Source organism: Poecilia reticulata, chromosome 21 (genome assembly GCF_904066995.2).
Source record: "Poecilia reticulata chromosome 21, P_reticulata-male-v2, whole genome shotgun sequence".
Taxonomy (NCBI): domain Eukaryota; kingdom Metazoa; phylum Chordata; class Actinopteri; order Cyprinodontiformes; family Poeciliidae; genus Poecilia; species Poecilia reticulata.
This window is the reverse complement of record NC_088850.1, coordinates 18,352,824-18,497,002: the sequence shown is the minus strand read 5'-3', so window position 1 is coordinate 18,497,002 and position 144,179 is coordinate 18,352,824. Positions and strand designations below refer to the sequence as shown.

At 40.7% G+C, this 144,179-nt stretch overlaps 4 protein-coding genes across 7 annotated transcripts; 2 read left to right on the top strand and 2 right to left on the bottom strand.

The window, feature by feature from the left end:
* The first annotated feature begins 72,630 nt into the window (after positions 1-72,630).
* agbl5 (AGBL carboxypeptidase 5) lies at positions 72,631-86,914 on the top strand. 4 transcript variants are annotated; one of them, XM_017302304.2, is made up of 17 exons: positions 72,631-72,788; positions 74,134-74,421; positions 74,498-74,669; positions 74,797-74,963; positions 75,600-75,777; positions 75,877-76,055; positions 76,940-77,474; positions 77,581-77,750; positions 77,946-78,081; positions 78,881-79,092; positions 79,183-79,388; positions 80,624-80,803; positions 84,586-84,728; positions 84,844-84,896; positions 85,043-85,221; positions 85,960-86,096; positions 86,186-86,914. In XM_017302304.2, exons 2-17 carry the CDS (start codon positions 74,207-74,209, stop codon positions 86,219-86,221), a joined length of 2,898 nt encoding a protein of 965 aa, XP_017157793.1. In that variant the 5' UTR covers positions 72,631-72,788; positions 74,134-74,206; the 3' UTR covers positions 86,222-86,914. The 4 variants fall into 4 exon arrangements, with proteins under 4 accessions (XP_017157793.1, XP_008396474.1, XP_081458305.1 ...); XM_008398252.3 differs by having other exon boundaries at positions 79,180-79,388; XM_081602179.1 differs by having other exon boundaries at positions 79,180-79,388; positions 85,043-85,225.
* A 634-nt stretch (positions 86,915-87,548) lies between these two features.
* ost4 (oligosaccharyltransferase complex subunit 4 (non-catalytic)) lies at positions 87,549-88,538 on the bottom strand. The gene is made up of 3 exons (XM_008398254.2): positions 88,533-88,538; positions 87,794-87,931; positions 87,549-87,640 (listed from the first exon to the last, which is right to left on the bottom strand). The coding sequence occupies exon 2, from the start codon at positions 87,928-87,930 to the stop codon at positions 87,817-87,819; it is 114 nt and encodes a 37-aa protein (XP_008396476.1). The 5' UTR covers position 87,931; positions 88,533-88,538; the 3' UTR covers positions 87,549-87,640; positions 87,794-87,816.
* Positions 88,539-88,871: 333 nt separating this feature from the next.
* Positions 88,872-102,319, top strand: selenoi (selenoprotein I). The gene is made up of 10 exons (XM_008398255.3): positions 88,872-89,104; positions 91,606-91,674; positions 92,896-93,004; positions 93,422-93,496; positions 95,603-95,865; positions 95,980-96,088; positions 96,173-96,221; positions 97,196-97,376; positions 97,461-97,640; positions 98,502-102,319. The coding sequence occupies exons 1-10, from the start codon at positions 89,048-89,050 to the stop codon at positions 98,607-98,609; spliced, it is 1,200 nt and encodes a 399-aa protein (XP_008396477.2). The 5' UTR covers positions 88,872-89,047; the 3' UTR covers positions 98,610-102,319.
* A 7,681-nt stretch (positions 102,320-110,000) lies between these two features.
* Positions 110,001-123,364, bottom strand: LOC103457835 (uncharacterized). The gene is made up of 11 exons (XM_008398256.3): positions 122,547-123,364; positions 119,301-119,423; positions 119,044-119,213; positions 115,872-115,927; positions 115,621-115,759; positions 115,371-115,498; positions 114,751-114,886; positions 114,081-114,258; positions 112,953-113,033; positions 111,770-112,058; positions 110,001-111,435 (listed from the first exon to the last, which is right to left on the bottom strand). Exons 1-11 carry the CDS (start codon positions 122,781-122,783, stop codon positions 110,678-110,680), a joined length of 2,295 nt encoding a protein of 764 aa, XP_008396478.1. The 5' UTR covers positions 122,784-123,364; the 3' UTR covers positions 110,001-110,677.
* Positions 123,365-144,179: the final 20,815 nt, after the last annotated feature.

Here is a 144,179-nt window from a genome sequence, read left to right as displayed (position 1 = left end):
AAGCAAATATCCCCTGAATATGCTAACAGCAACTTTTCTTCAGCCGCCCCAAATAAGAAAAGAAAAAAAAAAGACGCGGCAGAAATCGTCAAACGTGATTTGATTTGCAGCGCGAGGGATCAATCTCCGGGTTTTGCGTTGATCAATGCCCTTGCGGTCTCCTTTTGCGTCTCCTTGCCTCTAATGTATTAATCATTTTGCACTTCCAAAGTTATGACAGATCGTGTAATCACAAACTGTGTGCGCATGCCAACACTGGAGCTTACAGTGTGGTTATCACAGTGGCAGTACTGTACCTTCAGGGCGTGTCATTGGCGCGCGGCGCAGTAGCAAAGGCAAAGATCACATGAATAACCATTATTCAAATCGATTCAAATTAGGGGGGCACTCAAAGTAATCGGCTAATATCGTACAAAGGAAAAAAAAATCAATTCCACTCCCATTTGGACACAATTGAATGCTTCTGAAGAGGGCAATTATTAAACACACAGATCAGATCCATAATTGGCCACGGAGGATGGGAGGAGAGGGGGAAATATATTGTCATGAGGCCTAATGCACTTCCACCGAGCCAAGAGCCACAGGAGACACTCAGTCCCAGCTAGCTTGCGTGGCAGCAGTAGACGTAGCTGGCAGCAGATAGGCTGCGGACATGCCAGGAGTTTAGGAAGGGTGGGATTCGTAGTGCCAATGTGGTGTGGTAGAGGAGTGGGGGCACCCAAAGACTAGCAAGGTCCCCCTATATCACCCACTCACCACAATCCGCCCCCACCCGTCTACTTCTGCACCCCCTGGAGGCTTCACTTCAGGTCCCTGACACACCGGAGGGATGACCCTGGGAATCTCATTATGCATATAGCCAAAGCGCGCACCATCGGAGCCACTGCCACCCCACCACCACCCCACACACACACTAATGCATTTGCATACAGAAGACAGACCAAATAAGGTAATAAATCAGCGGCCTATATTCAAATGCTTTGCAGGGAGATTGAAACCCCTGCATACACTCCTTCAAGTAAATTCACCCGCACAAGCCAGACACCCATTCCCATCAGCGGACACAGGCACTGCATCCACCGGACACCGACATATAAATATATATCCCCGCATCGCCGAGGCAGTGGGCCACCTCAATATATCAATATACATATGTTTATGTCTCATGTGCCCCAGGCAAAACTAGCTACCTTGGCGATAAGGCGGCGCTTTCATGGCACCCGAAGGTCACTGCTCACACTGGAAAGAGTTGTGGGCAATTTGAATATTGCACTTAATGCGGGTCTTTTGGACAGCAACCTCTTTCCAATTCACTTTGCCTCATCAATAATGAAATTGCCACGAACATGGAAATCAAAGCAATTTCCTTAAGGTGGGATTACAGAGGGTTTCAATTTTCTTACAGCAGGACCAACATGTAATTGAGCCATGCCTTTTTTGTGTGTGTGTGTGCGTGTGCCGCCGCCGACAAAGTGTTACTTTACTTTTTCTCTTTAAAAAAATGGTGATGTTCGCGAGCAACGTGAAGGAAGTGTGTAACAGCCTCGCTCATGCTTGATATGGCTGATTACAAAAGTCTGAGAATAAATAAATAGGACTGTCTGGCTGTTGTGTATGCTTGAATAGGACACAGTGAGATGGAATAATAAAATCAAATCTCCTAAACAGAGTAAGATATATTTGTGTGAGTGTGGCTGCCGAGCTTGTGTGTGCGTGTGTGTGCGCGCGCCTGTGCTGACTGGCACAATAAAGCGAGCCTACCATGATTGCATTATGATCTGGTGGAAAATGAATTCTGCTTAACAAGCCCCCCCACCTCTCCCCGCCTCACCTCAAACACACACAACCAGCCCCACCACCACACTTACTTCCATTCCATTATTTCCAATAAAAACAGGGAGGAAAAAGAGAAAAAAAGATGCTTTTTTTTTTTTTTAAGATACATGCAAATAGCGATCCATCAATCAATTTGTTGGTCCCAAAAGTACCATCAAAGGAGCAGGGGCTGTGAAGTATGCAATTCCCCATCAACAAATGGAGGATTGAAACAGAATCCTTCAAGCTTAATTAATGGGAAGTCTGCCACTATTACTTGGTTTGTTTAACGCGCCTCACACAGAGGGCAAGTTGTCCTTTTTTGAATCACTGCACCGAATTCCACTTGTTCAACATCACTGAACTGCTTTTCATGCAAAAAAAACAATCCATCTCATTTTTTAATCCCTTTCCCCTCGTGGGGTCGACATGTCATTATTTTGATCCCGCACGTACAATGGCTTCACACATTCATATCGCATCGCTCAGAGAGTGCGTGGCAGTAATTATCGCCAGGCAGAGATTTTCTATTTGGAGAATAACTACCTTCGGTTAGGAGGAAACGCTCCGAGGCGGTAATTTCTGCTTCATCCTAAAGTTCAGACCCAAATACCTCCTCTTCTCCAGATAGCCAATTACGTCTCGGTAAACAGCGAGCGCAGTTTTTATCGAGGCATCATTGCAAATCTGTAACAAAAACTAAAGAGGAAGAAAAAAAAAAGACACACACACAAAGTTTGTTCGAAAAATGTCAATCTTGAACTTTCTGTAGGGAACCAAAATGGAAATGAGTCAATGTAAATAATGGTTTAATAACGCACCCCTCCCCGCACCCCTCTGACTCCTCGCCCAAGTGTAAATCCAATGTGAAATTCACCAAAATGCGGGAAACTTTTCAGCCGCTTGAGCTAATAACTGGTAACAGGGAGAGGGCTTAAACAAAAGATCAGTCAAGCGTTCATTTGAATATTCAAATCCTTTTTAATAAAACTCAGCTTGATTCATTTCCCGTAGATTTGCCAAAAACGCTCACTTTGAATTGGAAAGAGCGTTATTTGAATTTTTCAGCTGAAGACACAGACAGAGGATGAGGAAGTATTCACCTGGTAAAGGCCATTGTCTCGAAGCAACGTGAACATCAGACCGTATTTAAATGGTAGAAATTTGAGTTTTGCACTCGTGCGCACACGGAAAATAAAAAGTACATTGAGATATTTGCATTAGTTAAAACTAATGCTCAGCACAACGGCTGTTGGATTTAGATTATTTGTTCGTTTGGGGGTTTTTTCTTATAGAATACTATTAATGAATCCGAATCTAATATTATGTCATCCAAGAAGCAATATCTGTGACAAAAAACATCCAGCACTACAAAAACACAAAATATTAGCAAGTATTTTTGTTTTAGTTTCTAGAGGAAATATCTTTGTACACTTGAAATAAAACAAACCCAAATTCCAAGTAACTTTTAAGCAAGATATAGGAGCTTGTTTAAGTCAATAATTCCTTAATTTTGATGAAAAAGGCAGATTATTTAATTGATAACATAGGAAAATGTTTTGTTGTACAGTGTCAGAAGAACTAATACTTTTTTTAAATCAGCATTAAGGAATTATTTATGTAAAACAATCTCCTATATTTTGCTTAAAAGTTACTTGTAAGTTAGGTTTGTCTTATTTCAAGTGTACAAAGATATTTCCTCTAGAAACTACAACAAAAATACTTGGTAAGATTTTGTGTTTTTGCAGTGGAGGTACAAAATCACAAACATTTGTATTTTAAAAAATAAGTCCTTATAATAACTTTTTGTTACCATAAAAATTCATGAAAAGGTTGGATCAAATTTATTGTCACTCTAAAGAAAGTGGGGGAAAAGTAATAATTCAGAAATGATAGTTAAACACTCACCTGGATAAAGTTAGATATGTTGAAATATTTGCCATTCCCGTGAATCCCTAAGCTTATATTTAACAAACTCTTTTAAATGATTTAAACTGATCTGTCATCCATGGTACGCCATAAATAGGCTCAACTCCATAGTATGAGAAACATCCTATAGCATTAAACCTGACCTGCTGGGATTGTTGCCAAAACTTGTACAGTCGCCATTGGTAACTGGAGACACGTTTGATCATTTGATTCTCGACCGAGTCTTTGATCCAATCAAATTGTAGTTTTCTTCCATCGTCTTTGTAGTTTTGAAGCATTCAGGATCATTTCATCTAAGCAGCCTACCATGTTCAGGTCAGTGTTTTCATAAAAGATGTTTGAAACGACTGATTGCACTTTAACTGCTGACGTTTTGTACGTGCATCAATTGAAGTGATGAATCAGCAACATGCATGTCATGGCTGTTGAATGCTGGTTTTCTAGTACTCTGGTACTCCTACTTGTTTTTGGCAGAAATTATATTTTGACATTTACAGAGTGTGAGCTGGTTGTTTATGTTGGGCTGATATGAATATGAATACAACTTGACATTTGCATTGAATTCAGTAAGTCTTAGAGTTTAACCTTTTAAACTGCTTCATAAAAATGAAGTTCTGGTCAAGGAATTGTGCTAATGTGACTCATTATGGAGTCATTATGACTCATTATGAACCAGCAGTAGGTCACTCATAACTTTCATTTGATCATTTGGTCATATGTTGCCATATTTCATCAGAGACAACTAAATTTGACAACCACAATAAATGGGATTAAAGTATACATAAAACAGAAAACAGTAGACAATATTGAAATAAATTACATTTGAGCATCTTTCTGATAATTCATCTTCACCAGAATATTGAGAGAAATAAGTGTAGCATGAACAAACTGTTTAACTTTGACCTTTTCAACCCTAAATGGGCTCGACAGAACACATTCTTTCCACACGACACAATAAATTTTATGTTTTCTGACTCCAAACTGGATTCTTTTGTTCCAGGATGTGAAAGAAAGAAATTAATTAAGTGGATGTCTTTAATGAAATAATATGAAGTAGAAAATCAAGTCACAAAGCATTAATTACACAACAATGCAAGTCTGTATAGGTCATTATGGTGTACATCAGGGTTCTGTTTTGGGACCCTTGGTATTTCTGATTTATATCCCATTTCATGAGCTTTTGAGCACTTTTAACTGTGTCCAATGTCTCTTCCATACTGCTGGTATTCAGTTCTGCATCTGCTTTAGGTCTCAAGAGGTTCTCTAAGCTGCATTTCATTACATAACAACAAACCTGAATATGTTGAAAGTTGGGTGACTGAAAATTCGCTCCAGCATAATAAAGAAAAAAACTGACATCCTTGTTGTATTTACATGTAGAAATTGAAAGTCATGGTCCTCTTGCCATTTTTTTTCCAAATCTTCCATCAGGAACCTTTGGAAACATTTTGACTCAAATATTACCTTAAATGTTCAGTTTTTATTTCTCAAGAAATATGACTTAGTTAAGCCATATTGTCTCATGATGAACCTTGAACTTGTTATTCATGTTTGTGTTTATTTCTTGAAGATTAGATTATTGTAGCCATTCATTTACAGAATTGTAGGACTATCTTCAGGACAGACCACTGCTGCCAGGCAAGTTTCCTCTTGTCATGTCGCTCTTAGTCCAGCTACACTGGATTCCACATTACTAGATTGTTGCTCTTCTTTATCACCTTAGAGAGGACAAATAGCTAAGAACTATTTTTTAAGACTTTGCTGTGCAATTAGACAGAAAATGAAAGGAGAGCGAAAGGGGAAAGACATGCAGCGAAGGTCTCGAGATCTGGATTCAAACTGTGAACAGCTGAATGAAGGATCAATGGCCTCCCATCTCAAATATTTTACATCCACATCCCTTGAAGGTCCTTGAGGTCTTTTGACCACAACCTGCTGGTTGTGGAGCATACGTTGTCAAAAGTTGAAGCAGCAGCACCAGCCTTCTCAAACTCATCCATCCATCCATCCATTTTCTTTACACCCTTGTCTCTTAGTGGGGTCGGGAGGGTTGCTGGTGCCCATCTCCAGCTAACGTTCCGGGCGAGAGGCGGGGTCACCCTGGACAGGTCGCCAGTCTGTCGCAGCCTTCTCAAACTCTTACCTTGAATTGACTTTTTAAAAAATAAAAATAAGTGATTAAAGACCAATCATTTAAAAATTGATTTTGCTTTTTGACACTTAAGACTTTTTTCCATTCCATCCTCATGTTTTTTATAACTTTCACACTCTTTCACCAACCTGATCTGTTGATCACAACATCACACTGTATAATCCGATAACCTTTGTGCCCCAACTTACCGTGACCCTGGGGATAAACCAGCAGAGAGATCCAGTTTCTTTCAAATCACCATTTCTTGAATTGCTGTACTGAAGTGGCTGTTCAACACAATAAGCCTGATCCTGCAATGTCTTTATTTAAAAAATACACAGCACAAAGCAGCCTATAGGAACTTGTCAACGCTGCAGCAGAAATCCATATTTCAAAAACCCATATGTTGAGAACAAAACTGGGTAGAACTATTAGAGCAGAAAGAAGCCTCCTTTGTCAGGATCTTCATTGCTTCCGGTTGTGACATGTCAAGTAGAGACTGGGTGTGAGGCTGGTGCCAGAAAACAAGGCTTGATGTGGATTTTCACATGTGTGATTCAAAGCTTTATGTAGAGTTGTTTTATTTGACTTGAAGACACTTAATATCTTAAACAAAGACGAAGGCCAAAGAAGAATAATAAAAAGCACTTGTCAGCTCTACAGCTAAACTGGATGTGCAGAGTTTAAAATGACTGCCATTTGCTACAAATCTCCTCCTAACTTCCTGTAAACACCTGCTACTTATAAAAGAAATCTGTTTTTTACGGGCGTACAATTTAAACAGTTTGTAGCAAATAAACAAATTCCTTTCATCAAATTCAACAAGGTTACACTAGATCCTTTTAAAATCCCACATTGAACTTTTAAAATCAAGCTGAGGCTGATAAAGAGTTGTCAGGCCTGTAGGGAAGCAATTAGAAGATGTTTTTATTCTACAGCTGGTTCACAATCATACCACCGTGATGTTTTATGTGATTAAAAACTGACATCTTGATATCAACCTGATCAACTTGCAACACATTTAGGCAACTTAAAGAGCAAAACATTCTATATTTCAGTCAGGTTGGGGATATAAATATATCATATACTAAGAGATTGAGCTATACATCAGTAGAGAACTGTACAGCAGTTTGCTTTTCAAACGGTATCTGTCACAGCATCTGTGACTTTCCGTCCAAAATCCAGTGATACCCTGTGAAACCCTGTATTTGACTTGCAGATCTCCGTATGGACTGTCACTAGTTTATATCCATGGACCTAAATCTCCATCAGGTCCTTGAGATCCTGCTATCAAGGCTAGCTTACATTCCCCAATACAAAACTGAAACTAAACTTTTCTGCTGCAGTTGTAAGACTATGAAACTCTTCCTGACACAGACATGAGCTGACTCTGTGGCCTCTTTTAAAAGCCAGCTAAAAACACACCTTTTTAAATCTGCTTCTGTTTAGTGTGTGTTTTTATTCTCTATTTGTCGAAGGACTTTGTAAATAAAGCTTCACTTACTTACTGAATGCAGACTAAAAATTTACCTTTTTCTTATATAAGCACATCAACAACATGTAAATTAATGCAATTTTCTGAGAGAAAAAAACTGTTACAGGTTAAATGTTTTGAAGCATTTGTAGGAATAATCTTGTAAATATTTATTTATTGGTACTTGTTCGTTCAGAAGTTTATGCAAAAACTTCTGACACTCCTGAAAACAGGCAGAATTAGAATCCTTATGTCAGACTTGGAAGAAAATCAGCAGTCGGCACAGGTCTTATTTGTCTTTTAATCAACAATTAGATCTTTTACTTTGTGGAATTTTTTTCCTAACGTCATTGCCAGACTTTCTTGGAGTTTTATGACATAATTTTAAGACTCTCATCTTATACTGAACTCAAGCTCTTTAGATTTCTAAATTGGGTCATTCTTGACTTATTCTTTTAGGAGTACATCTAATGAGTATTTAATGTATGTGTCAGTTGCTAAAAAAAAAAAAATCACTTGGCACCATCTCTTCTCACATTATCTCAGCTTTGCAGAATGTAGCATCAATGTAAGACTCTTCCAAGACGCACCTGCAAGTCCGACTTCCTGGTTCAACCTTACCCAGCTGTACGTGTATCTCTCTCTTTTTTTCAGAGATATTTTTGGTACGCTCGCATTTACAGATCTGAAAGCTCGTGTTTGGTTTCGTCTTTATTTCAGTTTTGTTTTTTTCTTTATAGTACTATTGCTATTGAGATGTCATCAAGGGTTGAACTTTGAGGAAATGTTTCACGCTTTTGGATCAGAATCAAATGTTAAAATTTGCAAACACTGGAGTGAAACTGCTGAAATGTAAAAATTTGTTCCCTTTTTATTCAGAGGTTACAGAAGGCCCTCTTCCGCTCTCAAGGCCTCAGCCCTCATAAACAAAGTGATTTATTCAAACTTTCCATATCAGAATTCTGCTATCTAATTACTTCAGGGTGGGAATGAGGGGGGGACAGCATATTCCACTCACCTATGAGTTATGGAGAACCTCTTTTTATGAGTGAAGTTGATGGAGGATCAGGCGAAGAGCTCATCATAAATCCTCAATAATGCAAACGTTTGAGGAATATCTCAAAATAAAAATGCAAATGTGATTAAGAATGGGTTAGCCTGTGCTGATATGGCAGCTTGTATCATCTAAAGAGATGCACGGCACCTACGGCGAGGGAAAAAAAAGCTCCACGTACTAAGGAGGCACTCAAATAAATAAATAACACTGAGTAGCATAGAAGGTGTATGGTAATGTTTTTCTTTACAGCATGCACAAATGCATATATGCCCTCCCATCTGCCCCTCCAACCCGACCATAGAAACAGAAAGTGTCTCAACCACATGCACTCAAAAGGCTCAGTTGGTACGCTTATAAAAACGAAAGTGTGCCCAACATTTTAATCTCACACCTACATGGCCCTAACAAGGAGGCATAAACTTTTAGGAGGGAGGATGAAGTGGAGGCTTGCAGATGCAAATGGGGTGCAGGGGGGAAAATGGCGGAGGTACAATGCAGCAGCTTGTTAGTGACTGAGAGGCGAACAGTGAGGACGATCGCGACAACTCGTCACTCGCCTTTTATCTCTCGTCACCGACAGATGAAAAATCACTGAATCCGCCACATCCGTCGGCATTAACATAACAAAGCCTGCGAGGGGAATGAGAGCGGGAGAGAGAGAGACATGAGGTAGAGAAGAAGAAGAAAAAAAGAGGCCATAGCAACTGTCCTCTTCAAATGTACCCAAAGTCTGACCAATGTACAGGATTTCTCTCCACTCTTTTTTAGCTTTTCTATTTAAAATTCTCCTCTTTTTACTCAACTTCTTCAGTTTTTTTTTTTACTCATTCTCACACGCACACACACACGCATACACTGCATTCACACAGGATACGCTTGGTGAGAACAGATGTCGATCTACCTAAAGAAGAGCCTCCCCAAGCCTTGGTATCATCTCACTACTCAGCGGGTCTTGTCAGCACAATATACGAGGTGGAATTACAGACAGGTCTGGAAAAGAAACACACACACACAACCACACACAAAAAAAGGGGGTCTCATCACCTTTCCTATCTTGCCATTCCTCTCCATCAACCCAGACTCATTGGGTGGAAAGAGAGACGAAGAGGAGAGGAGGGGGTTGGAAGACATTATGCATATGAAAATGTCCTGAAAGAGGTGTGATTTATGTATGCATTAGATGCAGATTCCATTACGGGCCAGTGGCTCAAGTGAGATCTTTCCAGGAACACCGGGGCGACCTGATCAGACTCAGTCTCATTACTGGCCATGCGGGCAGCGGCGGGAAACTACAGACGGAGAGGGGGTAGGGGAGAAGAGAGGGAGAGAGAGAAGGTGCGTTGGAAGGGAGAGAAGAAATAGAGGAGGCATATTTACAACCTGGACACACACACCTCACCCACAGGGATAGAGTAAATTGCAATCTGCCCTCCAAGACTGCTGCAGATCAGAGACAGGCGCTCACCTGAAAGACGAGTGGGAGAGAAGAGAGGAGCGTGGAGAGAAAAGAGACGGTGGGCAAATGTGAATACACGTCCGTGGGCAACTGTGGTCAACTGTGAGCGATTCTGGGCTGTGTTTGTGCGCCAGAAAATGGCCTTGTGGCGGCTTTATGCTGTATGTGTCGCAGTGCATATGCATTCCCCTAAAAGACATGCATATGCAAGTTCACGCCTGCTGTAAAGCCGGGGTGGCGGGAAAGACTTGTTTGGCTTGATAATCACGTGCTGGCTTGAGATAAGGAAAAAGTGTTTTGTGAAAAGAAAACATGGACTGCAGTCCTCCATCCCTGGCTGACCTCGGCGCTGTAGCCCTTGTGATTGGGGTCAGGCTGGAGATTCCTCTCTGGCCAGCTAATGTGATTGCATCGGAGCAATCCCCTTAAACGCCATCAGGTCTGATCTGCATAGTAATTGGCTCTACTCTCCTTGGACGTGACCTTGGGGAGGGGCGCTGTCACTCCCGCCGCTCTCTCCTTTACCGGCAATCATACACACACAACTGCATCCAAACTCTCTGACTCATACATATATACACACACACACGCACACAGGGAGAGAGATGTTGAGGCTCCCCCAAATGGATAGGCTGCTTAGGTGACTCTGCTCAAACCAGGTAGTGGTTGTTAGGGCCTGATCAGCATGGATTAAAACAGTGCTTCTCAGATATTTCTTTTAACATATAGGCTACACGCAGTGCTTCCCAATTCCGGTCGTCACGTCTCCCTGCTCTTCATGTTTTAGATGTGCCTCTATTCCAGAACAGCTGATTCAAATGATTGCATGACTATCAAGTACTGCAGAAGCCTGTTAATCATCCAGAGATACAATTCAGCTGTGTGGCAGAAGGGAAATACCTAAAACATGCAGGGCAGGGGGGCCTGAGGACCGGAATTGAGAAACACTGGGCTACAGTAATACAGAAAAATCTTAAAGAATGAGTTGCTTGATGTATGGTTGTTATTTATGCCTCATTTCCACGGCATCCTATTTTGTCTGTAAAAATGGGGCATACAACCCTCATTGTACCGCACCAATGATGCTGGTACCAAGTAATGGTGCCATGGCGGTAGGAGTTCGATTTGTATCCGACGGGTTTGCGTGATTTGAACTCCTGGTCATTTGTATCAGTCGTTGTGTCCTTGAGCAAGACTCTTTACCTACTTTTCCTGCAAGAAGTGGTCAGAAGGCCCTGTGGGGCCGATGCATGTTAGACTGCCCCAAGGCAGCTGTGGCTACATTGTAGCTTACCACCATTAGTGTGAATGTGTTTGTGAATGACTGAATGTAGTGTGAAGAGCTTCAGGGTCCTCTGGACTTAATGAATCTTTTTTCAAGTACAGGATATTTACTATTCCTGGGTCTCCTTGAGTTGTAGCTCCAGGGGACAACCATACGGTACGGGGCTACTGGTCACACAACACAGTTGTTATTGGCAGAAAGAAGAACATCATGGCTTGCGACAAGCATGAGACATAGTAATATGCTGTTTTTGTCGTCACACTAGTGTGACGGAGCGATTTGTCTTTGGGTTTAGCCCTGCCTGTCCGGTGAGAGTCAAGTGAAAACCACTCATTGGAAACAAGACTGAATCAGATTTTAAATTAGAAGCCAAACGTCCCACATTCCAATTCAGAGAATAATCAGTAAGTTTTCCCAAAAGTTGGAATTCAAAGGGAGAATGTCGGAGGTTTCACACCAACCATCCAATATAACTATGCCAGTTATATGCCTTTTATTTGTACTTTGGACAACTTGTGTGTGATTAAACATTTCACATTGACAACACTTTAAAACCTTTGCTAGTTAACATCTATCTTTCTTGATTAAGTACATAAAACACACATGATTGTAAGCATTTAAATAATGCAACATAACTGGTCACATCAAAATTTTGACTTGTAACAGGAAGATGGTTTATATCAGCTCCAGATCAAAACTACGATATCTACCTCTACTGGGTATAGAGAAAGAGATGAGCATGTATGTCTGTGTGTTTACATGCATATGTATTTTCTATCTATGTGGTTTGTGTGTCATTCTCAAAGCAACCCTGTGGAACAAATATCTCTCACCAGAGCTGTATCCTCAAAATATCAGTGCTAGTGTGCAAAAGCCTGGCCAGCTGTTATAAAAAGGGGTTTTAATTCTGTATTGACAATAAATATATTTCCACTGATTACTGACGAGGATAAAAACACATTTTGACATTCATCTGTCCCCTTTCTTCTATCCTTTTGTCATTTTTGTCTCCTTATCATTGTTCCAACTTGTTCGCTTGGGTTCTTAACAAGAGGTGACGTTCTTTGAGGTTGCTTATGCAATGCGGGGAATTTGTGGGGCCGTAATTGCTGGGTCATGCAGTTGCAGTCGTTAACTAAAAATTATATAATAAATAGTTCTCATCGTCACTTTTATTGTTATCACAATAGTATCACTATTTATTGTGCTAAGATTTTAAGTCCAGATCACCCTGGTGGTCTCTTTAGTTCAAAATGTGACATCAAAATGTTCTTTACCGCACTTCTCTTTTTAATAGCTTCTGTTGGAAGCAACGATTTTTATGATCAAGTCCTCGGTTCCCGGCTGTTTAATGTGCGTCCCATTAAATCGGTTTTGTATTGATCATGTCAATGTTTCTTCTTGCCAACACAAAGTTAAAGTACCACCAAATAAATACAAATTTTGCAGAAATGAGTTGAAAATAGGCAGAAATAAAGGCCCAATGAGAGATTATCTAGGGGCAGTGGTCCGCTACCCCCTGTCCGTGGACCGGTACCAGTCCATGGACCAATTGGTACCGGGCTGCGCAAGAAATAATTAAATATTTCCATTTTATGTATTATTTGAGTCTGGAGGATCTTTTATTGTGAAAATCCTTTTACCGGATTCTCTCGGTTACTTGCGCGCCAACATTGAACCCACAAGCAGCAAATTGAGTAAAAAACAGATCAGATGTCTTTGGAAAGTTTCTTTGCAAAGGGGAAAAGGCCCAGAGAAGAGAGAGGAGAATGGATTTATCCCGGACCGGTAGGTGAGTCCCACATTACAAACCTGCTCTGCGTAACATGCTGCGACCGGCTGCTAATGAGGCAATGAAGCTTCAAGCTGCTTCGCCAAGTGGAGACCAAGCAGGCTGTGGATATAAGCAACACCTCGGGTGTTATTGTCTCTCATCACTCCCTGATGTCTCGTTGCAGAGAAAGAAGCTCAGGGCTCGCATTAGTCAAGTTAAAATAAGTTAAAATTTTCACGAAAATAAAATGTCCGTTTTTGTGGCGCATCTGTATCTTATTTTGAAGGGATACGTAAAAGTTACCATAGAGACCAGAGTCAGAGAGCGTTTGGGCTGTGGTCGAGAGGAGATGAGTAGAACTTGTGAGTCTTAAGTCTGGTTTAGATGGCAAGATTTGTCGGCCGATTCTCCAAACTTCTGTGACCACAAAGCTGATAAAAGTACAACAGGTTCGATCGGTTCGTGTCTCCAGCCACACAGCAGGAGCAACTCATCACACGAACCAATTCCACTCACGAACATCCCGATTCCAGAGGATAATCCAGTAAAACTCCCAACATAGCATATGGGAATTTAGAATAACCAAACACGGATGACGATGTAGAAGCAATAGTGATAGTTTGTGGGCTCATTTTAAGAGATAAAAACGTAACAAAAAGAAAAGGCGGTGGATAAAAGGCGACGGGAGCAGCCGCTCTATTTGCTGCACTATGATTTGGAGGTGACTGTTTTTCCTTGTTAACATTTTTTACTGAATAAACATATAATAATGACCTTTACATATAATAAACATTTCCACATATCATCTCCGATATCCACCGAACTCTCAGTTGCGTGATATGTCAGCTGTTTGGGATTCCCCTCTGTTCTTACGTCACCGCGCTTTCTGATTGGCTACCTGTCACATTCAACAGGTTGTATTCTCGTTCCCAGTCAGGGAAAACCCCACAGGCTGCGACAAAAGGGCCAAGACAACCCAAATTGGGCATATTCAGGATTTAGCGGGAACACCAGATAAGGCAGAAGCCTTATCTGACGGTTCTTACCCCCCTCTCCCTGGGCTGCAGCAAAATTTCCAAGTCTTGACCGGTCCGCTGTAATAAAAAGGTTGGGGACCACTGATCTACAGGATACATAATAAAGCTATGATAAAGCTGGGGTATGTAAAATGTTTTTTACATAATTGTTAAAACTGTCATGACAGATAGATAGTATGGGACAGATAAAATGTGAAATAAAAATCCAGCCACTCCGCCTTTTCTCAGGACAAAAATACATTACAGAAACAGCCAATCAGAACCAGGAGGAGGGTCTAAGCGCTGTCAATTAACCTTGTGTACACACCTCTCACACTCCAACTTGCTCTCTGCTATGCTATAGCTTCTGCCCGTGAGCAAAACCTGCTGTGAACTCTAAGGGTAGTGAGCATGGTCATCGATGATGGCTTTCATTGCGCAGCGCGTACCTACGGTTTATTGACAACATTAAGACCCTCCTCCTGGCTCTGATTGGTTGTTTTTAAGGCAGCTGTGTATTTCTTCAGACTGCAATAGCAGCTCAGGGAGGAGGTGGAGGAACTTGATCTTTTCACAGATTATCTGCCTCATATTATACTGTCAGGACATAGTGAAAAATGTTTTAAATTTTATATATATATATATATATAAAAGTTACATACCCCAGCTGTAAGTCTATTTTCCAGGTTGTGGCAGGGCAGTTCTGGATCCTATTTCTACTTGACTATGCTGACATTGGTGGCATTCAGTAAGACCAGGTAGGTACCATATGAGAAGCCAGCCAGAGCCAACCTCTTATAGGGCCCTGAGATATGCTACCTGGGCAAAAAAAAGCACTCTAGGAAGAACCTTGGCAAATACCAACATGGGGAACTTTGCTTTGCTTGTTGATGCCTGTCACTGCGGCGGTAGGTCTTAAGGAAATAGTGTTTTAAGTGAGTTTGGAGGGAAACACACTGAAGTCAGCAAATACAGCTGAGCAGAAGTGTAGCGACAATGCTCCAAATGCCCTTAAAGCGGCTTTAAGTATGGATGAGTCTCTTCCCATGATGGCAGTAATTTCTGAAGAAAAAGGTAGGGGTGAAGTTATTCTTCTGCAATTCCATATCTCAACCCACCCCCCAATAACCTTCCCTCTTTTTGTCCTCCTTGCATCAGCAGTATTTGTTGAAGATCTTAACAAAAGACAAAGAAGCAGATGTATATTTTATGAATCTATGCCTCTGGTTTATATTCCTTTGCAGGGCTTGTGTATACAATCGAATCCAGCTCTCGAAGAGAAAAAGCACTTTTTTTCCCTTTATTTTTGTCTTTCCTCCTCCTGTCCCCCGATGTCAACGACAAGGTAAGTTGTGGCTTTGGCTCCCTTTTTTTTCTTTTTTTTTTTATATGCATTTCAAACAAGAGAGAAAACTTCACACACACAGAAGCTAATTTGCATTGGAGATTTTTTATTTATTTATTTTTATTATCATTATTATTATCGTTCTGTGCTTCGGAAAGCAAAACAGTCAAGGGTGTCAAGCGAGTGACAAGTTTGTTTTCCTGTAATGATTTCCGCAAACTTGAGGTCTGTTCTGTTTTGTTCCTTAGACAGTTTGACCTAGTTGGAGCGCGAGCACGTCCCCTCTCTCCTTCCCTCACTCATGCATTGTTAAAGCCGTGGGCCCGTATTAGGCACTCCCAAGTCATCACATGTCATATGGAAGCTAATACAAACTCTCTCTGTTTGTGTGTATATCTCCTGGAAAAAAAAAGTCATTAGACTGAGATAAAAATGCTCCTTTTTTGCTCAAACTGAGCAGAAAGTCATCAGGAATCTGGAAATTTCTTGAAATCGGGTTATATATTTTTTAAAGTAAACGAAGCGTCAATCGCTCAGATCCAAGTTTGACATTCAACCACTATACCGTCCTCGCTCCTACAGTAACCCCTCTCTCTCTGTCTGTCTCTGTGGCCTCTGCAGAATTGTAATGTTCATTTGAAACATCAGCTCTGAAACAGGCCCCGATGTCTGAGAGAAAAAGTTTCTGAGGCATCCTCAAATGGCTGAGGGGGTGTGGGGGGTAAGACTGGGACCCAGAGGATTTGACTTGAGCACACCCAGCAATACTCAAGGAAAAAAAAAGAAGAAGTGCTTTGTTAGAAGAGCGAGAGGCATCCCTTGGGCTGTCTCTTTGAATAAGCCAGGAGTAAAGCATCCAGCGGCACCACCAACCCCAGCGCACCCCTCCACTTTCCCTCTCACTCACTCTGTACCCACCGTCACCCCTCACTCCCCCCCCCCCCCCATACACACACACACACCTTCCCCACATCCCTCTCCCCCCCTTTCTCCCTTCAGAGCGACGGAGGTATAATTGTGCCACAGGGTTTTAGGTGGTGTGACATATCTTGTCACCTGGAGACGCGGCGTATCGCGCTTTCGCTCTCTCTCTCTCTCTCTCTCTCCGGAGAGAGGCCTCCTTGCCTTCCTGTTGGGTTGGCGTCGGCGCAGGATGGCGAGAAGCCGGGGCTGGCTCAGGCTGTTTTGTTGACTTTTGTCACTGCGACGAGGCTTCATAAACTTTCCACCACCCTCAAAGTTTTTCGCTCCTCCCGTACATGAAGCGACGCGGCGGCCACACAGCGAGATCTCCTTTTGAGTGTCATTAAATCTCAAATAAAGCCACAGAAAGCAAACAATGTGTCTGCGCGCCCCCTTCACGTCCCGCTCCTCGCCGCACGCTCTGTACCGTATGGCTTGTCGCGTCGTCCCCTCCTGTGAGGATAGTTGGGAGTTTAAACGAGAAAAAAATAAGTCCCAATTTTGTGCATAAATTATCAAATGCGCTCAAGTCCTGAGCCGTCTCGGCTTTCTAAAAGGCCCCTCTCCACTTCCTTTCTTTTTCGCCTTTCTCACTTCACAGCCAAATCAAGAATTCTGTTGGCAGTGAAATATATTGAATTTGACAACTCCAAGAAAGACTTTCTGGAGGATAGCGTTTTTATTTTGGGTGACCTAATTGTGTGCTCCCCATGGCTGCTCCTTGTGCGGTATCTCACTCACTCCTGAAACAGCTTCATTTCTACATTCAAATTATTCATCATCGCCCGGATTTATTTCCCCCCTTTCTTCACTTTTCATACCTTTGGTGTTCTCTGCAGGGATTTGAGATGAGGAGTGGAAAGAAAAAAAAAAGTGCTTCTTTGTTTTTTTTTGTTTTTTTTCTGTTTCCCTTTTTTTTTCCTTATTTTTTTTCAAGAGCTATTGTTGAAACACCTTAAGTCTCTGGTGTACGGCACCAACCGAAGTGATAGACAGGGCTGCCCTATTTACAGCCAGATTAAAAAGAATCACACAGGAAGACGGTGTTAAATGATGATTGTCTATGACATTTAACAATTGATTAAAGAAAGATAACTTTTAATAGGTGGTTGGTGGTGTGGGTGGATGGTGTTGGGGGGAGGGAGTCTTCTACACAGCAACCTTTTTTTTTTTTGTTTTTTTCCACGCACCTCGTTCTGCTGCTTGGAACGATGAAATAATAAATTTACCATAAAAAAACATCAATGGCGTATCAAAAAAAGTCAAGGTATTGAAGCAAATGAGGAATCTTTTTTTTTTTTAAGGTTGACAGTCATGCTGCGGATGCATGAATAAGTAAACAATATCACACGCATTGGAATGATGTTCTAAAATGTTGGACATTTTTTGAAATTCATTTAATTATTCGCACTTTGTTGAGTTTTAGTTGGACTTTTCAAAGGTTTGGCACACGTCTCATGACGGGAAGTAACAACCTCATAGTTTTGCTAGAAAACATCATTAAAAGCCGACGCTTTTAATTCGAGAGAAACAGCACGTATTACACTCAGGAGCACAATGATTTAGAACGTAATTATAAGCTTTGATTATTTTTAAGCAATGGAGTATCTTTGGAAGAAATATTTTGCCATTAAAATCAGTCTGTCACAATACAATTAAAGCATACGGGTAAAGTTGGTAAGTAATGTCGACGTATTAATTGCTTACGCAAAAACAGTGATTTGAAACGGGGGGCAGAGACAAAAAAGAAATAAGTAAGCGACGCTAACAAGGAGACAGACGGAGAGTCATTGGTGGAGAAGTTAGTCACTGAAACTCCTCTGTGTTTGCAACTGAAAGGACAAAAAGAAGTGACAGATAGCGTGGGATACCCGTAGTCTCTGAAGAGGCTTTGGAACGAACGCTGCCGGCAAACGCTTAGGTCAGTGGTTATCAAAGTCTGACTCAGAGAGGCGAAGAAAAGAGTGGAAAATATTTTTAGAAAGTTTTTCTCATGATATGACTGTTATGAAACTGACACGGCAGTCCGCCCTCGTTTGCAGGGCCGTATTTACAAGGATGTGGGCCCCTGGGCTGGAGCCCGTTTTGGTGCCCTGTCCACTAAGGATTTAATTTTTTTCACTAATGCAAATTACAGTACATTAATATGTAGTCCTACGCATCTGATGTTGTGAACTCATGCATTGTAGGTTCAATGCGTCCTCCAGGCAATAACTTTATGTTGTTCAAATTTTATTTATTTATTGGTCATTTTTAAACTTATCATACACATGTCAAAAAAAGATTGGCTCAAAAGACTGGCCTTTAGACTGGCCCAAAGGAGCCAGTCTAAAGTCTGGCTCCTTTGAATGATGAATGTTTGACATCTAGAGGTGACACCTGCAAGAAGCTATCAAAGCACTCTGCGCTTACTTGTACACAATCACATGCTTTTAAGTACTTAAACTGATTCTGAAAAACCTGCCAGCTGAGTTTGTGTGTGCTGGAAATGTTTCCTCTCAAAGTTTACACACATGCACCTACACATGCACACACACCCACAAACACAAACCATATTTATGGGTGTGTAGGTTTTAATCTAGACAAATCAAGTTTCCTTCCAAAAAAAAAAGAAAAGTCAACACTGACAAATCCAACTTCGTCTGAGAGTTTAATGAGTATGACTTGCATTGTGCTGTAAATAGTCTGTCTCCGCAGGGCACTGCGTTGGCCTGCGGACGGTTCCTGGGATGTCTGTGAAGTGTGGCGGTGCCCTGTGGGGACTGGAACACACACACATGCACACACACACGCACACATACAAGGCACAAACCCCACCAGCATCCCCCCTTGCAACAGCTGCTGTGCTGCGGGAGGCAGCCGTACCCCTCGCTGATCAAATCTTGTCCGTCGCATTTCCCCTAATTAACGGGCATCTGCTTCCCCCATTTTCCCTACATGGCTACACCCTTCTCCCTCTGTAGTTCCAATCATCTGATCGTCACGACCTTTAACCCCCGCCCGAGCGCCGCCCGCTCGCCTCCTCCCCGCTCGTACCTGCCGTTGCCGGTCGCACCAGCTGTGGGGGGGAAGACGCAAGGGCACGCAAACAAACAAACCAAAGTAGGCAGCGTTCGTGTGGAAGGCGGACGCGGCTGCTTCTGTCACCGGCGTGCCGCTTCGTTGTCATTCGCAGCGAGCGTCAGATTGGATTTTGCTCTTTTTCCGAAAAAATAAATAAAAGAAAAAACAAAACAAAAAAAAACCAGAAGAAAGAAACTTCCAGAATGAGGCTTCCTCTGTTTCTCAGTTAGCTGATTATTTCTAAGAAACATTTTTTTAAGACTCACAGACGCGAGACTTTAACTCATGTTAAAACCCCCTCCGCTTTCTTTTTCTTTTCTTTTTTCTTAAAACACTTTCTCTGAGGAAAACCTCCACTCATTCCATTAAGTTAAAGAAACTCGTCTCTCGGTGCTGTAATGACTTTTATTTCACTAAGAGGAATCACATAATTAAAGTGTGGCAAAAGCCCGGATTAACACTAGTCACTCAGACTCTGCAGGCAGCAGCCCCCCGAATTGCGAGGGAGCCACTTTTATTTGGAGGGTTCATGCGTTCAGATGGGGTCGGGTTGTGGGGGGGAGGATAGAGTTTGTTGATGATGATGGTGGCGATGATGATGATGATGCGTCTCCGTCGGTGTGTGTGTGTGTGTGTGTGTGTATGCATTCCGTCACTCACACAACAGAGAAGCACCTGAGCAGACACCAGCTGGCAATGTGAGAGGTGCGCTCTAATTTAAAATGCATCTCATTAGAAGCAACCCATGGCCTGTCACTGCACTCTTTCTCTATATGGAGACACAATTTAGTAATTTTCCCCTACTCCAAAAATAAAAAAAAGTCAAGAAATTGCTGTCGAAATATTTCCCTGGATAAATAAGCCACACTGCAAGGACTTCCAGTTTAACAGATGCAGCGATTCTTTTTTTTGGTTTAGTTTTTTTTTTTTCTCCCCCCTTTAACCAGTAAGAGGTTATGCAGATTTCTCTGCTCAAGTTTGACCCTGAATTATGTGCATTTCTATTGAGCAGAGATTGAAGGCTTTTGTTTGTTTGTTGCTATTGTTTAAAACCCATTTCCCATTTGCAGGGAGAAATATACTTAAGAGAAGTGTTTATTCATTTGTAGAGATGGCTCCACTGCCAAGGAGAGGAGACTTGATGGAAGCTCAGATTCATTAAAACTTAATTAATATGCATCATTATGTAAATGAGGGTGCAGTTAATGAGTTTTTAAAAGAAGCATTCCTTAATTAGTTCACTTTTAATGGCATCATCATTTATCTTTTTCTTCTTTGAAGCAGAATGATGCACTAGATGCAGGCAGTTCTAAAATGCTAATCTACGTTTTATCATCTTATTTTTCTGATATTTTTATTTTTTTGCATTTTACGTGGTCGCGATGACATCTCAAATCTTGTCGCTAACGAGAGACGTTTACACATTTTAATGTCAGATATTTCAATTTCAGAGGCTCAAGTAGGAAAAAAAGAGAAAATCTTAATGAAAGCAAAAAAAAAAAGAGGGGTGGAATCCAAAAACAAAACTGGATGTTAGGAGAGAAAGAAAAATAATTAAAAACGCACAGAGAAGTAAGAAGGTAAATCTAGACCCTTAGGGTACTCACGAATGCAGTGATTTTTTTTTTCTCTTTTTTTCCCTTGTTCCCCCATCCCGTTTAGGAAAAAAAACGCTCAACAGTTCCATTTCCCAGAGAACAACACTGGCAGGGTGTCAGAACACTTGACAAAACCTGGAGACTTCTGACAGCGTCACACCTCTGGATAATTGGTTCCCAGCACTTCCTGCTGCAACTTCCTCATTTATTTTTCTTTTTTTCCAAAGGTCCCAATAAAACTTTCTTCACAGTGTTGCACCTCGAGCAACACCACAGATTCTGTTGCATTGCTATGCGTAGCACACTGCTGTTTAAGCCATAATGTAAACTGCGCAGGAAGTGTTTTCTTTTTCTTTTTTTTTTTCTGTCTGTCATCTGATTTCAATCGGCTCCAAAACTGAACTTTAATGTTTGGTGGAGGGGGAGTTTTAAGCGTCTTATTTAGCACGCCGACTTCACCGTTTTGCTCTTCGTGAGAACTAATGAACTTTGTGGCCGGTCAGCGTATCCCCGCCGACCCCCTCTCACTCCCCGTATTCCCATCTGATGAACATTTCGGCTCCTTCCGCCTGAGAGGGGAGTAGGTTGCATCATTTCTCTTTGGGAAGCCGCGCACTGGGCGGTACAAGCCTTTTGCATTAACGGCAAATTCATCATGCATGAGTGTGGCCCTCTCCTGCGAATTGATAAGTAGATGTGAATAGGGGAAACGCAATCAAAGTAAAAATGGCCGAGAGGGTTGAAATGATGTGCTGTGCAGGAAAACCGGACACCCTGTGTAAAGTCTACATTCACAAAACCGGATTTTATCTGTAAAGATCAAAACTGGAAGGAATTTTAAAATAATTTTATTAACATCAGCGTCATTACTGTTATTATTTGGGTCGCTAATATTAGTTTGGCTGCCGCCGCTGTTGCTTAGGTGCCTTTTGTTTTGCTATTATTATCCCTCTGCCTCTTGTAGATGAAATGCAGCGGTTTCTCTCATTATTTAGATGTGCATTCCTGTGGAATCAATTCTCATAGACACATATAAATTATTGTTTAACGAGAAGCTGTATCCTATAAATTATTCAAAGCACCTGGGATTACAATGCAAGATCAAATGATAGGAAAGAAAGAGCACTCTGCTGGAGGCAGCCCGCACACGAGCCATCACGTCCCCAGTTTGATGTTCCACACAATCTGCTTATGCAGGAATAATTGGGGAGTAACAGACACCATGTGTACACGACACGCCGGCCCGGCTTTTCTTTTCTTTTTTTCTTTTTTTTTTTTCAGTGCCATATTTGGAGAGAGGTAATTGGGCCGCCGGACATGGTCAGCAATGTCACCGCCATGGCCCTCCACCCCCCACCATCCGACTCCTCCTTGCAGCTCGCTTGTCTTCTGCGGCGGCAGAGTCGAAGAAGAAAAAGCAGATCGCCTTGTTTATTCTCCCCTGCAAGGAAATCCTTGCAAAACTTACAAAGCATGAAAAAGGAATGAAAGTTGAGGAGGAGCTACTTGTTTACAACTATCACACTGACATACGGAGGAGCAAACTGTAATAATTTTTTCATAGCCACTTTCGCTGTCTGGATGAATTTAAAGCGCGGGTTTGGGTAGGTAAGAATATGGAAACAGTGGGATTTATAGGCGCGTTATGGCGCCCTGATGTGTTGTAAAAAGGACACTCTGGAAGATAAGGAGAAAGCAATTGTGTGGCATGTGACTGATGGGGAAAGGGGATTCAAATTGAGTCCTCAGCCATAAAATAAATAACGTGGATGTCAACCGAAGTGGGGAGGCAGATAGAGGGGAGAAAACAGAAAGGCGACAAAGATCTTCTCTGGCGGAAACCCGGAGGGCGCCGTACAGGCCGGCAGACGGAGGGCATTGTGGGACTGTTAGAAGCAGGAGGGATGCAGGTGCAACTGAGGGATGAGTGTGGTTTTGCTGAGTGTGTGTGCCTGCACTGGCACAAGGGTGGGGGGTTGTAATTGCCCCCGCAGATGGGTGAAGAGTAAAAAAGCAGGGAGGTGGGGGGAACGACAGCACTGGTGCAAGAACGACTGTGTTATGTGTTTTTGCTTTTACTGAGAAACCAAGAACATGAAGTAAGGTAAAAGAAAAAGTCAAAGGAAACTACTGTAGGTTTAATGAATAAAGAATGAAAAAGTTTAAAATGGATAAGGAAGTGCATAAATCATGTCCATTATAGGAATGGTTTACCCTAGGTTTAATAAAGTAACCACCATATTGTTACTAAAGCTGACTCCTGCCACTTTGTGACAACTATAGTGGTGTGGAGCATGAGGTGGAGGAGGGAGGGTTGATCCAAAGTATCGATGATATCAATACCAAGTCAATACAAGTATCAGATCGATATTAACGCGGGAAGAACAACACTTTAGTTTCAGATTCCCTCTTGAAATGTGTTTATTTTTGCATTGTAGTTTCTCAACTGTACCTAAAAGACATTGTTTTGAATTCTTCTCAAATTAAATTATTTACACTTCATTTACAAAAAAAAACACACAAATTTATTTAGCTTTTCTATGGTTTCTGTTTATGTCGTTGCCGTGTTATTGAAGTATTTTGTAGACACCTATCAACTTTGTCCAGATTCTACCCCAGGTTTTAACAAAACAATTAAAGGAAAAACCACAAAAACACCTAATGATCAGAAGTTCCATCATATATCAGTTTTAAATAATAACAAAACATCTGTATCCATATTGGATTGATACCAAAAATGCAATATCGTACAACTCCAGCATGAGGTAATATAGTGCCTGTTGCTACACATTCCTGGTCAGCTAGTTAAAGAATATCGCTAAATACTTCCCTTATTCTGATTTATGATAAATTCAGCTGTTTGGAAATTATTCAAAATGTGAAAAAATCTAAAAGACAGCAGCCCATCTCTCGTGTATCGGAGCAGAGAGCCTGACCAATTTGCATGAGCTTGTATTGTACCGCCATTACTATATGAACAGCAAAACGGCAAAAAAGGTTCAATACTTAGCATCAAACTTAACATAGAAAGTATTACTACACTAAGCTAGCCTGGCCATTACCTTACTGTGCAATTCCTTCCGATTCTAATCTCCCTGCAGTGCTCCCTCTGGGATTTCTCTCATTGACTTCGACTCCTTCGGTAGAATTTCAACCTGGTCAAACAGCGAGCAGAAGGAGAAGTCGTGAACGATGACATCAATTTTCTGCGCTATTTTAGAATGGTTTGCCTGTAGTTTTACCAATGGCAGTAGAAGAAGTTAACAAAGTCGTTCAGTCCATGTTGATATCAAGTTGATATCAACAGCCGCCTTCTTCAGCTCGGCGCAGTGGAGGATGGTCGTTTACAGATCAGGAAATTTCCGGTAAGCTTCATAGCTTCTACAACGTAGAACAAAGGCCTGGTTCTTACCATGCTCAAACCAAGCAAGTGGTCTATTTATTTCCAGAAGTATGTTTATTAAAATAAAATAATAGTCAGATCATGTCCTGCACTTTTGTTATATTATTTTGTGTGAATATCTGTAAACCAAAAACATAAAAGATTAGTATTTTACTTTCTGCAAAGTGCATAAAGTGAAATAGTTTCAGTAATATCCTCGCTGGGGCTACTTCCTTTTCCCGTTTTTAAATCGGGAACTTACCTTTTGAAAAGTAGGGGGTAAAAAATAAAGACAAGAAATCAAAAAATACAGAAAGGCAGAAAACTCATGGAGGTAGCGGGATTAAGATGAAGGAAGGACGGGCCGTTGGGGAAGGAGAGAGCAAGAGAAACAGATAGAAAAGGAAACTGAGGGAGCAAGAAAGAGTGGGAGGGAAACAAGAAGAAGGAGATCTTAGCAAGGGAGAAGCAGCCCAAAAGATCACAAGAGATGGATGTGAATTTGCACTTGAGAGATAGTGAAAGAAGTGGGGAGAGGTAGCAGGAGACCGTAGGGGACTGTCCCCATTCCCGCACCCCACGCTGATAGCTCTCCTCCTCGACCGTGCCACTTCCGATCAGCCGTACGGATGAGCATCAGCCCCCACGACGGCGCCAGCTTAAAGGGCCGGATCCCCCTCTGAATACGCCGACGAGAGAGCGAGAAAGTTTGGACCCTCTGTGGGCATGTTCCTCCTTCTCTTATTCATTTCAATTACGGGCGGCTTGTATTCCTGCAGGGTACGGCCGTGTCGTGTGATCTGCCGCAACGCGGCGACACGGAGAAAAGACAGCCTGATGAACCATTATCTGCATATTATATGGAGCTCGTGACATTAGCGGTTAGAGCGTGTGGAGAAACGAGCAGGAAGTCTCTCTGATGAGAGACGACAGACGCCTGAGCTATGATGTAAACACATAAACACCCGATTTAAGAGGAGAAAGTGCTAAATGCATATGGAAAAGTTGCTGGGTGAACGACAGGCCTCACTTTGGGCCAAAGTGTGTGTTGGTGAACTAAATAACAGCAGAATATGGTACATTTCAAAACATTTAGATGACATGTTGAAAAAAAGAAAGATGAAGACTCACTACCATCAAAGAAACACACAGTTTCAGTGAAATAGAACAGAAAGATAAATAAAAAGATATTTTATTAGAACAGTTGCATTGCAGAATAAAACCAAAAACATTCATTTAAAGTCATTCATTTGCTACATTATTTCCATAGTAATCTAAGTGGCACCTACGTTTTTCAGTCAGAGCGTTCTTTGTGCTGATAGAACGTGTTTTATTTGTATTTATGCATATGAATAGCATACGCTGAATGCCAATGATTAGATGGCTTAAGTTCCCCTTCAGAGTTCATATCCTCCATAAAACTGTCCAATTATCTGTTCATGAGCCGAGGGGCAGGATGTGTCTGAAACCATGCCCAACACTGCCACCTAGCCCCAGAGAGCAGAGGGGGAGGCACGCTTTTGGATCCTCCACTGTTTTCTACGTCTTTCTCTTTTTTTCATATAAAATGTCAAGAACCTGATCTGAAGTCAGCTTTGTTTTCTGTGTTGCATTGTTTTTGGGGGGTTTTTTTGTTGTTTTTTTTTAATTCAAAGTTTTGTCATATTCTACAGCTGGCACTTGTTGTCGGGGAAAAACATTTTCCACGCAATTTAGTCGCAACAGTTGAATCTTTTTTAATGATCACAGTGATACTAATAGTTTCCTTTCTGTAAAAAAAAAAAAAGTAAAAACAGGAAACCACAACAGCCTATTGTGAAGAAGAAAAAAAATCTATTCAGATTCCAACGCAGCATATAATATTCATACCTTGTCAGTGGTGCAGTATAATACCTCACTGTGAGAGAGTGAGTAATTTTTCGCTGTGTGAGTCTGAGTCTGAGCAGGGGAGTTATTCTCCGCCTGATAACTGCCAAAATAACAGCAGATAATTAGGCCCTTTAGAGCGCTGGGTGTCTCTTAACAAAGGCACCTGCGTTTCCTGTGGTGTTTGCCGTGCACCCCGAGTGATTGTCATTTTTAATCTAGTGCTCCCGCTGAGACTTCTTCGGGAGCAGCCGAGTCTGTGGGGGGGCCGAGCGTACCTGCATGGGAAGCGCGTGGGCGTTAGTGTGCTTGTGCACGCCGCAGCGCTTGTGTGAGAGACTCTCCGGTTAGCCAAGCATGTGTCACTGAATGCACATTAAAGGTGACGTGTGTAAAAAAAAAAAAAAAAGTCCTCTTACACGTGGGTGTGTGTGTGTACATTTTGTGTAATTTAACTGCTTAGTTAAAATAGTCGACCTGAACAGTTGACACCAGATGTATCGGGAGAGTTTGTAGGAAGTCGACTCTCTTCACCTGTTTGTTTACCAAGTCCATCTCTGAATGCTGCTTCACTGACCTTTGAACCAGCTGCACATTACCGTCAGACAGTTAGCTACTTACATTTCAGAGGTTATTTACATGAGAAATGGAGGTTGGAGGCGGTACACCACCAGCGATCTTCCTGTGTGAAACACATAGTGAGAATTTAACGTACAAGCCATTTCTGGCCAGAGTAAGAAGTTGTGAAAGCACTAAAATTAGTCTTCACTTCAATAGCAATATTTTAATTTGAGTTTCCCCTCAAGATTATTGGTGGCGCACAATCTTCTGTCCTCCATTTCCATTTGTTCAGAACCATCAAATGGAAACATGATGATGACTTAGCAGTTGGAATACCGCTATTTGGCGTCTTGGCAGCTCTTGGACTAGCTGTTAGCTTTAGCCGACTAGCGACTAATCTTTTATATGAAATCACAAGACCTTAAGAATTTCTTACTGTAGCTCTTTGATATTACCTGCTTATAACCTTTTAGCAGAACCTCACTTTGAAAGCTCTGAACCTCACATGTTCTGAAGCTGTTTCCAGTTAGTTTTGCTGCTTGACTGACCGTTAAAGCAGTGTAATGTTATGCTACATTTGGCGGAAACCAAACACTGAACATCACCACGAACGCATCATCTCCACGGCCACAGACATACTAGTGCGTCACATTTGTCGTTGCACTAATATGACGCATCATCGGGCATTTGGGTTTAACCCCCCAAGTGAGAGTCCAAATTCTCTCCTGAATACGTCGGACTATACAATACTCAACCGCTCCGACCCCTGCTGTACCACTCGACGGAAACAAGGCATTGTTTTCCATCAAGACAGTAACCCAAAGAATCCAGCTACAGCCACATGGAAATGCTCTGAAGACAACAAGGTGGATGATCTGGAGTGGCCCAGTCAAACCCCAGACCTCAATCCGATGAAGGAACTTTGACTGGTCGTAAAAAGGACTGTTCACATCTGAACCCCATGTGAACTGACATAGACTGAACAGTTTTGCAAAGAATAGTGCAGTTTCCAGATGTGCAGACTGATTGTGGCTCCAGAGATGCTTCTACTAAATACTGGCTTGAAAAGAAGTGAATATTTATGCACTTATTTTATTTATTTGTCTCTATTTGGTAAAAATCTAGTTTCACTTTTACATTAAAGGTTTTTCTGTAATTTTGGGGGGTAAAAAAAAAGGTAATTTTGTTTGAGTTTATTTGCAAAAAGCAATAAAAGAGTAAAATAGGATCAATTATTTTTATGCAAATTAACACACCAAGAGAGTAATCGACTGGAGTTAAAATATTAACTGCTTATAACCTTTTCAACGTCGCCCCATTTCAACAATGTTGAACTGTCCCTTTAAAGTTGACACCAGTAGGGGTTAATGGCATCAGTTAGCCTCTGAAAAAAAAAATAGGATTCCAGCGTGTGTTTTCTATCTCCCAGTCAGTACTGGCATCTCCGGCAGCCAATGTTTGCAAATGTAACGTAAAGGAGTGATTTTTCACTTCATCTGAATGAAATAATTTGCTGTGAACGGCCTCCCTCGTTCCGACTGCTCTGACGGGGAACAGAAGTCCTCCTCCTCTTCCCCTCCTCATTCTTTTCAACTCTTTTTCTCTCCTCCCAATAAAGAAACAAACCGCGAGCCAAATAGACCCGACGCCGCTCCTCTCCAGTGCAGCCATCCACATCCTGGACCGTGCCAGGTTGGGGAAATCATTGCAATTGTTTACCCCCCGCCCCAAAACACACACATACACACGCACGCAGATGCCTACTATCTTCATCTCCCTTTCCTCCACCCTTCTCCTCCTCCTCCTCCTTCTCCTCTACAAAATGAGATGCCCGTGTCTGATCGCCTGAGCCAATTTGCAGACCCATGTGGCACCCTTCCCTCCAGACCTGGGCATTGTGCCTTCTCGCTCCTTGGCAAAGAGGCGAGGAATTATTTTTATCCCCCAAACACGCGGATACGCGCCGGTGATTTCAAATGCCTTCCTAGCACATTGTCGGGGATGATTTTGGCCAGGTGCCAAACCCATTATATTGATCTCTCTTTCTCTGTGTTTCAATAGCCGCAGACAATGCAGATTTACTGCGCGGCATATTAGGGGAAATAAAAAAATAAAGTAAAATAAAAAAATCAGTTGCCGGGTCCGACCTCGCTGAAACTGACGGCATGCGTGTTGGTGTTTGTCAGAGTCTAATTGCTCTGAATGATGCTTCGTAAATTATATTTACGATGGTAATGTTCCCAATTTGGGTCAATTCTGGTTGCAACCAAACACCCACTGATTTAATTGCTTTACCTGTAAAGCCACCTCATCCAACCCAAATGTCTAATTACACTGTGACATATTCCCATCATGTTTTTAACTATCATAACACTTCAGCCATTTATTCTTTTTTTTTTCTCCCGCTACCTCGACTTATTACCTTGGCACCTAGATCACTTTCCTTGGAGTGTGTTGCTGGCACGTCGACGCTGGCTTTGCCTGGAAACGACGGGACCTCCGATGTTTGCCGAGGCACACGCGGGAATATTGAAATGTTGAAATTGGCAGCGAACGGCTTGTCGGCTAATGAGCGTGTCTACGAGAAAATGATTTGGTTGTTTCCTGAGAGGGAAATCACAGAGAATGGCTAAATGGGAGTTCTCCGAAGAGACTCAGGCGAGGCTCTCTGTACGGCGATGAGACCGTGTTGGGAGGCCAGCGGATTGGCTGAACAGTGTCTGTCTGCCTCTGTGCCAATGTCATTAGTGTGGAGGACTGAGAGCGGCCACGGCGTCCCTTTTGATTGCCATTAGAGCTTGAAGCCAAACAAAGAACCAAACAAAAAGCCCTGAATAGACTTGGAGTGGAGGTCATGCCAGCCACAAAGCTATAAGTGGCAAAGCTTCATGTTGTCCTTTAGACCGTCAGTTTAAAGCCTTTTTGGAGCCATGGACCAATTAAAAACAACAAACGTACAGTATCAATCTGCTCAGATAACTGAACGATTGCTTGCAGCAATTAATCTAACACACCATGAGTGTTTGTGTGAGACATTTGTAGCTAATCTTGTAAAGAATATCCATCCAGCCATCAAAAGTTTATTCTCTATGCAGCCAAAAATCTGTGAGATACAAAATACCCTTGATAGTCTTGTGTCCAAACTTTTCTTGGACATTGAAAATATAAAACCGCCTTCTTTCTAAACAACTTGAAATTGTGTTTTTAAAATTAAAGACGTCTACTGATTTCATAACGTGGTTAGCGGTATTGGGGCTCATGATATCGATTGACTTTCAATGACTTTGTTTTGGTTAAATTGGAGTTGGACTTGCAAGGTAAAAAAGTTACATTTTTAAGATATGTTTTGGAATAAATAATGCTAACGACTGGCCAAATTTATGGAAATGGACATTAGTGTTTGAAGGGAGTAATTGTAATGCACACATAAGATTAAGACACTATTGGACACTGGTTCTAATTAATCCAGTGTCACAATTAGAATCAAGAGCTTTTACAGGCTCTTTGTCTTTTTCTCAGTCTTGGTATGTTTAGGAAGCACGTCAGTTTCGATGTGCTGATAGTACTGTTGTTAGTTAAGCTAGTTTTTCTACATTAGCTCTGAAATTCACTGCTGATATGAATTGCTTTGCAAAAGTGATGCACTTAAACACTTTGGTTATTCATTGTGGAGACAGAGGAAGGAAATCCTATAGGTATGCTACATGTGTTAGCAGTTGTTAGACTTGAAAAGTGTTTTGCATGGCAGCAAAAAGGTGTTTGGTTTGGATCTCAGCCAAGGGACTTTCTGTTCTACCAGAATGTTCTACCAAAGCACTCCTGGTACTCTTCCTTCCGTCCATCATCCAACATGTGGTGATACGTATCCCCAGCGGGGTACACCCTACACAGGTCACTAGTCCCTCCCCAGGTTTTACTTCCTTCCACCGTAAGGGATTAGGCGGTATAAGACCATAACTGGATGGATTAGCACTGATTGCCTCTAAATGAGGAGAGTTGAGAGTTGGAGTCAACATGTTTTCCCCTTTGAGGGTTTTTCCTTGTTGGAGTTTATATGTTGCCATTAAGCGTGAGTGTATTCATACAAAGTTGAATGTCTTGTATCTCTGTGTTACCCTGTAATAGACAGTGACAAATGGAAATTGCCCTAAGACTGTCAATATTATACATGCAGAGAAAATGACGAGATGGACGGTATTTCTTTTGGGGTGCTCTGGAGATTAGCACTGTTACCTTACAGCAAGAAAAGCTGTGTGAAGTTAGCATGTTCTCTATGTGCGTGCCAAGGTTTTCTCCTGCACTTGTGTCGTTGTTCTGTTTGTCTCTGTAAAGGTTCTCCCTGTTAACCAAGCCATAAAAACTACAAAATATATGGTATACATAGAACCCTTTTTACACCTGAACTATTCCAACACTAAGAGACAACAGCAAGCATTGGAACAATAGCATCTGGTTGCTCAGGCAACGTCGGATGTGATCTGCAGCCCTTAATTGAATTATTCTTGAGAGGTGTCTCTTGCAACACTACTTCAAACCAGCCTCTCAACCGACACATCAACATCTGTGGTGGGTTACCGACACTGCCATTAGCATAAAGTTGCATTTAATCTCAGGTCAAGTTGCAGGGTAGCTGTAGGTCGGTTCCTGGAGTTTACTGAGCATCTTGGGCACTGGTGGATACAAAACATACTTGGTTTTTCCAATCTGAAAAAAGATTTACACACGATAGCGAACCACACATGAGGTCAGTCAGGGCATGGAGACGACCATGGCCCCTGAAATATTTTTAAATGATTTTTGGAGAGCTCGCTGTGTGTCGGCGGTTCGATTCAAGATACATCTTCACCTTGTTGCAGCTGTGTGCTAATACTGTGAAACATTTACAATCCCAAACAGAGAAACTCTAATGAGGGCTTTCAGTGACCTCTGAGCATATTAGATGAGAGCAACTCATCACTGTTTGGCCTTGAGTTTTCACTCGCTTGTTTAGATCAGCTTCCTTGTTAATTGAGGTCAAAGTGTCTTTGCAGCTGTGGACAATTAGTTAAATACTTGTTTATATTTCGGTCTCTCTTAGGTGATGACCAGGTGCAGGAGCCTTTTAGAGCATAACTGCATGCTGCTGGAGGATTTTTTTTTCTGCTCGGATTGTGCCCAGGCATTCCCCATGTTGATTATATGTATGTATGTATGATAAAGTAAACCTTCGATACAAAAGACTGAAAGAAATAAACACTTCTTTTATTCTAATGTCAGAAGGATGAGGAAGGTCTAGTGCTTTAATAACAGGGATCAAGTCAAGTCAAGTCTGTTTATATAGTACATTCAGAAGGCAGTTCAAAGTGCTTTACATAATAAAACCATCATACAGTCATCAGCTATGAAGCAAGCAAACATTACACAAAATCATCAACATCAGACATGTTGATCAAAGTTCATCAAACAGGTGGGTTCTAGCCTTGATTTAAAAGAACTCAGTGTTACAGGTGTTTCTGGAAGTTTGTTCCAGATTAGAGGAGCATAGACGCTGAATTCTGCTTCTCCGTGTTTGGTTCTGGTTCTGGGGATGCAGATGAGAACCAGAAACGGAAACAGAAGACCTGAGTAGCCTAGAAGGTTGACATGGCAACAAATCTGCAGTGTATTTTGGTGATGAGCCATTCACAGACTTATAATCTAACAAAAGTATTTTAAAATCTATTCACCGAGCTACAGGGAGCCAGTGGAAGGACTTTACATGCTCAAATGTTTTAGTGAGAATTTCAGCCGCATCTGTTGACCTTTTAGTCAGATCTGTGAAGACACTGTTGCAGTAATCAATGCTACTAAAGACAAACACATTGATGAGACCTTTATCGTAGAAATGTTCCTCAGGTGATAGAAGACCGTCTTTGCAGTTGTCTTTGTGTCTTTAAAGTGAAATAAAAAGAGACAGCAAACACTGAAAGACAGTTCCCTGCTTACGTATATCTACATGCAAACTTCTATCTATAAACCAAGTGAGTTATAATGGAATGGTTTAGATTAACATATTCATATATTAGAATTATCCGAAGTATAACCCCTATGTAAATTGAATGCTGACAGAATCATCCGTCCATTTTGACTGCAGTTGACTTATTTTTTCAAGAAACAATTGGCAAATATTTCAGTATTTCTGTGCATTGACTTGGGGGACTGATGGATAAATATTATCCATCATGTTATATTATGCTTCCATGAGATTTTATTTGCATTGTTTAACCATATACAGACATTCTTTCTCTTCATAGTTGTGCTTTACTTTCTGATGGTCAATCAGATAATATCCTAATAAAATACACGGACGTTTGGGACTGTAAAATCACAAAATGCAAACAAAGTTCAAGAGACACAAGTCACTGCAGCATTTAATGATAATGAGATATTTAAAGCTTATAAAGCCACGTCCCCATCCAGGCATTCTTGTTTAATATTTGTGCTTGCGTGCGATTCCACCGCATCTATCACTTGGCAGGATCCGCTCGCCGATCTCGCAAGGCTCCTTTTTTGGCTGCCGTCCCGTCAGAACTCGTCTCTTGAATGAGGGATGGCTCGATGGTGCTCAGATGAGAGAGCACCGCCTGGAGGAGCTGCGTGTGACTAATCAGGACCGGGCTCGGCTCCCTGCCTCCCCAAACCGTATTCTGCTGATTCAAAAGGCCACCGAGACTCCACGGTAATGGAAACGCGTGAAGGGAGTCGCGCAAAGTCAAGAAATATTGTGGCTCGTATTGCTTTGGTGGATGTCCAACGCAATATGGGGCAATATATCAGCAGAGCTGTTGAAACTTATTATGGGATTCATTATATGATGTACATAAACAACTGAGTGACCCACCCTGATGTCTGGGAAATCCAGCAGCAAACCAAGTTACGATCAAACATATGGGTTAGCCGTATCTAAGCAGCTGCCTCTGCTGCTTTCCTTGACTTCTGCCATATGCTACCCATCTCCTCGTGTCTATCTTCTTCCTCGCTCTTTCTCTCTTTTTTTTTTATCTCTTCCTGTTCTGTCTCTGGTCATTCTTGGGCTTGCTCCATGCCTCCGCTACACATAAAACGGAGGGCAGCGGCAAGCTTCCAATTCAGAACTCATTTGTGGCGCTGCCGGCCCCGCGCTCCTCCTCCCCCAACCCGCTCGCCGGTCGCCGAGGGGACCCAGGGGAGCCCTATCACAGCTCTATATGCAAATGTCCTCGCACCTGGGCAATAGCGTGGGCATGCTGGGACCGCGTGCTTTATTTATGCAAATCTTGGGGAGACAGTCGGAGCACAACACACAGAGCTGGCCACGGACGCCGGTGGCCGTATCTCCACCCGGCAGCTCGGAAAAAAAAAAACTAGTTGGAGAAACATGGAATACATGAAAGATGCAGAATCTTTCATGTATTCCAGTGTATATGAAACCTACGGTAAATGAAATATTACTGATGAATGCACATTGTGTCGGAATTTCAGTTCCGTCTTACAATTCATGGCATCTGAGTTCCTTTAAATCAAGACTAAAGACCCACCTGTTTAGAGTTGCCTTTGATTCGTCGTAAGTGGAACATCAATCAATATATTTGATGTGTGCTGATGATTTTGACAACACCACACATCATGTCAACATTTTGAAAAAATTTAATGTTCATAGCTTGTTTCACAATTGGTTTTTGCGAGGTGAAGCACTTTGAACTTCCTTGCCGCTGAAATGTGCAACACAAACAAACTTGACTTGATCTTGTGTTTTGTATTAGGTGTAAAGTGATGAAAACGGTTCTAAAACTCTCAAATTTGTATATTTTTTCCTTAATCCAATAGACAGAGCTCACCTTAAACATTCTCCAGCACGTATACATACAGCCACACGCACACACACGCACACACACGACAGAGGTGTTTGTTTACTGTCACAATGCCGCTGACAAGAAGCAATAACGCTGAATATGTTAAAGTGCTGCACAGCGAAAGCAGAACAAAACCAATCTCTGTGTCTCAGCTGGCCCTGCCTCCCCGACTGGGCCGCACCACAGTGTGAGACATCACACAGGAAAAACGCAGCCTCTCCTGCATCCAGCGGGCCACATCAGTGTGCAAATGTATGCAGGAAAAAGCCAAAATTACAGAGCCAAATTAGGTAGCTGCTCTCAAATTGTTGGGATAATGAATAATTACTCTGCATTCTCTGGAACTTTCCTCAATTTGCCGTGAAACAATAGCAACTGTGGATTAGCTGGGGAAAATCCCTGGTTTGAGTGCGAAGTTGGTGTGAGTTTCAGAGGCTGGAGCAGTGATGGCGTTTCTCAAAACTTCTAAGACGATCTGTGTTCTCTGTGTAGATCTTGTTAATTAGGTTTAACATATCAGAAAAGATCTATGTTCATCAGAGGTCTAGCTTATGTCAATGTGTAGCATGCAACACGTAATTTGCCTGATGACCCAATTCATCGTTTTTTTAGTCAAATGACTGACTCATTACCATGGTGGGCAATTGTGTTCTTATGGTGCTAGTGTGTTTGTTCTGATTTGTTCTTTTGGATGAGGCATTGCTTTTCTTTTTGTTTTCTGAACTATTATTTTCTCTGGTTTTGGATGCTGCACTTTTTCTTTTTTACCTATTGTGAGATGTTATGATGCGTAACTGTGGCAACAAGATTTTTTATATATATATATTTTTTACAACCAGGAGCAGCTGATTAGCATCTCAATAGCTCAGATGATACCTGAACTATGGCCTTGAATTCAAAACATAAGCGGAACTTGTTTCTTCACAAAATGTAAACAAGAATGGAGAGGAGTCAGATTTTAGTCCTTGGTAAAAGAGCAGGACTCATTTCTACCGCTAGCGCTAGACTTGTGTGTTTGTTTTGGTTGTATTTACCCAGAATGCCCTGGGTCATAGTCCACTTCTTGGTTTTGGAGTGGTCTTTGATCCACTTGGCCTTCCCAAATACATTTAAAAAGTACCACAGTTCACTTCAACTGAACCGAGACAGACCAGAGTTCCTCTCCTCACCTGTGGTGGCACTGCATCAAGAACCACCTACACAAAAACCTCTGAAGAAGACACTGAGCGGAGTAGTAGCGTAACATTTTAGTAGGATTTCACTTTTCCACGTCTGATAACAAGTCAGTTCTCCCACTAGCGCTAGACACGCAGGTTTGTTTTGGTTGTATTTACCCAGAATGCCCTACGCTATCGTCCGCTTCCTGCTTTTGTAGCGGTCTCCGGTCTGCGTGGCATCCACATATACATTCCAACCCTCTCAGAGTTCATTCAAATGTACAGAGACCTAGGTTTTTAGGCGGATCAGAGTTTTTGTGGTCTGCCTCAGAGTTCAATTGCACTTTCACACCTCCAGAGTTTGATTAAAGCGTGGTGGACAGTGGAAATGTTCTTATCTAGTCCTAGTTTAAGCAAAGCCCTAACCTTAAGTAATTGCTCTACAATTTGAGTGTTTGTAGAAGTACAGCAGCAGGGCTTTTGAAGAACGTGAACGGTGGACGTGTTGTATCCTATAAAGCGGCGGCCATTGGGGGATAATTCTCTCATAGTATTGTAATCCACCCCAAGATTGAAGCACCAGCCTGGGGGCAGATTGGCGGCTTTGATGCTCTGATCACCAAGATGTTGCCTTCTCACCTTCTGGTTCTGAAATGTGGGGAGAGAGAGAGAGAAAGAGAAAAAAAATAAGACAAGACACAAGGTGGTTAAGCGTGATGGCTTTTTGACTTTGTGGTTTGAAAGGGGCGCAGCAACAAACTCTTAAGGTTCTTTAAAAAAAATGTAGATGAGTCCATCATGAAAAGGAGATGAAAGAAGTCTTTGGTGATGTGGACCAAAGAAAGTAAAATGTCAGTGAGGAAAATGACTTAAAGAAGAAGGTAGAAAACGATAGGGAGGGGTAAAAGGAGGGCTGGGACTGTTGTTGTTATTGTGTTTGATGTAGTGCTTGACAAGAGAGAGAGAGAGAGAGTTTAGAAATCCTCGTGTAGAAGGAAGAGAAGGTTCATTTAAATGCAAGCTCACTCTGGGCCCATACGGAGTGGGAGTCTGCCGAGAATTCATCATGGTCTCACTGATAAAGCCCCCATCCTCTTAGAAAGGGGAAAGAAGAAACAGATCACTCTCTTCAGGTGAGATTGCCTCATGGATGGACACTTGTTACGGAGAAATACACGGCATTAAACGACGTTACCACGGCATCCCTGCATTCATGCCTGTGTCTGTCCTCACAGCCGTCTCCTGCGGCTAAGCGAGTGTTCTCCAGATGCAGACACTTAAAGCTTAGAGAAAAGATTTTTAAATGGGCCAATTTTTTTATTTTTAAGAAATATAATCATAAAGATCCGTAGGTATCAGAAGACCTACTCCAGCGTCAACAGACGTCTTCATGTGAACATCCAAGCGATAGCATTCGATTAATTATGAGGTTTATTGTTCTGTCTGTGCTTTAATAAACACCGGTGGATAGCAAAAAGGCATCCTTCACATTTTATGTCACAACACTTTTTTTGTTTGTTTGTTTTAGTTGTAAACAGTTTCAGACTAACATAATCTGTAGACCGTTTTAAATGTTTTAGAAAATATTTGAAAAGTTCCATTTATTTGTACTATTTGTTTGGTCTAGTTTAATGATTTCTTTATGTGTCTACAAATTTTTATTTATCTGGTGTTACCTCACTAAATTACAAAATCGCAATACCTCAGATTCTCATGCTCCTAAATAATTTGATTTATATTAAAATCCAATATTGTTTGTTCCTTTAGTTTTACAATTTTTAATTCATTTATTTACATCACTTAAAATGATCATTCTCTGCTTAAAAATTGCTTCTCAAATAAAGACTGGTTGACGAAAGTGGGGTTCTGTTGAGTCATCATCACCAGTCGGTACCTTACCATGAGATTTTGGCTGGATTGCTGCCATTTTCAAACAATGGCAGCAATGAACTTTGGTCATTTTACACAGTCCAACTTTTTACACCAAAGACTTTGTTGTCTGTAGTTCTTCACAAACAGTTATTTTGGTAAATAATATGCCATAAATGTTTATTACAACTGCTAAAAAATAACACTATTTGATGGAAAATCATTGTACAGTTGATGCCCCAAAACAATCCTAGATTTTAGTTTTCGACACACTCCTGCACAATAACACGACTTTGTCATGTTTTCCGAAAAATTACGCAGCTACATCCCATCCTATTAACTCTGTGCTCTTGAGTGCTTTCACCCAAATTCTGCATAAATACAAATAACTAAATTGTTGTTTACCACGCCTGTTTGTTTATAGAGCACAGCAGCGGTTCGGCAGTTTAGGCAGTGATAATATTCTGTACTCTCTGAAAAAGTTTCGGCATATTTTTGAACCCGACACGTGTAAATCTGCCTGAGAACGGTCATGTGAGCCAATGCAATTAAATTACATCATTCAGCTGAGAGAAGCAATTAGCAGAGATCTGAGCACGCAGACAGGAGAACAATGGCAAGGTGCTGAGTGCTGAATATGTGTTTCTTCAAGTGTGTGTTACAGGTTTTTTTAATTTGCATGTTTTAAAAGTTAAGCAAAAAAAAAATTATCTAACTTGTGTTTTTTTAATGTTCCATACTTAAACACACTGGCAGCTCGTCAAAAGCAACAAAAATATTTTTTGTTTTATATATGTAATTATAATTAGTGTTCTGAACAGATTTTAAGTTAGAGTTTTTACTCATTTCTTTCAGCGTAATTTCGTATTTAAATGAGCTAATCTTTAGCTCTGACTGATCGATTTTGTGAAAGCAAATTCTTTCCAAGCATGTGAGCGAAGTAGAAACATGGCGGTGACACAGTTGTTGCCGTAACACAGGTGTTGGTGAGTTTACCTTTTTGCTGAATCGGCACGATTGTTTTGCTTGTATGCACAATTATCTTTAGAAACTCCGTCTTCTTCTCGAACTCAGATGTCCTCCATCCATTCATCTTAGAAACGAGCGTGTTTCTGACATTTCTAGCTGTAAGGTTTCATACGTGAAACAACTTCTGCTTCTCTTGACTCTATTTTACCCTTTATCTGTTTTCAAACTGAAGCAAAAAAAAAGAAATGGGGAACTCCAACCTCACAGCAAGCAGGTTTGACTCTTTGCCCTTTTTTGTGTGGAATTCTCCATTACCCTGAAATTGATTTTTTTTGACTAAATAATATAAACATGACTGTTTTTTTGTTTTCGTCACAGGAAATCACAGAAGCCCGCTAAGCAAAATAAAAAACACTGTCATCATCTGAATTACATTAACTAAGTAATATTACTGAAGAACTTAGATAAGTTTGCTCAACTGGATATTATTGAGTCGAGTGGTAGAATGATGTCTGGGGTGCTGATAGTGCCAAAAATGTGATCATACCCCTTGAACTTTTCCACATTTTATCAAATCATATTCTTAAATTATTTTTATTTAGGTAATAGGTGATAGACCAACACAAAGCATACTTTAATAGAGATCGAGAAGAAGAATAACATATGGCTTACAATGTATTTTTAGATTAATATCTGACAGATTAGACTTGCAGTTCAATTTGCTGCATTTTTACTGCAAGATTTTCAATCAAAGAATATTCTAATTATTAGAAACATGAAGTGATTGTTTGACCGATTACATCTGGTCATTAAAAGGTGTAAAAACATGAACATTAAAAAATAGTCTGGAAAAAACTATTACATAGTCAGTATGACTATGTAATAAAATCAACGTCTACAAAGACCAATCACCTCATTGTGTACACATAAGGACAATAAATAAGCAATATTGTAATTAAACAATATAAACAGTATAGAATTCAAATATATTATATTTTCTAAAAAGAAATTAATAATTTAAACATGAAAGAAACACTCAGAATTAACTATTTGATTTTATGGAGTCATGAAGTAAGCAAAAGGAAAAAAATCTGAAAAGTGTGGCTTGCAAATGTATCCACCCCTTTTATAATACAGTGAAATCAGTAAGTCCAAATGTATGTGATATAGTCTCCATATTAATAAGGGAATTTATTTTAGAATATTAGTAAATAAACATTAAGACAACAGATAGGTGAACATCTAAATTATGAATCCGCCTTCTTAGCGCTGATGTGTGCGGCAGAAAATACGGCACATTATCTCAAACACAACATCCTCACCGTTAACATGTGGTGGTGGCAGCAAATGTGGAAGAAGCTGCAGCAAACGTTACAAAGTATTGAAATACCATGTGCACGCCACACTTTTTAGATCTTATTTTAGATATTTGTGAAGAAGTTTGAAAACCATGTGTAATTTTCAACTTTCCTTCTGCTTCAGGTGAATAATGTTACAAGGCACCACATATAGGACTGGCTTTTTTATCAGTGAAAGGTTTCCTGCTGTGCGATTCTAACCAAACACAGCATTCCAGTTATAACAGAAGAACTGATGACCTCAGTGACATTTTGTACAAGGAAGACATGAAATACATCCCCCAGTTATTATAAATTAAGATGGGCCTTAATAAAACCTCACCTCAGTCGTTTTCAAACTGAAACGGTTAACGGTTTAGTTGACTTCTGCCTCACCTCTGCAGTTTACCATGACCCGGTCAACGCTGAATCCACACAGGTAACAACGCTGTCTGCACTGCGATCAGGCAAATGAAATCCTTGAGTCTTCATTTCATTGTTGAGCAGACAGACTGCAAATGTTCCAGAAATATTTTTTTTTTCCTGTGAAATATGTAGCATGAGGCTGGATTCTGACTGTTTTTTGTTTTGTTTTTTTTACCGCATATCAGAAAAGAAACCTCAGAGGAAAACCATTTTTTGTTGTTCACATTGACGTGATGTCAACAACAATTAAATTTTCACCACGGCTTTAGTGTAAAGACCAATCTGTTCTGCAATGAAGTTACATGACGATTCATCTTGTGCAGTGCTTTACTATTTCTGTTTTTGTTCTGGCAGAAAAGAAAAGTTGGCTTTAGGAGATTTTTCCTTGTAATTTTTAGCGTTAAAGAAAGTACTTTTTCCACTTATTTCTTCATTTCATAATGATGTCGACAAATGTCATGTAGTCAGGCAAAAATAAAATTGTAAGAAAAAGCATGTTTTACTGCCAACCATTAGAACGTGTGGTGTATAATCTGATGGATTTAGACGTTCGCTGTCATTGTCAATGTTCCCTATCAAGCGTAAAAACAGCGTTTTATTTCTCTCTCTGACTGTTTAATTGGCACAACAACCCGTTGTAATGTCTGGTTTGATATTTTATGACATGATATCTTATGTATCTTGATCGTTCCTCCTTATAAGCATGTTTAAGTGAAAATGAGTGGAGGTGTCTTCCAACCTAGGTAACAATTTAAGCTCAAGCAGAAACATGCTATGTTTACTTAGAAATATTTTTACAGTTTCTCACAATGTGTCGGTCCAGGGTCCAATAAATCAATTATTTTGTTGTAATAAAACTAAACTTGGATAACTAATTAATAAAATAATCCTGTCAAAATAACATTTTAAGTTCATGTTTTAAGCATTATGAGCAGTCAGTATCTTACCTTCATATCAGGCAAAGTTGGTGTCAAAAGTTTGTGCTACATTTGTGCTGGTTTGTGGAGCAAATATTTTTGCTTGTGCCGCTATCATTTTAAAATATAGTAAGAAATATTTCCAGAGGTCATGCAAGGTCAACCAACTCCTTCCCCCCACCTCCTTCTTCAAATCAGACAAAACTGGTGTCAACCAACTTGACAAAGTTTTTTTTGTGCTGCTTGGGCTTTGAAGATATTAATGAAAGTTTAAAGCTCCCCCCATTTTGACTAAATCAAAATGACCTTTAAACTTTCATTAATATCTTCAAAGCCAAAGCAGCACAAATATTTTTTTTGCTGCACAAACATAGTTGAGTTGATTGATAACAATTTTATCTGATTTGAATAAGGCCGGAGGTGGACCGGTTGACCTTTCATGACCTCTGGTAACATTTCTTAATATCTTTAAAATGATATCAAATGGAAATTTTTTGCTGCACAAACATTTGACACCAATTATGTCTGATTTGAAGAAGGTGGGGGTCCAACTTCACTCAGGTGGCGGCAAGACAAGTCTCCCATAACGAAACTGCAGCATGATCCTGCCACCACCAGGTTACAGGGTGAGAGATGATGGCATGTCCAGCGCCAGGTTTTTTGCCAAAACCTTCAGTTTTGGTCTCTTTTAATCAGACATTTTTGTTGCAGCTTATAGAAATCTGGATATAAACAGGACAGCTTTCCTTCCCTTCAGCAGTGACTTTCTTCTTGTAATTCTTCCAAAGAAGACGCTTTGTGAAGAGAACTACTACCAGCTACTATATTCTCACATCTTTCATGTCTCTTTTGTCTCGTTTTATGCAATTATTCAAACTATATTACAAGATGATATTGAGTTTAATAAGTAAGTTGATAAAATACAATAAGAATTGACTTGACTTTTATTAAAAGGAATGCAATTGTGGTTGCCCGTCTGCTTCTACTACAATGCGCTGAAAAGTTACACATTTGTTTTCTTTTTTTTTTTCTTTTTTTTGGTATCTACCTAATGTGACAGACAAGCAAACTTTTCTCAGAGTGTGAGGGGTTTTTGGGGCTGGCATGGCTGTGGCGGCGGTGGTGAAAGGAGGCAGCAATTAGAGTGGCGCTAATGAACTCCAGCTCATTATCAGTGAATCAACAGGCCTGCGCTAATTACGGTTAGCAGGACAGATCCTCTCTCCCACTGCGACCGGCTTCAAGGTCCCTCCGGAGTTGCGACACACCGGATGGTCTGCCAGCAGCCACAGGTGCATGGCGCTCTCTGCCAGCGTTAAAAACGGAACAGAACGCCCACAGACACGTGACCTCTTTCATGCTCTGGTCATCTCACAGCAGACAAACTTTTTTTCTTCTTGTTCTTCTACAGTATTTTTTAGATTGAGATGTTTTTCTTCCTTCATGAGTAACACCAAAGATGCTTGAGTTCAACACTTGGTGTGAATTGTGCAGCACCTGTATTGACTGCAAATGTGGCATTTAAATCTGTTTGAAGTCTTAATGTAAAGTCAATAATTATGGCTTATAGTACTATTCATTCTTTATCAGAAATGTGTATGTTTTCTCTTTTCTGATATAATTATTCTCTAATGCAAACTTATTTAACGACTAGTTTTATGCTCATGTGCTGGAATCACAGCAGTTTAAAGAATATTGTCAACATATAACAAAACATGGATTAATGAAGCAAAGAGCAGCAATAAATATTGAGCATGAACAACAAATTAGAAATTAGATATTCCATATGCAGAATGGGGGAAAAAAAAGGGAAAACAGTACAAATAATTTTATTGGTAAAATATGTCCATGCAAGAAAATGGATGGATGGATGGATGTTGGTGGAGATGCTCCTGGTTCAGGTATCCAGATACACATATTGTGATTAAAGACGAAACATTTTTATTTGGTTATCCTTTCAAAAATTTGCTTTTTTTACTCTTTTTTTCTAATTGTAAAGTTATTCATTTTTCATTCTGACTGAAACCTGTGCAGTCTGACAGGTCCTGCTTGGGTTTTTTTTTTAAATTATAGTTTATCAAAATATTTTTTGATTAACTAAAACCATTACATTGCTCCAGCTTAGTTTCCAAGGACGTCCAATCCTGGTAGCTGTCGTGAATAATTTCAACTTGTAAAATTGTTCTTTGTAAAACTATTAGGAAAAATGATGCACAGATTAATGTGTAGCAATAATAGTTTTCTCTAAGACAGTGGTGTCCAAACTTTTCACCCAAAACGGGCAAATTCAAACACAAAATGAACAAAATAAAAAATGCAAAAATTAATGAAATCTTTTTTGCTCAATAACAAACTTTTTTTCTGTTTATTAGAAAAACATAAAACATTACAATGGCTTAGAACTGTTGCCTTATTACAAGAAAAACAGGCAATTTCCAAATGTTTGTCAGTTTTCTGTTTTATTGGTAAATTTTTTTTTACCATTCTTGACTTGTGGTTGATGCCAAACAAAATCCGTTCAAGGGCCACAAATGACCCCCCCGACCACACTTTAAACACCTCTGCTCTAAAACCATGACTGCTGATGCTTTTCTTTTCCGGCATTGTGCTAACACACTTCTGTAAATTAACCAGCTTCATATTTATGACTGGTGTAGTGGATGGCCACCTATCTATGTCCATGTTTGTACTGGAGTTATCAAGATGATGGGAACTGGCTGTCAAAATCTGACTCAACATTCGAGCTGCTATCTAACATAACACAGATTTACCAGATGAATGTGAGCTACGTGTGACATCTCCAAGAAGAGTAAGAAAAAAGTCCCCGAATCCAGAACTGGCATCTGGTTGAGACCAAATTTTAATCACTTCAGGCCCTGCTTCACATCTGGTAAAATGTTGATGATGCACCTTTACCCATAATATTTAAAGTAGTGCTGCTGACAAACAGGCAAATCAGACCAACAGCGTAAAAACTTTGGCAGGAGCCACTTTAACTTCATCATAAGTTATCTGCGTAACTTCAGCAATGTGACAGCTCTTCACTTTGTAAAGCTTTACATTATAAAACAGCAGTAGCTAGGACCTATAGCCAATCTCAGACTTTAATGAAGCTGAACACTAAAGCACAGTTTTATTTGTTTCATAAGGTGAAATGATGTGTAAATTTCACCAAATTTAAGAAGACTTTCATGTTAAAATTAGACAACAAAATGTTTAGAAAACCTTCAAAACAAGCTTTTAACATCTATGTTTTACCCTTCAATTAGTTCTTATCTTTCTTATAAATTACATGTAGGGGGAAAAAGTGATTTTAATGAATACAAGAAATTCTCCACATAAACGTAATCTCAGTTTAATTTGACAGCTTGGCAAAACTTCAGCTTTGGCGGTTCAGTGCTGCTCCAGCATGTGATTGTGGACCAAAAATATTGAATCCATCTGCTTCAACCTTATGCTCCCTTTCACATTCATCTGATTCATTAAACAGGTGCACGCTAGCTTCATTTAGAAACAGAAAACGGCATATAAAGGCATAAATACAATGCTTCGCCAAAGTACTCAAACCGGATGTTTACGGACAACAGGCAAGAAAAATGCCACTGTTGAAGGCCAAGGAGAAGACACAGCAAACATATGGAAGAAGTGGCTATGGTCAGTTTAGTGGAAGACTGAATTTCTTAGCCGACAATCCTGTGTGTTGCAGTTCAATCCAATTATGGTAGATGTGCAATCCTGTTGAGACAAATGTCAAATAGGAGAGGGGACAGTGTAACATGGTGGTGGCAGTATCAGACCATGTCAGTGCTTTGGTTCAGCAGGAAGCAAACGTGTTTGACGCAGAAGGCGGTCCTACAAAGTTTTGATTCAGGGCAGACTCGTTCTAAATGTACCTTTTTTCATCAAAATTGGGGGACAGTGGATAGAGTAGTTGCCTTGCAATCGGAAGGTTGACGGTTTAATTCCAGTTTAGTTCTGTTACAAGTCAATTTGCCCCTGGGCGAGGCATGTTGGTGATATCTGCATGTCGGTGTATAAATGTATAGGTCAATGTGGCTATTTTTGAGTTGTGACAATAGAACTCAACTTTTATTGTCATAATTAGTTAATGTTTGTTTTACAAAATAGTTTAAACAGAAGGTCCATGAAATGCTAAACAGCTGCTTGTGACTGGAAAAGTTCAAAATCCGTTCAAATACCAGCCACCCTTCTCCAATTTTATTTGAAAAATATGGTTTAAACTACGTATCGCTTCCCTTCCACTTGATAATTATGTTCTACTGTAGTGATAGTACTCTATTCCCGTAAAATTTATAGTTCTAATTCAGTCAAACGTAAAATTTCAAGAAGTATGAAAACTTTAGCAAGTCATTGTAACTCAAAGATGGATTTATTTCAGGGGTCTTTCCAGACCTCTTCAATGGGTGCCAATAATTGTGCAGTTTGCTGTGATTTAACGCCATTTGGAGGTACTAGACAACCCTGATCTTTCCCTGGTGAATGCTTGAAATTTGACCTTTTAAAAGTTGGTAGTCTCTTTAACGCAGTCGCGTTGCAGCCAAGAAGTCATTTCTAAACCCAGAAAAGTAAGACGACCTCTTAAAGACGACTTTGGTCTTCAAGCCACACCGTGTCCTGCACTGAGCTTTGCACCTTTTTGAAACGGTAAATCACCAAAAGACCTTCCATCTTACCTCACAACATCCTCCCAACATTCCCTTGTTCCGCCAACAATTGTTTTACAATAGACAGAGCATGCTCCATTAATCAAATGCCACTTGTAAGAGGCAGCAGTGGCCATCGCCTATCAAACACTCTAAATACTTAGCGGAAAGCACAAGTTCCAGCTGCACCGATAAAGGCACTTTAGGCTTTTTATTGAGTCTCTGAGGCGAAAGACGAAGAAGAAGAGGAGTAAAAAAAAAAAAACACCAAAAAAGATTTCCAGTGTCAGCCCACAGCATGAGCCATAAGATGGGACCTGGGCATGTTAAATATAACCCCCCTCCTTTTCCATCCATAACTTAAGCAGAGATCAGTGGCTAACACTCTTAATCCCAAGGGGGTGCTTTCTGAGCTGTAATTTAAAAATAGCGTTTTAATAACACACCACTGCTACAGTACATTAATCTCAGAATTAATTATCTACCCCACCCCCAGCCTATTTGCTTGAAAGAGGCTCTTTGCTGCATTTCTTGTGTTTTAGTCCTATTTATTCCACGAATGAGCGGATAAAGAGATGCATGTGGAGTGTCTTGTGGGGAGTGCAGCAATTATGCGGCAGCTAGTATATTAGCAGCATGTATATGAGAACCGGCAAGTGAATTAGAGCCGCAGGGCGTCAGTGGCATAATGGTCAGCAAGGTGTATATACGGAACCGTCTCTAGTTTGCAGGACATAAACAGGAAATGATCTGATTAAGCAGTTTGCTTTAAATATAAATTGTCTCGAAGATGTTGGAGGGGAAGCGAGGTAATATGGATAATGTCGCCATGATTGTTCAGATTTTTTACTCAAGAAAACACTTTTAATCAACTGACGCTCGAACAAAAAAAAAAGAAGAAAATCAATTCCGAGGAGAAATTAAAAGCGCAAAATGCGTCTTCAAGCCAGGCCTAAAGGCACTACAAATATTCAAAAACAATATTAAACTGCAATAAATAATATATGAGCCTTCTTTGGGCAATATAGCATGCGAGTGTCGGGGGACGTGGGCACTTAGTGCAAGTTAATGAAACACAAGAATCATGTTTAAGGGCCCCGGCAATCACGGAGCATTTGTCAAAAGGTGATGATGGAGCTGACCGAGCTTCAAGGTGGATGTCGCCGACTGACAGGCGAAGTGGAGCTGACAGTGATTATAATGGTGCGACCGATTTGTCTCGGAAGCTTGGATAGGGGGATGACGTCACACCCCGGTTGAGCACGTTCTAATTGCATATAAGGTTTCCTGTGGTTAAAGATACAATATGATGTACTTTTCTTCTTTTTTGGGGGGATTCAAACACTGAAGAACGTGTTTGCAAATGGAACTTGCATAATCAGGACTGCAAATTCTCACTGAAGTTTTTCTTTGATTCACTCACCCGCCCTGCCATATTGTAGTTAAAACTGAAAGGTGAAACTGACAGCATGACCTACTTTTTGATTAATTCAGTTACTATATATCAGGAGTGCTCATATTACATGGCATTTTAATTCCAAGGTGGTCAGTTGATGCCTAAATGGGGAAAAAAAGCAATTTAAAAAAAAAACAGATTTTCACACCATGGCAAAAGTAATCACGATCCTGTTAACCCTTTAATAACATTTTTTCCATTGTTCCTATAATGAGCTCAGCAATTCCACCAGGTGTTTGTTAATTGCTGCTGGCTAGTCTGAAGGAGCTGAGTGGGGAGGCTGGGTGGGAGGGCTGCTCCGTGAGCTGAACCATCTGAAGCTTGGAAACTGCAGCTCCGAAGAGGAGCTTCATCATCGTAGGAGGAGCTTTGTCCTAGGCGGAGCTAAGTCCCCCTAAGCGTTTTGAGCAGCTGAATGTTTGCCACAGGAAATTAAAGGATTTCTCAAACATGCATGAAAGAACCAAGGCAAAAATCCATTTATGTCTTAATGAGGGAATGGCATTACAACATAATGTAAAGGTCAAAAAGGCGATTTTACATGATACCGCCCCTTTAAGGAAATTATATGTAAAATCTGGAATTTTACTCTCTAACAAATTAAAAACAAATTTCATAACATCAATAGAACAATCTCATCTTTCAATCTTCAGGAAGAGTATTAGTTGCCACATATTAATACATAATATTTCACACATTAGTCATAAATTAAACGTGGAAGTATGTTGTTGACATGCATCAATCTTATGACAAAATATTTTCTGAGGTCATACATGAAGACAATGTCTTTATCTCTTAAAGGGGTGAGACATACACACTGTGGTTCAGAAAATACATAGTCCTGACTCTAACTGTTGATCAGAACCAAAGGTTTCTATTAAATTTGACCGGAAATGAATTCTTGAAGCGCTCCTTGAACGTTTGGAGCCGTAGTCCAAATGACTGTAATCTCACTGGAAATAAAAAATTAAAATGACGCAACATAAGCTAAACGTTTTTTAATTAGTAGCTGTATAATGAAATGATATTAAGTGTTCATTATGAAGATATTTCAGGAAAATGAACTTGAAAGCTCTTATTTTTTTTTAAACTCACTTAAGGGTTAATCAAAAAGACAGAGTAAAAAAAAATCTCTCCTCCACTACTTCTTGTTGCCCCCCTTCACCTCTTTCAGAATGACTGACTGACTGACTGACCTCCATTGTCATACGCAGCCTGGCAGCTGACAGTGATCTCCGCACACGCATTGCCTGTGTACGTTCCTGGCTGAATGGCGTCGATGTGCACGGAGGCAGGCTGCCCCCGGGTCTGTGTATCACAGATAACCTTTACAAGGAGGTGCGTTCGCCGCCTCCCCGGCCCCTGCACCTTCCAGCTATCACTTCAAAGGATCTGGATCTGGTTAAATTCACACACTGGAGAGACATTCGGGGGCCCGGCGTGCATGATTGATGTCGGCTTTGTAACATTAGGTATCATAAGGTGTAATATGGTAGATAGCGGCGTGATTGCAGCTGAGCGCGTTGAAGGAAATAGGAAGCCGTCTGACAGCTCTCTGTGTTTTATGGTTCTGCTGCTGCCATACTTTTTTTTTTTTTGTTCCTTGCTCCGGATATCTGACCGTAGCAATAAAAGAAAACGTCGAACCTGCTATTAAATCTGTGTTATGTAATGAGGAACACTCTCTACCTGCCGGCTTTTATGTGTTGCTTTTTTTGCTTTTAGAAGAAAGAAGAAAAAAACGCCTCACACTCTTGGAGAATCTCTCTTCGACTTTCATGTTTCAATTAACGTTTGATTGAGTCATGAAATGTACAAAGAAAAGAAAAGCCAATAGATTTCTGTTTGCGAAATGACAACGCTCACATTACGCCGTCTTTGATTAATTTAGTTTGCTTCAAGACAGGTGGTTGTCTGCAAAAGTCATCTCTCTCTTTCTTTTTTTTTTTTGCGTATAGGCTATTTTTTAAATGGGAAAAAAAAGTTGCTAATTTTGTCAGTGCTCTTTCTAGACACTGCAGGTTTAATTGCTAATTGTTAACTGGGAATGAATGAATTTGCATATTAATTAGTTAGCCCATTTGCATTTTTAATTTGCTGCCTTCAAAGGGGGTGAGATAAAAGGTCGCACAATTCTGAATAATTTAAATAATTTATGCTCCATTGGTGAAAAGAAGCCGAACAGAAGTGTTCTGCGGATATTAACCCCTGAGAGCTTTTACCGAATAAAGCACTCCAAAAATTGTTTTAACAAATCTAATTAAACGGAAAAAGGTCTGAACACACAACCACCCAGAGCACCAGGCGCTTAGAGTGTGTCCTCGGGAACCAAAAAAAGAAGGAAAAAAAAAAATGCTCGTAAGAGTGATGGCGGGAGTATGGATGTTGGAGGACGAGACTTCCAGCCCTCTATCCGGGTATGAAGGCCTCTCCATAGACTTTTCATCACTCAGATTGATCAAATAGCCCTACAGGAACGCTGATGGAGTCGGTGCTCAGTGATAGTAACTCTCTCTGAAGTTCAGCTGCTCTTTGCGACATGACAGACTCCATAAGGAATCAAAGGCGTGCATCTTCTGTGGTGGATCCTGGAGACTAATTTCAGCTACGTTTCCTTATTGTCATCTTAAAGGGACAGTTCCGATTTTTTTTAATCCAAGAATATATTCAACGGTTGCAAGCAGTAAATATCCTACCTGTGCTAGATAACGCTCTAGGTCCTTTAAATGACCATAAATTAAGATGGACCAAATCGGACATAAGTTTGTTCGATTTAAATAACAAACCTGGTTATTTCTTTCATATAACCAGGTTTGTCCCATTTTGACAATAGATCTGCCTCGCAAGGCAGCAGGAAAACTGCTGAGTTACAAATTTCATACAAATTGTACCCAGATACACACACTTGTATACAGTTAGCATAGACTCTGCGGTTGCCCAGAGGTCTTTCAAATGAATTTCAAATTGAAGATTGTTTCAGGAATAAAGTGCTAAAACACTAACAGATTTTTTTTAATGCATTTTTTTCTGTCCAAGTTCAGTTGTTGCTCTTGGAAGCACCACTTTCAAAATGTGCAGAACGCTAACATGATTCCTTGTTTCAATTTCAAATGGGGTCAAAGGTAAGGAGGAGCTTTACTTGACCCCCATGGAAAGTATTTAAGGTTCAATTAAGGAAACCATTAGTAATGATAAATCTTATGGTCCCATGAGATAAACTATATGACATGATACCGTATACATTTCTATGTTAGAAAAAAGGCTAAAAGGTTTTGTCCACCAATTTCTGTTTTGAAAAGAAGTAAAACACATTCTCTGATAAAACCTTCATTTTTTTCAACGGATAATGAATCCGATCAGTACAATTAAATGTCCTAAATAATAAAAAGTAACCAGAAAATCTTTTTTGTTGACCTATCAGACTTTTATTTTCACACAGAATTGACCTTGCTTTTGCTGAAGTCATGTGAAATATACAGCTTATTTTTTCCCCCCACCACTTAAAAAAGTTTTGCACAGGCTGTAGTGGAAAGCTGAGGCTGGAATGCCAAGCCCAAGGCTATTAATATCAAAAACAAGAATGGACTGAGAACTGTACCTTGTGGAATGCCTTCATGGACTTGGAATATGTTTGAAGTCTAAATTTTGTAGCCTACCTAAAAAACAATTTACAAACGATCCAACCACTTGTTCTGAAGAATGAACATCTATAAGACATTTCGACTGACTCAGTTTAAGTAAAGGTTTTATTATGAACTTCCAACCATCACAACATTTTCAGTTGTTGGTTTATTTATACATTTTACAAAGAAAAAGTCAAGAGAGTTATATACTGCAGGTAAGACATGAACTGCTTGACGCCTTAACAGAACCTCACTTCAAAAATCCTGAACTATCCCTTTAAGGAATGGACCCCATGAACCCCTCTTCACCCATCGGATTGTCACTCTAGGTAGTAGAAAGAGAGATATTTCTTCATCTTTCACCTTAATAACTTTGCTCTTCTTTTATCACTTCTAAGGAGTCCATTTATATATATATATATATATATATATGTGTGTGTGTGTGTTCTATATATGTATATCTTCCATTTTTGGTGCAAGGAGTTGATATTTTTCACACCCCTCTTCTTCAACCAGGTCCCGACTGCATTGTCGAACTGTCTCCTCTCCTTTGTCCCAGTGATCTTAATTACAGGCCCTGAGCCCTGAGAAGAGAAGCCCATTTAAATCCGAACACAACCAGCTTCCATTATGGGCTTGGCATTTGGTCTTTGTGCCCATGCTTTTAAATTACATGCTGCCAATCCTAGTGGGCACGGGCGAGACGAGGAGCGGAGGATGGGTGAGAGATGAGGTGAAAGGGGGATGAGAGAAAGACGAGAGAAGAGGGGAGGGTGGGTGAGCGTAGGATTGGTGGCGGGGGTTGAGAGTGCTGTGGAGGGGGCGGGGGGGGGGGGGGGGGGCACAGGCTTGTAGTTCTCGTCAGAGAGCTTACCCCTCCCTCTCCTCGTCTGCCCTCTTTATCACCAGATAACTTATGTAAAGCAGCAGATGAAACCCATTCCCATTCATGTCTCCCTGATTGTCAGAATAAGCTTGCATTCCTTTGAAACGTGATTGACCGTCTGAAAGCGTACAAATTAGGGGCCTGTTCGTCTTTTCTTCGGCAGTCGTGGGGTTTATTTGCGGCAGATTCACCCAGGCCCAAAATTAAGTGAACTCAGGCAGGGATGAATGGGAGAGCTCTGATTGAATAATTGATTTCCTTTGTGTGGCCTGTGTTTAAGAGGGATAACTAGACATCCTTTGGAGTGTAATGATTGTAATTACTGCGATGACTGGTCATGTCAAATATGACACAGGAAAGGACTGTTATTAACCTTTATTCTCCGCATAGAACAAAAAAAAAAAACTAGCCTAATATCCTCTTGTCTCCCTGGTCTGCATATGGATTTCACCTCTGGTGAAAGCGTGGCTGCTGTAGGTTGAATGCATGGATGAACTCATTGCCTGCCTTGTGCTGCTGTCCCATGAAAGGTAGATGTGTAATTGACTGTGCAGTCGAGTCGCTGGTATGTCAATGACTCACACGCTTACTGAGCCTTGGGGTAGCTCTCGGTTGTACAGTGCGTTATGCATGCGGAGTTTAAGTGTAAAAGATAGGAGTTAAAGCCATGTTCATTGCATCTGTCAAATCTCCCCACCCCATACGCCGCGACCTCTTGAGCACTGTGGCCTGAAATGGGTTGTAATGCTCTTGACGCATCGGAGGACTTCGGCGAAACGGACATTTATCACACAGCAATCCGACACGCTCTGCCGAAGTTACCGGACATGGGATCCTTACGAGGTTTTGGAATCGTGGCGTCGGCGCTAACTTACAAGAAAACTGTGGTTGGTCTCCTTCATAATCAGGGTGTGATGTAGCAGCTTTGAGCGTTCGAGAACCTGTGAGAGTAGCAAGCAACTATGGAGAGAAGTGGAGGAGTAAACAAGTTTGAACTTTGAAGGAGTAAAGTGCAAAGTATTGGAAACATTTTGAATTTAATTTAGGGCTTTTTTTGCAAGTCTGGTCAAGAATGGAAAAAGGAAAAGTGTTTTCTTTTTATTCTTTCCTCACTCTTACTTCTTTACTTACTTCTTTTTCTGTTTCTTTTCTTTCTTTCTTTTCTATTTTTATCTGTTTTCCTTTTTTCTTTCCATTTTCCCTCCTTTCTTCCTTCCATTTTCCTTCCTTCCTTATTTTCTTCGTTTTTCCTTCTTCCCTTTCTTCTTATATCTATAGGAAATGAATAATGGACTTTTATAAATGGATCAGAAATTAATTGGGAAATATGCTAATGCTAATATCAGTATGGAAAAATTAGAAATTTGTGCTTAGAAAATGAGTAGAAACCCAGATAGCTCTGTTCAGATAGCTCAGAACAGAGCTATCTGCTCCGTTACAAGAAAACTGTGGTATCTGCTCTGTTCTGTTGTAGCTGCTTACTATGACATATTTCTCTGTTAATACGTATAAATAAATCCCTAACGTGAAGTCTTGGGTTTGAGATTTTTATGTCGACTGAATAAATTATGCTCCTGACCACTTTAGTCTGGGATTCAAAAGTAGAGAAATCTGTTGAACCTTACAAGAGCTGTATACTCAGTCTTGGCACAGAGGTGAGTTTTTTTCCCCTCCATTAACAGGTTGGATTCCCTCTGTGTTTCCTCTTGTCACCAGTCCAATTTGTAGTATTCATGGACAGGATCTCAAGGCAGAGCAGAGAAGAGGAGGGCGTCTGGTTTTGGAAGGTCAGGGTCTCATCTTGGCTTTCAGTAAATGACGTTGTTCGCTTATTCATCTTAAAACAGTGACCTTCTGTATGGGCTGGAGTGGTTCCCAACTGAACCTGAAGTGTGCGAGGTGAAAGTCAGCTCCTCTAAGTCTAAGGCCAAGGTTTTCGACCAGAAAAATGAAGTTTGGTTAAGTGGAGGATCAGAGTTGACTTATTCAGTCAACTCTGATCTCCTGTAGCAGGAGATCCTGCTCCATCGTGGTCTCGTCTGAGGCTAAACAAGGGCTACTCTGATCTGTTGTGGTAAAGAAAGAACTCTATACCTACTGGTTCATCTATGTTACAATCTTAATAAATGGTAAACAATGATTGCCTGACTGCAACTGGCTCAGAATAACTTCCTCTGGAGTTCAGTCTTAGGGATATCAAGGAGCTCCATCATCCATAAGGAGCTGAAAGTAAAGCTGTTTATCCTCCACATTGAAAAGAGTCATATGAAGTGGTTCAGGCTTTTGGTTAAGGATGTGTTCTGGTTGCTTCTTTTGGAAGTTTTAGATTTAAAGACCCCAGTGTAGACCCACGTGTCCTGGAAGAACTATATATTCCTTCTGGCCTAGGAAAACTTTGGGATCCTTTGGAGTCATCTGGACCTCTTGGACCTGTTACTCCAATGACTAAATCTAGGGTAACCAGAAGACAGTGGATACATTGGCAGATAAATCTGTGAAGGGTTTATTACCAAAATAGTTCAAATACAAGATCAGGGTTCAAGGATTCCCCCAGAAAACTTGCTAAGCCACTGGTTGGGCCTCTAGGGCAGTCATTCATCCAGCGGTCCGTCGTGATTTTGAGCTAAAGAATTTTTGTAAAGTTGACAGGAAATTTGATAATAGCAGTTGATAATTATGTATTATTGAAAGATTGGAAGATTAATACCCGAGCACAAACTATAAAGTGTGAAAAAATGCAAACATTTTAAAAAGACTTTTAAAAAGCAATGCTTAGCCTGGTGGGGGCACAAGTAAAGCCTGGAGGCCCACCAGGCTTATAACACACTGAGGGAAACCCTGGGGTTGTTGCTCGAGCTGGATTCTAACAGGTTCTATTAGAAAAACAGTTTTTAAGCAAATGCCTGTGTTTATAACTTTCGTTTACAGCCGGATCAAGATCTGAACCATAGGTTTCAGCACAAGACATGTCAATGCAAAGGTTGATACTGTAAGAGCTGTCGATAAAGATCGATGGACAAACTGCCGTGCAAAGGCATTCAGCATTGTAGATGTGATATTTACTCTTATTTTTCTAATCTTCGTCTATGAACTGTGTGCAAGAATGCTCTTGGGTTAGATTTGTTGAGCATGTTTCTGAAGTGGAAATTGATGTCACAAACCAGGATGCAACACAAGAGCTGAGTAAATCTACAAAGTGAGGTACTTTTTATTCATGAGTTTTCCACAAGTGGTCCTTTGCACATTGAATGAACACATGCTACTAAAATATATAGGGAGAGCCTCATTCTTATAGCCTGACTGAAAATTGTCCAAAGACACGTTTATCTAATATTTCAGCATTTGGGTGAAATACTGGAGAGACATTAGAGTTGCATATTTTAATGTCACCTGAAACCAGGGGCTCCTGTCCCTCTGCTGAACTTCTGGAGTCAGCGAAGTCCCACCCAGCCAGCTGCGGAGACTTTTTGCAACATTATTTGAAGCTTTTAATTAGGTTCCCTGAACTAGTTGTATTTGGGGGAAGTGAAGAGTGAGCACCAAACAGATGGCACAGGAGCACTACTGCACTTTCAACATGACATAAATGAGGCATGGAGCATTATCAAAATGTTGAACATTGTCCTGTTTTTTTTTTTTTTTTACATAATACTAGAATAAGATAAGATATGTTAATAATGATGTTTCAGAGTTGACTTTTATTGGGAAAAAGGTTTTATACAAAAATAATTATCTGGATTTGAAACAAATCCAATCAATAATTTGCATCTTTGTCTCCTTCTATCAATGAAGATGCGAATGTAGTGGGGAGTTTGGTTTCGGCAATGCCATCCTGCTATTTGTGTTCCTTAATGACTTTCTAATTCCTCATCAGTGGGTAGCTAGCCTCCACAGCAGGCAGACAGAGATCAGTGGCAGGGTGCCATGCAGGAACAGGTGCTCCTCCATGTCCTGCTTATGGTGTCCGTAGGCCTCAATTACATCCGTTAGGATGCCTACAAATTAGATGCATCCTCCGTTTTACATGTCTCCCTCCTTTAATTTTGTTTGTATTGTACGACAGGATCAGAAATGTGATTTTAAGACAACAGAAACCATGGCACATCATATAAAATGTCGACCTTTAGCCAGTAGATGTAATCTCAGTTTGAGTATTTGGTCATTTCTGTCCAGAATCATCAGAGTTACATCATTTGTGCTATATGAGACACACCTGCAGTTAATTAGCGTGCTCATTTCTCAAAGAATTTTCATTTTTTAATCTTTTGCTGGCTTAGCTTTACCGCTATAAGCTTTTTTTATTTGCTAAGCTGATGGGCTGTGGTTGATTTAGAAATTGGTTCGGACACTTGTTACTGGCTGCCATCATGTTAACTTGGTAGAATAATTTTTTGCAGATATCTTTTAAAATGGAGTCTGAATGTATTTCATGTACATTTATATAAGAAAAAATGTTTACGAATGAAAACCAAGAATTATGCATACAAAATCATACATATCCTTGTCTTGAAAATGGAGAGCATTTTTATTTTGGAAACTGGAAATCTATTGTTCAGATTTGCCCAAAGAGACATCGTCTAACATAAACTTCTAAAACTTGGTCACGTTTCCATGAATAACTGTCAGATTTTGGCTTCTGAAATATAAAAATATTAACCCAGCCAAGGCTCTAAGCATTATATTTGTCAGTGTTTGATTTCTAGGAGCTAAATATTCTTCCTCTGAAATCCTCTATGCAAAGATATAACACTAATTTTAGAAGGTATTCAGCATTAGGTTATTCCTATTACTTCCATTCTGATCAAGCAAATTACTTTGCAATATTCAGTAGTTGTTAAATTCTATCAACATTAGCTACCCACCGAAACATTTTGAAAACATTTAGCTCATGTCACTTGTGTGCAGAGAACAGTACAGCTGATATGTTAAAATTATTCATATTTTCAATCGATATAAAACTTAGTAAAGGTTATGAAGTATCATAACAGTTGTGGTTGAGAAAGTGTGGGAACAAGAATTTAGCTAACATTAGCAACATTAGCTAAGCTTAGCGACTCACTGCGCAAATGCCAAGGTTGTTAACAAGCAGAGCTGAACTTCTGTATCAGGTTGTCATGGAAACAATTTACATGCCACATTGTTTAATATGATTTCGAAAGTGTTTTTTTTGTTTGTTTTTTTACCTAATGCTTTCTTTCTTAGTCCTAAAGCAGCTCTTTTTTAACATGTAGCCATTAACATGTAGCTGGGATAAATTAAAAGAGCAAAATGGATTTATTAATTAGTTTGCTTTATTTATTACTTTTTATAGAAACTACATCTGGTCTAGCCAGATGTCCCCCTCCACCTTTCAGGAGGGAGAAATCAGCTGAGGTACTGCTGTTGTATATGAGTTGTTTCACAATTTCTACTCAGAAATAAATAGAAGTAACATCCATGCAAACGCATGCAAACTGTTACACCAGATTATTTCAATTCTAAGAGTTCGTTTAGCATTACATCGCTATTGAGGAAAACAGCTTGACTCTTTTGCACTTGCATTGTGATAAATCTCAGCAAGGACAAACTGATAGGCACAAACGTGTGGTGAAAGGGAATGACGATTCTCTCCCTCCACACTGGTCAGATCAGACTGCTGAGCGTCTGCCAGGCCTCCTCTGATCTCACCCAGGAAGAAGACAACACTTTCACATCAACAGCCTGTCATCTCCCAATGTGCCATCTTCCCCTTTGAAGGTGCGGCAGCATTGTTGCAGTCGCTCAGATGTGAAACTCCAGCTTTTATCATGCCTGTTTTCAGCAAGGAGAAGAGAAGCAGGAGATGAAGGAAGCGATTTCTTTTTAACCCGGGCCCACCAAAGTGGAGGGAAACAGCGTGTTGACAGGTGTGTGAAGGCAGTCCTGCTGGGTCAACTGGGATGCTTCAGAAACCAGCTTACAAGGCTTCATGATTCATCCCTGAAAAGGGGAACAATAGACTCTCCGGCAGCAGAGCAACTATTAGCGCTGGTTTACACTGATGGTGGGTTTCACTGCTCATCATTGTTTTCAATCTGAGCAGAACTCTGAAAGGCTGCTCTATGTACTGCTTCCTTCACAAAGACTCTCAGGACACAAGCCAGAGAGATTAGCTCCTTGTCCTAAATTACCAGCCAGCTGTAAACTACAAGTCCCATTCGACTGCAGGAGGATCACTCCTCCCATTAGCCCTGGCACAGAGCCGACTACAAATGGGAGGTTAGTCGTCGTCGTCGTGGAGGCCCGGCTGGGATGGGACCCTCTGTCACTCACCGCCACACGTGTCATAAAATCATTGTCTTGCCATCAATCGGAGGACCTAAGCACCTCCACAGCAGATGGAGGCCCAGCAGGACGACAGGAGGCCACGCCCGGAGCCCCCGCCCCACACAGAGAGCACACGCTAGGAGGAAGAGGGGCCACAACTTTAGGGGTGCCCCATGGCCCAGACTGGCCCTCCTGTGGATACACCTCTGGATGAAGTCCTAATGTCTTCCATGATTAATTGGAGTCAAATATGACTGGGCCTCTACTGTAAGACATCAGCTGGTTATGATCTGGAATCAGTGGCGTTTAGATCAAAACTAAAACTTTTAAGAAAGTCTCACTAAGCACTGAGGCATCTCCTCTGAGCTGTTACTTTGGATTGCAGCTGAATTTGTCAGCGAATGCTCTGACTCTCCCCCTAAAACTAGGAGTGAAAACACTGATATACATGTTCTGCTAGGGATAAAGGTGTCTTGCCTCCTCTGAATGGGGCTATGTAATGATATTCATAAAGAAACCCCCCTACTGGGGGACGCAGGAGGAACAGTTCCTTAGCAACAACATACACACGCTTACAAGCCTCATCTTGGGAAATTTTGACCAACTTGGGATGCAAATGTGATACACCACAAAGTGAGAAAATTTAATTATCACTCCAGACCAAATTACCCTGTTAAATAGAAAAAAAAGTAACCAAGGTTCGGGCAACGTCTCACCAGGAGACCGGAAGTGAGGAGCCCCGCCCCCTGCTCTTCAGACCGAGTTTGGGGAAGAAGACGGCGGTTGTCCTTTTTTTCTATCTCTGACGCTGTTCGTCTTTACAGGTTAGTAATGAGAAACTGGTGAAGGCTGCCCCCCCGATAAAAATGTGGAGTAACAAGGTATATTTGGATAGGATTTGTAATTTGATAGATGTGCTGAAACATTGAAAAAAAAAGGATTTGTTAGCTACATTTTGGCTACAACGGTCAACTAACGGTCGTTCTGAAGATCGCTACATGTATCTTTTAGCTCCGTTCCATTCCCCGAACAAACATAGGTACCTTGACATACATTGTGTTGTTTTATCTGTTAAAAGTGAATTATTATTAGTAGTAGTATTATTATTATAGACGTTACTTTTTCTCCCTTTCTATGTAATAAATTAAACTGTAGTTATTCAGTCGGTGAATAGTTAGTCAAAAGAGATTAGAGCTTAATGTTTCGTTCATTATAACATCTCGATCTTGCATTATTTAACATAATTAATCCTCTTATTTGAGAAATGTTTTTTTTAATGTACATCTCTGCGCTGTGGATTGACTGGTGGGAGTTGATACTTTTTTTTTACTCAGGTGAAGGCTGCGTGTTTTTTTGGTAGCAGCAGAGGGACACAGGAATGTGATTGTTCTAGGAAGTGTTAATAATTTCATGATTTCAATAATTTGTAATAAAGAGACCGAGTTTGGGGAAGAAGACGGCGGTTGTCCTTTTTTTCTATCTCTGACGCTGTTCGTCTTTACAGGCTCTCCGTCAGGATCAAAGGGGAAGCAGAAATTCACCGCAGGAAGAAAAATAAAAAAATAAAACATCATTTGTTACAACTGTCCATCATATGCTGAGACGTGTAACAAACTGTGGGGGCTCGTCCGGGATCTCTCCTCATCAAAAATATTGGGAGTAGATCCAGAGATACCAGAACCACGTGACCAAGGTGACCGCTGAAGACCAGGAGTCAACCCGTGGGTGTCCAGATTGGAAGATCAGTGTGGGAAGGAACCGCGATCCTCCACTGGAACTGCACTGCTGATCCTGAGGTCAATGTATGCTGATCACCAAGGAGCCACATTGCCGATTCAGAAGACAACGCACTCTAGCTGCAGCTGAGCCACGTTGCTGATCCAGAGGACAACGTACTCTAATTAAAGCTAAGCCAAGTTGTTGATCCCGAGGACATCGTACGCTATCTTCAGAGGAGTCAACTCATCAATTTGGAGGACAGCGTGTAATTTATCAGAGGACTGAACTGGAGGACCGAGCTGTAGGAGAACCAGACACCATGGCAGAGGTTCGCAAAGAGTTAATATGGAACATCAAGAAACAACTTTTCAAACTCCCAAGCGACAACGTTTATCAGGTGGCAAAAGACATTGCTACTGTTAGCCAGCATGGAGGTGAACTGGACCCAAACAATGAAGAAAGCTGCATGGACTTTGTCATTTCCTTTTTGCAGTCTGATGCCTTACTCGAGCGGGAAGACAAAGGTATGGGTTGGTTGCTGGATTTGAATGATTTGATATATAAGCTAATGAATGCTGATGCTACTGATAATTTTGGAGCGAGTGTGTTAGATGATGTTTGTGCACATATTAAACCTAGTCACACTCAGTCTGTAACAATCAAACACTCCACATCACAACCCCATGCTCACTTTAACAGTACAGTCATACAGTCCCAGCCTGACTCTATTACCCAACCCAACACAAAAATGGGGTCGGTAGAAGGACTGAGGCAGCTGTATGAAGAACTGGGTGAGAAACTCCGACAGTATGAATCTAGTGTGACCCCACCAATTCCAGTTTCTCTCCACCAAGTTGAGTCAGAGTTATATAACAGACCACAAATGACCCCGGATCAACCTGTGTGTCTGAAGGACCTCTCCTACCTTCAGCGCAAAGATTTCAAAGTACATGGTGGTCAGGTTGGAGATCAGAACTCTGACTTAAGCTACAACAACATCAGTAAACAAATTGATGAGGGAGTAAAAGAGGGTTTTACAGAGGCAGAAGTGGTCAGGGGGGTGTTGAGGATCATAAAACCAGGAGCCTTTAAAGACATGCTTGTAAACAAAGACTCAATTACTGTATCTGAGCTCAAAGGCTTCCTCAGGTCCCACCTTGGTGAGAAAGCATCAACTGAGATGTTCCAGGAATTGATGTGTGCCAGGCAATCAGACCAAGAACCACCTCAACAGTTCCTGTACCGCATGATTGGGCTAAAACAGAAACTCCTTTTTCAAACTCGACACACCAGTACAGACATCACATATGACCCCAAGACCATCCAAAAAGTCTTTCTCCATACTATATACCAGGGTTTAGGAACGAAACATGCAGACCTCCGACAGAGACTGAGGCCCCTGATTGCAAACAGTCAAGTTACAGATGAGGAAATCCTCAGCCAAGTCATGAAAATCATGAGTGATGAGAATGAGCACCAACGCAGACTGGGCCAACTCCCTAGACAAAAGACAACACAAGCACACAGTACCAAAGTTGAAACAGGAGGTGATTACAACAAGTCACAAGACGCAGCAGCAGACAGTAAGAATCTCCAGACAATAGGACAGCTCAGTGCTCAAGTTGAAGCCTTGACTCAGATGGTGGCTTCATTGATGGACCTGCATACAGCTAACCCACAAGTGTCCCTGCCTCTAACTAGGTCAGCCCATATGCAACCACACCCTCCCTACCAACCATCCTCAAGCAGGCGGCCACAACCTCTGTTGAGACAACCCACAGCTCAGATGAGGGGCAGGATGGCTCGTTGCCCTGGGTGTACTGAGCAGAACTCACAGGAGTGTAACCATTGCTTTACATGTGGAGAAGCAGGGCACAGGGCGATTGGGTGTTTGAAGCGAGTCAAGCCGCAGGGAAACGGGACTCGGTCTCTGATGAGGGACACCCAGAGACCGGTGAGCAATTCCAGTCCCGACCAGTAGATCAAGCTTCAAGTCAAATAGCAAGACGCCTCCAACGAAGACAACGTCAGGAGCCTCATACACCTCTCGGCCAGAGAACAGTCGCCTGTAAAGCACCCCTGGTTGGAAAGAAAAGCCTGCTGAAATGCCTGCTTGGTGGCTACCCAATTACAGCCCTATTTGATTCAGGGTCACAAGTGAGTATAATCGACCAAGAATGGGCTGCCACTCACATCTCAAATTGTACTGTGAGACCCCTTTCTGAGCTATTAGAGGAGGAACTCAGTGTCTATGCAGTTACAGGCCATTCAGTGCCGTACAGTGGATGGGTAGAGCTCACTGTCAACTTAGCAGGAAACGATGACCCCAACCTGACCATACAGGCTCCTTTTCTTGTCAGTCAGCTGCCCCTGCCCCAGCCCCTTCTTGGTGCCAATGTACTGGAGGAGATCATTAAAAGAAAGGAGTCCTCGGGTGAGGCGGTTGCCACAGTGGTCAGTCTCCTCCGTGATGCATTTGGGATAGAGGAGGAGCAGGTGGAGGCCATTGTGAGTTTCATCCAGGTGCCTCCCAGGGCATATGACGATCCAGTCACAATAAGGGTGGGTAGAGACCACACTATTATTCCCCCTGGCAGAACAGCTCATGTGTGGTGCAGGGTACCCCCAAATTTTAACATCTTTGACCCTTTTGTCCTATATGAGCCTGCAGAGGGGAGCACTGCTTTAGGACACTTGGGTGTGGGGGAGGGCCTCTTAAAAGTCAATGAGGCCAGGCGACCATATGTTAAAGTGCCCATCTCCAATCACTCAAAACATGAGGTCATCCTACCCAAAAGAACTCCTCTGGGAACCATCCAACATGTCATAAAGGTCCTGGAGACCAACACTCCAGGGTCCCACAAAAAAGAAATGGCTGCAGTTAGGGTCAATGGAGTTGCATCCTCCAGCAGCTCTCTAACTGACTCCTGGCTCCCTCCTGTCGAGGTCAGTCACCTAAGCCTCGAAGAACAACAGGTGGTAAAGGAAGTGCTCTGTGAGGAGTGTGGAGCCTTCTCCCGTGATGGTGATGACATTGGATGCATCCCTTCTCTGCAGATGGAAATTAGGACTAAGGATGATATCCCAGTCCAAAGAGCCTACGCATCCATTCCAAAGCCACTCTACAAAGAAGTGAAGGAGTACATCCAGGAACTTCTGGTTAAAGGTTGGATTGTGAAATCTCAGTCACCATACGCAGCCCCTGTCATATGTGTCAGAAAGAAAGATGGGTCCTTACGACTTTGTGTCGACTACCGGCTCCTCAACAACAAAACTGTACCTGACCGCCACCCCCTCCCTAGAATCCAAGATCTCACTGACTCCCTGGGAGGATACGCTTGGTTCTCGATTCTGGACCAAGGGAAAGCGTACCATCAAGGCTTTATTGCCGAAGGGTCAAGGTACCTGACTGCGTTCACAACCCCATGGGGCCTGTATGAGTGGGTCCGAATACCGTTTGGGTTGTCGAATGCACCGGCAGCTTTTCAAAGGAGCATGGAGGGGATGCTTGACGAGCTGAGAGATGAGTGCTGCATCCCGTACCTCGATGATGTTTTGTGCTTCTCCAGATCATTCGAAGAGCATGTGCAGGTGTTACGCAAAGTCCTCCAAGCCTTGCAGCGCCATGGTGTAAAGTTGAAGCCAGAGAAATGCGAGCTCTTTCGCAAGGAGGTCAGGTACGTTGGCCGGTTGGTGTCGGCAGATGGAGTAAGGATGGACCCTAAAGATTTTGAAGCAGTACAAACACTGAAACACAAGACACCACAAACAGTTGGGGACATCAGGCAAATGCTCGGGTTCCTGAGCTATTACAGAACATATGTGCAGGATTTTTCACGTATAGCCAAGCCCCTGTATGACCTGCTCCAGTCAAAGGCCGACACCTCTCAGCTTAAATTGCCACGGGGAAAAACAAAAGGCCACCAGCAGTCCTCTCGAACCCCAATAGAGTGGACCAAAGAACATCAACAGGTCCTTGAGCAGCTCATTGACCGATTGACCAAACCCCCAGTGCTGGCGTACCCTGATTTCGACCGCCCTTTCACACTTCACACTGATGCCTCCCAAAAGGGCCTGGGTGCGGTTCTCTATCAAGTTCAGGATGGAAAAATGAGGGTGATTGGATATGGGTCACGCACACTGACGCCAGCGGAACAGAATTATCACCTACACAGTGGCAAACTCGAATTCCTGGCATTGAAGTGGGCGATTTGTGACAAGTTCCGTGATTATCTGTTCTATGCCACACATTTTACAGTCTTCACGGACAACAACCCACTCACATACATCCTGAGCACTGCCAAGCTTAATGCAGTGGGTCACCGGTGGGTGGGGCAGTTGGCTGACTTCCACTTCGACATCAAATATCGACCAGGTAAAACTGCCATTGATGCTGACACCTTGTCGCGATGGCCCCTGGATATAGACACTTTTATGGCTGAATGCTCTGAAGAACTATCAGAGGACACAGTCTGTGCTGCATGGGAAGGAAGTCGGAGAGCTCAACAGAGAGATGTGGCCTGGGTGGCAGCCCTCAACTTGTCACATCCTTGCCAACCCCAGTTCGAGGGTCTGCAGACAGTCAGTCACGATGAGTTGGTGAGGGAACAAAGGAAAGACCCCGCCATTGGGAAAGTTGTGGAGTTGAAACAACAAGACAAACCACTAACAGAGGATGAAAGAAATAAAGTTGATGGACACACGAGGAGGCTGCTGCGAGAGTGGGGCAAATTATACCTGGAGGATGATCTGCTCTACAGAAAGACTGCGAGTCGACAGCAACTGGTTCTGCCCGCCACATATAAACAAACAGTTCTGACTCACCTCCACAACAACCTGAGTCATGTCGGCGTTGAAAAAGTGCTGAGCTTGGCAAGGGAGCGATTCTACTGGCCTTTCATGAAAAGCGATATAGAGGACTACATCACCAGGAAATGCTCTTGCATCAAACAGAAGAAACCAGTTACAAATGAAAGAGCCCCAATGGGAAGTATTACATCGACTTCACCCCTTGAGCTGCTATGCATCGATTTCCTTCACTTGGAAGCCAGCAGGGGTGGGTACGAGTACATCCTGGTTGTTATTGACCACTTTACCAGGTTTGCCCAAGCCTATCCCACCAAGAACAAGGCAGGTAAGACGGCAGCCGACCGACTTTTCAATGATTTCATCCCGAGATTTGGGTACCCGGCCAAACTCCATCATGACCAGGGTCGGGAGTTCGAAAATGACCTCTTTAAAAATCTCAGACGATTAGCTGGTGTGGCCCATTCAAGAACCTCCCCATATCATCCCCAGGGCAACCCGGCCGAACGACTAAATCGTACCTTACTGCAGATGCTCCGGACTCTGGGGGAGAAAGAGAAAGAGAACTGGAAGGATCACCTACCTCATGTGCTCCATGCCTACAACTGTACAAAGCATGAGGCCACAGGGTTCTCCCCGTACTATCTGTTGTATGGTAGACATCCTCGCCTCCCTGTTGACATCCTCTTTGGTCTCATAACAGACCAGGAGGCCGAACTCAAAGAGCCAAATGGATATGCCGAGAGGTGGGCTCGAAAAATGACTGAGGCATATCAGATAGCCAATGCAAACAGCCAACAATCCAGCATAAAGGGAAAGACATACTATGACAAGAAGAGCAGAGGTGTCGTCCTTCAGCCTGGGGACAGAGTACTGGTACGCAATCTCGGTGAACGTGGGGGCCCCGGAAAGCTGAGAAACTACTGGGAGCAGCAGATCTTCATCGTCAGAGAGCAGGTGGGTGACAACCCTGTCTATAAAGTCAGCCCTGAGCGAGGAGGTCGGCCAGTTCGCACTCTACACCGAAACCTACTGTTACAGGTAAACAACTTACCTATAGAGCCAGTCCAGAACCCGACCACAAGTACAGCAGAGTCACAAAGGAAAGCCAAAAAGAGTTCAAACGACCTTCAGGCCAGACATGCTGTACTGCACTCAAACACAGATGACTCTGACGAAGAGGAGGATGGGGGAAAACCTCGTTACTGGCTTCGAATACCTGTGGAGAGACCCAAACCAAACTTTCACTCACCTGATCAAAATACTGCAGACGCTTTCCAAGAGATAGCTGAAGAGAATAAAACCAGTTTGATGGAAGCAATCCCAACCGAACCTGGACAGGAAGGAGAGTGTGTCAGAAGTGGAAGGCGGGGGTCAAGCAGTGGAGATGGACAATATGTTGAGGAGCTTCAGTCCACATTCCTGGAGGACATACATTCTGCCCCTCAAGAGGACAATACTCCAGCACCTGACGCGGAACACCCCGTCCCCCTGAGACGGTCTACAAGAGAAAGACAGCCAAGACATATGTTCACTTACCCGACTCTGGGTCAACCAGTGTACCAGTGCCCCATTGTGAATGCAGTTGGGACCCAACCAATGCAGTGTATGTACCAGTGTCTCTCCTCCCCTTACTTCTATCCTATCCAACCACCACCCATTAGCCCTTACCCTTACCTACCTGTTATGTATCCAACACACTGTAGATAGAACATCTGGGAAAGATTGTTACATACCTGAAGCACACATACGTCATACACTGCATACTCACCTGGAGCGACCTGCAACACACAACACTACATATTTTATTTTGCAATGTTTTGAAAAAAAAATTATGTTCAGTCAAGTTATTTTGGGGACTAAGTGTCAGGGGCCACCTTTGTTTGTTGGGGAGTGTGTGATACACCACAAAGTGAGAAAATTTAATTATCACTCCAGACCAAATTACCCTGTTAAATAGAAAAAAAAGTAACCAAGGTTCGGGCAACGTCTCACCAGGAGACCGGAAGTGAGGAGCCCCGCCCCCTGCTCTTCAGACCGAGTTTGGGGAAGAAGACGGCGGTTGTCCTTTTTTTCTATCTCTGACGCTGTTCGTCTTTACAGGTTAGTAATGAGAAACTGGTGAAGGCTGCCCCCCCGATAAAAATGTGGAGTAACAAGGTATATTTGGATAGGATTTGTAATTTGATAGATGTGCTGAAACATTGAAAAAAAAAGGATTTGTTAGCTACATTTTGGCTACAACGGTCAACTAACGGTCGTTCTGAAGATCGCTACATGTATCTTTTAGCTCCGTTCCATTCCCCGAACAAACATAGGTACCTTGACATACATTGTGTTGTTTTATCTGTTAAAAGTGAATTATTATTAGTAGTAGTATTATTATTATAGACGTTACTTTTTCTCCCTTTCTATGTAATAAATTAAACTGTAGTTATTCAGTCGGTGAATAGTTAGTCAAAAGAGATTAGAGCTTAATGTTTCGTTCATTATAACATCTCGATCTTGCATTATTTAACATAATTAATCCTCTTATTTGAGAAATGTTTTTTTTAATGTACATCTCTGCGCTGTGGATTGACTGGTGGGAGTTGATACTTTTTTTTTACTCAGGTGAAGGCTGCGTGTTTTTTTGGTAGCAGCAGAGGGACACAGGAATGTGATTGTTCTAGGAAGTGTTAATAATTTCATGATTTCAATAATTTGTAATAAAGAGACCGAGTTTGGGGAAGAAGACGGCGGTTGTCCTTTTTTTCTATCTCTGACGCTGTTCGTCTTTACAGGCTCTCCGTCAGGATCAAAGGGGAAGCAGAAATTCACCGCAGGAAGAAAAATAAAAAAAAATAAAAAAAATAAACATCATTTGTTACAACTGTCCATCATATGCTGAGACGTGTAACACAAACAACAGGAACCCTTTAACTAGGCCATGTTATGAGGCTGCTCCCTATGGCGGTGTATCAACGCGTCTCGTCTGGCACAAATCTCCTCCTAATGAAACATACTGCGCATTCATAAGGCACAATAAAGAGAACAATAGCCAGCTTGGTTTGGTTATCGAAACCGCAAAACTGTTTTTGTGGTTTTTTTTAGAAGTTGAAGGTTTGCTAATCTCTCTTGTTCAGAAAACAGGAAGGCTGAAATTTTTACAAGGGTTGTGTGATGATAAACCAATGTGTCATTTTGGAGCCAGGATTTAAGTTTGTATCAAGCGCTTGTATCAAGCGCTGTTGCTAACCTTACTGTTAGCGCTTACCGTTAGCAACAGCGCTAACGGTAAGGTGAATCTTCCTAACTAGTTTAGCCTCTTAACCCCAATGAATGGCACATTTCAGCTGTGTTTGTCAGAAACAAGTCACCTTAAAAGAATAAATATCAACATTTTATTACTTTTGTAGTGCCTTAATCACAGCTTGATTTTCTTTTCTTTTCTTTTCTGTTTTTTTTTTTTGCTCCTTTTTAACATAAGAGGATGAGAGGACAAACATGAGACGGTACATGATCTTAATAATTAGCAAGTATTTTGCTAGTGGGTCTGTTTATTTTGGTTGTTAAATTTACATAGCTTCAACCCCAAAAAATAATGACAAAAATAGTTTTTATTAATGAAATTCCAACGGTTGTTTTAAAAGTGTGGGGATCCCAGTGGTATTTGAGTTCAGGCTGGAATTAATTTCAGAAAACTAGAGAAAAAAGCTCATGAAAAAAAAAAACTGCATACAGCAGAAAGGCTCAAAGAGTTCAGCAAACAATTAGCATCATCAACATGCTTCCAGGAAAATCAAAGAACAATGATGTGTGTATTCTTTAACAAAATTTATTTATACTGCGCTTTTAAAGGCAGATCTCAACGTTCTGCACAAAAGCAAAACTAAAAGCATTAATAATTATAACATATCAGTTATGAAAAGCAAAAAAAGTAGTGAAAAATACTAAGATTGTCATTTAACATTAATGTTTAACAGCAGATAAAAATTGTTAGAATAAATTTAAATCAACCCATTTTTCCTACTTCCAAGACCAGAAAGTATTTGTAAAAAAGATCCATGAACATAAAGGTTCTCCAACACCTCTAAACCACACCAGTTTCTCACTGTCACCAAAGTGACAAGTCCTTGAACAATGTGTGTTTGGACCAAATGCCAGTATGACTGAGCAGAAAGGCTTCATTGCCCTCTTGTGGTGGAAATATCACATTTGTCCCAACGAAGCCACAAACCTTCAGGGAATGTCGTGTGTGTTGTCTGTGAGGAAGACAAAACAAGGTGGGAGAAAACCTTCCTGCAGAGGAACAGAAAAATGTCTGTTTGTGATCTAAGGGGAATAAGGTACATCCCAGAAGAGGAGTTGGTTCGCTCAGGGTTCAAGGAACATCGATTAGTTTGACTGAAGGTGAGTCCTTTCAGGTAAACATCAAACGTTTAAAGGAAGTTAATACAGCTCAAGAAGTTTCAGCATACCTGTAGTCACAAGGACTGAGGACTCTTAAGGAATGTTAGCGACAGCCAGTGCATTTCTGTTTAGTAGTTGAAGCCTTCAGAAGGGGACAGCAAGGTCTTTCAGTCCTGCGATGGACTGGAAACCTTTCCGAGGTGTAGCCCACCTCTCACCCAATGACCAGCCCCCTCAAGGTTCAGATAATGGATGGATGGGTCTTCCGCTCAAAACCATCAGGTCTTTTGACCTACCTGGACACCTGTGGAAGATTTTCGAGAGGCTGGGTCATTACCAATGTTGAGTTTATTATGTAATCTCCAGATTAGGAAAGATTCTGCTGCGAAGACCTTATGGAGGGAGAAAACTGGGAATCAGATGCAGATTCCTGTAGTAACTGAAGGGGGAAAACATGTAGAGATTACTCTAATCAAAATGAAAAAACCTGTATGAAACTTCTTTCCAAAAAGTCCAGAAAACAGTTTGAAGCCTGTGCTAAGTACAGATTGCAAAAAATTAAACCATAGTGTTAAGAACCAGAGCTTCACAACTACTGGAAGTTGCTTTTATTCTCTTCTATGTTTCCCTTCTGCAGTCAGTCTTTCACTTAAATAAAAGAAAAGAGGAAGACGATAAGAAATAATCTAAAAGAAGCTCAAAGTATCTTCAAATAAATTTGCAAGAGGGGGTTTCCATTTTAGTCATTTATTGCACTTTAGATATTCTTTGGATGTGCAATAACATTTATGAAATCCCCAAAAGTAGAGCATCATCAACATGACATCAGAATCCTTAAAGTAATGGCAAACCTCATCGTGTTTGAGTTTTGTTTTTTTTTTTGTCTCGTTCTTGTTTTCATGCGCTGGACATAAATGGTCGTATTTCCTATTCATCCAAAGAATTGGTTTCAACCATTATGTAAAAGACAAAATTGACAAACATGGAGCAGAAATTGAATTTCTGAATTTAGTTATTAAATTGATTTCTTTTAAAAAACACTACAATACATAGTGACAAACACTTGAGAGAGGCATATTTGAAGAAATTACCCATCACCCACATTGTTCTGTGTTTATTTCTGAAGCAAGCAGGTTCACATGCCAAATACAGGTAACTTGATGAATTACAGCCAAGAAGATGGGCATAATTGACCTTTGACCCCATGGGACTGTATTCCTGGCAAAGTAATTAAAACTCCCTTTTTCAGAAAGGTGAACTCAGTGCGGTGGGTGAAAATCGCATATTAAACCGAAGAGAATTAGTCCAAAAGGAGTATTGTTATTTTAGGAAATAATTTATTAAACTGTCTAATAATACGCTGATTAAACTCTTGAAAGTGGTTATCACTCATATTTCAAGCTGCTACTTCTCATCAGCCCAAGAGGCCTTCAGTATAATGTAACACCTGCAAATGTGAGAGAGAAAAAAACACATGAAACAACTTCTGTTCACTAAAAGTATTTTTTCTCTAATTAATCTTTTTTTAAGAATGATCTCAACTTCAAATCAAACCATTATTTGATTTGTATTTAAGTAAGAAAGTTGAATAAATGCACAGTGATGGTTAGTGGATAAATCAGCTGAAAAGGGTGGGAAGTTTTAGTTTTGATGTATTTAATGAATAGTTGAATATATATATATATATATATATATATGTTTTTCAGCTACTAATCACCAACAAGTGCAGATCAAAGAAAAATCAGCTTGAGTTGGTTGATTTGTGTCTTAAATCAACCAAAGAAGTAAACAGAGATCAGAAGAAAGTATAAAGTGATTTTCTAAAACACAAAACAATACGACCGGATTAAATCTGAAGACTTTAGAGGGAAGCTGAAATATTAGCCAAACCGTTAATAACACACTTCAGAACAGAAATGAAACCATATTCCATATTTGTGTCTGCAAATTAATTTTTTTTTAAATTTAATATGCAACCAACAGTCTGAGTCGATCCTACAAGAATCCAGACAAGAACTGACAGACTTCTTACTTACATTACCTGAGCAAACTGATGTCAAATTGAGCATCTGATTGTCACATTCATTTACATCCAGAATTAAACAAAAATGGGTACAAATCTAAATTCATTACAGCTGCAAACAAAAGACGATCTCCTTTTGAATTGCTGCAAGGCTGAGTGCTGAATAAATTACCAAATCCTAGAAAAAGTTCTGAAAGACTGTTTTACATCCCGACAACAAGCAGGAAGCAAAGGTAAATCAAATATGTGATTTGCATGAAATGGAAGTCGCATGCAGCGACAGATCCTTTACCAAACGGGTAAAGATTTAGAGTTACATCAAGGATCATTTTCCTCTCTTAGTCTCTAATAAAACCAGCTTACAGGGGTGTTACTATGAGTTATGAAGCAGATCAGAGGAACTGTAGCACGTTTTTCTTACTGGATGGTGATCAGAAAAGTAGATGATGGGAACTTTTTATATTTAACAACTTTGTGCAGTTACACATAGACAGCAATGTTTGCTTGTTTGTTTTTTAATAAGTATGTCTTGATTTTCATTCATATTATTAGCTTTTGGTATTTTCTGAAAATTCCATAATTTACTTATTTTTATCAAACTTAATTTAATTAAATTTTTTTAATTATTTATCTACCTGTGATGTGATTGGCCAGCAGAGGTTGTTGTAGATGTGCTATATAAATAAATCTTGACTTGACTAACATGTTTCCATTTCACCTTTTCTAACTGCTAACATCGCCTGCTTGTCACTAGACTTCTTAATAACCTTAATAGAGGAGCAGAAAACTTGTCAGCAGTTCAGAAAGTTTATGGATTAACTAAACGGATCTAATGTTTGATAAATATCTACTGTAGGTGAAGTGTTGTCATTTAAAAAAAAAAAAAAAGCTTTTTTATTTCTGTGTTTTTTCTTGTTTTTAAAATAAAAACACTTTAGCAAAAATAGGATATATACATTTTCTTCTGTGTGATGTTGGGATTTGTGAAGACCCCTGATTTTGTATAACGGTGGATGAAGACGCATTGGCTAATTGTGGGCACTAGGTGGAAGTGTTTCTGTTCATTTACCTTTATTAAACACACCATCATAAAATCATTCTTTAAATGTTTTTTAATGGACTAATCAGCGAAACTAAATAATTATAAAATCAAATCATTCCGATATCTTACAAAAAGTTTTTTCAAATTTGAAAACTGAGCGCAGCAGGTAACAAAAAAAAGGTCAGATTACATTGTTTATTTGTTTGTACTATTATTGTACGTTATTTTCATATTGGGCTTGAATGAAACGAGTGTGTTTGTTTACGAGCTTAAGCACACAATATAAGACAAATCACATGGCACCTAAATCACAAAAAGATCATTTATTTTTAACCCTCAGTTAAAGCGAACTGAAACTTTTAAGTCCGCTCGTTTAATTTATTTACGGTTTTATTGATTGTTTATATCGATTGCGTGTTTATTTTTGCTAATGACTGCATTTTATTAGGTTTGTGGGTGTTTTTTTAAATTATTATTATTTTGGGGAGACGCAGCGTTTTAGGCAATCAGGACTCCAGCCTCCAGCGACACCGAAAATTCGAGGCAGGCTGTAGTTTCTCCGGAGAAACCTGAACGCAGCACAGATAATGATGTATTGAGGGGTTAGAACGGACGGTGAAAACAAAAATGGACATCGACCGAAAATAGCCTGGTGAGACTAACACGTTGTTTATTCACGTATGGAATCCGTTGGAGAATAACTGTGAAGAAAATGCGCGGTCAGAAAGGAACAATTTATGCGAAAATGGTGTATGTTTCCCGAGCAGTCGCTGCTAGTTTGGTTGCTAGGTTAGCCTCGGTAGCTTCGAGAAATCCTGCTAGCTGAAATATATCATTAACGGCGACTGCTGCTCGGAACGTTATTGTGTTGCAAGCTCACACAGTTGTTTAGATAATGTGGACGGCACGTCGTTTGTGTTCTAAAGGCTTATGCTTGACGCCCCCTTTACTCTCTGCTCGGTCAGTCAGCTGTTAATGTTGTTAAACCTAAACAAGGCCGTCCGTGGCTGTATCGTCATGTACACAGTTCTATTCGGGTTGTTAGAGTTGAAAACAAAGCAACCATTGCTGAAGAGACAGCAAACGTTTTGTGCGCGTGTTTAAAGAATAGGCTGCACCTTGTTTGTTCTAGACAGTGCTGTAGTTCTCTGAGCGGCCACGGAGCGGCGCTGTTACGTGCCGACTGACTAGAGCGCTTTACTATATTTTGTTGAATATTTTAGCGTGTAGTGTTGTACTTTCCACTTCTCTTATGAAACTCACTTCACGATTGGAGTTTGAGAATGTTTGCACTGAAACCAATGCCCAATAGCAGATTCTCTGAATACTAGTTGGACTTGTTTGTCTCTCCCATCTCGCAATTACTCTTTTAAATTGAGATATGGAGAATATGGAGGCCATGTGAAAGCTTCAAAATTAAATTTTGTTTTGTGTCACAGCAACTCATGCTACTTGGGGAACACGACAATGCCCACCATAAGGGTGAAATTGTTTTTATGTAGCACAAAACATTGTTGCATGTCATAAATTTACAGCAGCAAATGTTACAGCAGCAAATGACAAAATATCTTTCAAAAACTGGTTTTATTTATATAATTTCTTTTGTGAGTTGACCTGAATTCAAAGTCAAAACAAATAGAACCTGTAAAACATTCTTGTGAAACAAGAAGGCAGTTTTTGGGTGGGTTAACATCACTCTGGAAACCCAAAAAGTGCACTAGTGAAAAAAAAAATGTAATCCTCAAAAAGAGAAAAGGGATTGATAAAATCAATTCATCGCCCAGCTCTTGCCTCAATTTATCTTGCACTGGTGTGTTATTGTTTTTCTATATATAGCGTAATCAACCACATTTGTAACACTCATACCAATAATTTAGCAGGAGGAGCATTCAGTCACAGAAATGCTGTTAAGAATCTAAAGTTGAATTGTTGTGAAATCTAGGAAACGTGGCATGTTTTGCACCCAGTTTTTTATTTATTTCTTTATTTTTTTATAGGTTATCAGTGTCAGATATCTGACTGGCACTTAATAATCGGCCTGAGTGCAGAAAGAGAACTGTGTTCATAGGCATGGAGGTCCGCTTTGGGAACATCGTGTTTAGCTCCAAGTTTGACTCTGGGAACCTGGCCCGAGTGGAGAAAATAGAGAAGGGCAACTCAAGCCCTGTGTCTGACGGAGCCCAAGTTGGAAGTTCCCCCTCAGGGCTGCACCTCACCCCCGACTATGAGTTCAACGTGTGGACCCAGCCAGACTGTGCTGGCACAGAGTATGAGAATGGAAACAGGTGAACTGTCGTCAATAAAAATGCGTCATCGTCGTCGTGTGGCGACTTGCTGTCTTGACGTTTATGACGTTTCCAGATCGTGGTTTTACTTCAGCGTGCGCGGCACCGTGCCCGGGAGACTGCTGAAGATCAACGTGATGAACATGAACAATCAGCGGAAGCTTTACAGCCAGGGCATGGCTCCCTTCGTTCGCACCCCACCGGTCAAGAACCGCTGGGAGAGAATCCGGGACAGACCCACAGTGGAGGTATGAGCGCACCAGCCGCGTCCTTCTCTGAGGCTGTCGGTGTGACAATCTAGGAAAGAGGCAGTCGGCCTATTATTATCCTGTTAAAAAATACGCCTCTCTGTCTCTCTCTTTCGCTCCCTCGCAGACTGTAAACAACCAGTTCATTCTGTCTTTCACTCACCGGCTGTTGGATGTGCGAGGAACAACCACCTACTTCTCCTTCTGCTACCCGTTCTCGTACAGCGAATGCCAGGAGATGCTGCAGCAGCTGGACGAGAGCTACCCCAATGCTGCTCAGCTCAGTCCGAGCAGGTGAAGATGAACGGGGAACGCCTGAAGTCACTACTACCCCTTCTCACCTCCGCCTTCTTTGAATCAAAGAAAAAAAGTTTTGTTTGTGATGCTGTTATTTTAAAGATATTAATAAATGTTTCCAGAGGTCATCAAAGGTCACCAAGCTCAAGTTAGACGTTTGCCAAAACAGCTAACTTGAGCTTCGAAAATTTTAGCTGCACAAACAGAGCAAAATGAATTAATATCAATTTTGTTTAGGGCTGAAACGATTAGTCAGATGAATTGCAATGAATAGAATTATTGAAATAATCGTCAACTAATTTAGTAATTGATTAATTATTAACTGGAATATACAAACTCCAAAAAATGTCATTTTAAAAAAAAAATGCAAGATATTGCCAATGTGCCAATTTTTTTACCCGATTAATTGTCAGAATAATCAATAGATTAAATTAATTGTTTACTAGAATAATCATTAGTTGCAGCCCTTATTTAGTTTTTTGTTAATATGGGGGGTGGAGGATAGCTTGATCTCTGGTGACATCAAGAAATTTTTTTTTTGTTATATCTTAAAAATTATAACAGCACTAATTAACATTTTTGCTCCAAAAAAGTTTGACACCAATTTCTTTTGTTCTTTTGTCTTGTTTTCAGCGCACCGGACACTATATACTATCACAGGGAATTGCTGTGCAACTCTCTAGACGGCAACAGGGTGGACCTCCTCACTGTGACCAACTGCGCCGGCATGTGGGATGAGAGAGAAACCCGTCTACCCAAACTGTTTCCTGACACCAACACCCCGCGACCACATCGCTTCCCAGACAAGAGGGTAATGTTTTCAGCTTCAATTAGAGCGCCACAGCTCTGGTCTGGTGTGTACTTGCAACAGGAGCGGAGCTCATCCCGGCCTGGTGGTTTGCTTCTGCAGGTGTTTTTCCTCAGCAGCCGCGTCCACCCCGGAGAAACGCCGTCCTCGTTCGTGTTCAACGGTTTCCTCAACTTCATTTTGCGACGAGACGACCCGCGTGCGCACACGCTGCGCAGCATGTTCGTGTTCAAGCTCATTCCCATGCTGAACCCAGACGGCGTGGTCCGAGGACACTACAGGTGATGATTCATCAAATGCATTTGTGTCCTGGGAACTTCTTCACATTTTGCCACATTACAACCACAAACCTCAATGGAGTTTTTTTTTTGTGATAGACCAACACAAACTAGGGCTTTGTTTTGCAAGAGGTTTTACAAAAAGTTTGACATTCTTCTATGATTAGTTTGATCTGAATTAATACATTCTAGAACCACCATTTTCTTCACTGTAAAAAGACAAAATCTTACCAAGAATATTTGGTCTGCTTTCTACTGCAGATATCTTGAAATTGGATCAAATTAACTTACAAGTACCTTTTTAACATGATCTTTTAGCTTATTTTTAGTCAGTAGTTCCTTAATTTTGATGAAAAGTACTAGTTCCACTGGCAGACTCTCCCACCTATAACTTTCTGCCAGTGGAACTAGTACTTATCCATTGATATTAAAGAACTACTGACTTAAAACAAGCTCTGATGTCGTTCTGCAAAGTTATGTGTACGTTAGTTTTGCTTTATTTCAAGTGTGCTAAGATATTTTAACTAGAAACTGGACCAAAAACACCTAATAAGATTTTGTGTCTCTGCAGTGTTTAGTAACATCACCAACTCTTTGGATACATTTCCACCAACTTTGCCCAGCTGGAGACAGAATTTCATTCCCCATTCTTCACAATTTTTAACTTCAGTTTCGGCATAGTTTCTTAATTGTATTTAAGCCTGAACTTTGATTAGGCCACTCGACAAACAAATATGTTTTGATCTAAACGGTGTGAAACCAGTTCTGGCTGACTGTTTCGGGCTGTTTATTTAGTTCCATCAATTTCTCATCAACTTTGACGGTGTGTGGTTGTGAATACTTTTGCAAGGCATTAATGTTTTTTTTTTTCTCCTTTCCCTCCACAGAACTGACTCCAGAGGAGTGAACCTAAACAGACAGTACCTGAACCCCAACCCTGAACTCCACCCTTCCATCTATGCAGCTAAAGCTTTACTGCTGTACCACCACACACACAACCGCTTACACACCACACAACCAACCGCACACAGCATAGGCACGCTCCAGACGCAGCCCACTCCTCTGAACAACAAGCTGACAAACCAGCACCAGTCCCCTCCCCTGACGCCGCTGGAGATCAGCTTAAACCAGCGGAACGCGGAGAAAGGCGGGAGCTCTCCCCCGCCGGCCGAGGTTCCCATGGTGACGGAGGAGAACAGCTGGAACCCTACAGAATTGGGGAAAGGGGACCAGAACTGCTCCGCCGAGTCCGTGGAGAAGGTGGCGTCCGGAACCGGGGACCAAGCAGATCCGCAGGTGGAGCAAAGCGAATCGGTGCCGCCACAGGAGGGAGGCGTGGCGTATTACGTGGACTTACACGGCCATGCCTCCAAACGGGGATGCTTCATGTATGGAAATAACCTGCCTGACGAGAACCAGCAGGTAGGAGGATCATTGTCCATTTGTATTTTTGTCAAAAAAATAAAATTATATTTTATATCAAATAAGCCTGTGCTTTATATCCCCTTCATTGATTCTTTCTCTGCAGGTGGAGAACTTGCTGTATCCCAGGCTGATCGCCATCAACTCAGCCCACTTTGACTTCCTGGGCTGTAACTTCTCTGAAAAAAATATGTACGCGCGGGACAAGCGAGATGGTCAGTCTAAGGAAGGCAGCGGTCGTGTGGCTGTCCACAAGGCAATAGGAGTGCTTCACAGGTTACTCTTCCTCAAATGTATCAGTGCAACTCTTTTATGTTCACCATTACTGTAGATGGAACAGCCATTTTTAGTTGAGTGGCGATAATTAGCTTTATGGAAGTCTTGCTGAAATCAACCTGCAGAAAGCTGCTGATGTATTTCTTTTAACAGACATGGTGTTGATCACTTCTCTCTCTTTTTGCTGCTCATCAGTTATACTTTAGAGTGCAACTATAACACAGGAAAAACCATGAACTCCATGCCACCCGCCTGCCACGACAACGGCCGGGCGACCCCGCCTCCACCCTCATCGTTTCCTCCCAAATACACTCCAGAGATATTTGAGCAGGTAGGAAGAAACATCGCAAAAGTATTAATAACTTCAACTTCAACGTATTCCATTGAAAATAAGCCTCCATTTCAAAACTGTGCATGTGACATGCATACTTAGCCTTCTTTAACCGTGATGCCCCTTATTTAAATGCCTTGTAACCACTTTCCTACAGAAGTTATCTAATTAGTATGCAGGTGTGTAATTTAATATTGTAAATGATACATTTACAAAGATATTACAGAGTAAATGTATCATTTACACTGTAAATTTTGTTGAAACAAAACCGTAAAGTCATATGGGCAGCTTGCCTCGGGCCGCAGCTATGTGAAGGGAGATGCTCTGTTCACATGAGATCAAAGGTGAACTTTTTGGTTCATTATGGCAAAAACTAATGATCCAAATCACACTAGTACACCATGCTCACAAGAAAACATAGTGGTGGCAACATTAGGCTGTGGGAATGATAGATGGGAAGATGGATGGAGCTAAAAATGGGATAGAAATTGGGGAAAAAAACCTGCTAAATTTAGGCTGCAAAAGATTTGAGACTGGGGCAGCACTAAGCATTAGGGCTGCAGCTAACAATTATTTTAGTCATTCATTATTCTGGAATAATTCTATTAATAGATTAACTGGATAAAAATTGCTACATTTTGTAACCACTCAAGTTTCTTTTATGTAATATTAGAAATAAATGAAATAATAATATATATACATTTTTTATTTTACATGGAACAAACTCCTGGTAAACTTTTCCAATGCGCTGTTGTTCATAGCTGTTTGGTTTTCCATAACTCTTGCTGATGTGCACCAGGTGGGCCGCGCCGTGGCCGTCTCTGCCCTGGATATGGCGGAGTGCAACCCGTGGCCGCGCCTGGTGCTGTCCGAGCACACCTGTCTCATCAACCTCCGAGCCTGGATCCTCAAGCACGTCCGCAACACCAAAGGCCTCAACACACAAATCCACGCTCCCCCAAAAGTACAAAACAACGGCAGCAAGGCGTCGCCCCCGAAAAGTTTCAACAAGTGAGTCCTCTCCGTAAGACTTTTTATCGTCCCTGCTTCCGGATAACAGTTGGACCAACTGGTTTGTGTGTTTGTCCCGATCTCCAGCAGTTTTCTGTCTGGGTCAACATCAGAAAACTCGAATGGCCGTGTTCGCTACAACAGCCAGAGCAGCAGCAGCCAGACTCCCTCTCCAAAAATCCAAAGCTCTCCGAGCTTCACCTTTGGCTGCCCCCCACTGCCCCGGCCTCACACACACCACCACAGCACACATGCCAGTGGACGTGGAGGCAACAGGTCACTCGGACCTGTCAAAGGTAAGTTGATGTCGCCGTGTCACTGGAGGGGATTTCACCTCATAAACTCCGTCTCATGTGTTCATCCCTTTTGTTTTCTGCTCATTTCTGGTTGATGTGTTTTAATTTTAAAGTCTCAACATTAATCTTCAATGAGTCATTTTAAATGTTTTCCTTCATGTTGTTTTTGGTTTTGCAGTTATTATGTTGTTTTTCTTCATCCAGGATTATTGAGAGGAAGAAAATATGTTTTAGAAAAAAATCGTTGCGTTGGCATTCCATAGTTTTGGTTTCTGTAAGCGGGTAAGGATATTTAATTATTCCCTTTGGAGAAAGAGTTATTTTGCTTTTTTTTTTCCTGCGTCTCGGAAACCTTTACAGTCAGATTTATTTAAAATCAGCATACATGCTTATTTTCAAGAGTCCCTTTCTCAAGTTCACAGCCCCAATCTTACCTACGCAAAATACTTTTATTTCATAAATTCAAACAAATTAGAACACAAAACTGCAACTTTATCTTTGAATATCACAATGAAGATATTTATTCAGGGTTTCAATGCACCCTAAAAAATCTGAAATTCATTTAACTAAAATAAAGGCTTTAAAATTTCTTAAATTTGTTTTTTTTTAAAAGTAAGTTGGCCTTAAATAAATTTATCAAGTCTTTAATTTTGTTGTGGCAGGACTATTTAATATCATATAATCAAGGTAGTTTATTTTTCTCGATGGTCTTTTCTCTCAAAGCAAACATCTTAGTTCAATGCAGACGTTGTCATTCTGTTCTGACTTTAGGCAGTTGATGCTACTGTTGACCAGCTGTTAATGTACCCCTTTTTAGCTAGCAAGCTAGCTTCTTTTGTGTCTGTTATTTGAAAGTGGTGAATTTATTGACAGTTGGCTGGATGACGCTGGACAACCCTTATGATGTTACATGCATTTTGTGAAAAAAACCTTGGCACTACTACAAGACAGAATATGCAGTTTTCTTTTGTAAATTTTTGTTGTGGTAAATTTGACTCATAATTGTCTTAACAAGGCCTTAAATTTGAGTTGATGAAACCCACAGAAACCCTGTTCTTGTGATTATCCAGATTTCATCTCACCTCTTTCTTTTCCATCATCACAATGGCCCCCGTTCACCCCTCCTCAAGTAGAAAACTTGGAAACCATTTTACCTCTGTGTGTGTGTGAGCACAGTTCCCTGCATGTTTCTGAGCCGGGTGTACGTGTGTGTCTCTCTCTTCCTCTCTCTTCAGACTCTAAGCCTCAGGAGAAGAAACGTTCCTCCCACAGTCGTTCTGTTCTCCGATCTCCCAGCAACAGCCACAAACAGCCCCGCCACCCTCGCTCGCCCCCTTCCTCGTCGTCGTCCTCCTCCTCTTCCTCGGTGTGCGCGACAGGTTCTTGTCCTCTACCCACTCCGGTCAATATAACAGGTCTGTACACCCTTCAGCCCCCCTGCCTGTCCACTTTGCTCCCCTCCCTCCAGGCTTTGCCTCGACCCGGCTTGCTGTCCAAGCTGAGCCCGCTGCTCCTCCAGAGCCTGCCGCCTGCCACCAGCTCCCCAACGGGGCCGAACTCGGACTAAATCTGACCTACCCCACCCAGTGAGACTGAGTGTGTGTTTGTGTGTGAATGACAAATCATAAAAAAAGTGTCAAGTTCTGTATAAAAACTTTGTGTGTGTGTGTGTGTGTGCTTCTGCGTGCTAAAACATCGACGGTGCTAGTTTTGTAGGCACATCAGTGCAGACTGCATTCCGTTGTGGAAGATTTGGAATGTCAACAGTGCATATACACTCACTGACTAAAACAATGTTAAACACCCTGAAGGAACGGTCTGGTTTAGATGTGGTTTGGGTCCACATGCAGATCAGAGATGCTTTGACTTTCAAGGAGCAAAAACGGGCACAAAGTGTAGAACTTTACAGGTAGATGTAAGAGTACATGAAGGTCAAAACAATGAGAGAAGGTGTTTTCAGTGCTTTCTTTTACAAAGATCACATGTTCGGTTTACAGGAGGTAAAATATATGATTACCTTCAGAAAAATAAAATTAAAAAAACAATTTTTTTTCCCCCATTTCTGAAGGATAAATATCTAAAAAAAATTGCTCCATAAATGTGGTTGTTTTTGTGTTGATTTATCAGCTTGACATGTCAGCATGTTTCTAAGTCATTAGACATTTTTTTAACATTATGCTCATCAGTACTGTAATTTCCAGACTATTGAGGGCACCTGAATATAACTTTGAAAAGAAAAAAAATGTACACAAATATAAGCTGTACTTGAATATAAGCCACAGGTTGCAACTTACAGACAAGTATAGTTGGCTACAGTGGTGATTACATAAACATTTAAATTCAGTAGTACCTTAGTCATGAAGTTGCTTTAGCTTATTGTAGAAAAGTTGTTTTTTTTCCTTTTGTCTTTTAAGAGCAACACTGGCAGTGTGACAAGCTGTTAGCTGAATGGTTAGCTGGGCTACCTGCATGTAGTTTGCCAATAGTTCTTTTTAAAACTGGCGCTTTACCTAAATAAGAGTAACTGTTGTCGCAGTGTTCTAAAAAAAACTCCTTTGTTGTAAGGATGGATTACATTAAAAGGATTTGGAACAGTAGGAATGGTATGGTGGGAAGTTTATGTCGTTTTGAAGATGTAACTTCTTTAAACCTTTCATTGCTAATTAAATTCTTGACATAACCTGTACCTGGTCTCCATGGGTACCAAATTATGTCTAAATTGGACCACTCCTTTGGGGTGCTTGTCGTGGTGCTTAACTTTTTTCTTTTTGTCCCTTTGTCAGTAAATGTAAATGTTGAAATTATATTATGGTAATATTCACTTTATAAACAAGTAATAAGCTACAAAAAATTTATGTAATTTACATTTTTAAGAGCTAATCTACCGGTTTCTATTCTCTTTATGTTGGATTTTAAAGGGAGTTCCTCATTACCACTCAGAGAACAGAGATGTTCCCATGTTGCACTTATAACTGTAGCATTATTATTTTTCTATTAGACTGAACTTTTCCTGTTGTTTTAGTTCTTATTTATATGTTAAACAAGTGCAGGCTGCCTCCTAACAGTCATTTGCAATTGGTTTATAGTAGACTTTAGGATTCTCTCGAGGCTCTATTTTATCTGAATTTGATTTAAAAATTTAAAATTTAAAAATATATATGTCTATATCTATAAGTGTATGCAGTTCAGTAATTATTTGTTTTTCTATTAATCTCAAAGCTGTATCATTCCAGTGTCGGGCCCAAACGGGTCGTGACATGATGTTCACTGAGTAGCCTAATGCCAAAATCCTCATCCAGACCATCACTGGCTGAAATCCTCATAAGTGGTGCAATCATACAATTGCTTGAAAGTAAGCAAGGGATGCCAACATTCAGTAATTAAAAAAACAAAGAAAAAAAATCAAGTTTCACATATTTACTATAAGATGTCAGTATTAGTTGTAAATAAAATATATAGGTCATTATTTATTCAAGCCTTTTCAATGTTTTTTTAGTTTTAACAGGACACCATACACCGCCACTGGTTAACGTTTCTATATTTTTAGCAGCTAGAAAAATCATAAGCGATGACCATTTTCAAAAAATTTTTTTACATATATATAAACGTCTTTTTTCAGTTGTGGAATAAATACAGTGATCGTCTGCACTTTGGTTTTACGTCTCGTCCTCCTAGTACCTAGAGGCGGTGTGTGTTTTAGTTGGTGCCAAGGTGGAGTACCTGTGATATTAGAAGGATTTATTAGCAGAAACATCGATGGGTTGATTTGGATCAAAGTAGTTTCTGACCTGGCTTTGCTGTAGCTGCCATCTGGTCCTGTGCTGTGAGCCACTGTAGTTCTTGCGTGCCTTGCTTTGTTATAAACTGTTTGAAAAGCTCTGTTCATATTTCTGGTAACTTCTTTTCAGAGTTTTTATGGTACAACTTAACGTGAAATGGAAGGATGGGCAGCACACGATGTTACAATGAAGGTTCTAGGAAAAGCTGACTTTTAATTTGAGTTTATTTATTCAGCGGGAGGAGAAATAAAATCCCATTTTAAGATATAACTTTTTTTTTTTTTTACTTTTTCATATACATTTAACTTAAAACAGTCACGATACCAGGGGCTTTGGAAGACAAACAGGCCCACAGGATTACAGGATCTCTACCATACCCAGCAGTTGCTACGGAGACTTGCAGAACCAAAAATAAGACAGAGACACAGGAAGTAATTACTACACAGGAGTTACTACAATCTGTAATCAACGTAAAAAAGTAAAATATAAATGTTGGTTTGTTTACATAAATATCCCAACAATGTTGCGGTTGGATTTTTTTGTTGTCAAAAGCAGTTGTTTCTTATTTTGGGATATTTTTCCTCAATTGAATATATTTACTACAATTAAAAGTTGTATTTCTCTACCCTTTTCTTTGTAATGTTACACTACTGCAATAAAATAGTTATTTATGTTAAAGCTTTTTACACACATTTACAATGAGTGAATCCAGAGCCTGTATAAATTATGGTAACATATTATACCAATTTTAATCCTCATCTGTAAATGGCTTGAAGCAAAGTTTCAGCTTTTGAAGAGCAAATGAAGCAAACACCTAGAATCAAGTTGGTGTTTGGGGAACGAACAAAAGTCTCATTTAATGCTCCCTTGAAATCTCTAAGCTGATTATTTTCATGTAGCCATTTTCTAGTGTTCAACCAAGTGGGGAGAGACGTTCGGTGCGGCGAGTAACGAACGGGATTAGCATACTGTAGTCTTATTCTACTCACTGTGAATTTTTATGTTTTTGTTTGACTTGGTTCTACATTAACGTGCATCCGCCTTTTTATTTGAAACGAGGAAAGCAGCTTAGTTACTTAGATGTTTATGCTTTATACTCTCTGTGAGAATCGTGACATTTTCCTCAATGTGGTGCTAACCTCCTTCGCCAAACAGATGTGTGCTTTGTCCTTGTAATGATTGGTTAATATCTTGATTGTGCTGCTGTCTTTTACCACCTTACTGTTTGACTTCTGGAATAAAAAACAAGTCTCCCTATGAAGCAAATGTGTTGAGTCCTCTGATCTCTTTTATTGTAGAATAATAAAATAAGCTAGCTGTGAGTTATTGTGCTAATAGCTGTAGAGATTTAACATGTTTTTTTTTAAATGTTGTGCAGAAGATGTCTATGTATTCATGTCCCTTCCTGTTGTTGACAGGTGTCAGCTGCTCAGATTTTAAGCTTTATGGAGCCAGTTCAAGTAGCTGGCCCAGAATGCCTCTGCACACACGCGCCGGGCGGCCGGGCCGAGGCCGCCGAAGCTTTGCGGGCTCTCATCACCCAGCAGACACCTGTAGAGAGGTTAGCTTATGTAGACCCTCAAAGTGAGGAGGAACTGTAAAAAAAAAAAAAAACTACTTGCAGCGTGAGGTTCCAGACTCGATTTATGACATCTTAATGTGTCAATCTGTCACAGAAATTTAAAGCCTTGGGGCCTGAACACATCCTGTCATCCATCAAATTCAGCAAGTAAGTCCAACCTTTTTGTAAATTGGGATTTTCAGCCACGAAGAATTTACGTGGAGATTTGTCAGCTTAAAAAAAAAAATATATATATATATATATATATATATATATATGCTCTTTTTTTTGTAATTTCTCTCTCGCCTGCATAGGTGTGAGACTCAGCCGCATGGAAGCCGCATCCCGATTCGTCGAACTGTGTCGGCTGAAGTTACTTTCCCACTCCTTAATACATCACCCACCATGTCTGGGGACAAGGAGGTGTCCACTTCCCTCACAGTGTTTAAGCTGTTCAAACCTCCTGGGATCCACCGACATATGACCATAACAGGCATGTATGCCCACTTTTTAAATTTTTTATTTTTTTTATTATTATCCAAATTGCTTTCATTTGCCTAAAGGTAAATTTCTAATTCTGAAGATGGAAGTGTCTTACAGAAGTGTTTAGTCTGAATGGGCTTGAGATATTTTGCCCAAAAAAAAGTCCCAACTCCAGTCTCTGGGTATGCAAAGTTGGTAAACAGGGCCAGATTTAGAAGATTAAGGGCCTCTGATTAAGCCAGTTTTGGTGGCGTAATTTAAAAAAAACTAACAAAAAAAAGTTACTCATTTGAATTGCAGAACAGAACACTAATAAGTAGGTCTACATATTTGCAGGTATTAATTGATGGATGGCTGGTTTAAACATGTGGCAGGTGGCTCCATGTTGGTCCCAAAAAGATGATTTTTTATATATATTTGAGTGTTACTTTCAGTTAATAATCCAACAAAATTTTAATAAAACACCACATGCAAAATGAGCCCATGACTTCAGTGTGAACATGCACAGTACACATAAAAAATATTTTTGGGGCCGCCCCCCAAAAGTGGTGGCCCTGGACTACTGCTCCTGTAAGCCCTTTCTTCCTTTTACTTTCATGAATTTCCTCATGTAATCCCTACAAATCACTAAAATATATTATGTGGTGAAAAGGTTTAATGGGTATGGATACTTTGCAAGACTTTGTATTGATGTTTTTAATCCCTCAGTCAAATGGTAGATGAAAATATTGGTTTTCTGGCTGTACAGGTTTATCAAAGAAAGATGGCAGCGGCATCCAGCTGGCCTCTGCAACGCTGCTGGTGAAGAACGGAGACAACAGTCCAGACAACATAACAGAAGCTATCACAGAGACTACAGCAGAGATGGATGAAACTGGAGAAAAGGTGAGAAGCTGCATATTGAGATTCAGGTTTAAAAAAAAAGTTGAAAAGGGCATATACATTTTAAACCTCACAAGTCTTTTCCTGTAAAGGCTGAGGAGAGGCTGGTTGTGCCGTGCCAGAGGTGATGAACGTGTGAGACAGTGACCCTGTGTGGAAACTCCACCAACTTGCAATTAAAGTACAGTATTTTTTTTTTTTTTTGCCAACTGCGAGCCTACATTCCTGTTTAAAAAAAAAACAATTACCAACATTTAGACTAAGAAGTGAGAGCGTCTTTTTCTATGGTGTTTAATGTGCAATACAACTGTTTTGACCTTTTCCAGTAGCTGAGCAGCATTAACAAGTGTGCATTACAATCACTGAGCAACTGAGGATTAAGTGCCTTTTCCTCGTGACTCTTAACAGCATCTGTGGCATAAATTATGCCCCTTCAGATTTTTTGAAGCTGCTCAAGAAAAAAAACTTGAAAGATCCCTTTAACCCTTCAGCTCCCATTCCTGTATTTCATACTTTGCCTTATTTTGTCTTTCCAGCAAAGTTTAAATATGCTCTGACCTGTACAGTTATGCATTGCTACGTGTTTATTTAACTTGTATGGCTGATTTTTTTTTTTTTTTCTTTCAAAACTGAGCACAACAGCACCTTTTTAAGTATCATTTTTTAAAACATGAACGAAATTGACAACTGTTATGAAATGGACTGTATTGAGCAATGTGTGTTTTGTTGTGGTGTTTGTAAAATGATATTTCCCTCGTGTGAACTTGTTTTGTAGCAATGGTCCTTTTAATAAACATTGGGTCGTGCGACTTTTATATACATATCATCTCCAGAGTTTCTCACTGTTGGGTTCCATATACACATGAATGTCGTGTTGCTCATTACAGCTTATCGCAAATGAAATAAGTTGAAGTTTCTTAGGAAATATTATAAGAGCAAGAGAAATTTTAATACAAAGTGTTAGTCATGAAGAATGGGGAAAACTTCAGATTTTTGTTTTTGTCCTGAAAAAAATCATGTAGCAGCAAAGCCACAACAGGCTATTGCTTCAGAATCTGGCTAGCTATATGCAGTGCAGCATGCATAAACTAATGGAAAGTTGAGTGGAATTAGTGTAATAAATCTACACTAATTTTACTTTTTGAATTTTATAAGATTACACTCAAACATCTGTATATGTAAGGATCTCTAAACATATAGTACTCTTTAAGTTCCTAGAATCAGTCATAGCTGCCAAATTAATAGCTATATCCGCTTTAACTTTTTAAAGAATTTTATTTTCCATGTATAATCAAATCACTTAAAGTTCAACATGGTTTCATATTTTAGCCCTGATATTTCTGTTAATTTTCCCCTCTGGTGGCCCTCATTCATATGAGGTTGAGTGATTTAACTATTTGAAATAAAGCTGAATATTTAAGAAAGGAGGCGTGGAAAAAGACGGACCATGACTAATTGAATTCAAACATTTTTAATAGAAATAAAAAGGCATGGTGCAACAGAACTTCATCTTCTACAGGGGAAGATTATGACTCCAACTACCTGACCTGAGAAGAAGAAAAACAATGTGCGTTATTAAGAGATTTCATTGCACTCTTCCCACTTTATGGAATGCAATAAAAAAAAACAGTTAAATCAGTTGACACCATAATGAAAGTGTGTCTTACACCCAAAAAAAAGTTAAATAGAAATACACTCACTTCCCAGGTCATTGTAGTGAAACCTACTCCTGCTTCTTGGGGTTATTCACAGCAACATAATGGTAGAGCACAACCAGCAGGAATAATGACACGCCAAGCATGTTGGCAAAGATGGCCAGCTGGACGTCAGTCACCATCCTGGAGAAAAGAAACGGCAAGTCAGCTCATGTCATGGATTTAGCGCAGGTTTGATCGCTGCATTACTTCACTTTGTAATGTATGTACATTTATTTTTAAAAAAAACATTGTTTAACCACATATACATATGTCATGCGGTTACATAAGTGAACAGTTAAAAGGGGTTAAAATTGCTTAAAGAAAAATATGGGTACGGTTTTGCAGCGATAGATTGTGATGGTTATATCTTATAATAAATTACATTGCTGTGATGGTACCGTTTTAGCTAACCGGTTCTATTCATGCGACCAACAGATATGATCATTTGTTAGAAGCTTAACATTTTGTAGCACGACATGCTTTTAGTTGGTGAAGCTTTGGTGCTGCATCCAAAATATATGCAAAACACATCTGCATCCTAAAACGCAACTTAATTTAAAGAATATTTTTAAATAGAACATATTTTAATGATCAAATTAGCTTCAATCATTTAAAGATAGAAATGTCAGCGCTAACGTTAGCTTAGCTTGTAGGCTAAGTAGTGCAACTAATTGAATGAAGAAACGTAGGTGCAAACAAGTATAATCAATATGAAATTAAATGTATCCACTGTAGTCGTTACCTTATTCTTTAAATGAGGTTTCTTTTTTTATCACAAGTGACACTCCAGCTCCTCTCGGCATACGCAAATAAATCTGCCTTCTTCCGGGGATGTAACCTAAAGCCACGTCACATTTATTTCACCAGTGCTATAGAAATTCATGTTTTCGATCGCACTTTCGACACAAATGAACAAATTTGAAAACCTTGTCTCAGAATTTTTTTATCTTTTGTTTTCACATATATATTTTTTATTACTATAAATATGACGTATCTGATACGTATTATTCAAGAAACACATTTTATTCACTTTTCTTGCCGTTTTTAAAAACCTATCATCCAGATCTGAAGGGGGCGGTATTGAACTCCACGAGCTAGGAGTGCTCGTTGGTGAAGGAGTGGCTCTGGTGGTTCGACTTGACATCACCTCACCCGGCGTGAAAGACGGCGGCTAAGCTAGATGGTACTCCGAATCGGCAGCTAGCGTGAAGGATTTGCACCTCCAGAGGAAGAGCTACCTAGCCAAACTGTACCGCCATGGCTCTTTACGAATATGTCACAAAGGAGCAGCTGGCGGGGTTCGACAGATATAAGGTAAGACAGAAAATGCTGGGCTGATAGCTGTCACGATCCTGTTCGCTGATGCTGGGGAATTACACATTTGCCGGATGTTAGTCAGGTCTTTCGCCTTGATAATGCTTTTTATCAACTAAATGTTGATAAAAACATTTCGTGTCATGATAGAAAAAAATTGTTTAGTTGTCAATTCTAACTTTTATTTAATAATTTTATAGAATATCCCTACTGCTTATAATTATTGTTTGTGGCTTACCCTTTATCGCCATTGAGCATAAAGGCGTACCCTTATATTGGATTTATAAACATCCTTTTTATACATCCAATATAAAAAGGATGTTGTTAATTAAACATCCTTTTTATATTGACCGGAAGTGTAGTGGCATGCAGCCTCCTGCTTTACAATGGTGCAGAGGCTAATGGCTAGCCATTCTTTCTCTATCCGATTTGACAAAAAGCTTTTTTCAAAGTTTCCAGAGAGGCTTGGTTTGTATGGAAGGCTCATTTGGTATTTATTGTTGTAGCATATCTGTCATAATACGCTAGTGAAGCAGAGGGAGGGATGAGAATTGTACACTAGCATAAAGTCGGGGGCTGTCTTACATTTTGTTTTAACTTAATATATTGAAAAATATCAAAAACAATCGATTTCCTTTGCTTGTCGTTGTGATATTTCTGTTTAGTTAGTTTCTAAGCAGAAATGTCACAGTTCGGGAAATTTCTCACTTCCAGTTTGGAATAGAAATGAATTTGTCCTAAATTTATTGATTTATGCAGTTTGTCTCAAAAAATAAGCAGAGAAAATATGATTTGATGTAAAGTATGAGCTATATTTATAGTTTTTACCTTCTACAATTACATTGCAAGCTTCACTTTCATTTTCTGAGTTGTGTTTTTGTATTTCTTGTTAGTCATGAGAGGCGTTTTGCTAGTAATTGTCTTTTCATTGCTTTACTCCACTTACTACATCACTGTGTTCCAAGTAGGCATTCAGTTTTTTGTTATAAACTTGCGTAAAAATCAACACAGTTGCAGAAATTTATAAGAAAAAAACAAACACACACACACATAATATCATCCCAGTGCATCTATATAAAAAAGAAAAATGACTCAATATTCCTAGTGCGTCTTAAAAAAAACAACACATTGATTATCGCTGTCCGTTTAATGTTTCCTGGATTATTATTATTATTATTACTATTCTAGTTTGAACACATAGACCTCAAGTAGGGATAAATTAGCCCGTCTAAGTTGTTTGTCTTAATTGATGTTAAATGTAGATATTTAATGTCTGAAAAGGACCTAAAAGGTCTTCAGTGAGGCGTGTCCAGACTTTGAATTGTAGAGTGGAATCCACTCATGGCCCACATAAACTAGACTTTTAAATAAAAACGGACACAAATAAATAATTTTAATTTTCTCCTTCTTACATTTACAAATTAAACATAGGATATTTTAATGACAGAAACAAATTGGCTTGATTTTTCTTTTTTTTGTGTGTGTAGAAACTAGATCTGTAATTCAAGAGTCATTTGTAGCCGGCTTCTCACTAGTATTCAGGAACAGGTGGGGGTCACTCCACGCCTCCTTGCATCTTTTTATAAAGACTTTCAACAGGCAGAACAACACGATGGGAACATTTTAATGTTTTTATTTTAAACCACGAGGTTTAAAACCTCTGCTACCCGCCACTACATTGCAGCCTCTGCTTGTGAAATCATTTATATTTTAGCTCCTTCAGACGTCTTGTTTATAATGAGAATCGATTTTCAAATAATTTACCAAGGCGTACAGATGTGTGTGTGCGCGCGCACGTGTGTGTGTGTGTGTGTGTGTGTGTGTGTGTGTGTGTGTGTGTGTGTGTGTGTGTGTGTGTGTGTGTGTGTGTGTGTGTGCACTGTGCTGCACTGTTAGTGTGCAGTTTGCTTCCTCTTTTGGAGATAAGAGTGCAAAGTGTGATCTGACTTAGAAAAGTCTTACAGTGGGATTAAAGTGTAGAAATTCTCACTAACAGGAAGAAGAAAAATACAGCACTGATACAGCTGTATTGTAGTAACATTATGTTAAGCATTAGTGGGGTGTGGCTGCATTTTCTTGCTGCTCTACTGACAGTAAACACAGCTGTGGCTCCAGTGACATATTTATTTTAAATAAAGTGGAAATGAAGATCCTGCTCCTCCTTTAAGGGATACAGATTGGAAAGATAGATTAAAAATCCACGGGAAAAGGCCCCAGTTTACCAAAATAGTGACGTGAGGAGCCGTGGACAGCGTGTACTCCTGACAGCAGGCCCTGGCTCTGGCTACACTGGATCTCTTACACGTGTTTGTCATACCTAGATAAAGTTACAGACACTGGAGCCGGGTTTGTTTTGGTCTCAAGACTCACTCGATGAGACTGTAAACATGAAACACGTGGAATTAAATGACTTAGAAAATGTGTGTGAATTCTTTTAGGTGTAAATAAAAAAAATGACGGGATTTTTTTTGTTTGTTTGTTTGTTTTGCTTGTTTTCGCAGTACAGCGCCGTGGACACGAATCCCCTGTCCGTCTACGTTATGCATCCTTTCTGGAACTTTTTAGTGAAGGTAAGAGTGAGACCTGTGGAGCGCTCCATCATTAATGAAGTTTCCAGCCATCGGCGACAGCGGGAGACTTTGATAGGGCGTCCCAAAATATGCCTGACTAAAAATAAAAAATAAAAAAACAGATTTTTAATTTGCTTTGCAAAATACATTAATCTTTTCTTTTTTTTTGTCTTTACAACCCTTTCATTACTCACGTATTTTATGCCATTTAGAGCTGCATATCTTTACGAAAACGATAATAATGAGTAAGCAAATCTGATAAAGTGATATCAAAACACGATCCAAAGGTTGTCGACTGACGGCTGATTGCGCAGCAGGGTGAAAGCTATAAGGCTTCCGGCTCGAGTTACCGAGGCGACGCACCTAAAACTGCACCCAAAGAGCCGAGACTGGGGCAGACGGAGCGTTTAGGACGGATTTCATTCCCAGTAAAACCAAGAAGAAAAGCCTAAAATGCTTTTATATTAGCACACTATTTGTAGTAACATGTTGGAAGTCTTCGACCAGCAATTAGTCACACCTTCTCTGGAGCGTGGCGTTTCTGGAAAAATGTCTCACCAGACTTTGCTGTGTTTCCACAAAACATTGCGATTCATTGTATTACATAAAGTAGTTTTGTTACATGCTCTTGAAAAAACTGAAAAACCTTTCCAATCATCGCCTTTTACCGACAAAATAAAAGCTTCACCTTGTGACATCAGCGCCCGTAAATGGTAAGGTAGAGGCATTTTCCATATCCAGCCGACAATGCAGAAAATAAAGTATTTTTCCTGACCCAAAATCATCCAAATTGAAGAAAAGTATTGTTATTCATTCGAAAGGTAATCTGACAGATTTGCTTGTTATATTAAAATATTGTTTTTGTTTATTTTGGAGGTAAAAATAATTTTTAAAAGATTTTGCAATCGTGATTAAAAAGAAAAATACAAAACATTTTGTGGAACTTCACATCTTTTGGCCCCCGTGTCAAAAAGTTTGGACTTCCAGCTTTATTGTAGTGGAAAAAAAAAATCAGGCAACATATTTATAAAGAGTTTTAATGAAATAACGTGGAAAATATGTGACTCAGATTAATCTCTCTGACCTGATTACAAGAATTTTTTGAAGTACTTTGCTTCATCTATGCACAGAAATGTGTTCTACATTCGCTTTTCATTTTTGTGCTTCATTTCTAATGGATCAAACTCAATTAACTGTGTTTCTCTCTCTCTCTCCCAACAGTTTTTACCAACATGGCTGGCTCCGAACCTCATCACATTCACTGGTTTCATGTTCCTCGTGCTGAACTTCCTCATGTTGGCCTTCTACGACTTCGACTTCACTGCCTCTTGTAGGTCCATCACTTCGTTCCCGCTGGGCGTATTTTACCGTGACACACAGCCGTAGCCGCTGGGAGCATCTCCGTCTTTGTTTATGTGGGGCCAAAGTGCGTCACTTATGGAAACATGATCGACGCGTGTTGCTCGGGACAATTTTTAACTTATTAAATCCTTCACACACACACAGATAATGTTATCAGTGTTGCCACATTGGTGCGTATCTGTAATGCAGAAACAAAGGCTAACAGTCTGTGTTGACATTCTGTGTTTTGGTGTGTCATCTACCCACAGACACTTTGACCTCAAAAAAAAAAATTTCACTGTATCTTAAATGGATTTATGCTGAATGAGAAAAGTAGAAACCAGATGTTTTGTGCGTTTCTGACTGTAAGTGTTCGGGTCGTGTGCTAACGTCACTCATGTCTCAGCTGCAGGAAACCAGCATGTGCCTAGCTGGGTGTGGGTGGCTGCTGGGATCTTCAACTTCTTAGCCTACACTCTCGGTGAGTTCTGACCTCGCCGACCTCTGGAGTTCCCCCCTCCTCTCTCTGACTTTCTGAGAAGATCAGAGGTGGGGAGCGTTTCTCAAAAATCTGTATGGTGGTCAGTTTATTATTTTTGACTCGGAGTCTAGGAGGCACTCAGCAGTGCCGAGAGCGAGGGGTCACACGTAACGCAGGCGCACGGAAACGGGTCACATGAGGAAGAGCAGTCAGTTTGTAACACACAGCAGTTGGGTAACAGAGGTGCAGAAAGAAATCGATCATGTTGAGAATCGCAATTCCTAGTCCTGGAAAAAGCTCAGAAATTGATATTAGTTTGTCAGTTTTTTGGTAAAATTATATTTTGACAATTTTGTAAACATTTTTTTAAAACATTTTACTGATGGTTTACTGACTGTTCTTGAGCGTCAATCTCATTATTTTGGCTTTTCTGTGATGGGTTTGGACCAGTATAAACATACAGCTTCAGTCTTTTTTTAAGAGCTAGACTCAGTCATACAAGTTTTACTTTATTTTGGGTTCATTTAATCCGCACAGGGTCAAAAATGTACATACAAACACAAATATCTGCCTACGACAGGCTAAACTCCTTCTGGATGAAATGTTCATGTCCAGATGAGATGCAGATTGACTTATCTGGACACAATCAGATACAAGTACGTGAAAGATTCAAGGTGAGGCTTTCAGATTTAAGAATATAGTATACAAGAATACAGCCATCAGACATGGCAGCGATTAGCATCCTGTGGGGCTGTTTCACAGTTGACAGTGAGATCTTGATCGTCTAGATTGTACACAGACAGTGAAAGACGTTAGAACTGGTTTCGACCTGGATAAACCAGCTTCTGGAATATTTTTTAATTAACTTCAACTTTAACCAAAGAAAGAAATTGTGGACTGTTTAAACTTTTATTTACAAAAAATTTAAGAAATTTTTTTTACATATTTGTCAAAACTGTCAGACAGAAAATGTGTATCTTTTCCCAGAGCTCCTATTGTCATCTGCAATACGCCGCTCAGTCAAAACCAACCAATCAGAGCCAGTTGGAGGGTCTTTGCGCTGTCAGTCAAGATCGTGTACGCGCTTGCTCTCTACAGCTGGCACACAACAACACAGCCTGCCATGAATGCTAAGGCTAGTTAGCATGGCTACCAATAAAGTTAGATAAGCAGTTTTTTGTAACGATAAGTCGTTTCTCTGCCATTAGCACATTGAACAATGCTAAGACCGACTTCCTGCATCTGATTGGTTGTTTTTGCATTTTTCAGATGGCAGTAAGACCACAGGGAGGTGATGGAGGAGCTCGATTTGATTTATTTATGTATTTTTTTCACAGATTATCTCTCATATTACACTGTCACAACATGATGACCGTTTTAATAAAATATGTAAAAAAAAAAAAAATTGTAAAAGTTGCATACTGCATCTTTTAAAGACGGGTCAATGACACAAAGCCAACCATTTTAACTCGATTCTAATTTAAGGGTTGATTAAATATCTATGCAAAATTATGAATTGCGAAGGCAGCAAAAAAGGATGTAGTTTCTGTGTCAGTCTGTGTATTATTTAGATTGTGTGAGACTGTTGCATGTTTGGGTTATAGAAAATCCACCACAAATTCAACTTTCTTTTATATATATATATATATATATATGTGTGTATTTAATTCATGGAACGTCTTTGTGTTATTTCCATTCCGCTTTGCAAAACATGACACTTGAAACAAGTTGGCAAAATATGAATCAAATCTCCTTTTGACTTCAGTCACAACTTCTCAAGTTTAATTCCCAAAGATTCCGCCTTAATAATCATGTGGCTGTTAAGTTAAAGGGAAACCCAGTAAACTGTTTCTCCATAAGCACCTCTTTGTTCTGAAGTTTGCTCCATAAATCATATTAACCCATTTCCAGGGGACTCTTGGGTGGAAGTCCATATGTGCTGCAGCAGCAGTGGGACGTAGGAATGTGTGGTGTGTAACTCTAAAGAATTTATTTGAATTTATTTGGAATGGGCAGCAGCTTTATCCGAGGTGTCACACATCTGCGCCCCCTTGTTTGTATCATTCGTCTGTAAACGCGTAACGTTTCTTTTTCCTTTTTCACCAGATGGCGTCGACGGGAAACAGGCTCGCCGCACCAACTCCTCGACGCCACTGGGGGAGCTGTTCGACCACGGCCTGGACAGCTGGGCGTGCATCTTCTTCGTGTCCACCGTGTACTCCATATTCGGGCGCGGGGAGAGCGGCGTGGGCGTGGTCACGCTCTACTTCATCCTGTGGGTGGTGCTGTTCTCCTTCATCCTGTCCCACTGGGAGAAATACAACACGGGCATCTTGTTTTTGCCCTGGGGCTATGACGTCAGCCAAGTGGTGAAGACCCCCAAACACACACACACACACATACATATATAGTGATTATGGATTATGTTGGAGTATGTTGGGGTCACAAAAGATTATTGTTCTTTTTGTCCCGTCTCCTTCTAGACAATCTCCCTTGTTTACTTGGTGACTGCTGTGGTGGGAGTGGAGACCTGGTACCAGCCAGTGATCTTTAACCTTCTCTACAGGGACCTCTTCACCTTCATGATCATAGGTGGGCTCTGATTGGTCGCTTTAAAATGTTTTGTTTGTGTTTTTGCTCCGGCTGCTTTTAACACGAACTTCTGCTGGTTTCCAGGCTGCTCGTTTACTGTGACATTACCCATGAGCCTCTACAACGTCTTGAAGTGAGTATTTAATGCAAAAGTATTCATGCTGCTTGAACTTTTTCACACTTTCTCACATTCCAACCATGAACTTCGTCACATTTTATTGTGATTTTTAGGTAATTAACACTAAGAAGCATGTAATTGACTGTCTCGATAAATTTAGCTGGAATTGTCCCAGAAAGTATTGCGATAAACGATAATATTTTTATTTTGTGACCAATTTCAAGTATTTTGCTGACAATGGCATAATAATGCACGATTGCCTTCTTAAAGATGAATCAGACTTTTATTTTCTGCAGAACTCTTCGCACTGGAACAGGAAAACATTTTAAATATGCAAAATAAAACACAACAACCAAAAAGAGTAGGTAGAAGGGACATAAAAACCACATACAGCCAAAGTCATAAATAAAATGGATCAGGAAGCTTTTGAACACAACCTTAGTCAGAGTTGCTCCTAGTTTCCCAGTTGATTTGTTTTTTCCAACTGGGAAGTCGGAATTTCCCAATTCAGAGTATAACTGGAATGCAACATATATGCAGTCCTGAACAAAAACCTGTCAGAGACTGGAAAAGACCCTTAAATATACAGCCAGAGCTAAAGCAGAATGCTTTATACCAGAGCACAGTCATGTGCTGGATTGGCCTAGTCAAAGTCTAGACCTCAATCCACACAATAATCTGTGGCAATACTGGGAATTGCAAAGAATTGTCAGAACTTTCCGTGTCTAGTTGTCAAAAGCTGATAGAAACCCGCCCCCTAACGGCTTGCAGTGGTAATTGCATCAAAATGTGGTTCAGCAAAGTGTTGACTCAGGAGGCTGAATCCAAATGCACTCCACACTTTTCAGGTTTGATTTGTTAAAAACAAAAAAGAAGCGAAATCTTCCGTCTCCCAGTCGTTCGCTATTTCTTGCTCTCAAATGAAACCTCTGAATTCTGCGGTTGCCTTGCTACACCGTGACGACGTCTCGGCCTTGCGGATGTTTCAGGGCTTACAGGAGCAACACTCTGAAGCACAGCAGCCTGTACGAAGCCTTCCTGCCTTTCCTGTCCCCCGTCCTCCTCTTCGTCTTGTCCACCGCCTGGGTCATCTTCTCCCCGTCCAAGATCCTGGACCTGCAGCCCAGGATGTACTGCCTCATGGTGGGGACGGCGTTCGCCAATGTCACAGTGAGTACCAGGCGTACGTTTTTTTGGGGGGTTTTTCCATCAAATTTCTGTGTTTAATCATAATTTTGCGTGTCTGTTTTCCAGTGTAAGCTGATCGTGTGTCAGATGAGCAACACGCGCTGCGAGCCGCTGACCTGGCTGCTGCTGCCGATGACGGTGGTGGTGGGCGGAGCCGTCACGGGGGTCTTCACCAACGAGACGCTGCTGCTTTACTTATGGACGGCGGTGGTCATCCTCACACACATACACTACGGCGTATCAGTGGTAAGAAATCACACACTAACTGCATTACAAGTGCTGGGATTAGAGTCGAATCAAAGTGGATTAGATAAAAATGCAACGTCATTTTGTTATTTATTGTTGAGATGAAGAAGTCTGGCAACGGGTTTGAAGTGACCGATCAATGTTTTTGCTCTGAATTAAATTATGTTGGATTGATTTATTCATCTGACTCATAAGAATAAAGAACAGACATTCTTAACTTGCAAATGGCTGAAATCCAAGATTTCCATCTTAGTTCGGCTGAAATTTGTTGAAGCCTTCGTCCGTTTGACCAAACAGGAGCTTGTGTTAAATCAATAATTCCATAATATTGATGGAAAAATTCCTACTTGGAAGTGAAATAATCTGCCAATGGAATAAGATTTTTTTTGCATGTCATGGATTCCCCCAGAAAACCTGCTAAGCCCGATGCTCGGGGTGCCATGGCAGTCATTCATTCAGTGGCCCGTCATGGTTTTGAGTTTAAAAATGTTTAAAGTTGACAGCAAATTTGAAAATATCACTTGATAATTATGTGTTATTAAAAGATTGATACCTGAACACCAACTATAAAGTCTTAAAAAATGGAACCATTGAAAAAAAAAAATTTAAATAAGCAATGCTTACCCTGGTGGGGGTACAAGTAAAGCCTGGTGGCCAAGTTAAAATGTGCTGATCTACTGGCAGATTAACTAGTATTTGTTCCATCAATGTAGTGCTGAAAAGTGACTTGTAAGTTAGTTTTGTCTTATTTCTAATATTTCCACTAGAAACATGATCAAAAACTTTGGTAAGGTTTAGCTGCGTTTGCAGCTTTGCAATATTTTGAATTTGGAGTTTGACGTTTGTTGTTGTCATCGGCAGGTGAAGCAGCTCAGCGACCATTTTAGCATCTTTGCCTTCTCGCTGAAGAAGCCCAGCCGGGACTGACAGGAGGAGGAACGAATCGGCCTGACGGCGGCAGAGGTCTAAGCTGCTCCTCTGTTCCACCTAACGACACTTCACCCTCACCGCGGAAACAGAGCCCCCTCCCCCCTCCACAAAAAGGACGCTGCAAGTGAAATGGACAGTGGCCCTTCTCTAACACACACACACATGCAAACACACGACAAACACATTCACACTCGAACACACATTCCCAAAGCGAACCGATCAGAGTCTGGTCACGGCGACGGGGTTGGGCCCTGGGGCCTCTGGCTTTTGTCACTGGTGATTGGCCGTCTTTGTCGAGCCAATGAGGTGCTATTGTTTCCTACGGAAATGCGCTTCCGTCAGGTCGGACGGGAGCCCGCAGAAGCCACGAGACTTTACCGGGGGGCCCCCCGTCATTATCCGGAGCATTCAGGATCTCTTCATCCAAACCTCAATAATTAAACTGAAGCTAGTTTTCCGAGTCAAGACCTTTAACAGTTTGCTCCGTTGGGTCGGCTCGCAAAGACGGATGTGTGAGCTAAACACAGATTATAAGGGTAATCTCTGAAGCCACATAGTATTATGAATGTATAGTAATGCCCTGGAGAAACGCCTTTTCAGTTTAAATGTCTGAACAGGAATGTCTGAAGGAGTGTTGTCGATCAAACCTGGGAACACTGGGAAACAGTAGCTCCAGTTTTGTCCAGAATTTAAACGTTTGCTCAATTCCCCCTTCTTTTTTTTTTTTATCTTCCGGTGACTCATCTGTGGTAAACGTTAATAACTTCTTGTATATATTCTAAAAACATTGTTTGGGGTGAAACTTTTGTAACGAAGCCTGAAAAAGTGTAAACTATTGGACACATTTCCCTTCTAACTAATTATTGACTAACTGGGGCGAGACTCAAATCAGGTTGACCTCTACTAACCCTCTTAGTTTTTACTCGAGTACCAGCTCTCCCTTCCCTCTGAGGTGTCGTGTTTTCACGCTGATTCGTTCTTCTACTTCTTATTTTTTTCATTTCATTTTATTTTTTTTTAATCCGTTTTGCCAACGCTTCTCTCTGCGGTAGTTATGTTGCGCAGCGCTTGAATGAAGAGTGCGTCCAAAAACCGCCTGCGGAGCGGACTCACTCTGAGGGACCAAGCCTCCGCACAGGACAGCGCAAAACCTATGAACGCCGCTGGTTGTCTTGGGTTTTCTTTTCATTTCTTTTTCTACAATGTGGCGTAGGGTTAGCGTCATTTTTGTCATTGTTTTTCAGGATGTTAAACGCCACACGTCTTTTTGTCTCCAAGTTGGCGGGGTTTTTATGTTCGACTTTTTCACAAAACAAGGTTTAGGTTTGTTGAGGTGGACATTTCTCACAACTGAAGATGCACCAGTCAGGGCTTCCCTGGCCAATACCGATTTCATATATATATATATATATATATATATATATATAATTTTTTTTTTTTTTTTTTCTGCTTTTTCTCTTTTTCTTTTTTCTTGGAGGCTTGATTGCTATGCTTTCTTCTAAGGAATAAAACAGAAATGACTTCCGCAGGTTCTCTAATAGAGATGGTAGTTTTGAATCTAGCGGAGCATGAAGGAATATCATTGGCATTTTCCTTTCATTTCTCTAAATGTGTCTCAAAGTTTATGTTATCTGAAACTGTGGGCATTTCCTAACTTTGATGCGCTTAAAGGACTGGGAGAAAAACAGAAATTGGATCGGCTCCAGTTAGGGAAAAATTGTCCTGGTTCCTATCGCTGTGTGATTGATCGGTGCATCTGTACATGCAACTTGTTTCTGACGGGCTGAAAAGTCAGCAACATAGCATCATTTAATGTGTGTCTGTGTCAGAATCGGTTAGAATCACAAAATTAGAATATTATTAACGTTGTCTCAATACTTGTGATTAATGCAGCTGAATACAAATACCCATCCACGGTTCTGTTTATCTATACTGAGTGTAGGCTGGGTACCGGGATGCCGGGTTTTAAAAATGTCCTTCCGTCATCCCATACGTAAAGAGTTATTTTCTTTTCCCAACATGCCGGAACAGTTAGAATTTTCTCCAGTTGTATAAAGAATGACCCTTCCCCCACCTGTTGCTGTGCACGTGTAAGATGTACAGATTTGGATGTTCGGAAGTAGCTACCTGAACAGGAAGCTTTACTAATTAACCAGCTGCTTGCATCTTGTTTTATCTGCATTTCTCCATGAAAAGCCGATAAGAAAAGGAATATTTTGTGAAATTAGCACTTGAAAACTACTGCTAAATTTAGAGGCGGTTTTATTCAAAGTTTTCAGGTCAGATCTGTGTATCAGAATCCAAAAAATTATAAATGTATATTATACTGTTTTGATATTGGTAATCAGTATGTTGAACCATATAGAAATCCTTTTTGCTCTTTTGTGGAGTTTAAAATAGAAATTGAGTCATGTTATACATTTCTGTTTTAAATCTGGGAGCAAATAGTGCATGATTCATACAGTTAAAAGTTATAAACAAAAATATATAACATGATTGTTTTATTTAAAACAGAAAAGCAAAAATGTCCCTTCATCTACTGTTATAATATAAAAAAATATTATGCCATTATATATTTAGATTTAGATACAATACAGAAATTTAGTAGAGTCGCACTCTAAATTTAGTGGTTTTTAACTGATTATTTCAACGAATTTTATTTGTTCTGTGTGTTGTTTTTTTTAATAGACAATAAAAATTAGATATTGTCATGTTAATTTTTTAGGAGGTAATCTCGAGTAGCTAGCCTGTTGCTAGCTGCTTAACCGCCATCTTTCTCATGGCTGCAGTTTTTGTGACCGGAAATATTAGCAAACTGCCGATTTAGCTTCTTTTTTTTTTACCTCAAAAGTGCGGCAGCAGCAGGTGAGAGACGGGCTTCACATACAAGCCGAAAACTCCAGCCGCTTGCTATCATAAAAATGACTTTAAACGCCAGGTTTGGTTTGACGGAATTACTGTGACCTTCAAAAAAGAAAAACCCGAGCCGTTCCCATACAGCCGTCTGTGGTCACGTTTAGGGAAAAGCGCCATAGGAAATATTGCTTTGAACGAGAGAAATAGCTAATAGCTCATGTTTGCAGGTGACTAAACGGTTACTAAGCAACGCCAAGCAGCTTGTTGTGGTTTACAGAGCTGCTGCACTGTATTGTGGGAAATCTGTAGTCCTTTAACGATGCCCGGCTGTGGGGACGCTGACGGCCGTCGTGATATAATAGGTAAATGCGCTGTCTGCTCTGTGCAGCTCCGTGTCTATGTGTCTATTCAGGAAGTACGATTGTATGTTTGAGTGCGTGTGTAAATACCTGTTTTATTATTTAATTATATTTTTAAAACCAAGTGTTTAACGGTAGGCAGATTTTCTCCTGTGACTTGGACTCAATGCCAATCAGCACTGCAATCCACAAAGCTGTCTACACTGCAGCACTTAACACTGTCTATTTGGTTTGTTTGAATGTTTCATTATTATTATTATTATTATTCTGAGTTACCGTCTGATTGGATCAAATCCATTTTTTGTCTTTTTGTTGTTTTTTTTCCCCTCCTGTGGAATTTTCTGGAGGGGGGAAATGGTGGGAATTCCTGCTTTGTGTGAACACTACAAACACTGCTTGGATGCAGTGAGGGATCACCTGGGAGAGAACAACTGTGCCATTCAATAAAACAAAAATGAAATTTTCATGCAGTTACAGTCTTTGCTCTAATGTTCCTTTATATAAGCTTTGCTTTGTTTTGCTTGAAAAAAGAAAGTCTCATCTCTGCCTGGGCTGTTGTGTACTGCAGCTCAGGCAAACACTCCAGTGTCATTGTGACTTTTTTTTTTGGTGGTGGTGGTGGTGTAGTTAACCAGTGAAGGGCGGGATTGCTCAAACACAAATAAAAGATCGTTTTTATTAAAAACATTTTTGATCTATTCTTCCCAGATAGAACTTCACCTCTAGACCACTTGTATTTCCTTTGGTCTCCACATGTGGGCAGCAGAGGGCTGCAGTGAGCTGGTTGCTAAAAGTTTACTTTGCAGTCTGATCATACTACGGTGAGGATGTATCAAATTTACAGTTAAATCCAAAATTGTTACATTCAGATTCAGTTTGTTTCTGAAAGAAGACAGAGGCATCCATCAAAATATTGAAAAAAACATTTAATGTGCATCTATTTTGAAAAATAGACATGATTTACTTACATTTTAATAGGAAACTGGATATTGAAATTTATATTCTTCTCAGTGGGGAACACCACAGTGTAGGGGTGTTCAAAGTGTGGCCTGGGGGCCATTTGCATCCTCTGAACTGATTGTGTGTGGCCCCCTGGCTATACTTCAAGAATGAATCTAATTTGTCCCCTCAGCACAGGTGTTTGATGTAGATGGAGACTTAATATTTTTAATTAGAATGAAATTATTATACACAAAATATTCCTACAAAATAAAATACTAGCAACAACACCAATTCGAAATGTAGACACACAAAATCCATTTCAGTGTTCAGACTCCCTTTAAATAACCAGATTTGTATTTTTTGCATTTCCCATTGTAATCCAGTGACTTTAGCTTAAAATAAGCAAATTGTTGTGCACTCAAACCTGTTTTTATTTATTTATTAAACATGTCTAAATACAGCAAGCATTATCAAAGAATGAGTGACCTAAATCCTGATTTTACTGTCTAAATTGTTTTTTGTTCCCCAACTGATGCCTAGAAAAATTGTGAAATTTATTTCAATAAGACAAACATGCGAAACCCTTTTAAAATTTTATATCTATGATAATTTACACATCCCTTTCTAGCAACAAATCTGACTACTTTTTTTGTTTAATTAAAGTATTCAGTGGTTATTTTACGGTTGAGTAAGGAGAGGAAAAACATCCAGTCCTTTTGACTTTATGATTTTGGCCCATGTGACGAAAGGTTTGGACTGAGTTGTCCTCAGTGTAAGATGAGATCTCAGCTGATTGTATTACCCTAATGCTATTTTGTAGAAAACTAACACGGGGTCAAGGTCAAAAGTTTGTGTGGCGTCATAAACTTTTGTCACAACAAACATAAAAACATGGTGTTTTCATGTTATTACGAGTAACAACTGAAATAATACTGAAGGGTTTTTATGTGAAAGTGGATTCACGGTTGATGATGACGCATGCTTGTCTTACTGCTTTTTGGAGTCACTACAGTTCAACTGTTACGTCGGTTTCCTGGCATCAAGTCAAAATTGCCTGATTTTTGAACCATTATTTAGCTTTTTTTTTTTTTTTTTTTTTTACCGTACGGCGTTTCATAATGCTGAAAAATCCACCAATTATCACCGTACATAAGTTGCTAATGAACGGCATTTTGATCTAACCTTTATTAATAACGCCATTCTTCGACGGCATTGTATTAGTCATTTGTTCCCCCACATTTTTTTATCAGTCTTCTCATCATTCAGAACTTTAGTCTCTACTTGAAGTTGTCATTGATGACATTAGGAAGGATCCAGATATATCTGCATTTTTTATTATAATTCTTTTATCTTCATATTTTACTACAGACTACTAAAAAAACGAAATAAAAACAAAACTAGATACACTGCAGAAATTATACGTGATAATCAGGATGTTATAATGCGTAAAACAAGAAAAAAAAAAGTCATTGCTGATTGAAAATAAAACCTGCACTTATGAGAACGTCCAGCAGATGGCGCTTCAGATCAGCAGATTTTTGAGAACTGAAGCCGAGCGCTTTAAAGTGGAAACCATAAACGTCTTTTCAGTACCGTTTTCCCTCCACTGAACGAGTTTCACAGATAATGCAGCCGTTGGCATTTTTACAATCTTCTTCACAGTATGAACAACATGTGCTGAACTTAACACCTCTGACTCATGTGGCTCTGCTCTCTTTTACAGACTTCATTAGTAATTGATATGTATTTGTGCCTGCAAGCTTGTCTGGCAGCAAACATTTATTCCCTCTCCCTCCCCCATCCCAAGTTTTTTTTTTTTTTTTTTTTTACTTTTTATTGTCCGCATACAGAAACATTTAAATGAGCCTCACTGGGAAGATATGAAAGGTCAGCAGAGAAAGTTGATGTGAAGGTGAATACGATTCAGATAAAGAGAAGAGAGTTGGAGTCATCCCGAAGAACAATGAAGAGAAACTGGCGGCAGAGGACTTGCAGGTTTGCTGTAAATAACATCTCATTAGGGTTTTTATTATTAGCATTCAGAAATGCTTCATTTGTTAGCAGATTCATCCAAACCAAAAGTTGTGATTAAGCCAGGGGGTTCCTGTGTGTGTGTGTGTGTGTGTGTGTGTGTGTGTGTGTGTGTGTGTGTGTGTGTGTGTGTGTGTGTGTGTGTGTGTGTGTTTGTGTGTGTGTGTGTGTGTCGGATTGATTTTCAGAGAAGGGGCTAATCTTCTAAGGAGTATCCATAACTTCCTCTCACACAAAGTCCATCCACCATTGTCTGGCATTAGGAAACAAACAGCATCATCAAGATCGAGAAGCACAGCAGGTTGTGGAGACGTTTAAAGGAGAGTTAAGTTACACGATGATTAAAAGTAGAGCATGTATAGCACAATTGCAACCCTATCAAGGACAGTATTTGTCAGAGAAGCTGCCAATAGCTGACAGCGGCAGAGAGATCCAGAAGGAGATTTTCCAGGAGGACAACTTTTTGTCCACTCCACAAACCTGGCCTTAATGGGAAAGTAGCAAGTCCTGTTTGAAGTTTGCTACAGGCCATTTGGGGAACATTATAAACGTGTGGAAGAAGATGCTTTGGTGAGCCGAAACCAGAATTCAACTATCAGTGCACAGTGGGAAAATGACACTGTGGTGGTAAAAGGATGTGCTTTTCTTCTGCAGGGACAGAAAAGCTGGTCAGAGTGGGCAGGAAGGCTCAAGGTGATGAATACAGGACTGTTAGAAGATGCAAAAGAAAGCATATCTTCCACGGTTTAGGTTAGAATGGTCTAGTCAAAGTCTAGACCTAAATCTATTGGAGGACCTTTGGAAAGACTTGAGAATTGATGTCCACTGACTCTCTCTCTTTTTCTTCACAACAAAAACAAAATCCTACCAACTAGATTACAAACTACACCAAGTGTTTTGGGTGTAGTTTGTAATGCAAATGTCTTGGTACACTTGAATTAAGACAAAACTAACTTACAAGCAACTTTTTTACCAACACATAGGAGCTCGTATTAAGTAAGTAATTCCTTAATATTTACAAAAATGTGTCTGATTATTTCACTCTTAGCGAGACACTTTTCCCATTTCTAACAAGCTCCTATATCTTTCTGGAAAGTTCCTTATAAGTTAGTTTTGTCTTATTTAGACTCCAAAGTCCAATCTGTGCTGGATGTTATAAACTCTGCTGTGTTTGGTTGTTTAAAGGAGGATACACACCTTTGTTCTCTGTCAGCTTGCTTTTCTTTTTGCTCATCACCCAGTTGAGTGCTTTGAGCAGTCATGTGTTGGTCTTCAAGCGCTTGCGTCCCACCCTTGGTCAGGCTGTCTTTTTAATGAATTGGCTGGTGTTGATCCTGAACTGACAGTTAATCAGACGTGGCATCTATTAAACAGCGCTGGGCTCGGGTTACTGTCCAGCGCTGCCGGACGTTTTGTGCGCCGCTGACCCCCCTGACACAAACACACTCTCCCACCGAAGCCCAGTTAAATGCCATCCCACCCCACGCTGTGAGGCCGAACTCAATTATGGATGACCATCATTAGAAACCAGACACTCGCCAACACACGCTTGGCCACACAGACACATGCCCAGGCAAACGATGCGATGGGCACGGCGATTATTCCCAGAGACACCCAAGACTATTGGAGTGCTAATAGAGTAACAGCTTCAGTTTCATTCTGCTGCTGCTCCTGTAACCTCCAGATGACCACCAGACTGCGTGCTACAAAAACAATCTTCCTTTTGTTAATATACAGTATATCTGTGCTTACATTGCCTGGAAAACATGGTCAGATCTTTATTTGTGTTAAACCAACACAAAGCAGCACATAATTGTGCAGTGGAGGGATAATAACTCATGTCTTGCAAACTTTAATGCAAAGAATCTGAAAAGCGACTGCTATGACAACCTTGAATAAAACGCTATGCATTCAGAAGTCATCCAATCAGTAAGGTCATCTGTGTGAAGAAAAACCAGCACTGTACATTGCCTTGATCACAACATCCCCACAGCAAAACATGGTGGTGGGAATATCATGATGTGGGAAAGCCGTTTTTAAAGCAGGCTGACAGTGGAAGAAAACCTGTAAGAAGCTGAAAAATGAAGATGGCAACCCTACAGCCGGAGCCTCACTAGCAGGGTTTAGATGTCTAAGCCTACATCGATCTAAGAATCGGAAGCCGGACCTGAAATCTAGCTTCCACAAGTAATTGGTTGCATCGGATTTTATTTAGGGGCGTTTCAGATCCTTATTGGTTAAAAAAATAGAATAAAATACAAAACGCATCCTAATCATGTGTTGGTCTGTCACACAAAATGCTCAAAACACATTGATGCTCATTCTTGGAATGGAACAAGTAAAAATGTTTAGCAGGTGTGAATACTTCTGTATCACTGAGACAATGGGCCAAACTGAGACAATGGGCCAACCTCATTAGTTAGATGTGAAGGGTGATGATGAGGGCATGTGCCATGTTGCATCACCCTTTAACCCTGCATATGTTCCAGGTGTGAGTGCAGACAGAGGATGTCTCTCAACGGCCTTCAACACAAGGATTAAGCTGATGATGACAGAGGCCAACACTCACGGACCAACAACGCATCACCCCACACACACATGCACAGGCTTGTATGTCTATCCTTATCGGGACGTAGTATCGACTTCCTTTCATTTGACTGACCGTGCTTATGCATAGCCCATAACCATAACCCTAACCTGAACCAATACACCACTAACCTGAAGATAAACTCAATTCCAACATTGGTCCTAACTTCAAAGTTGTTGATCCATAAGGCATATCTTTCTTCAGAGAGGAAGTTGTTATGGCAAGAAAGGTTCTAAAAGAGTAACAAAGACTCAAATTGAAGGCAATTGAAGTTCACTAGTTAAGACGGGGAGCTGGAGTACCAGTTTATGGTACATTTACCACAAAAATAGCATAACTTTATATCTGAATACACTTTACTACTCTTTGTAGGGCATATTTGATTAAACAACAGGATTACCATCTCCACAGATCTTTTACCAAACTCATCAAAACAGCTGAACTTACCTCCATGAAGTTTTTCTATTAAGTATTAAGTAAATCCAAGCTAAACTAACATCAAACCAATCAGTTACCAGTAGACGAGTCCGGGCATGTTTAGGGTGACAGAGCAAACACAATTTAGTAACTTTAGTAACAGCCTTTGTCTGTGCTTGACAAAGTGGAACACCATTAATTCTGTTCAAGTATCTCCACCTAAAGCTCCAAAACTGAGGTTATTTGAAGATAAACACTACAGATGAGGATTATATGTAGAATATCATCTAAAAAAAAAAAAGACATTTGTTGGGAGAACCCATGACTTTTTTTTGTTTAGTTTGACATAATTTTCTAAATGTACCAATCTATCTGCTTCCTGTGTCTGATTACGGTACTACATCCTGGGTGGCAGTGGTTCCTGTCACGGAGGAGAGGTACATCTTGAAATTTGCACAGTAAAATTTCATCTCAATTTGACACCATTTCTCTACCGTCCTGTCAGAAAGACTGAAATGGATTAGGACAGCATGAGCAAGACGATTGTTACTTTTCTACGTGTTCATAGAAATATTAAACTAACTGAAGCAACATCTTAGGCCAAGCTAGCATCAGGGCAGCAGGTCAACCCATTGACACACTTTAAAAGGTTGACAAGTCAGTGTTGAAAGCACATCACGTCCGGGGAGAACAATAATCAATGTAGCGTGCACACAATGTTCTAGCAGTCGTGGACAGATCTTTATGTGCAACCTGCATTATTAATTGATTTTCCAAACCTTTTTTTTTTTTTCTTTCATGCATGTTCAGTTCAGATTCAGGCTAATCTTAGTTCTCGATTGCAGGACGGAGGCACAGAGGAAGGGTCTTTAACACCGGCCGACATCTCCAGATTACAAACTAAATACATTTAGTAATTGCAAGATGCTAGCAGCAGACAGAGGCTGACTTCTCTTTAAATGTACTTTAATTAAAAAGGCTGCCTCGTACTCTTTAAAGAGCTACTTATCATGACATGTTTACTGATAGCATTGTGCTGTATGGCTTGTGTTCATGTCTGATACAGTATCAGAGCTTAGCGGTTCATATCAGTGTTAAGTAGCCGGAGTGGTAACTGGAGTGGGAGATATATCCACCTGAGTGGCTTCAATCTGTCCTCATCGGGCAAGCGCCTCACCAAAACACACACACACGCACGTGCACACACACACACACGCACACACACACACACACACAAACACACACACCTGAAAACATGGTGTCATGTAACAGAAGGTGAATTATTCAGCCGATGTGATGACTGCCACAAAGCCGCTACCAGATTCTTCCTCATCTTTGTGTCTAAATATTGATGATCCATAGAGCTCCACTTGAGGGGGGAGGGAAAAAGGACCAAAATGAGATTTAAGGGGAGCAACATGCCTGTTTTTATGTTGCGTCGCATAACACACATCTGATGACTTTAGAGATTTCATGAGCAAAACTGAACTAAAACCGTCAGAAGTTGTTTCACTGAACACTTTTTGTAAAATTAAATTTAAAAAAAGAGAATGGATGTCATGTCAACAGTATTTTTAAGTTTTAAATTGACAGTTTTTTTTATTAGAATTGTCACAACTACTGCCTTTCGTTCTCAGATTGTTGTTGATATATTTCTAATGTCTATTTTTGTCATTTCTGTTTACTTGATGTGTGCTGCTGCCTTTCTTGACCATCTCACCCAAGTGAAAGATATATTCATCTCAGTGGAATTTTATCTGGTTAAATAAAAGTTTAATAAAATAATAATAATAAAAATATGGGCTGCACAGTGGCGCAGTTGGTAGAGCTGTTGCCTTGCAGCAAGAAGGTTCTGGGTTCGATTCCCAGCCCCGGTCTTTCTGCATGAAGTTTGCATGTTCTCCCTGTACATGCGTGGGTTTTCTCTGGGTACTCCAGTTTCCTCCCACAGTCCAAAAACATGACTGTCAGGTTCACTGGTCTAAATTGCCCCTAGGTGTGAGTGTGTGTGTACATGGTTGTTTGTCCCATCTGTCTGTGTTGCCCTGTGACAGACTGGCAACCTGTCCAGGGTGACCCCGCCCTGGACAGAGGCGAGAGGCGGGGTCACCTCTCGCCCAGAACGTTAGCTGGAGCGTTGTTGGAGGTGGAGCGTTGGAAAGCGCAGGACATTCTTAAAGTCCTGCTCTTTCCAGGCTCAATTTCAAGCCATTAAATAGTAAAGTCAAACAAATTTCATATATGAAAGATTTTTATGACAATTGAAGGTAGCAGTTACTCTTGATTGTGCTGTAAAATTATTCTATGTAGCTGGGGAAACATAACACTGCCCCTTTAAGAGGAAATGGAGATATTGAGTTGGCTGTGGAAACTCGCCCTTTGATCCCTGGAGATGGACACCTTCCCCTGAAATGGTTAGAACAGCTTCAGAAAGTGAATGGATGATGCCATTCTGATAGGAAATGTTTTAGGCGACATTACATTCTTTATTTTTCTTGTGTCGTCTACTTTCTTAGCTTCCGATTCTGTGTAAGGAAACCAAAAGGTCAGAACAAACTCTGAACTGCAGTCTGATGGGAAGAGGGAATGGAAACGTTGGAGACGTTTCCCATGACTTAAACCGAACCCGGTCTTTTAGAGACTGAATCCAGCAGTTGAGGTATGAGCTGGAGTATTTTTGGCACTGCAGCTGAAGACAAACAAACGGAATGGTGTTTATCTAGGATGGGCTCCTCTGAGTGTGGCATGAATAGAACAGTATAAGAACATAGCTTTAAGGCTGTACACTTCTATAGCTGCCATTTATGGTAGTTTGTTGCAGTTGTCTCTGGCTGTACTGTTATTGACTACTGTTTTGACTTCCACCAGCTTTCCTTGAACTTTCCATGACTCTGCCGCTCCAGTCGGACCGAGTCTCAGTAGTCCATGCTATGTAGCTGGTTCTTCCTGACATCTTTCCCCTGCAGCGCCACAGGAAGCAGCGGCAGGTTCAGGTCCGCCACCCGCCGTTGTTCAGAACGCAACTGAACAGAGTTCCTCTTGTCGCCATCAATCCCTTCACCCGCCGGCTCACCTTCCCCCGCCGAGGTGAGCTCTTTCCTCCTTCCCCTCTCCTGCCTGAGGCTCTTTATGATCAAAGTATGTTGTCTCTGCGAAGGGAAAACCGGTGGTTTCGACCCGTTCACCAGAAGCCTAGGCGGTCCAGGCTGACTCAGACCCGCCCACATCACCTTCCTCCCTCGGCCGTCTTTAGGCCCAACATTGCGCAGGCGAGGCAGGCGAGCGGAGGGGGACGCCTGTGCGATCCTGGTGGAACCCAGCTGCCCTCTGTCCACGGAGAGTACGGGTCCGGTCTCCAGGAGGATCCCGGGAGAGATGGAGTTTTTCTCGGGAGAGTAAAACGCCTGCAGCTTCTCCAGCCGCTCGTTGACGCTCAGGCAGTGGGAGTTATCCTGGTGGCACTTGTCCCGGAAGCAGTCCGACCCTGGGTCCGCCGCGCCGTCCGACTGCGTTGTCCTGAGCGGGTGGGAGTGTCGGATCGGTCTGGACGCGACGCCGTCTCTGGTTGGCTCGGCTGGTAAGGGGACATGGCAGGGAGCGGAGTCACAGAGCTGCGATGTTGAGCTTTTCGGAGGGGAAGCGTGGACGAGTTCCCTGTCTCCAAACACCGACACTGGAACAGACATGCACACACAGAAGGCCACTGAGTATAGTGTCTTGCAAAAGGATTCACAGCCCTAAAATATTCTCATGTCATGTCACAACCATTTAGCATATTTTGTTGATATTCTAAAGGTGACCTATTGTGCTTTCTAGAACAAGTTGGGTCTGTCAACACACTTTTCAAGTTCTAATATGCAAACGACATTGATGAAAACCATGCAGAATGTCCCTGCCACCTCACAATAATGACCAAATCCTAACAAAATACCCTAAAACATATGTTAGAAATATTACAAAATGTGAAAAAGCTAAACAGGTTTGAATACTTTCACAGAACTCTGTACCTTCAGGAAACAACGTATCCCTGGTGTTGATAGAAATGGTCACCTCCTCATCAGTCGCCCCGTCTTCTGCGGACAGAGGTTCGGGGGAGGAAGGGTCAGAGGGCAAAGGGGGTGAAGCAGAGCGGGGAAGGCGGGGCAGAGCGGGAGAGGGCGGACAGTTCTCGTCATCCTCACGGTGGCCCTTCCTGTGCAAATCCGTGGTCTTCCTCCTGTTCAGACTTCTGCTGGTCTGCTGGACCTTGGGCGACTTGTTGAACTGCTTCAAGCTTTTCTCTCTTTTCGGTGAGTTCTGCCAATGGGAAGGAGTTGATTGTCAAACTCTGTGGTCAGAATCCAATGTAGTTTAGGATTCGTTTGTGACAGTCCAACTTTAGAAGGGGAAACAAACGAGTAGACGACGCAAACAAATGTACTGTTCAGATTTTGATCAAATTGCGTGACATGGAATTGTGACTGTGTGATGGTCATAATTTAGCCTAAATAAAGATGCTAAGAGGCAGGCTTAGTTAGTCCATCTGAACAACATTTCTACCACAACCGGTCATTAGTACACAACCTCACAAACTGGCGAACTGTATCAGTGGATTTGGGAACAGCACTGTTCAGGACAGGAAAGCTCTCCAGCATGTCATTAAAAAAACAGCACATATCATCTGCGGAACCTCTCTCCACTCACTGCAGGACATCTACGTCACCCGGGTCACAAACAGAGCTAAAAACGTCATCTGGGACTGAAACGCACCCACAGCACAACTTGTTCTCACTTCTGCCTTCTGGTAGTCGTTACAGAAAACAAGGACTAACAGCCTAAAAAACGGTTTTTATCTGCAGGCTATATCAGGCACTCAGTGTGACTTAAGATTTTGAGTGTTTTTTAATGCATGTGACAAACATGCTTTTTTAAACTTATTATTCGTCACTTATGTGACTTTAAACAATAAAAAAAGGTGTTAAGTGGAGCTTGTTGAGTGCAAATTTTGTTGCTCGTTTTTTTTTTTTTATCTGTTCTGACGGGGATTTTTTTCAGTTTCTATTCTATTTCTTTATTTTTCATCTTTCAAACACTATATCAAGTTATTTAGAGGGAAGGCGATGTCGTCTTTTTAAATGTCTCCTGACAAACAACTTGCTTAGACGTATTTACCCCAACACCCCAAAGGGACAGCTCTGAGACCAGCTTCACCTGTTGCTGAGTCTTTGTTTCAGTGTTGCTTCTGTTTCTCCATGTCGTTTTGCTCGGAAGTGTCCAGTCGTTCTCGAGCTTCTGCAAAGTCAAACAAAAGGCATCGGAAATGTCAACAAATCTTCAATTTAGATAGGATATATCATTCAATGCAACAGGTCTAAGTTCATTGACCCAAACCATTTATCCAACACCAGATGGATAATTGTTCAAATTACCCAAGGGTGTGAAATCAAAGTATTTACCAATAGAAATAGTGTTTTCCCAGTGGTAGATTTCAGTATGGGCCATGTAGACAGTTGCCCAGGGTGTCATCAGTGAGGGTCATGCACAACAAGGATATGAAGTGCTCAAAGGCTGGGATGTCAACAGACGATCTGACACTGAGTGAGCGCAGAGCAGGCGTTTATACAGTCAGCAGAACAGGTGGAAGCAATCAGCAGCCAGCAGGACGGGGTGGCAGGAACAGGGAATTCATGGCAACGAGGTCTGGTTAGTTTGGTTTGTTGAATCATTAAATGATTCATTTAGACTCTCTTCCTCTATGAACCATGGAGACAAACCTGGGGTCTAACCCCGTAAAACGAATGTAGAGTGTCTCTCCCTTACCATGAGTAATTTGTTCTCACTGTGCACCCATCCATTCAGCTGGAATCACCCGTCTGTCCCACAGTCTGTGACAGAACGTACAGAACAACCCAATCCGGCTCTCTTACCTCGTTTCAGCTGAGCGGGACAGCATGGGCCTGTGTGGTTTAGTGCGCCATTTCACGGCCCGCACAACACTAGCGCAACAGCTATGACAACGACAAGCTAGCAAGCTAGCCATGGGCATATAAGTGGAATGCCGTGTTATGGGTTGGTTGTATGGACCGCTTTAATCTTTCAGAATAATGTCTAAAACGTTCTGAACCTGATCAGTCTATGAACAATAATAGAACATCAAGAAGCAATTGTGCTCCCTAATTTCACCATCATCTAAAGAAAAAAAAAAAAACACCATAACAATACAACCACTCCCTAAAATCTGTCATGATGAAAAGTCTTTGGTAGCTTAACTCAGCTAAATTTTCATGACATGTCCACAGACCGGTGTGTTTTTGTGTCCATGTGTTGCAAAGCATTAACCTTGCTAGCCTTGGACCCCTTGTGGCTCCTGTTGAACTTGTTGAGCAGCAGGTGATAGGAGGCCATGACGGCAGAGGGTCTATTGCTGGTGACCGCGTTGATGACTTCAGAAAGGGAATAACCCAGTGTCTCTGTCATGTGAGCCAGCACAGATGAGTTGAGGTCTTCCGGACACAACCTGGGAAAATAAGAGTGTAGAAGGGTTGAAAACCATCCTGAAAAACAAAGGAGAGAGAGCAGCCCTGGGTCCACTGGGACTGGTAAGGAAGGACATGTGACTGGAGGATGTTGGTTTGAGCGCAGAACAGAACTGGAAGGCTTCTGTTACTCAAGTGGGCCAGAGAGAACGGATTATTCCCAGCCGCAGCCATACATGATTGCATTTCCACAATGCGTAAAGTGACAAAAGGGTTTTAGTCATGCTATAATATTCAGAGCTGTCACAATGCAGACCATAAATAAAAAAAAAAGTTCACTTTGTTGGAATACATTCAGTTCTTCTTATTGATTCCTCTGCCCACTTCCAAACACTGCTGCAAAATGTTTCCAGAGTTAAAAGAGAGAGCTCGTGTTTTCTCTTTTCTCTGTCACATTTAGAAAAGGAGTTAAACACTTCGCAGATAGGCTTAAGTCAACTCTAAGGGTAACTGATGCTGTGTGGTACGGCTACCTGTTTTTATGTGAGAGTGTGTGTAGCGGTTTCTTGGCATATCCCTCGCTGATCCATCTCTCTTCCATCGCCTCTCTGATGCTGGGTCTCTTATCTGGGTCTGGCTCCAGGAGAAGCATCATGAAAGACACGGCGTCTGCAGTATGAGCGAAGTCAAATCAGAACCTTTCTTTGATTAAGTATCACAAAAGTACTTTTTCATTTTGTTTATTTTTTTTGTTCTGGATGAGAAGCAGCAGAAGGGTAACCCTGCAAATTTAACAAAATAACTGAGGTTTAAAAAGTAAATTACATGTCTGGGCTTCCTGTGTGTACCTCGATAACGGCACTGATTTGATCTCGTCACAATAAAAGATCTGAGCCAACACCTAAAGAGGAATATCATGAGCTTAAATGTTATACAATCAGTGAAAAAAAAAAACTAAAAAAAACTTTGGTCATAGAATTTGTTTAATAAAAATGAAAAAACAAAAAAATAATTACAGCAAACTAATAAAACACTGCAGGTGTAGTGGTCAAACTTATCCAATATTGAATGAAGAGCATAAAAAGCATGGCTTAATTTAATTTGAATTAATATCAGAGACAGTTATTATTTCAGAACGCAGTGATGCTCTGACCTTTGCTGATGTCACCAGGGATGTTGCTAATGTCCTTATTGACCATCTTCTGGTGCAGCTGCTTGATGTTGAAAGGCTCGACAGTGAAGGGCAGGGTTCCCGTTAGCATCGCAAACATGCTCACGCCTCTGTACGACAGCAAGGCGAAACAAAAATACGAGACAATATTAGTGTTTCTATGACAGCAGAAGGACAAGTGAGCTGGTTTTTGACGCGGTTGGGACAAACAAAGTGAGAGTTTGTCACGTACATGGACCAGACGTCCACTTTGGAGCCGTACTTCCTGTGAGCCAGCAGCTCAGGCGCGGCGTAGGCAGGACTTCCGCACTGCGTGTTGAGGAGCTCCGGGGATAAAGAGTCCGGCTTCAGAGTGTTGCTCAGGCCAAAGTCTGTGGGAATCGGTATTTATGCAGCAATGGCTTCTCACTACAGCACTTTGGGATGCAGTAAACAAAGATGGTGCAATTTCTGGATGTGGGACGCGAACACGTTTCAACATACCTACAATTTTTATGTTGTTATGCTCGTCCAGGAGGAAGTTTTCAATCTTTAAATCTCTAGAAAAGAAAAAAAAAACACACCTTTTTTTTTTTTTTTTTTTTTTTTTAGGAATAAAAAGAATGCATTTATATATTATTATATTTTTGAAACGGTTTGTTCATAATTTTGTTGGGAAGATGCAAGGAAAAATTTTCAGCTTAAAGCTTAGGATGTTAATAAAAATCAATTTCTAAAATTGTCAATGTGTCTTGACTGTGTAATATCAGACAATCTGCTAAAAAAAAAACAAAAAAAAAAACAATTCAGTTCCTCTGTCTTCTCTCAGGAGTCCACTTTTCTTGGGAACACACATGGTGAGTCCTGGTGTGATAGTACTGGTTGTGCTAAGCTGCTCGAATTGCTAAGACATGATACTAGCAACAGTCTCTACAATGTGTTTGCCTTTGCTTGAAACATTACTAATACACTGTTCCTGTTTCTTATGCTACAGTTTTGAACTGGAATCGGTCAGGATCTGTGTCAACACGTTAAACTTTAGAGGATTGGAAATCAGCCACTAAATTCTGATTGATTTAGCTGTAAAATTCTGGGGTTTTCCATGAGTATTTTCTGCTGAAGGAACCAGTTTGACAACACTGGTTTATCTGAGTATTTATAGAGATCTGATTGGATAGGATTGTTAGCAGCAGCAGCAAGAAAGCTAAGCTGCTAAATTTGGGTTTTGGGTAGAACTCAGGTCTATTTTCCCATTTGGTAATTTAGGAAATTAATTTGCTCAAACCATTAAATCGCTTTTTAAAAAAAACCCTCCTAACTGAGCGATTTTCAAATCGGGCTAACCAGCTGTTGTTCTGGATTTATTTTCAACCATCGGCAGAGAACGGTCTCTGCATTTAGTTGATAAAAAGTTGCATTACTCCCCTCATTGTACCCCAGCCTCGTCGCCATCAGGCAAGGCTTCGAGCTATAAAACTACTGGCTAAATGAAAATCTGCGGTTAGGAGTGAGAGAGACCCCATAAACTGTAGCCTGGGAATCTGCCATGTTTCTTTCATCTGCCTTCATCTAAGCAGCAGACACTCAAAAATCCAGAAATCCTTGCTTGAGCAGCCCGAGGGAGGTTCAAAGAGAATAAGAGGAAGAAAGAGAGAAAGAAAGAAAACCAGCAAGAAGGAGAAGGAGCGAGATCGCACAATGTCGTAAAGCAGAAAAATGTATGTGGTGAACTTATTGAATGTGGGTGGCAGGAGGTGTGTTTAAGTGCAAAATTTCCCTCCATTTCCAGTGTGATCATCTCTACAGCACTGTGGTGTCAAGAGAGAGAGAGAGAGAGAGAGTGCGTGTGTGTGTTTGTGTGGATGCGTGGGTGGGTTTGACAGGGAGAGGTGCTGTTCAGGAGTTGAAAGCGATGTCGTTCGGGGACTTCATTAGAGAGGAAGTCCATGATGTTGTGATGATGTGTGAATCATGGCGCCGGATCAGGATGATGAAGTCACCGCCTGGTAATCACATTCCCACCTTGAGAAGAGCCAAGGACCCAAACTGAAACATAATGTGAGTGTGTGTGTGTCTGTGTGTGTTGATGTGAAAGTGTGAGAGTAATGGTTACCTGACACCGACTCCATGTCTTACTCTGAAGGTTGTTAATGCCCTGCAAACTACTACGATGTGTGTGTGTGTGTGTGTGTGTGTGTGTGTGTGTGTGTGTGTGTGTGTGTGTGTGTGTGTGTGTGTGTGTGTGTGTGCGTGCGGGGGTGTGTGTGTGCGTGTGTGTGCATTCTGACAAATATGACTTAACAGGTTTGTTCCACTGTTATCTTTATGATAACCTTATGTAAAATATCACATTTTCACAGTGACATTGTAGTTATGTACATAAGTTATCAAATTGGTCCCATAGTTTATCACGTGACTCATAGTTAAAACCAGTAAAATTAAGGGAAGGTGAGAATTTGTTCCAAATTATTCCAATTATTCCTTTTATTCCAAATTAAAAGGACAGAAATATTTTACCATTTCTCACGACCTCTCAATTAGATCTCCATCAGATTTATATCCAGACTAGGTCACTCCAAAACCATTTTGTTTCTGCTACAAAGGCTCAACATTCATCTTCAGCACTTTATGGCTCCATCAAACCAAAACTTTGTCCAAAACTGGAAGAAACAAAGTAGTCCAAGTCCATGAGACTACCTCCACCATGTTTGACCATCTATATGATATGCATTGATATATTGTATTAATTTGCACTACATGCAACAGAAATCTGCACAATGGGATTCACTTTGTCATAAATGTTCTAAAATAAATGGGGTTTTCAATGATATTCAACTTTATTTTTCCAATGGATTTTGTAAGTCATAAAGATATATCTTTAATTTTAATGAAATTAATGTGAAAAATACTTGTGATGTTGGTTTATATGGAAATTTTGAAGATTTTTTTATTGTATATGACTAATGTTTTAACCTGAATGTCTTAAAGGGGCAGTATCATGTGTTTTCCAGAAACATCGTACCATTTTATAGCACAATCAAGTAACTATGTTGCCTTCAGTTGTTATGAAAATGCCAAATATAACTTAAAAGTAATTTAACTTTGTAATTTAATGCCTTGAAATTGGGCCTCTGTCTCTTTAAGAAACTCCTGCTCTTTCTGCAGTTCCACCTTCAGGAAGTCATCACAACATCACTCTTCTATTAACCCTTTAACAAAGTTTTTAAAAGAATTTCACTGAGAAGTAACTACACAGTTCCACCAGGTGTTTGCTAGTTGTTGCTGGCTAGTCTGAAGGAGCTCATAGGGTCAGTCACAGAGGAGGCCTGCTTTAAAATGCAGACGCCCGGAAGCTTGGAGGAGGAACTTCATCCTCGAAGGCGGAGCTAAGTCCATCCAGGTGTTCTGCACAGCTGAATGGTTGCCATGGGAGATTAAAGGATTTCTCAAACATGCACAAAAGGATTAAAGCAAAACTCCAGGTATGTTTTTGGTGAGGGAATCACTTTATAACATGATGTAAAGCTAAAAAAAAGTACATTTTACATAATACTGCCTCTTTAACATTGTGTTTTTCCTACCGTGTGTGTGTGTGTGTGTGCGTGCGTGCGTGCGTGTGTGTGTGTGTGTGTTTGTGTGTGTGCATGCAGGTGCCTGTGTGTGTGTGTGTAGTGACCTGTGCACAATGCCGTGTCTGTGCAGGTGCTCCACCGCGGAGAGGATCTGCCGGGTGTAGCGCCGCACCTCCCTCTCTCCCAGCCTCCTCCGGTCGCAGATCCTGTCCATCAGGTCTCCTCCCGCACACAGCTCCATGGCCATGTAGTAACTGTTCTCCGTCTCCAGGGTCTGACGCGCAGGATTTACACGGTACGTTAACGTTCACACACTTATTAACAAGAAGATGTTGTTTTTAGGAGCATTTGTTCCTTTTACCTCCAGAAGAACCACAATGTGAGGGTGTCGGACCATTTGATGGATTCGAGGTTCCCTTTTCATGTTTTTCAGCACGTAGGAGTCTTGGCGTGCTTTCTTCTTGTCTATCACCTTAATGGCCACCTGCACACATGATGGCAAACAGTTAGACAAGACTTTCAACACAGTTGCATTCATAGTCCCTTATCTTTTAAAGTTTATATGAGTTATTGAGTGAAAAGTGAGCCAAAAAAGTGAGTGAGGACACAGTTTATGTTGCAAAGTAGAACATGCAACTTTTTGTTACTCTTCTGTTGTTTTTGTTAATGTCTTGGCAATATAATCAGTTTCTAAGATGCTACAAAGATTACATTTTGATATCCAAAGGCCTCTGAAATTTAAACAAAAAAAGCAAATAAAAAATTATAGGGAATTTGATTTAAAAAAAATTGATAATACATTATTTGAAGGGGTGTGCATAAGACTCGCATTACACTGTCATAAACATGACATAACACCTGTCATGAACATGAAGGGGTCTTTATGAATGTCTGTAAAAGTGTCATTATTATTAAAATTGTCACTATGACACTTTTAATGCAAAATTGCTCTAAAAGTCCATTAAAAGTACCAACATTGTATTATTTTGTAAATAATGACACTTTAATGCAAAGTTGGCACTTAGTGTTAAATTATTTCAACTTTTACTGTAGACCGATAGTTAAGTGCAATATCTACTGGATATTTCTTTATGTGACGACTGTTATCAAATGAACAATAATATCTCACAGTGACATCATGTCACAAATAGCGCAGGTCTTTAAGAATGAGACACTTTTTATTTTGGCATAAAAAGACTGAACATTTACAAATATCTTTCTAAATGTACAACACATTTTTAAATCTGTTCAAACTGCTTCAGCAAGGCCAGAATATTTGTTTAGGAACACGTAACCTGAACACAAAAAAGTCCAATTGGAATCATTTTAATGACAATGTGTTTCATATATGTTATATATTTTTATTTTAAATGATTATAGAATTATGTTTGTAACTACAACTCAATATTAAACTAGAAAGAATCTTAATGATGTTGTCTTTTGTTTGCAGCGTTCACAAACATTTCTTGCACCAACAGGAATTGAGGCAAACAAAAGCCCCCCACAGGTGAGCCAGGACATCACCATGGCAACCAGGTCGTAGTTTGAGTGAGGTAAAGCACTGGCACTGACCCTGGCTGTTGGCCATGAAACTATATGCGTACATACACAAGCACATTTTCTGTAAGTTGCAGACACATTCAGTCGGTTCTAAACCTTTTCCAACCCCCTTCGTCACATTTTGTCACGATTCAACCACAAACCTCACTTTATGTTTTGGGTGTTTTATTAAAAAACAAACACAATGTGGTCCATAACTGTGAAGTGGAAGGAGGAAAAATATGTCGTTTTTATACACATTTTATACAAATACAAGAAAGTCACAATCAAAAGAAAGGGGTGAGAAATTTTGTTCAGAAAAAGCCATAAACAAACAAGAAGGTTTTTTTGTTTGTTTTTTGTTTAATGAGACAGAAACTGATTTATTATTCTGTTTTTTTTTTCTTTTTACCAATGTTCAGGACCCTGTGTGAAGGAGAGAATTAGTAAGGCACATTGCTGTAAACACACCATCCCCAAGGCAAATCATAGCAGTGGTAGCATCATGCTGTGGGGAGGAGTATCCTCAGAAAAGAAAAGATAAGGAAGCTTGTTGCAGTTTTTGCATTTTTTTAGAGAAAGAAATATATATTCTGAGGGGAAAAGCCTAAAATCTATAATAGACACAAGGCTTGAGAAGTGCAGGACAACAACCCAGAGATGAAGTGGAAGGGTTTATATCCCACCATGTTCTTGTGTATTTTGGAAAACTTATAGAAATAATATTCAGAAAGTTTGGTCTCTAACTGGACATGACTAGTCGAGACATTTTGCAGTCCAACAAACACATGGTGCCATTTTTTTTTTAGGATTTTATCTGTCAATAAAGTCTGAAAAAGGTTGGAAATTTTACATTTAGGCATTATGTTGTGTCTGGCTATCACATGTAATCCACAAAAAACTCATTCAAGTCTGAGGTTATATTCAATGAGCATTGTTACTTTTGCAAGACTACAAGAAGAGCAAAATTAGCACATACAAAATTGCTCAATTTCAAGTTAAAATGTATTTTTAAAAGCGAGACAATTTGTATGAATGAACATTAACATGTAAATACATGAGAATTTCCATCTCTAATCCCCATTGGCAGGCTGACGATAAAGCACAATAATAAATAACACTACAGAATAAGAAGTACATAAACCAACCTTAAAATCTACATGTCTTTGCGTTCACTCAGTGTTGGCATTAAACTGCAAGGAAAATATGTATTTAGATTATTTTAACATGCTAACTGCATTTTCATTGGCCTTAAAATTGCACAAACTGAAATTACAAGACATATGCACACGGATTTCACTACAAAGTTATTGCCTAACTTTGAGTTGGTATCAAAATGAGTGTATTTCACCAATGGAAACGCTCTTTTTGTTGGTCAATCCCGTGATCAACAACCGGATGTTGCCACTGGAGGAAAAGACGAAGAAGACAACAGGAAGTGGAAGAAGGCGCAGCGTGTTTTTTAAACGGTGTATCGCGTGAACAAACGTATTCACGAGTGATTGTAATCGCGTTTCTTATGTAACGGAAACATGGCGATGTTTCCGTTACATGGCGAAACATGGCGATGTTTCCGTTACATGGCGAAACATGGCGATGTTTCCGTTACATGGCGAAACATGGCGATGTTTCCGTTACATGGCGAAACATGGCGATGTTTCCGTTAGCGGAATATCGACAAAGGAAACTCAGCTAAAATCTTTGTTTATGTTCTCTTATCGCAACATTTTATAAAAAAACGGATGGTAAATCAGTTCATTAGTTAATGTTTTTGTACTAATGGTATTTTTAACATGTAACAATATACATGCTGTAGACGTACAGCACAGATCCATTAACTCTGCTGATAAAATAGCCAGGTGTTGATGGATCTGACACACTTTTGCAAACATTACAAGGCTATAATAACAGGCCACTGCCTCCCTTCAGACTCTTCTGTGTGTAATTATCTGCCACCACTCTGGTTGATAGCATGTAATCATCCTTTTAATGTGTGTGAGATCTTTCATTAGACAGGGTGCCACCCTGCCAGAGTGTGCGGCTTCCACACCAATAGGAAAGCACTCACCTTCTCGCCGGTGCCGATGTGCAGCCCCTCCATCACCTTAGCGAAGGAGCCTTTGTTGATCATCTTCCCGATCAGGTAGGACCCGACCCGCTTGGTGTGGGGGAAGCTCCTCAGCAGCTCCCTAGTGAACGTCAGGGAGGGCAGGGGCAGCCCCGAGACTTCCCGCCGGGACTCGCCGACCCCCCCTCCTTCTGGAACTATCTCCTCCAGAGTGGGCTTCACTGCTGCAGCTGGCATCCCAGGCGAGGCCGGGCCCCCACGCGGCCCCCTCTCACAGCCATGGTTGGGTCCACAAGCAGAACGGCTCTTGCAGGGGGCGCATATCGCCAAAGAAAACAAACAAACCCCGAAGGACAGGAGGAGTTTCAGGCCTCGGACGCAGATCTGTGTGTGATCCACTCTCAGGTGTAGGTCCCCAAATCCGAACTGCCCAGTGGATCCTTCCTCACATTATTCAGCTTTGACTCAACGGCTGGTTTCTCTGAGTGTCTTTTCTTCAGGTGGCGGATCCGTCCTGTGTCTCTCTACCGGTTAGTGGATGATTAACCGGTGTGTTCTCAGGTCAGCTCTGGTGATGAGATGGACATTCTACACCCTAATCACCCTCCTCCCTGCCCCCGCCACAGTACACACACACACACACACACACACACACACACACACACACACACACACACACACACACACACACACACACACACACACACACACACACACACACACACACAGATACGCACAGTTACACAGTAACCATTTGTAACGGCTTCATTTACTTCCTGAAGCCACATTTCAAATCTTAAGCCAGACTTTTTTTTTTAACAAGAATGTATTTAAAATGTATTTTTAGCTTAAACTGTTTCATACTTTTGTCATGTTACAACCAAAAACTTCAGTGTATTTTGTTATGGTTTTGCGTAATACATTGAAGATCTTGCTAAGTGTGAAGAGGAAGCAAAATTGTCCCTCAGTTTTAAGCTTCTTTTTTTTTTCACAAATACAACTTTGAAAAGTGTCTTTTGATGACACTTTTAACTGAAAACCCTCCGAGGGATTGTAATGCACAAAAAGTAAAAAAAAAAAAAAAAAAAAAAAGCCAACTAGGAATAAGTATTCTGCCATCATTTTGGCGCCCTATCGTGGCATATATCGTTGTTAGTTTATGATTCACAAACGGGCAACAGCATTTTAAAGTCTGTTCTTTGAGCTGCTGGGAGCCAGTGGAAGGACTGTAGAACTGCTGTGCTGTGCCCTATCCTCCTCGTTTTAGTGAGAACGCTGGCAGCAGCGTTCTGGATCAGCTTTGATTGGGTTTTCAGGCAGACCTGAGAAGACACTGTTGCAGTTAACTATGCGACTAAAGATAAATGCATGAATGAGTTTCTCTCGATCTCGATCATTAGTTCCTTAATCCTGGAAACGTTCTTCAGGTGATAGAAGGCCGACTTTGTAACTGTCTTTATGTGGTTCTGGAGGTTCAGGTCACATTTTTATCTTTATTTTATAAACTTAACCTGGCTACCAGTCTCTTGGTGGCTTTCTGACCACATGCATGCTGTGTCCCCTACAATAGTTAACATTTCTGCTTAACACAGGCAGCAACAACAGCAAACACATTCATTTTAACTCATGAAACCACAAAGTATTGTCATTTGGGTTTCTAACATGCATTTCTATTATCAATTTAATTAGTTTGATTTCTGAGGATGATGTCAGGACCTAAAGCCTTTTGTTTTGTAAGGTCAGGTAATTTTATTTATATAGCATATTTTCAGCAACAAGGCATTTAAAAGTGCTTTACATGAATTGGAGGAAAGACAAAAAAACAGAAGAAAAACAAAATGACAACAAAGTACTTCACAATTATAACCTAACAGGAGTTTCTCTAAGGAATAAGAATAAGTAGTTTGTGTTTGTGACCCCAAGTGGTGAACCAAACCGCAGCTCTACTCGTCTTCAGGCTTTCTTTCAGCAGATGCTCTATTACTGCCACTCATTCATAAAGGTAGGGTTAGGGTCAGGGTTAAGGTTTGTAGAGGATTTGTGGAGTGCACAGCTAATAGTCATCCCCTCAACCCACCAGAGTTATGGATCTGAGCAGCTCCTCCACTGATTCTTTAAATAACGCTGCCCTTGCCAGAGCCAATAATACCCCAAACCTCTCAGTACCGAAGTGTGTCGTCTGTTTTGCTCCCCTTGTCTGTGCGGACCTGAGGCTCAGATTGCACAGCGCTGGAGGGCGCTTTTCCCTCGCTCAGCTGATGAAAGGAAGGACAGAGCCATGTATCCTGCATGTAACCCAATACAATCACACACCCACACACTCTTGCACAACCTTTAAAGGTGACCTATTATTCTTTGTTGAGCAGGTTAGAATGGGCTATGCAAAACCAGATTTTGGTCCGGTCAGTTTCGGAATGAGCTGTTTTAGTGACTCTGTCACTTTAAATTCAAATGAGCCAATGCTGGCTGCGGCCCCCCATCTCGCAAGTGAAAATGGTTGCTAACAGATGGGCAACTTTACAATGGTTCATCTTTGAAAGGCAGAAGTAGAGCCTCCTGCACAAACGAAAGGAAAGCAACAAGGAGTTTCTGCACAACACCTTGTCTTTTCCAACAGCCATTGTACAGAACATACTGCGGTAAAATCAGCTGGCCAAATGTGCTAGAACTCCGCTTGGGTTGCTAGGTAGGGGTTCACTGGTGTTGCTAGGTGAGTGGCAGTGCCTGCGGATTTGGAACTTGACAACCAAGAAGCTTTTGAAAAGGGTCCGTTTTCCAGACACCAAAAAACATTTATTTATTGCCAAATAAAATGTCTGGGTGTTTTTTGAAGTGCTTGTGTCATTTTTAGAAGCAGTTGAGACGGAAATGGAAGCATAAAAAAAAAAAAAAAAAAAAACGTGCAAACGAGCCACTGCAGCTGCCGGCCGAGTCCTGAAGTCACTGTGTTTAGAGGACGGTCGCGCTCTTCAGTTAGACCTTAGCAGCAGCCAAATCCAAACACGTTTCACATGAAAAACAGACCAACAGAGATGTGTTGGTGTTGGAAATGGAAAAGAAATAATGAAATTATAGCCATGGGTTTATTTCCAGAAAAATGTAATTGCTCTTGAACGCAGGTTGGGAGTCAGAGGTGTGTTAAAGCCCAGGGACATCCACAGGTGGACAGTAGGTGGTGCTGGAGAACATCTGGCCTTTTTTCCTTTGAACAAAAAGTGCCCTTCAGAAATAATCTATTAGTATTTTTTTTTTTTTTACAGTGTAGTGTGTGGCCTGTAGTAAATCTCACGCTGCTAATGCAGCTGGCAATTCCAAGGGGCACACAAGGTGCCCTTTTTTTTCTTTTTTCTTTTTTTTTTATCCTCAAGCACCCGGATGCCTGTGCGCGCCCCTGCTGCCGTCCATGTGGGAGAAGGTGTTATCAGATCCACCCTAATGCCGCGGAAGGGTGTCAGGCTTTACCTGGGGTCCACAGCGGACAGACACAGGAAGAAAGGAAGGAAATAAGAGGGTAGAGAGAGAGAAGAAGAGAAAGAGAGAGAGTGTGCTGGATGAGGCAGAGGTCGCCTGCTGCATCCAGGGGTGAGAGGGCGAGGGACGATCAGATGGAGGAAGTCCAGTAATGTGATTGACATGCTGAGTGAGAAGGAAAGAAACCGAGGTTTGCAACTGCAAAACAAATGTGAATTAATAAGACCTCAGGAGATTTTTTTTTACATATATATATATATATATATATATATATATATATATATATAAAACCCTAGCTTTTCCTCGCTTAAATGTTTTGCAGGGGTTGTTCGGTGTCTCTCTCTCTCTCTTTCTCTCTCTCTCTCTCTGTGTTTCCATGGTTCAGAAAAGGTCATTCTCACTGCCAGAGACCACAGTCTATTTGTGTGAGCAGCTTTCATGCCTGCACATATATTTGTAAACCGTTTCCTACGGCTCTGCGGTCCGTGTTTGTTGTCGAGATGATGTTTTTCCATCGATACGCATGCATAAAAAAAAAAAGAAAAAAGAAAAAAATAATCTTCTTTTGAATGATTCGAGAAATATAATTATGAGTTTGCACATATTCGGCGTGTGTGCACGCAGAGAAGAATGCTGGCCAGCCTTGTAGGACTTGGCGAGCTTCTCGGCGGTCGCATTAAATGAGAAGAGAAACCCCCTTCTGCTTCCTGCCTGTAATAAATGGATCCCCAGCAACCATTAAGGCATATTTTAACACCAAATAACTCCCCGAAACCACACTAAGGCAGACTTGGCCGACCCCGGGCCTCCAACCAGCCCCTTTGCTCTCGTTTCCACTACTTTCCTGTCATTTAGCTCAAAAGAAGAAGAGGAAGAAAAAAAGCGATCAAATATGAAAATTAAAGGTTCTTTTAATGGCACGGCTCAATGGTGGAATGGTTTTTACACAGATTTGCAACAAAAAAAGAAAAAAAAAGAAATGCTGTAAAACAAAACAGTATCTTCTTTAAGTGTTTTGAGGCCTTTCTTTGCTCTAGCACGCAACTAATGAGAGTGGAAGAAGTTATTGATCACAACCTGAAATCTTTAACTCATTACTACTGGTGATAAAAAAAGAGAATATTTGTAAAGAACAAGTGAGTGTTCTGATAAGACTGGCACTGAAAACAAAGACATGCATGGTTGTGTAAAATGGCAATAAGAGATTAAAGGTTTGGATTTTTTTTAGCAAAAATAATTCAATATCTAAAAAAAATCCCTGTTTTGTAGCTGAGAATTTACAAAACAAACTATTTCCCAGAGTAAAAGAACCAGAGTAACCAGATTGACATATTCAGACCAATCTAGAAATATTGACACACTTATTTCTTTTTGTGTCGTTTCAACCTCAATCTTAAATGTAGATCTGCTTTCTTGGTTTCATGTGGCTGATCTTACGCTACTATGAATACAGGTAGAGGCACAGGTTTTCAAAAGTATTACAAGGCTTGGCCATCTACTTAAAGCTAACTTGTCGGACAGCTCTGGGGGAGCTGCAGAGATTCTCCTCGATTAGTTGAAAGAAGATGATGTTGGAACCTGCCTCCATGGCAGTAAAATACTTCAAGCAGGGGAAAAAGTTTGACTTTCCAGTGGGAAACAAACCACAATTAAACAACCAGGGTTACAATGGAACAGAGAAGAACAAGTACTTTGGCCCAGTCAAAGTCCAGACAGAAAGACAATTGAGAATTTGTGACAAACTTGAGCTACTTTGCGAAAGAATAACGTCCACAAATGTCAGTTTCTAGAAGTTTAAACAATACCACAATGCAGCTTTAATTGCAGCATTTTATTTTATTTTTTTATCTATTATGGTTTAGTAAGCCAACAGTTTAACAAGAAAAAATATCCTACAAAGCTTGCGGTTGTGCTGTGTCTCCATATTAGATACGGAACAAACAACACTGGCAGAAATGTTCCAGATTTGCAGATAGGAAACAGATTCATGCTCAATTATCTTGACTTAGAAATTTCCTAAGTTCACGAAGAAGGAAAGCAGAGTTTCAGCCTATACATAAAACGTTGTGGTGAAAACATTGTAATCTCTCTGATGTTTTCTCCACGGCAGCTGTCACTGCCTGCCCTCTGGTGGATAAAATACAACACTGCAAGCTCAATTCTGCAAAATAAAAAAAAATAAAAAAAATACAATCAAAAAGGCAGCAGGTTGAAGGTGAAAATAAAAGACCTTTGTGTTTGCGTCTTTGTCTAACCTTTCCGTTTCTTTTTTTTTTTTCACAGTTTTTAACAGACCTTCCAAAGGTCCTCGTTGTTCCCACAATGTCCTTGCAAAATGTTAAGGGCCAGACCAAAAAAAAAAAAAAAACGAAAACCATAGCAGCTAGGTTCGTCACCATCCCACAACCAAAACTAAGCGTACGGAATATTTGGAGTTGTCGTGTCGTCAGGTCATCGTTCAGATTCAGAAACGATTTGATAACGTGACGGAACTCAGCTTAACGCTGCAGCGTCAGTAAAACCTCCTGCTTGGTGTGATTGAACAGACGACACACGGATACGGTGAAAACAAGCGCTCCTTCGGATGTGTTCAATTACTGCCTCAACAGAGACATCTCCCTTTTCCTGGATTAAACTCTGCTAATATTTGCTGATCTCACTGTCCCTCCGTAAATCACCACGGCTCGAGTTTTGTCGTTCTGCCTGGATGTGGTCGGGCCCTCGCTCCCCGGAGACCTTATCAGTCAGCCGCACTCACCGCCGAGGACTTAACCGTGTCATCGTCAGTCAGAACCGGGTCGGGTCGGGTCGGGTCGGGCCGGGTCGGGTCGGGCCGAGCAGCAGTTGTCAGAGACGTTTGCCTGCATGTTCCTGTGGTTGAGATCTTTGTGTTTTGTGGTCTCGGCTCCCGTGTTGTTGATTAGAAATGGTTCTATTGGTTATTTTATTCTTTTTTTTTCTTTTTTTTTCTTCAGGCAGACAAACAGCGAGCCGCTCTCGGGGTCCGTCTCCAGCGTTAGACGCCGTGGCAACAGGATGCGGCCCAAAACCATCGCTGCTGCCCGCAGAAACCTTCTGCTAAAGTCGGGCTGCTTCAGCGCTGAGATCCACCAGAAACGGAGCCGAGTCAGTCTGGAAACAGCAGGAGGATGTGGGTCTGGTGAAAACATCATGTTCTGAGGTATAAACTGTTCAGCAACACTAATTGCATTGTTAAAACACGCCTTTTTGTTAGGGGGAGGAGGGAATATTTAAAAACGTAAGAGAGAAGCAGTTCTGCTTAACATTGATCGCCCTTAATCATTAAGTATTTAATTAGAAACAAAAGAAGTATGCTTTCGTATTTTCTGCCCACATTGTGTCTCTTTGGGGGCATCGAAATGCCTTTCAATAAGCTAACACATTTTAAATTGTACTCGGTGCAATGTCTAAATAGTTAATGAAATCTCGTAAGCAACGTGTAGATTGTAATTAAACTCCAATAAAAACACTTTTCACTGCCATGATGTCAAGCCTTTGGGGGGAAGTTCTCCATCAGTTTTTTGCGTCTTACTAAAAAATTTTTTGCCCATTCTTCTTTGCAAAATGGTTCAAGTCCAATTAGACTGAACAGAAAAAGCACATGTGAGGGAGTCGATTTTCAAACTGAACTGAATTGTGCGGTGAGGTGTTTTGTTACTCGTCTTAGAACAAACGATGAAATTTAGCTAACGTGCTAACTCCTGCATATTCACGCCGCCATGAATTGCGGCAATGTTGACTAATGCGCACTGTCCTAATCGAATCAAATCAAATTAAAAGCCTTGTTACAGATTCCCAATTATGTTTAGGCTTGGACTTTGACTAGGCCATCCCAACATGAACATGGTTTGAGCTAAAGCAGCTTTTTCTTTCGAGTTTTTCCTCAGGATCGCCCTGCATTTACTTCCCTCTGTCCTCCCTGGAATTTTGAGCAGCTTCCCCGTTCTTGCTGAAGTAACCCCACATCATGATGCTGCCACCACCATGTTTAATGATGATGTGTTCGGAATCAGTGGCGGGAACAACGAAGTGGCTGTTCTTTCAGGTGATTTTTCCATTTGAGCTCTGGATCTCTGCAGGTCCTCCATAGCAGCTGGAGTTAAATTCCACACCGAATTGAACTCCGTTCACCGATCAGGTAACGTCTGATTTTACTAACGGGCATCAGAGTAGAGGAGGCTGAATACATTCTTTTCAGATTCCTACTAAAATGTTGCAGCAGTTGCCTTCCACTACAGTTATGCACAAACTGAAATAAAGACCCAATAATGACGATTTTAATGTCAGAAGGTGTGAAACCTTTTAAAGCACAGATTAAATTTTTCACTGCCTGTAAAGTTCAGTTGCGCTGCCTTTTAACCGGCCTTGTGCTGTGGCTCAAAACCAAAGCATAAAAAAACAAACAAACATCGAAATCCTCTGGTGAAACGCCACAGAAATAAGAATAAGCCCACTTTTCTGAGTCGCGAGGCTGAAAACGGAGCTTTCCGACGGCCCCGCTGCTCCTAATTTGGACCTGGTGTGTGTCTGTGCCCAGATGTGCGTCCTTGTGTGGCTGTGTGTGTGTGTGTGTGTGTGTGTGTGTGTGTCTGCAATGCGCAGATGTGTGTTTATGTGCTGTAGTGGCCTGCTGTGCCGCTCCCAAATTGAAATGTGAAAGAAACGTGTTGGAAGGTGATGACAAGAGTGAAGTGAACCAGTCATTTCCTGAAGGCCCGGGCCAGATGTGTCGCACACAGAGCCTCAGAAAATCCGCGGCACATTGCTGCCTAATAACCAGGTTATTCAGCCGGGCGGAGGAGGGAAGATGGCGGGGCAGGAAGTGAGGGAGCTGTTTTTCGGAGCGCGTTCTTACCTGTCCACACACAAATTGCGTGTGTTGTTTGCCTTCGCGCGCGCTCTGCCGCCGACGCTCGATCTAATTGGACCAGAAAGACATGAAGGAGACACGAGGAGAAAGCCAGACAGATTGATGCCACACCTCTAATCGCCACGCAGAAACACACACTAGATTTATTTCATACTGTATTCACCCTCTGACCACAATGTCTGCCACTTCCTCTCGGAGCAAGGCCTGGCGCCTGGAATAACAAAGAGAAATATTCAGCTTTATGTTGTCTAATATTTCCAAGCTCCTCTGTTCACATATACACACATGCATGACTCATGAATCACGACTGAAAAATACATTTTGATCTTGCTTCGTATTGTTTTTGCCAATTCGAGGACGCTTTCTGAACGAGGAAATAATGTAATGCAGTCATTGTTTGCTCCCACTCTTTGTGTTTTTCAGTAGAAAGACGGCAAATGCACAGATTGGAACCTCAGTGACTTTTTGAAATACATCTACCACTACGGTTGTTTACCTCACCAAACCTTTGTCCAATTGTCCAAAGCCTCGCTTCGACTGATCGGTACGTACGGTTCACTACAATGTTTGTTCTGCTTCCATCATAAAAGCGACCCATAAACTCGAACCGTACCACACCATTCCTTGGCCTTCTTCTGCTGTAAGGCCAAAGGATAATGGTATGATTAAAGCGGACCTGTTGGCTTCATTTCATATACAAACACAATCCATTGATTAGGGGACAGAAAAACATCACTGCTCGCGACAAGCATGAGACGCATTAGTGAGTCACGTAGACTTTCTGGTTTAGCGCCACCTGTCCACTGAGAGTCCAACTGGCATTGAACACACTCTTGAATATTTTCGACCATAAAATAGCGTGCCTAAAAGCACTGACCCATGCCATGCTGCTCAGTGGAAACAAGGACTTTTATGTAGTGGAAAATGTTTAAGATACGTTGAGCAGTGGCAGGCTTTGGTTTGGACTCATCCCCTGTGGTGTATTTGCTAATCCCTCCTTTCCCCCTGATGTACAAATACTTCTGGCTTTTAATTTCAAAAGTGGCCGTGTTACATGACGATCCTTTGTCTGATTTTGGAACCTGAATCCCAAATTCCGGTTTGCAAAGGGCTTTTTCAAGGCTGATGTTATTTTGTATTTTGTGTTTTACCTACAAACCTCATACAAACACAAAATTAGAGTTTAGAAAATATTTTAAAGATGCATCTTACCGCAATAAAGCACCAAAGGATCATACTGGGGCACCGAAGATTCGCTTCACCAAGTCTCGATTCACGCAAAGTTTTGAGTTACTGACACAAATTAATATTTATTTAAAAAGTGAATTGGGTAAATCAGTGTCAGTCTTTCTATTGGCTCCTGCCTAATTTTTTCCACACTTATAAGCTATATGGTGAAGTAGTTTTTAGCGGTTCTTAAACAGATATGTGAGGAAAATCTATGCTAAAAGGAAGCAACCAGACAGCAAACATAATAATATCTATCATTTCTATAGTTTTTTTTATAGAATCATAATTAGGTCATTATCCATTATTCAGAAATGATCTATCAGTATTATAACAGTATTATAACAACTTCAATAAGTAACACCAATGTTTACTGCTCAGGTCTAGAAGTTAACAATTAGCTAATTGTTGCTAACCTTAAAGTTATCACTGTAAATCCACTATATGTGAGACTTTAAATGAAATAACTTAATTAGTTGGAGTTTTTGTGTTTTTTTATATATATAAATACCTTTTTTAAATCAAATAGTTACATCTAAGGAAAGTTTTTCAGTTCAAATTAATTTTGTTTGGCCATTCAAATACTAAATAATCACTTCAGAGTCTTTGATGCTAATTGCTAGTAGCAATATAAGCCTCTCTGTTTCATCTACTCAAACATCAGAGTTCTATGGTAACAAAGAGTACTGTGTATGAGTAATAACTTAATGTGATATAAACCATCAGAAGTTCTGGAAAAATATTTTATATTGGCAACTTTCTCTTAATGTTTGTACGTAGCTACATGGGATGCTAACCTCGAGGCTGGGCATCTTCTTGATGGCTGACGAATTAACTATATGCACATCGCTACCCCTTGTGGGCAGGAATGTGTGCCTGTGTGTGTGCGTGTGCGTATGTGTGTGTGTGTTGCTAGTGTCCAAGAAATAAGCAAAATGTTTTCTGTTATACATGAATTGAAGTTAACGTAGCAAGCTAACTGTCATAAATTAAGCAAATCTTCGTTATTCTGAGTTTGTCAAAGCTTCCCAGTGGCTTGCCTGAGCCTGTGTCTCAAATAGTCGATGTAATATTTTCAGTCAAACAAATCCGTCTTAACGGGTTTGAAATAGCCGGAGTGTGCATTCTTCAGATGAAGTGCAGTTTGTTCCGGTGGGAGCTGCAGGCTGCTGTTTACTCAAAAGGTGTCAGAGCAGCACTGCATTTCTTGCGAGCGCAACAACAAAGTGTTTAGCTGTGCAAGCAAACATAATTGCCTGTGATATACAACGCCACGGTTGTTTGGTAATAGCCATGTTTTAAGAACAGCCATTAATGCAGCTTGTAAAATATTCCTAACACTAAGCCAAGCGCACCCGCTTCAGTTTCACCTCCTTCTCCCAAACTAATCTACCTCTCTCCATTTTCCCCTGTCCTGCTCTGCTTCCCTCACCTCATTTGTGGTGAAATTTATTAAACTCGTTAAAAACAATTCAGTGAATATTCCCAGTTATGTGACCAGGCTTCCGTTTCCCCTCACCCCAACCTCTTCTTCCTTCTCTTTTTGTTTTTTTGGGGGGTTTTTTCTTAAATCCTACGACTTTGTTCCACAAACCCTCTTCTCCTAAACCAACCTGTATAATGTTGTCAGAACTGCTTGAGAATGAAGTGCTAACTGTTGCTTTTTATGGGGAGGAAACAGACTGGAACAGCAGGGGTGTGTATTTGGATGCCTACAACATGCACCACATTAGCAAACGCTGCTCTACGCAGGCATAAACACACATTTACCCAGTGCAAACCCGACAAAAACGGTTATGAGTAATAATCTTTAAACCAATGGAAGAGCTCTAAACCTTAAAGATGGATCATTATTGCTGTTTGTGTTTATGTGTGTATGGTGAGAGTGCCATTAAGACACCTTGGTGAAAATCTGTTCTCAATTGTTGTGGTGATTTCTGCTGTTTTAATTGGGACAATTAAATCCCCGGGGGGCTCCACCCGCCTTGATTTCGTGACCACTTCATGTTAACGTTTATTCCCAAACTCCCGGAGCTACATTCTCCGTGTTTTACGTTCTGTCTCCTTAAAAGCCGCCGGTCAGAATGTTTTTCCCAAGTCATCATCGCACTGCTGCCCGATGAGTGAGTAGTGTTTTTATTTGAAATGTGGACCAAAAATCTTTCGAGCTGCTTGTTAAAGTGTTGTGAAATAAATGTTTTTGCACATCTGTTATAGTGTTCTTCTAAAGGATACAGAAGAGTGGCGGGTCTACGGAGGGGCAAGCGGGGGCCAAGCTGCCCCCTCTGATTTTATGTCCTTCAAATCACACATATTAAAATCAAGCTCTTTTTTTTTATGTCCAGAAGACTTTTATAGCCTTCAAAATAATTAATAATTTACCAAGAATTGCTCTCAGGTAGAAGTAGCACAACCTCAACATATTTTTACTCAAGTAAAAGTAAAAAGTATCCGTCTAAGAAATTACTTGAGTGTAAAAAAAATTAAAAAGCAAGTGTTAGAAAGAAGCTGCTTAGATAACGAGTGCCTGTTCAATCACACCAACAAAGTAGAAAGTTGAGAACAAATTCTGGTATTTTAAAGACAAATATTTTAAAAAGTAATACAAATAAGTAACAAGTATAAATTAACTAAATTACAAAGGACTTTTATACCTAAATTTGTCTTGCTTTGGAAGAGACAACACATTTTTTTTGTGTGTTTTATGGACTTTTTGTTGTAAGTCAACTTAATGTAATGTGAAAACTTAAATACATGAAGGAAACTTTTTTTTATTTCTCTTAACTAATCATTTTTAGTTTAATACAATTGCTCAAGACAGTTAAGTCAACTTAATTGAAGTTGTAGCAACCTGACAGTTAAATACAACCTAACTGAGTCAAAGCAACCAGGAAACTAGACTGAGTCAAGTTGAGTTAGTAAATGCTTATATATATATATATATATATATATATATATATATATATATATATATATATATATATATATATATATATATATATATAAAAAATGTAGTTACTTCACATACTTCACCGAGGGGGTCCAGCGTTGCCACCCTGCAAAGACCTCCAACAGATGGATCCGACAAAGGAGCAACTAAACATGGAGGTATACTTCCTGGTACGAGGAGGGGGGGTGATTACTGGATGAGGAACAGGTGGGTTATTAACAAATGCCTGTAAGGGGGGGCAGGAAACAAGAAGAAACTCAGAAAAACTAGTGAGAGAGTCGATCATTCATTAATAAAACTAAATGTTCTTATTTCCGATTTTAAAGACTGGCTTGGAAAAGTTTAGGTCACACACAAAGAGAGAAAAACACGGTGCATCTTTTTGTGCAATGTATGTAAATATCTGGTTTGTATATTTAGTCGGTCTCAAGAGTCCTACTTGGTAGAAAATATGTGGGAACATGATTAGGTGGATTATTGTTCGGTAAAGAGAGTTGTTAAAGTCTGTTCCCCATTCATTAGTGTGTGGCCAAACTATTTAGAGTCGGTGTGTGTGTTTAGGTGCAGGCAATAACAACTGTGTTTGTTAATTAGGTGTGTGGAGGCAGCATGAACTTGGCCCCAGTGTGTGTGTGCGTGCGTGTGTGTGTGTATCCATTAGGCATGTGTTATGCTGTTAACAACACACCTTGCTGGCTCGGCAAAACGAGGCTGTTAAACCGTGTTTGTGCAGACAGATGGGCCTTTGTTAGTGAACGAATTCAATTCAGATTCAATTTAAAAAGAATAAAAAAATACTTTACAAATCCCAAAGGGAAATTAAATTCAATCAAAGGTAGTAAAGGAGAGATGGGTAACATGTGAAACGGGCAATCGACTTCCACTTTTTATTCTCGATAATCCTCCAGTTTGGTGTCAATTGGCGAGTCGTACCCAAATCGGACCGTGTGTCGTTCTGATGTACCGGGTAGCGTGGCGTCAGGAGGAGTTTCTCCACACATAATCTCGTGTTTCCCCCAGCTGTGTTCTCAGAAGTGGAAATTTTAGCAACTTCTAACTCAGCACTTCACAATGGGATACACTTTATTACCGCCAGCGCACAGGCATGTGCACACCCAACACCCCCCTTCCTGCCATGACTGGCAACTTTGTGGTTTCTCACAGCTTGATTCTGGAATCATTAAAAGGGGAGGTTAGAAAAAAACAAAACACAAAACCTGGGAACCTGTGACCAGCTTCAACCAATCTGTCTTTTAAAAGGATAGGGAGCGAGGATGACTAATAAGCCGTTCTTAAAAGGTCAGGTGGAAGATAGCAGAGGAAAAGATTTTATTTTGCCTCCCTAAAGCATTCATACGTGAGCTTTTTCAAACAGTTTAGGACAAAGCTGGGTTAGGACATAAAATACCATCTTTGAACGTCTCGTAAAGTTTGTCATCTGAAAAAGAAGATAATGCCACGACTGCAAACCTTCCAAAACGTAGCCTTTCCCCTAAACACACAAAACGGTCTAGAAAAACGTCCATCAGAAAAACAGCCAGGAGGCGCTAATATCAAATATTATCTATGCACACAGTGTCGTGACAGAGGAGGAAAGAAGGCAATAAATGCCTTCAATAAAGCGTCCAATTTGCACTTTGTCACACAGTCCATGTAGGAGATGGGAGCTTTGGTGAAGTGAGACCAACACTGGGTTGGAGTTTGAGCGACTTAAATTGAAATAGAACCTTTCACTTTTCAGATTTTTTTTTGTTCGGGGGAAAAACAATCTGGAAACCACGTATTGCTTCCCTATTCCTTCAGAATAATGCGCCACAGTCTACTGGCCAATCACATAAAACCCCAATAAAAAAAATACGTTGAAGTTTGTGGCTTTAATGTGACAAAATGTGGAAAAGTTAAAGAGCGCATTGCGAAAAGCACCTTCGGTATCTCCTAAAACAACACCCACGCTGGACGATGCCGCATCCAACGACCTACTTCCAAAGCAAACACATCTGGCAGGCGCCACCGGACCGGAGTTACCAAGTCATCACGCTCCAGTGCTGTATGTTTGCTTTCTTACTTTCTTTTTATTATTTTGTTTTGTCCTGCTTTCGCTGAACCTCGGATTTTCTTAACCTCAAGAGCGTAGATGCTATGCATAGATTTTGCACAATGAAAAGGTTCAACAGTGCTCCCGGGTTTTGCTGAATTTTTCCGTCGGCACTGTAGAGGTCGTAGGGTTTTTGTGTAGATGAAAAAGAAAAAGTGTGTCACATTTTTACTGTACTGTACCTTACCTTTTGAGGTACAAAACATTAGTGAACATTTTGAATGTATGTTACGACGATTCAAACTGGATCACATGCACTGTTTTGAGAAACTCTTGGTAACCTTTGGACTTTGACCCCTTTTGCCAAATGAAAACCACAAACTTGAATGTATTTTTGCTAGGATTTTACATGGCAGACGAAGAAGAAGTAGTGCATTTCGTCTCTGAAAATAAATCTTAAATGTGTGGTGTGCAGTTGTATTCAAGCAAGTCTGCTTGCAAGCTGATTTTCAAGTGTCTTTGAAAGAGTGTTGATGTTTAAAATAGCCTGAGGTCAAAGTAGCTTGACCGAGGACCTCGGTCAAGCTAATTCTTGAAGTGTCTTACTATTGAAAGTGTCTTTGAACATTAATTTTCAACTCTTGCCAATAGATCCTCAGTTTTATTGTGGAGTGAACTTTAACTGGGCCATTCCTACACATGAATTTTCCTCCTGCTAAACGATTCCACCATTGAAGGAAAGCGTTTCAGCAGCTTTCCCTCAGTAAATGTAGATGGTGTGTTCAGGGTGATGTGCATTTTGGTCGGTTCTTACCAGAGCACATTCGACCACATGCTTGCTGTGTCCCCAACATGGTTTGTGGCAGGCGGGGGCGTCTCATGGCTTTCTTTGAGCTACATAAAGAGCAAATTTGCGGACTGGATGAATAATAGTTCTAACGTTGACATATTCTCCCACATGAGCTGTGGAGCTCTGCTGCTCCTCCAGCGTTACCGGTGGAACTCTCAGCTGCTTTTCTGATCAAAGTTTTCGTCTCAAGCCTGCCAGTTTATTGGTAGGTTTACAGTTTGGCACTATCTTGTTTTTTTCCATTCCAATAGATCTCTGGGAGCTGTTCGAGGCTCAGAATAGTTTTTATAGCCCAACCCAGCTATAAACCTCTCCGCAACTTTCTCCCTGACCTGCCCGCGGTGGTGTTCATGAAGCTATTTGTCCACTAATGTTCTCTAACAAACTTCAGAACAACCGGAGGTAAGGCTACACATATGTGAATCCTGTTAGCAATACTTCAGATGACAAATGGACGACATTTTGGCTTATCAGAGTAAGAATATGTCACTTTTTGCACATTTTCCTTTAAGAAAGGAGCAGAATTTGTAAAACAATGTATTGTGTCTGCATGTTTTTGCATTAGTGTCTCAGAGCAAAAACACTGACGCTTGTGTTTGTAACGAGACAGAAGGTGAAAAAGTTCAGCACTTCTGCAAGACGCTTTAGATTAATATTTCTACAAATGCGAAAGCGAACCAGAACTGTGCACGACTGTCAGAAAGAAATAATCCTATATTTTTCGAAGAAATTCTTAACCGGGACGAAAAAAGGATAAGAGAACCCAAACACTGCAGGGCCTCTTTGAAAAAAGAAGAAGAAGAAAAAAAAGCAATAAGTTGATATAATTTTGCTGGAAAAAAACACACATAAAAACAAAAGACAAAGTTTCAGATGTGTGCAGCTCTGGGGATGGCTGTGCACAGCATATAAATACTCCAATCATGAGTCAAACTTTTACCATCTGTTAATGAAGGTGCACGGAGTTTGCCTTTAATTTAGTGCAACTTTTATGTTTGCTTCTAATGAGTCGTTCGGCATGTGCGCCAGCCCCATGTGTAAGCCCGAGTCTTTTCCTGCAGAGCCTGCCTGCCTCTTCCAGTGCTAATGTGCTAATCTGCTGTTTAGTCCAACCAGATGGGGATTCTTCCCCCATATACCGAGGAAACCTGGGGGGACGGGTTGGGAGCAGGAGGTTTGGGGGGTGGCTTAGGGTTTGGGGATTGGAGGAAGTTACCTGCCGTGATCCCCCCCCTCATTAAAAATGCCTCCACCTAAATTACACACTTTGCATTCGTCTTTTCGCCCCCACCCTTGCAGGGATAACCAGGACTTTCATTAAGCTGTGACAGCCCAGACACCCCGGCTCCCCATCCCTCTCCCCGCAGCTCCTCACCTCCTCACAAATGCCTGGTCTAATCAATTCTGAGCCGATGCCTGACAGCTATACAGCGTCAATAGAGTCGTCATAGTTTGGCAGGCACATCACAAGTCTGTTGGCATTTGCGCTGACTTCCCATAAAACTAACACATTCTTTGCTGTAGATGGGAATAAAACGAGCGCGGGAGATGAAAGCGGGGCAACATCTGAACGCTGCCGCATATGTGTGGAAACGTAATATGTAAAAGACGCGAGACGGGGGAGAAAAAAAACACCAATCGGGAGACCACACATTCATCACCCGCGTACGTATCCGCGCATATAAAGCTCGCTCGTTGATGGCCTTTGTATGTCTATGAAGTTCAGACTGTCATGCATGAACGCGTTCGGCTGGGGCGGAGGGCGTTCAGCTGAAGGGGGAAAACGATGCATGGGTGAGGATTAAAGCAAATAAAGAGGACTATTAAGAAGGCTTATTAAATTCCTGTGCTTTTCCAGTTAGCGCTTGAAGCTGCCACTTAGAAGTGACAAAGGGGGGGGGGGGGACAAAAAAGCGGTGTGAGGAGTTCAGCTATTTGAATCGCTGCTAAATATTAAGGTGCAAGAAAATTGAGAGAGGGAGTAGGAAGTTGGTGAAATCCTCTCCGTCGATCATTTTTCTCTCGTTCCCGAGATACTCAAACTCCTTCGCTCGGGTAGGAAGAAGACGGTCTCAGATCTGGAGATGCTGATTCTCATCCCACTGCTCCAGTAAAACCCGGATGATGATGACAACACAAGAATCACATCGTCTGCAAAAAGCAGAGAAATATTTCCGAGGTCACCGCATTTCTGTCCGTAAAACGTATGAAGAGAATTGGTGACAAAGGGTAACCTTTGACCTTTGTCCAAGCTATGACACCAGTTGTATCGGGAGCTACGGTCCATTTCAAGGGTCCTCGTACCGCCACAAAACTCCTGCAGGACACAAAATGGCTTCTCCAAGTCCGCAAATCATGTTTACTCTTTTTAAAATTGTTATTAACACTTTATTGACTGAGATCAAGCTGAGATCAAGACCTTTGTCACAAGGGCGAGCTGGCCAAGAAAGGTAGCAGCACGCAAACATTAAAAAAACAGATTGACAAATGAAATGCTGGAAATACCACAGTATTTCCAGCATGTTTTTTTAATGTTAATTTAAATGTTAAAAACAGCAACAGTTTCTTTAGATAGAACAGAAAGATTTCAGTAACAAGAAGTTCTCAGTTTCAGCTTACAGGGCATTTCAAGAGAAACTGAAAGATTGCCTTCCCGTTTCCATTCGCACTCGAGGAACATCGAGATACAAAATGTAGCTTGATCTTAAAGACGTAGCGGTTTTCAGTTCTCTCATGAAAAGTGCATAAATAAGTAGAAACCAAACCGATTTGTAAATCCAATGTGTGTGTCATCATGCACTCAAAGAAGACACGTAATTTCTACGTCACAGAGACGATAGAAATACAAAGTTTTGGGTTATTTTATCCGAACTGTATGGACTTTTTAACTGAGCAAAGCGTTTGGCTTCATTTTGCATGGATATGAATTTATATTCATAATTATAACGTTTCATAATATGTTTTTTTTTTTTCATAAAAAAAACTGAAATGACGTGGGTAATTAAGAAAGATGGTGGGATTAAAAACATAGAAGTTGTCAACCTTTCAGCAGCACAAAGCCTCAATTGGAGGGTTTAGTTTGTATATTCATGTGAAAATATGGCTCAGTCAAAGTCCAGGAACAAATCCAACCAAAAATGTGAACATTAATATTCAGAGCTTGCGCCTTATCTGACTGTGTTTGAGGCATTTTGCATATAAAATGTGCAATAATGTTTCTCTAGAGACTTTCTTGACCTACACAGCCAGTAGTTCCTTTAATACCCTAAAAGTTTGTAACCGGAGCAAAAGGTTAAAATTTATAAAGAAACACATATCATCCAACTGTGCTCTATTTTGTGTTGTTCTATCGCATACAAACCCAAATTACATGCAATAAAGTTTGTGGTCATAACATGGCAACATGTGGAAAAGATCAAGGAATGTAGAGAACGAGAGGATGTCCATGCAAACAGATGCAGGAAGGCAACTTTTCTGGACTGTGGAGCAACAATCACTAGTTTAATGATTTTCACTATCAGTTGCGTAAACTCTCCGACTATTGTACAAACGGTAGAGACACGGTGCTCCAGTTCAGCTGTCGAGCTTTGCGGCCCATGGGGGGAAATCACCAGACTATTACCATTTTGTTTCAGTAAGAGCTTTATAAAACAAAATTTTAATCAAGGCCTCCAATAAAAATGTTTTTTTGTTTGCCGGCCAGCGCTGATGAAAACACAATAAAAACTCAGAAACAGAAACGAACTGAGCCATTCGAGGCTGTAAAGTTACAAAACCACAACCCCGACTGCAAGCTTGGAAACAAAAAAAAAACATATATATATAAAATTGCACTGAATAATAAAACACATGACCTTGAAAATTAACTTTGTCCCTTCATCTGATCAATGGAGATTTTAAGGTTGTACCTTTTTTTTTTAGCTGCAACTAAAGTTGTGGCAACGGCTGTAATCTTTGGTAAACTTGATTAAACGTGCAGATAAATGCCGAACGCTGACTTTCTGGGACAGAACAGCAATAAAAGCAACCGTCACAAATACAGTGCAGAAGTTTTTTTTTTTTCTTTTTCCCTTTTCCTCTAACAATTTAACAAACATTCATATTGGAGGTTTTTTTCCAGGCTTTCATCCCCTTTCAGCCCACAGGACTGCCTGTTATAATTACCTTCCCTGCTCAGAGACCATTATGAAAGGGAAACAAAGCGTCACAGACACCATCAACCGTTCCTAAAAACTCTCGAAGAACAGGCATGGATTTAATAAAAGCATAAATGTTGTTTACATAGCTGGAGAGTCGGAGAATCGGCAGTGACAGTAATGACTACTGGTAGTTCATCTTTGTCGCAACCAAGGGACTTTTTCTTTGCCTTTTGGCTCTAGGAACTTTGTGAATCTGAGCTTCGAAAGCAGCAGAGTCTGGAAAGACGTAGGCAAGCAATGATGTGGTTAATCGTTCTTTTTCTTTCTTTTTTTTTTTTTTTTTTTGCAGGAAGCCCAGTGTTAATGTCTTTGTTCAGCCAGCACTTAGTCGTTGTCATCCCTCATTGCTTCCCATTTTTCTTCCAAGCAGTCAAACTTTCTTGTGAGCTTATGAAGCATTTTTCCAGGCTTTATGAATGAAATGTTTTTCTTTAGACTTTGTCTGCTTTTTCGCTCACTGTCCCTCACCTGACCTTTTTCTAGTTGTGTAGATATAAAAGATACTCCTAAACTCAAGGAGTGAACCCTTGTTGTGTCTATAATAACAACGCATAGCTTAACAAAAACGCAGTTTTAGAACAATTGCGTCACATTTTAGTTGAATGTTTGCCACAAAGTTGTACTTTGTGGCAAAGTAAGGTGATTTTCTAGTTGCAAAGTTGGTATACAGTAGATGATAAATGGAAACTGCATCTTCTACATTTAGTGTCTTTGTTGTGTTTGTCTTCAAAACCCGACTTTTTACCTGACCAGGCCACCTTTTGACACATTGGAACGCACTAAATATTTAAGAAATTTCCAGAATTTGTAATGAAAATTTTATTACAAATTTTTTAAATTCTGGGTGGATTATTTAATAGTACAATTTTATTTTATTGCAAATCTGTGGCGCACACTTATGGTGTCATATTTGTTCTTAAACAGCATGTCTGTTAATCTGGAGTGTGAATGAAAGAGTGTGTTGGCATTTTTTGGCGCAATATAAGATTGCATCATCCAATTTGTTGATTTTTTTTGTTTTTGTAGTTCAGCTATGAAAGGATAACAGCAGCTCTTATCAACACAATAATCCTCTTATAATCCAGGATCTCCACAACAACATCCAAACAAACAATCATCACCTTCGCGTGACATTGGCAGGTGTGGTCAGCGCCGTCCAGCTGCGTCTTGCTCAGGGGGGATGTGAACAACATCTTTCCTGCCTCATTAGAAAATCATAAAATCTTCACATGGGCCGGTTTGGCTTGTGTAATGTGTTTGTTATGATGTGTGTGTGTGCGTGTGTGTGTGTGTGAAAGATGCTGTTCATGTGGTTGGTTGGGAAGATAAAAGGCTGAAGAAGTTGCCCAAAATAATAAAATTGGAATTGCTTGTGAATACAATTAGAAAAATACAATTATATTACATACTAACAGCTTAATGTAGTGCAAACATAATTAGGGGGAGAAATTGAACTACATCTGCTGGTATGTGTGGATGAAAAGCAGCGAACATCCTGGATGTAGAGATGAACAGTCAGCAGCTGGAGTGATGGATGAGTAAATGTAGCTCAGACTCTATACTGTAGCATTTAATGGACAAAAACTTTGAAAGCAGTAACACTTGTTAACTACAAATGCTTGCGCTTCATTTATTTAATTGAATTTCAGTTTTCTTCCAGTTTTAATGAAAACCGTCAGGATTTACCAGCTAATTTGCTCAGCAGCTTTGCTAGCTCCTGCTAGCAATACAAGCTAGCAGGAGCTTTTTTTTTTTTTTTTTGAAAAAAATATTTTAAATTAAGTGGCAGTTTTCTTTCGGCACATTTGAACCTTTAATTCCCCTCACTTTTCCATGCAAAGCTAGCTAAAGGAGGCATTTTGCACCATCTTATCGATGTTCTTCTACAGTTAATAGTGGGCGCAGCTTCCTGTAGCATAGCGGCAGTTGCGGTAAAGCAGTTTGTTTTTGTAGTAAGTCTTGTGAAACAAGTTACATTTTGGTTTCAATTTATATTCGAGGCAATGTTAG

Bases quoted from the DNA above. Each gene is read 5' to 3' on its own strand.
- LOC103457835 (XM_008398256.3), bottom strand. From the start codon at position 122,783: ATGCCAGCTGCAGCAGTGAAGCCCACTCTGGAGGAGATAGTTCCAGAA. The intron at 113,034-114,080 runs GTTAATGCTTTG...TTGACTTTGCAG, and splicing joins AGGGGTCCAAGGCTAGCAAG to AAGCTCGAGAACGACTGGAC. The intron at 112,059-112,952 runs GTGAAGCTGGTC...TCCCATTGGCAG, and splicing joins AAACAAAGACTCAGCAACAG to AACTCACCGAAAAGAGAGAA.
- ost4 (XM_008398254.2), bottom strand. From the start codon at position 87,930: ATGGTGACTGACGTCCAGCTGGCCATCTTTGCCAACATGCTTGGCGTG.
- agbl5 (XM_008398252.3), top strand. From the start codon at position 74,207: ATGGAGGTCCGCTTTGGGAACATCGTGTTTAGCTCCAAGTTTGACTCT. The intron at 85,222-85,959 runs GCATGTATGCCC...CTGGCTGTACAG, and splicing joins CCGACATATGACCATAACAG to GTTTATCAAAGAAAGATGGC. The intron at 86,097-86,185 runs GTGAGAAGCTGC...TTTCCTGTAAAG, and splicing joins TGGATGAAACTGGAGAAAAG to GCTGAGGAGAGGCTGGTTGT.